The 139,896-nt window shown below is 56.8% G+C and overlaps 3 protein-coding genes across 21 annotated transcripts in view; 2 read left to right on the forward strand and 1 right to left on the reverse strand.

The window, feature by feature from the left end:
- Positions 1-13,911: 13,911 nt before the first annotated feature.
- Positions 13,912-86,223, reverse strand: BRF1 (BRF1 RNA polymerase III transcription initiation factor subunit). 13 transcript variants are annotated; one of them, XM_036841404.1, is made up of 19 exons: positions 85,685-86,219; positions 77,444-77,524; positions 59,771-59,944; positions 43,693-43,724; positions 40,441-40,513; positions 30,757-30,906; positions 29,600-29,693; positions 28,255-28,381; positions 27,828-27,867; positions 27,409-27,501; positions 22,949-22,956; positions 22,657-22,918; positions 21,031-21,092; positions 20,386-20,467; positions 20,226-20,281; positions 19,620-19,876; positions 16,463-16,514; positions 15,782-15,953; positions 13,912-15,375 (listed from the first exon to the last, which is right to left on the reverse strand). In XM_036841404.1, the coding sequence occupies exons 1-19, from the start codon at positions 85,866-85,868 to the stop codon at positions 15,338-15,340; spliced, it is 2,037 nt and encodes a 678-aa protein (XP_036697299.1). In that variant the 5' UTR covers positions 85,869-86,219; the 3' UTR covers positions 13,912-15,337. The 13 variants fall into 13 exon arrangements, with proteins under 13 accessions (XP_036697299.1, XP_036697298.1, XP_036697306.1 ...); XM_036841403.1 differs by having other exon boundaries at positions 21,031-21,089; positions 22,657-22,956; positions 85,685-86,220; XM_036841411.1 differs by having other exon boundaries at positions 21,031-21,089; positions 22,894-22,956.
- BTBD6 (BTB domain containing 6) lies at positions 36,875-39,405 on the forward strand. 2 transcript variants are annotated; one of them, XM_036841415.1, is made up of 4 exons: positions 36,875-37,327; positions 37,416-37,506; positions 37,648-37,766; positions 37,936-39,405. In XM_036841415.1, the coding sequence occupies exons 1-4, from the start codon at positions 36,957-36,959 to the stop codon at positions 38,966-38,968; spliced, it is 1,614 nt and encodes a 537-aa protein (XP_036697310.1). In that variant the 5' UTR covers positions 36,875-36,956; the 3' UTR covers positions 38,969-39,405. The 2 variants fall into 2 exon arrangements, with proteins under 2 accessions (XP_036697310.1, XP_036697311.1); XM_036841416.1 differs by lacking the exon at positions 37,416-37,506 and having other exon boundaries at positions 37,196-37,327.
- Positions 86,224-101,003: 14,780 nt separating the features above from the next.
- The window catches only part of PACS2 (phosphofurin acidic cluster sorting protein 2), a 63,790-nt gene continuing 24,897 nt past the window's right edge, over positions 101,004-139,896 (forward strand). For all 6 annotated transcript variants that reach the window (XM_036842530.1, XM_036842532.1, XM_036842531.1 and 3 more), the window contains exons 1-4: positions 101,004-101,153; positions 134,346-134,433; positions 137,726-137,815; positions 139,184-139,309. In XM_036842530.1, coding sequence (XP_036698425.1) covers positions 101,035-101,153; positions 134,346-134,433; positions 137,726-137,815; positions 139,184-139,309 — 423 coding nt within the window. In that variant the 5' untranslated portion in view covers positions 101,004-101,034. The remainder of the gene's footprint in view (positions 101,154-134,345; positions 134,434-137,725; positions 137,816-139,183; positions 139,310-139,896) is intronic.

Genomic DNA, 139,896 nt, shown 5'->3' on the forward strand with positions numbered 1-139,896 from the left:
TCCGCTTACCTCCAGGGTGGCTGCTTTCACTTCTCAAGCCATTCTGAGGCCTCTTTGGGGACCTGATAATATATGTTAATTTGGGGAACGTCCCATTTGTACTAGAAAAGAGTGCACGCCTCTTTCTATTTCTTGTGTTACCCACACAGTCTGCAACTTTGCTTGTGATGCTTGAGCTGTCAGTGTCTGAGACGGGAGTTGGAGGGTTTCCATCTCCAACCACCGTTCTTGGGTCAGTTGTCACCTATTGTTTTCTGTCTTCTGAGGCTATGTTTTTTTTTTTTTGGATTTTTAAAAAATATTTATTTAATTTATTTGTTTGGTTGCACCGGATCTTAGTTGTGGCAGGCAGGTTCCTTAGTTGCGACTCGCCAGCTCCTTAGTTGCGGCAGGTGGGCTCCTTAGTTGTGGCATGTGGGATCTAGTTCCCTGACCAGGGATCGAACCCGGGCCCCCTGCGTTGGGAGCGCAGAGTCTTAACCACTGCGCCACCAGGGAAGTCCCTGAGGTTATGTTTTTAGTTGCATACATGTTGTATGTTTTTGATCTGCTGTTTATCTCACAAATATTGGATCCTGCTGTCTCCTAATTTAAAATGGTTAAAACGGTCAATTTTATGTTAGGTATAATAACCACCAGAAAAAAAAAATACACAAAACAAGACAGGCAGAGAGCCTTGTTCCTCTTGACTGAAGAACCACTGATGAGCGACCACCTCCCCAGGGACCGCACTGCAGCCCTGGTCCACAGAAGATGCACGGTCCGGGCAAACTCACGACAGCCGGCGGGGGAACCTGAGGATGAAGAGGTTCAGGACGCGTGCCGGCGGTCACAGCGCGTGGGCCTCGTGTGCGTCTTCATCAGGGCAACTGTACAGACGCCGTTCCTAACAGCGACCAGGAGCCCGGAACCCTGAGAGGTTCTCAGCGTGCTGACGGCATTACGGGTACATTCTGGGAATACAGCTGAAGTACGAAGTGACGCCTGGGATCTACTCGGCACAACCAGGTTGGAGGAGGCGTGCGAGGGGGCGAGAGGGACGGGGAGGGGGGGGTCTAGGTGACCCGGGGACGTGCAGGGCGGGCGGGAGGGGGCAGTGTGGAAACACATCACGGGACCTCCTCCCTGTGCCCCGTGGACCTCCCCACCGAGTCCTCATCTTTTTTTTTTTTTTTTGCCACACCGCACGGCACACGGGATCTAGTTCCCTGACCAGGGATTGAACCCTCGCCCCCTGCAGTGGACGCGCGGAGTCTTAACCACTGGACCGCCAGGGAAGTCCCCCGAGTCCTCATCTGTAATGAAGGCAAATCCTCAGACTTTGTGTCTCCGAAGAGTTCCCGCCTCCACTCTGTTCTCCTTCTGGGAATCACGAACCTGCTGTTTCCCCATCCTTCTCCATCCTCCGCTGTGTCGTCAGGGTGGCCCTTCATCCCTCCCGAGTCCGTGCCTCTTCTTGGTTCTCTCTGAGCCCTGGCTCCTGCCTCCGGCTTCCTGAGCACCCACCCTTTGGGCTTCTCTGTGAAGCCCCCTCCGGTCAGTCATTCCGCCCAGAACAGCCGGGCCCTGTGGCTTCTTTTTCCGCCTCGGCCTGGACGCCCGGGCTCCGCCACAGAGCTTGCGGAGCGGGGAGAGGTGCTCGGGACCAGGGGTGGGGGCCTCTCCCTACCCCGCCCGCAGGGCCCACCAGGGCCTTGACCAGCAGCGCAGCCGCTCCTGCTTGCCTCCACCCATCCTAAGCCCCCAAAGCCCCCGCGCCCTCCGGCCTCAGCCCCTGCCCATCCCCCACCCCGTGCCGGCGCTAATCTGGGGCTCAGAGCTGGGGGCGGCCCACACCTGCATCCCCGGGTGCCCAGACTCCTCACTGGGGTCACTGGCCATTCCCCGCGTACAGCTGAGCCGACGTGCAGGCGACACCACTGCTCCTTTACTACACCGTGGCCCACGCACCCAGGTGGGACTCGATGTGGCCCCGGGGTGGCGGTGTGGTCACGTGAGGGCTGCCTGCCCCCCCCCCCCGCTTCCCCCTGGGGCACGGCGTAGGCTGGACTCTCAGACCCCCAGCCGTGGCAGGGTCTCCCCGGGACAGAGTGGCCCGTGCAGGCCAGAGACGAGCTGAGCTGGGGCCGTGGGACAGCACCAGGCCCACTGGCCAGAGTCCCCTGGCCGGTCTCAGAGGTTGCCGGGGGTGCAGGGCGCGGCTGGGGGCCCTTCTGGGGAGGCAGGGGCAGTTGGGGCACGGCCTGGGCTGGACCCCGAGGCCCACAGGCAGGCGGAGAGCGCGGCGGCGGCGGCGTGCGGGACCCCAGCTCTGACCTCGCTCTGGCCCCCGCACGGTGCCGGCTCCTGGACGTGCACCGTCCTGTGGACGTGCCGGCGTCGCCCTGCGCCGGTGGCTGCACCAAGGCCCCACATTCCCAACCTCTAGGCGCCCCTGGGTCTCGAAGGGAAACAGCTCAGCCAGGAGCCCCGGGAACGCGCAAGCCCCACCGCAGCCGAGCCCGCCCGGAAAGCACGAGCCCGGGAACAATGCCCTTCGTGTGACAGACTTTCCCCTCTGTGGGAGAAAATAGAGTTTAATAGAATGGCGATTTCCTGCATTTGTGCCTTCGACTGAGGGGTGATTCACACAAGACCTCCCACAAAGAGGAGCTTCTAGCCAAGTCAGCCAGGGCTAGGTGCCCCAAGGGCCCTGCACCCCTGGGGGCCCGAGGGCCAGGCGAGGTTCCACCCGCCGTCCTCCAAGCCCCTGCCCTCCCGAGCTTCAGCTCCAACCCCAGCAGCTTGGATATGTTCAGAGGCGCCGGAGCTGTTCAGGCAGCAGCAGGTCTGGGGGAGGACGTGGGGGGCTTCCTGGAGGAGGGGAGCTCAGACAGAGCGCTAACAGCTAAGCAGGAGCCAGCCAGGAGGGCCATGAAGAGAGCTGCTCAGGGGACAGAGGGTCCAGGGGCAGAGCAGATGGGGTGCCACGGTGAGGGCAGGCCACGGTACTGGGTGGAGGGGAGCAGGTTCCAGGAAGGGGTAGCAGCAGCAGTGCCTGGGCTCCTTCCATATTCTGGGTGAAGAGGGTGGGGTGGCCTGGGGGGCATTCCTGGATATGGGGAAGCTTAGCGGTTAATGACCGACGAGGGACACCAGGGACTGAGGCTGAAGGTGCCAGGAGCCCACCCACAGGTCCTGGGTGACGCGCAGCCCTGGATGGCCCGGGTGGTCAGACCCAGAGCTCAGGGATGTCTGACCTGCTCGGAGGGTGGGGACAGGATCCTGAGGGCACTCCTGGGGGTCTTTCCCTTCTCAAGAAGAGGTTTGCAGGCAGGGCCTCGGTGGAGGGGGTTTGACCCCTGCACCCCACTGTGGGGCACGGGGGAGGCGCAGAGCAGGGCACCGGCATCTGGGACAGAGCACCGGGCCCAGGCTCACACTGAGGAGTCCTCTGGGCCGTGTGATAAGGACGCTGTCTCCACCCAGCTCTACGCTTGAGGACAGGGCTGCCTGTCGGTCCCCCCTTCCCCTTGCTTCCCAGCTCTGATGCGTCCTCCAGGGCACTCAGCCTGTCGGGCCCTCCCCTGACTTCCATGTTTCAACCTTTCTCTGTCCCCAGGGCACAGGGACCACCCTCGTGCCTTCTCCTGAGGTTTCTGCCACTCCCACACCCAAACCCCACCACGGCCAGACCCTCTCCCTGGAGCTCTGGGGCCGCTCCCGGTTCATACTTTCCTCCCCTTCAAGGCCCAAAACACAGAGATGGTGGGACCGACTGCCCTGCTTTGGGGACACACGGCCCTTCTCTGCAGGCATCGATGACAGCACTGCGGGGCGGGCCAGTGTGGCTGAGATGAGGCTTCACTAGGACATCCCGCTGTGAGGCTGGTGGACGGTGGCCCGGCTTCTGCCCTCCGGATGCGCGGGGCCTTGGCGCCAAGGCCCCGCTGCCCACGGCTGCCGCCTGCCCACGAGGGAGAGATGGAGCGCGGCAGGGGTGCAGAGGCCCCTTCCTGCAGCCACACGGCAGCCTGAGGCCCCTCCTGCCGGGCCTCCTGCCTCTCCTGCTTTCCCTGGGGGCAGGCTCCCTGCATGGGGTCTGGCACCCCACTCCTCCGGCCCCCCCCTTGATTCTTCACAGGTGTTTCCCCCCAGATCTCTTCCACATCAGCTCCCCACTTGGCCTCTCAGATGGGATCAAGTTCAAACCGCCGCCCCCCCTCCTGGACCTTGTGACCTCCAGCCAAGGAGGTCACCTCAGGCCAAGCCTACAGGGTGGCACGGCTCCCCGCTTTCCCTGGTGGGTGCTCAGGCCCTTTGCGAACGCTCACTGCCCTTTGTACAGCACCTACGATGTCCTGGCACTGCGCTGGGTGTTCTCCATCTGACACCTCAAGTCTCTGCGCAAACCCCGGTGTTACAGCTGAGCTCAGAGGGAGTTGAGGCTTGCCCGAGGCTGCAGAGGGGCTCGGCCAGCAGCCCAGCACCGCGGGGACACAGCCATGGTGGGCTTTGGGTGACAACTGTTCCCTGGGCTCCTCTGGCCTCAGGCAGCCAAGACCTCTGGGACCAACTCCTCATGTTAAATCCCGCCATTTGAAATACCCGCAGTGTTTTTTTCTGGTTGGGTTGGACAGAGTCGGGGAGGGTTTTGCAGGATGGGCCACAGGGGGGTTCAGAGGAAGGAACTGCAGCAGGTTCCAGGGCACTGGGGAGAGGGGCGGGCTTGGGGGCTGGCCCAGAGAGGTCCGCTCTGTGTGGTGGGAAAGCGGGCAGAAGTTGGGCCATGTGCGCCTTGGCTGGCATGGTGAGGACAGGGCGTCGTGCCTCTGGGGCCAGCTCCGTCTCCCATCCCCTCCCAGACCCCACTCTCAGCTGTGGGTGAGCATGTGACTGAGGCCCAGCCAGAGAGCTGCGCTGGGCTGACTGACGGGGCCTGGTGAATGGGCAACCTTGGGGCAGAGGGCACGATGGAAGTGGAGGCCTGGTGTGGCCCCAAGTGGACGGCCTGTCCACGATGGGCAGGACTGCATGGCAGAGCCCGGGTGAAGGAGGGAGGGGAGGCCTGGCCCAGGTGGAGAAGCACGGGGGGCCCTGTTTCCCTCACTCCCCTGCCAGGCCACAGTCCCGCTTCCCAGCCCGGAGTCCCAGGGGGCTCCTCCTCCCCTTCTGTAGGGGCGCAGGAGCGGTGGGAGCTGGGTTTCCACCCTCTGGAACCTGAGTCCCGCCTGATGCTGTTCTTAACGTCTTCAGGCCTGCAACCCCTGCCAGGGGTCAGAGGAAGAGCCCGGACCTGGGAGGAGCACCCCTCCGCCAGCGGGTCTCTCTCCGCCTTCCCATGCCCCTCCCCCAGCTCTACCGGGTCTGATTCACGAGCCCAGCCCCCGCCAAGTCTTCCCCAGGAGGGGACGTTCTGGCTCATCCACCCACCCTGCAGACGGGCAGACTGAGACCCAGAGGAAAGGGCTGAGCTGAGCCCAGCTTCGTCCCCTGGTCCGGCTCGGAGCCCCCGACAGCGAGCCCAGGGCGGCTCTGGGCAGGTGGCCGTCGCCTCTGACCCCGGGCCCGGACGGCCTGTGTGTCTGGGCCTCGGCTCAGAGCGTTTCCTGCCCGCCAGCCCCAGCCCAGCCCCTCAGGAAGTGGCCGCCTCCTGAACAAAGAGGCCGGCGGACAATGGCCATTGAATTGGGCCGGGGCGCTCGCGCACGGACAGGCCACCAGCTGCCCGCACTGATAAGACGGCTTCGCAGGCTTGACCGGCTCCGGGATCCGCGGCAGGAGCTCGGGCCCGGCGCGGCCCCGCCCCGCGGACTGGGGGCCAATGGGGAGACGGCGCGCCCCGCCGGCCGCTCGGGGACCAATCCGGGAACTCACCGGGGAGCATCCCCGCCCCTCCAAACGGCTCTGGCCCCGCCCCCGGCCCGGCCCGGCGCGCCCGCCCGGCTGCACCCTGGGCGGGCCAACGAAGCCACGTTCTGGAGAGTTTTTCCCCTCTAACAGCGTCGGGAAGTCGGCGCCTCGCTGCGCTTCCTTCGCCTACTTTGGGTGCAACAGTCCGGGAGGGCGGCCCGGCCGGCTTTCCCCGCACTCCCTGGCTCTCTGCGAGGGTCGCGGGCGGCTCGCTGTGCTCCGGGGGCAGCCTGGTCCTCCCGCCTGCCTGAGGCACTCCTCCTCCGGGGGCGCCAGGACCCATGGTGAACATGGTGCAGCTCCGTGTGCGGAGGCCCGGCGCTGAGAGCCAGCTCCCAGAGACGAGCGGGGGCCCCTGCCCAGGCCTGAGCCGTGGAGCAGAGGTCGGGAGTCAGCCCTGCGCTGGCTCTGGAGGGCCCAGGTGCACCAGGTCATCACCCCTAGTCTGGGAGGCTCTGCGAAGAGGCAGGCACAGAACTGTAGGCAGGGAATGTGGCGGGGTGCGTGTACGTCTGGGAAGCGGGTCACAGCGTCTTCCAGAAGAAGCCTGGCCACCTGCAGGGGGAGGAGGGGGGCTGAGAGGGGCAAGGCCTAGAGGTTTGGGAGAACTGAGACAGGCTCTTTCTTCCTGGCAGGATGAGGTGGCCCCCTTCTGAGCCTGGCAGGCCCCAGGCAGAGCAGGGATCCTGGGAGCTTGGGCCCACGGCAGCCTCCTGTTCCGTGTGTCCAGCCCGCAGCTCTGCCATTACTTCCTGGCATCACCAGCCTGCAAGCCCCGCCTTCAGCAAGCCCCTGCGCTGGTGGGAGCCTTCCCCAGGATAGGGGTGATACAGGGTGGGCAAAGTCAAGGCAGAGGGACACTCGCAGGCTGCAGGGCCCAGGAGAGGGCTCTGACCCGGCCATCGGAAGGCTTCTTGGGGGAGGTGACACCTGTGTTGCATTTGCCAGGGCAGGACGGGGGAGACCCACCAGGAGAGGGAGTGGCCCAGACACAGGCTGGAGTCAAGGAGGAGCCGGGCGTTTGGAGAAGGGCAAGGGGTCCAGGAGCGCAGGCAGAGCAGCCAGGGCGCCGGCGGTGTGTCCAGGCCCCAGGCATCGCCCTGACACAGCTGCCCCTTGGGCCTGTGGAGAAGGTGGCCATCGGAAGGAGAGTGTTTGCACGGTGGCTCTGTCAAGGTCCCAGGGGCTAGGCTGGGCCGGGAGTGACGGTGACGGCGGTGCTGCGTAGAGGGTGCGGGCTGTGGCCCCGGAGATGCAGGTCCAGCCTGGTGGCGGTGGTGGTGAACACCATCTGGCTGACGGTGGTGGTCCTGCTGGTGGGCTGGCAGGTTGCGGCCACGGGCGTGGCGGCATGGCAGAGTGCTGGGGCTGCGGTCACTGGGGGTGGTGCCGTAGGGCAGCCCACGTGGCTCCAGGTGCCTCGGAGAGGCTGCCCAGGCTTCCACTCAGTGGCCTGGGGTCGTGCCCTCCAAGGAACAAGGTGTCCCCTGCCAACTCTTCCTGCCCCTCCCATGTGCTGTGAGTACCCCATCTCCTGAGTAACCTAGGTAACCGTGACGCCTCAGTGGCCTGGGCAGGTGGACACACCTGACCTTCAGGTGGATGCAGTCCAACCCTCAAGCGGACACAGCCTGACCCTCTGACCCACAGCCTGACTAACAGCAACCTTGGCCCGCCTTCCACCCCACCTTGGCCCCGGCCGTGTCCTCACCCTGACCACCTTCTCCACTTCACCCTTTGATCCAAAGCCTCAAAACTGCGGCTGCCCTTCCTGCCAGCAGCCACGGGGCACTCCCCGCGCCCACCACGATGTCCCCCGCTACGGCCTCCGCGAGCACAGCCAGGTGGTCACGGGTCACATTTGCGTTGTTTTGTGAGCCATCCAGGCCAAGCCACAGACACCCGGGCCTGCACGAGTAGATACCTGCCCGGCCTCTGCCCAGCACCGGGCCCTGCTGCTCGGGCTGCAGGAAATGGGAGGCCCGGCGGCTTCTGACTCCCGCCCTTTATCAGCCCACGACGCTTCCTGCGGCCAGCGAGGCCCGGGCCCCGTGGCGCCGGGACACCAGGTCAGCAGTGACTCACCGAGAGCCCGGCCTGGGGACACCCTGGCCCACACCCCCTGCCTCCTGAGAACTCCTGCCCCCACCCTGGCCCACACCTGGCTGGCAGGGCCACCCTGAGCCCCCATTCCCCGGTCCTCCCACCATTCTCCACCCACCAGCATCCTCCCCATCTTTTAGCCCTGCCCTCCCTTCCCCATCCCCGACAAGCAGGGCTGAGGTGCCCCACCTCTTTGTGCCCCCCCAGTCCCAAGTGCTCATAGCCAGTAGGGTGGGCAGCCGGGGCTGCAGGGCCCACCAGGGCTGAGCACAAGCTCCTTGCTTTGCCCACCTAGGCGGCCACAAGTTTGCTCCCTACCCACGGGCTCTGCTGTCCCCCAGCTCTGCAAGGCGCACCACACCACACCTTCCAGGGACCCTGACCCCTCCCACCCTCAGCTCTCACTGTTTCTCCCCACACCCTGTCACCCAACCCCAGGTTGGCAGCCCACCTACCTCCTCTGTGCCCCATCACGGCCTGACCAGTTCCTTCTCCTTCTGGTCTCAGTGTGGACCCCTCTTCCTCCAGGAAGCCTTCCTGGTCTAACCCCTACAATCCTCCCACCCTGGGGCCTCCCATGGATGTCTCCAGTCCATGGAACTCGTCTCTGAGCTTTATTGGACCCTCGTCGGGAACCCAGAGTCTGCTGCTCACTGGCAGAACCCACCTCCCACCCTCGCCCCAGTGCACCCCCTGCCCAGCACGCCCGGCGACGCTGCGTGGGTCAGGACGGGAACTGAAGTTGGGGACAGGGCAGAGAGGGCCCTGGGAAGCTCGTCTTGGTCTGAACTCGCAGGGCGCCCCTCCCCAGGTCTGGGGCAGGTGTAAATGGCAAAGGAACCAGCTGTCTGGGTGGGCCCCTTCCCAAAGGAGAAGTGCCAACGCCTCCCTGGAGCAGGACTCCTTGTGGGACTGACTCACACACATGCACAAGCACGTGTGTGCACACGCACACACAAAACCTGCAAGAGGGTCCTCATCGTGCACACCCAGCCGGCCCACTCAGGCCCACCGGGAGTCCTGTAGCACCGCCTGCTGGCTGACCAAGCAGGACCCCCTTCTGCTTGCCGAGCCTGCGGGGCTAGGAAGTGGGTGCTTCGCACGGCATGTGCCCATGTGTGCGTGGGCACTCCTTTGCACCCTGTGGCCTGGGCCCTGTGACCACCATGCCACCTCTACAGCATTCACATTCCCAGGCCGGGGTCAGTGATGGTCGTTTGGAAAATCTGTCTCTGAATAGCAGCAGTCCTGCCCAGGGCCAGGCTGGGGGTGCACCAACGGGGGCGGGGGATTGAATGCCATCCGCAGGCTGGTGTGCTCCGGATTTCCACCCCTTGTGTGGCCTTTCCGTCACTTCAGGCGCTTCCATCCGCTGCCCCGCACACCCAGCAGGCCCCCGAACCCACGGCCCCCATCCCCCAGGGACAACCACAGGGGCCTCCTGCGCAGACCCTGCCTGGCTCCCCTTCCCACCGGCGGGCCTCGAACCTCTGCGCCGCCCTCACCTCTGCGCCGCCCTCACCTCTGCGCCGCCCTCACCTCTGCGCCGCCCTCCGGCGCACACGACTGCTCGCCCTCTGTGCCCTGCCTGCTGCATTTCCCCACAGCACGGAGGCTGTTCCCTCCCCGCCGTGTCCCCGGCCCCACGGCCAGCCTCAGAACCTCAGAGCTTCGCCACGAGGCTTTGCCAAGGCCTGCTGAGGCCTTGAATGGGAAATACGTGCTTTCCAGAGTCCTGCGTGTGGCTGGAAGGAGTATCCTGGTAAGGGGCTTTGGTGCGGAGGGAAACCCAGAGGTGGTGAGACCTCAGGGAGACCTGGGGGGGTGGGACGGACACGGAGGCAGACACTAACATCTCCATTGCCCATCACTCGACGTGACGTGGCACGTGCAGCTGCCGATCCCAGGGGGCCCACCTCCCTCTGCAGGCAGGCCCTGCCCGGACAGCGCGGGTCCTGCCGGCTTGGCCCTCGCTGACCCAAGCCCTCCCGCCCGAGGGGCGTCCCCCCAGCTGCCAGCTCAGCTCCACACTGCCGCTGAGGCTGGAGGCCAGGGCCACGGTGCCATCGCCCTGTGAAGCGCCCGACGGTCGTTTTCCCAGGCCCCCACAGAGGCGGGCACCTGACAGACGATGTCCTTATTCACTGTGACCTCCAGATGGGAGGAGCGATTACTCAGTCTGGTCAGTGTGAAGGCCCCTCGTCGCCAAGGGGAGGATAGTCCCCACGCTGTCTGGCAGAGCGGCGTTGCCTCTGGTCAGCCAGGGCCTCTGGGCTCCAGCGAAGTCTGCGTGGCCTCAGCAGTTTGCTCCCTGTGACGTGTGATGACCCTCCCTGCTCCACCACGGCCCCGTGGGGCCATCCCACGATGTGCCCCCATCATGGCCTCCCACTGGGTTGGCAGTGGATCAGGGTCAAGGTTGTGTTGAGGGCTGGGGTCAGGGTTGAGGTCAGGGTCAGGTCCTACCAATCTGGGGCCCCTGCCCTCACAGGGCCCATTGTGTGGCGACAATGGCTTCCTGAGCCAGGTTCCTCTCCCAGCAGGAAAACCATCAAGCCTCCACTTTGCCACCGCCCACGGCCCCTTTGAAGGGCCTGGGCGGCCAGCGCGAGGCCTGCAGCCTTGGAGCCAGTTCCTCGGCCCCCACCCCTTGCCAGCCTGGCCGGGGCCCAGGCCTCCCCGGGGACCGGCCAACCCTGCAGGCACGTAGGCACAGGACAGCATAGGTGGGCACTGCCCAGTCAGGGGAGCTGCCGGCCACACACAGGCACAGCCCCAAACGCGGCCGTCACTCAGGAGCTCCTACCCTCAGGAAGCAGTTGGCCCCCGTGTCCCCCAAGGGGCCAGGGTGTGTGTGCAGGGTGGCTGTGTGTCCTACGGACATGGCAGCTTGGGGCCTGGGAGAGTGTTGGCAGGACACCTGGGCTGGGCCTGGGGAGTAGGGGCCCAGAACCCAAGGCCGTAAGGAGGGCATCAGTCCCCTTGCAGGACAGGGGACAGGCAGAGGGCCTGCCCCAGCTAGGCCAGGCCTCCCCACCAAGCCCAGCTGGTCCTGGGGCGCCCCCTGCCGCCTGGGGTGTGGCTGCATAGCTGGGGCCAGTGCTGTAGGTGGGGCACAGTCTGGGGCCCCCTCAGGTCACAGGCAGCTGGGGTGAGGTGTCCAGCTGGCCCCAGGCTCTGAGAGCTCGGGTGGTCCGCTGGGCACTGTGGCCGCAAGTGGAGGGGTGGCCAGAGCCCGGGCAGCAGGGGCCTGGGGTGACGCTCGGACCCAGGGCTGCAGCTCGGGCTGCTTTCTCTCCACGCTAGTCTTCACCGTCTTGCTGGGCGAGGGGGTCTTCAGTGCCAGGAAGGGAACCGGGTGGGCGTGTGGGGGACAGCGAGCCTTCTTGGATGCCCGTGCAGGGCGGGAGTGGCGCTGCGCTGGGGTTTCGGTGGGCAGCGCGGTCCCGGGCCCAGCGGTGACAGAGAACAATGGCCCTGAACCGAGCCCCGTGGCTTTGAGGGTAGCCTTTATTATTCAGGGAATGGGGTGTCCTCGGGGTGTGGGGGCCACGGTCTCTGTTGAACCCCCGTTGTGGCCTGGAAGCCAGGTGGACTGGCCTGGGCAGCCGTGTGGCTGCAGCTCTGGGGCTGGGGGGCAACCAGGCCCTGACTCAGCCACTGCTGGATGGGGGCGAGGCCCCGGCTTCTCCCGACGTGGTCACGGCCGCGCGGGGGGACCCGCAACCATAGATCCCTGTGTACCCTGCCACGCTCTCGGTGGGTCCGTTGAGTCTGTCCTGCTGTGACCCCGGGAGCCGTGCTCTCAGCACGCCTGCTGGACAATCCGTAGGGCGATCCCCAGCCTTGCAGGGGGTGACGGGTCCATCTACACCCCTCCCGGGGCCCCACTCAACACAGGAGTGGGCACCTGGCCCAGAGCTGGCCAGTGACGAGAAGTCCCCACCCCCGGGCCCAGCCCAGCCCTCGCTCCGCCGCTTTTCCAGCCTACTGAGAAGCGGACGGAGGCAGGGTGTAGAGGACAGCAGAGGGGCTGGGGGGAGAGCAAGCGGTGGATGGGGGACGGGGCACCGGCCCTGGGATGGTGAGACGGAGGGAGGTGCGGTCTGGAACTTGCCACATGGTGCCGAGCTGGTGGGAGCAGCGTTTATGGGGCTGCCGGTGGGAAGGGCGCAGCGGGGGGCTCAGGCTGGGCTCCTTGAGGCGAAGGTGTCAGCAGACCTTCGTTCTCAGGGGCCGCCCAGCACCTGCCCCTCCCTCAGAGAGACCCTCCCCCTGCCCACAGGTGGCCTTGGCGGCAGTGGGTGGCCCTCGGTCCGCTGCCCGCCTGCCTAGCCAAACCAGAAGCCACTGCGGGGCCACACGGGGGCACGTGGGGAGCAGCTGGGGAGAGGCAGGTGTGTGGGCCCGGGCCCAGGGCACACACAGCCCGAGGCTGAGCGAGCTGGTGTGACCTTTAAGTGACCGGTGGCAGCGGGGCACAGGGTAGGAAGGGCTGAGGCTGTGAGCTCTTTGAATGACTGCATAGATGCCATCCACTGTAGACAGTTCTTGGGAGGTGGATGCAGAGGGGCACTGCCATCATCCCAGCCCTCCTTCTGCCTGACCCCTGACCCCCACCCCCGGGTTCCCACTGCCGGCTCAGGGCACCTGGGACCAAGGTGCTAAGGCTCCAGCTAGGGCAGCACAGAGCAGGCTGGCTCAGGATGTGGCCCATTCCCGAGGGCCCTGGCAGGGGGCAGGTGGGGGCCGGGCCCTCAGGCCTGCCCCCCATTCTTGGAGGAGCCTGAGGCAGTGAGTGGCACGTCACCGGGGCCCACCCAGCCCTGCCAGGAAGGTTACCTGTGGTCCCAAGTCTGTGGCTCAGAGAGGGACAGGAATGGGCACGGTGTGGGCTGGGTGACCAGCAGATGCCACGTCCTCTCTGGGGAGTGGGCAGCCCTGTCACACATGCCCTGCAGCGAGAGGCGCCATCAGGCCCATGGGCACCTGAGCTCGGCCACCACGGGGGTGTGGATCTGGGTCCTGTCAGAGCCCAGCACCCAGCACCCAGCACCCAGCACCCTGAAGGGTGGTCCAGAGGCACGAATGGATAAATGTGTGCACAGATGCGCGTGTTCACGGATGGGCGCAGACGTGTACGAGCTGTACGTGTATGTCTGTGCGCACAGGTGCGTACCTGCAGGTGTGGAGGCCTGCACCTGGGAGAGGGCTCTGGGCCAGCGGCTGGAAGGCCCCGGCTTCAGGCAGACGCCAGGCAGTGTGAGTTCCGGGGCCCTGTCTCCCGGCCTCCCCTCCCTCGATCCTGGGGTCAGACGAACAGGTCGTTCTTCGGGGTGGGAGGATGGCATGCAGATGTGCGACGGAGGTGCACACGGGCCTGCACGTCCCCCTTGGGCCAGCACGTGGCAGTGGTGGCCTGCCCGCAGGGCGTGGGCCGTGGCCCAGGGGCACCCCCAGCCACCCTGGGGCTTGACTCCTCCAACCAGACGCCACACCCGGTCACCACCACGTGCCCCCAGACCTCCCCTTCCAGCAGCGCCCTGCCTCGCAGCCTCCCGTCCCCGGGGGTGGAGGAGGCCCAGCTGGGGAAGCAGCCTCACTTCAACTCTGGGCCTCGGCTCGCCCCTCAAACCTCCTCCACCTCCTGCCCGCCTCCACTCCCGGCCTCAGCAGCCTCTCCTCTGCACGCGGACACCCACTCGCAGACCTGAGCCTCACCCTGGCCTCACCTTACGGGGCTGGGCAGCACCGGCCCCTCCCACCCAGCCTCCCATGCCTCCCCCCGGACCCCCTTCTTGCCCAGCCTCCCAGGGGAACCATCCAGCCACAGCTCTGTCTGGAGAGCCAGCCCCGCACAGGCACAGCCAGCGCGCACCCCTCCGCCCTCCCCAGCCGCCAGCTCAGCCCCGCCGGGAGGTTCCCCGAGCACCCCCCTCCCCGGTCGCCTCTGGTCCGGCCCACCACCTGCTCCCTGCGCAGTGCAATGAGCCCCCAGCCCGTGAGGCTCCTCTAAGAGCCCCTGCAGCCAAGCAAGCTCTCCTAGCCCCAAGAGGGGCCCAGGGCCAGGACGGCCCACAGCTGGGAAGAGTGGCACAGGGACTTCCAGTGAGGGTGGACATGTCACTGATGGTTCCCCATCAGTCAAGGCCAGGAGCATGGAGCTTGGAGGACAGGTACCCCTGCCTCAGCCGCACTCCTCCAGGAAGCAGATAGGGAACTGTAGACCACAGACTCAGTGGCTTTCTGCTTAAGGAACGATCTTTCTGTTTCACCAAGCCAACCCTCCACTCCAGCCTTCCAGGAGCCCTGGAGTCCAGGCGGGCTGCCTGGTACGGGCCGAGGGGCACAGCCAATGGCCTCAAAATCCACCCCCTGCGATCTCTGCTGCTCTCCGGGAGGGTGCTCTCCGGGAGGGGCCTGCCCACCCCAGGGGCGGGGGGGCTGGGCCCTGGGTGGGGCAGAAGCATCTGCCCTCCCCCCGAGGACACCTCCCGGGCAGCGGTGCCCAAGCCAGACCGAGAGTGGTCTCTGGGCCTTCCAATGAGGAGGCCTGGCCCGGGAGGTTCTGGGTGGCAGGAACCATCCGGAGCAGGGCTGCCAAGCTCGAGGCCCCTCTGCCGGCCACGCCTCGGTGGACGGTGAGTCCGATCGCAGCTCAGGCACGAAGCACCTGTAGCTCTCTCACCCAGGCCGGCCGCGCAGGCTACCCGGCTGGCTGTGCACATGTCTGCTGAGTGATGCCGGCTGGCCAAGCAGCCTCTGGGCTCTTGGGTGCAGATCTGTGGGGTCCCCAGGGCCCAGGCAGTGGCAGGGAGGCGCGAGGGCCTGGCTGGGGACTTCGGCTGGAGGTACACGATCAATTCTGGACCAGCGGGACACAAAGTGCTTCTCAGACGTGGCAAGAAGGTGAGGGGCGCGGGGAACCCAGCTCCACACAGGCAGAGGAGGGTCCTGGAGGCCGCCCAGCCCTCCACGCACTTGGACAAGCGGCCGGGGCTCCCTGTGCCTTAGTTTCCTTCCGTGGGACATGACAATTGCCGCCTGCAAGGGCTCTTGGGCCGTGAGACCCACCTCTGACCAGATGCAGAAGCTGGTCCGGCCCCCCTTGCTGGGCAGAAACACTCCTTACGTCGCTCAAAACATGGTCGCAACAAACAGCAAGTGCCACAGAGGCCACGTGTGGCTGTGGATGAGGGCGGCGGGGCAGGCGGGCCGGCACCCATCTTGTCACCAAGTCTCGGCGCTCACGCCTGTGGGCTGGCCCCAGAGGCCCCATCTGACCCCTCAGGAGATGCCGGGGGGTCCACCAGCAGGACACTGCCAGCAGCAACGTCACGCCTCAGTAGCCATCGTCATCGTCACCGTCACAGCCGTAATCTGCAAAGCACAGGAGAGTCACGGACACTGAGGGGGCGCCGCGTGCTCAAGCCCGCGCACCCCATGAGCGGCGCCCCAGGCCAGGCTGCACGGGCCCCGCCACCACTGACGGGGACCGCCGCGTCGGCCCCTTCATCTCTGCAGGTCCCGGGGGCAAGCGCCTGTGTGAGCAGTGCGGGGGTGGGAACCTTTCTCCTGCTGGACGGGCAGCCCAGAGCCCCCAGTCTGCACAGCAAGCGGGTCCCGGCCAGCTACTTCTAGCAGCCCTGGCCTCAAAGCCAATACGGCCAATCGTAAGACGCCAGTTCAGATTCCCTTCCAAGGTGCAGTCAGGGGTTTGTGCCCCTTTCCCCGGAAGCCCCCGCCCCGCCCCACCCGCTTGCGGAGCTGCCGCCCATCATCTCACCGTCACCGCCCATCATCTGCAGGGCGCTGACACAGGGCTCCCCGTCCTCCTCATCGGGCTCCTCCTCGTCCGCGTCCTCCTCTGGGTGGTACGACACAGGCCCACTCTCCACCACGACCGCCGTGGGCCTGACGGGCTCGGCGCCCAGGGAGGAGGGGCTCGGGAGCAAGGCCTGCCGGCGAGGGGGTGAGCTGGGGACAGAGCGTGGCTCCCAGGCCACCGCAGGGGAGTGCTCTCTGGGGTGGGGGGATACTCCCCACCCTTCAAGAGTGGTCAGCGAGGACACCCCGATCCCCCGAGCCTGCCCCTGCAGCTGCCCTGGGACCCCTCAGGGGCCCTGCCTCCCTGCTTCTCCCTTCTGTTTCCTAGGCCAGACCAGGACCCCAACAGTAAGAAGGGAAGACCCCTGAACCCCAAGACAAGGGAAGAGGGAAGGCCGCTGACTGCGCTGGACCCTGGGACCTGGGCCTGGCTTCCCCACACGGAGGGTCGCGATGGCTGTGGGCTGGCACACACTGGTGGGCTCAGGCTTTCAGGCCCCGGGCCGCCCCTGGGCCTCCCTCTGGCTGGGCTGGGCTGGGCTGCTGGCACTCCCTCCCTGACAGGCGCTCACAGACACGGTGCCGGGCATCTGCTGTTTCCCAAGGATCCCTGTCCCCCGGCTATGTCCACACAACGCACCTCTCCCACGGCCACCTTCTTAGCTGGCTGCGTCGACACCATCGGCCTCAACCTGGAAGAGAGCACAGCACGGTGGCCTCAGCCCAGGCTGCACCATCGGCCACGAGGACACGGGCCCCGCTGGAAGGCCCGTTCTCTGACGGCGACATCTGGCCAGATGTAAAGGACGACGGTGTACTGAGGCTCCCGTGGCACCACCCTGACTGGGTCTTGTCCGCCCAGTGGCTGCGCCTAGGCCCTGAGCGCTGCCCGGTCACCTCCTCCACCCAGGCCCGGCAGCCCGCCCTGCCCCCGCCCCCGCCCCCGCCCCGTCCTTCCCCCCACCCCACCGGCTGGGCAGGGGGCTGGGCCTCTTCACGTCTACCCCACAGACACGGCGCAGGCAAGATTCTTCCCCCGGGGCCTGGGTGAGCACTGCACCCACAGGCAGGGCAGGGCCAGGGTGCTGGGGATGGGGGCGCGGGGAGCCAGAAGCAGCTGTTAAGTCTGGATTTTTGTATGAAAGCTTCTTTTTAAATGTTGGCAGCAAATTCAAATTTCATTGAAGCCACTCTGCAGGGCGACAGAAGGTCCCTCTGGACAGAACCCCCATGTATTGATCAATACTTGACGAAGGATAGAAACTGGAATCACACTGCCCTGCCGCCAGGCACTCCAGGCCCCCCAGGTCAGCTGTTTTCTGAAGAAAACCGTTCCCCCCCATACTTCCAGGAGAGCGTGTGGAGGCCGTGGGCAGCAGCTGCTGTGGGAGACCCGTTCAGTCCTCCCACTGGTCCCTCCTGAGTTTCCCTGTTGCTGGAAGAGGAGGAGGGCGAGAGGCACGTTCTAAGACCCAAGCCCGCCCCGCCCCTCCCCTCCCCTCCCCTCCCCTCCCCTCCCCTCCCAGCCTGAGAGCCTTGGTTGCCCGCTCCACCCCACCAGGCCCAAGGCACCGGGCACCCACTTCTGCTAACAGCACCCCTTCCAATGGGCTTGTTCTTCCTCCCTCGGACCCTCCAAACACAAAACGCAAGGCGCTTTCTACACAAAACCACTGCAAGGGGCTGGGGGCGCACACCAAGGCTCCCCGGATGCTGCTGACCTGCCCAAGGGCGACGGCGGGACTCCCACGGGAGATGAGGCAGGTCCTCCTCCCAGCCCTGGCCGCGGGAGCCATCCAGACCCAGGGACCCCCCCACCAGACCTGTGCAGGGTGGCCAAGGCAGGGGCAGAGCCCACACTGCAGCCGCTTCCCTCCACGGCATGGCTTGAAGGAAGATGTGCGGGGGCAGGGAGGGGGCGCAGGTGATCAAGCTGCACCCACGGCGGCCCCAGCCCCGCACAGTCCGCTACCCTGGGCCCTCCCGGCTATCTGGCCCAGCCCTGCTGTGACGTGCCAATGAATGCTGGGCACACGGGGAACGGACCCCGTAACAGCCTCCGACAGCGGACACCTGACGGCAGGGGTCTGGCCCGTCAGGCCAGGTCTGGGCAGCCCGCCCCGTGAGGGCCTTGGCAGCAGTGGCTCCGGGGTCTCACAGGAAGCCCTCGCTCTACACTGTCTGGGGCTGCAGCCTGGAGGGGACAAGGCGGCGGCTCACGCAAGGCTGTGCCCAAGCTCGGAGGAAGCCCCTCCCACACGGACGGCTCTCCGGGTCCCCACCTGTCACCTGGGGAGGCGTGAGCTAGGAGCCACAGCCGCAACAACCCGAGGCCCAGCAGAGAAGTCCAGAGTCCCCAGAACCCAGGAGGCGGGAGCCGGTGGCGCGCTCCCTACCGACCGAGGCCAGCCCGGCCCGGGGAGCGCGCCGCCAGCGGACGGGGTGAGAACGGCTCCTGACGTGAGGGCCGGCAGGAGGCGGGTCTGGGTCTCGGGCCCTCCTCTCGAAGCGCGCCCGGCAGCCGGTGACTGGCTGGGCCTCTCGGGGGGTCTGCGGGCACCTGGGCACACGCTCCTCCCCTCCGCCCGCGGCCCCGCCCAGCCGGTGGCCTGGAGGGCCCGTGGCTGCCCCACAGGGCCGCTGCCCCACCGCTTCTGCAAATGCACCGCGGGTGCCAGCCGCCAAAATGCTCACAGACGGACGGCGAACACCACGTCCACGAGGGGACAGCCGGACCGTGCGACGGGGCTCGGCCACAGCACTTTGCACTGACAAACACAGGCTGAACCTGAGTTCTGGGAAAGCAGCCCCCGTCACCCCCGTGCACGGTGATGGGAGCAGGGGATGCCGAGCCTGGGGGTGAGGCGCCCCCTCGCCAAAGGACGAGGCTGCCTGCCACGACCCGGGAGCACAGGCAGCGACCACACCGTGTCCGGGCGGGGCGCTTCCCAGGCTCCAGGAGAGCGGCGGGCGGGCCTCCCGCAGTGCCCGCTCTTGTGCCTGTCATCAGAAGGGAGCACGGGGACACCCAACAGGACCAGGACCAGCTGTCCGGACACTGACAGGCTGTACTGGGCGCTTGGGGACTTGGGGGCGTGGGGTCTCGAGGAACAAGGGAGCGGGGTCACCAAATTACACAAGAAGTGTCGCAAAAACTGCGAAAAATGATTACTCCCACTTTAGAGAACAGAAATGCAAATCAGAACATCTTTAACTTCTCAGATGAGTCAGGACGAGAAAACGGTAGCGCCAGAGAAGAGGGGGTCAGGTGGTGGGAGTGCAGCCCCAGAGGGCCCTGCCCTCTGGAATCCCCCCGCGGGCACAGCCGGGGGCCAGGCCGCGGGCACACCGACCAGCCTCGGCCGCGGCAGGGGCTCTCGGCCTGGGGCGGGGGGCACTGCAAAGCTGCCTGGACCTGGCCCCACCAGCCGCCATCAGGAGGGCCCTGTGGTCGCGCTGGTGTCTTCCCCACCCTATCCCACTTGCCCCATCAGTGGTTTGCTCTCCCTCGGCGGAGAGAGCAGGGGGATGGGGGACGGGCAGGCAGTGCGCGGAGCATGGCGGGGGGCCCTCCCGGGAGAACGGACCCCTGGGGTGGAGAATGGGCCCGGCCCACAAGTCTCTTCAAACAGAACAGACCCCGATGCCGCAGGACCCCTTCCAGGGCTGAAGCCCCGCTCAGCTCCTGGCCAGGGCAGCGGGGGCCACGCGGGACACCGACACTGGCTCCCAGCACAGCGGCGGGGAACACCCCGCAGCCCTGCGCCTGCCCGACCCCCGCCCGCCTGGCACGGTACCTTCTCCCCACGCTGGCCACGGGGTCAGCCCCGCTCCTGCCGGCTGGCGTTCTCCGCCGAGACAGCCCCCGGGCTCCAGCCCTCTCCTGAGGCCGGGCGTCCTCCTCGCGTGGGCCGCCCCCGCCCCTGCCGTCGAGGTCCCGGAGCACGCCGTAGTTGATCTTGCTGGAGATCTTCTTCTGCTCCAGCATCTTCTCAATGGCCTCCCCGGCCGTGCTAGCCTGGATCGGCTCCCGTCGCTTGCAAGGCTTCTTGGGCTCGATGGAAACACAACATCACGCTTCCTGTAGGTCTTGGCCCTATGAACCTGCCAGGTGCCGCTCGGGACGTGGGAGCGGGGCTCAAGCAATCAGGGTCGGCTGGGGAGTCTTACTCTCCCTGGAGAGTGGGGCACAGGGCAGTCCAGTGCTGGAGGAGCCACTGGGCAGCTGCAATCTGCCTACAGCCCACCGTGCAGAGCCCTGGCCGGGCCGGGCCCCAAGCGGGCTTCCCCAGGTCACAGGGCGGGGGCGGGGGCTGGCCGGGCATCTGCCAGTGGGAGGCCAGCACAGCGCAGGGTGGGCGGCCGGGAGCTCTCAGGTCCCTGAGGAAGAGGCGGCGCCCTACCTTGTGCTCCTTGTAGATGCCGAGCTCCCTCTCCTTCGCGATTCTCGCTTCTTTCTCTGAAAGGTCAAGGAGCGGGGTCAGCAAGGCTGGCGCCCCGGGGCACCTGGGCGGGTGGGGGTCCGCGAGGCCCGCGTTCCAGGGCGCCTGGGCGGGCACTCACCCCTCTGCTCCCGCAGGTACTCGGCATTCTCCCGCATCCACAGCTCGGCCTTCACGCGGGCTTCGGCCTCGTTCAGGATGTACTGGGGCAGAGCGCAGCGTCACCATCAGAGGGCACGCCCAGAGCTCAGCTCTGCCAACGTGCGCCCCTCCGTACACGCGGGTCAGGAAGCAGGCCTCCGACCCCAGGGGGAGCGTGTGTGGAGAGCCGGCTAACCCCCGGGTGCCCTCCAGCCTTTCCAGGCCGGCCTGAGGGCCGCATCCATGAACCAACCCCGCAGCAAACGCCCCCCCACTCCTGGCGGTTTGTGGTCCCCCGGGGCACGGGAGCCAGGCCAGCCAGAGCGCAGGGACGTGGGTCCCAGAGAAGGAACTGAGGTGAGGGCTCAAGACGCCAACTTAAGAACACGCAGGTGGCCTCAGGCACAAGGTGATTGGTGACAAATCAGGGGAAAGGCTTCCCGCCTGCCAGAGAACAAGCATGGCTGGACAAACTGCTAAGAGCCCGTCCGAACGACGGCAGGCCCAGGGGGATATGGAGTTGTGCCCCCAGCCCACAGGAGCTTCCCAATGGGGCGCAGCCTGGCACTCCACGGACCCCAACCAGCACCCCCCGGGAAGGCCACTGAGAGCTCACGGCGCTTACTCTGTCGATCTCGAGGTCATCGATGCCGCTGAGGTCTAGCTCACCGTCCCCGGAAGCATCTTCTAGAGGGAAGCACAGCCTGGCATTTAGGGTCAACGTCCAGTTAAACGAGCGCATACATCACCTGGGCCATCTCAGGGCTCGGGGGTGCGGCCAAGGGCTTCTAGCAGCCGCTTCCTCCCGGCCGCCAGCCGGTCCCGGCCCCATCCCTGCGAGTGCAGGGCACAGGGGGCAAGGCTTACATCCCAGCGCCGAGTGGAAGCAGCAGGATGCTAACTTGGAAGACCTCCCAGACCTCACGCTCTCCTGTACAGAAAGCTTTTCAGATCAACAGGCCCAGGAGAGGGGGCCTCGGGCAGCCTTCCGTGACCACGCTCAGGACACCCCCAAAACCTGTCGGCCACCACCCTCCTGCCCCAGCTGGTCAACAGCACAACCTGCACGGCCCAGAAACCGGGGCCGGCCCTCCTGTGGGCCGCCCCTCCTGTGGGCCGCCGCTCATCATCCAACGGTTCTCTGCCCCGTCCTGTTGGTTCCAGCCCGACGGGAAATGGGAATGCCCTCCTGCCAGCAGGCTGTCGGGGATGCTGTCCTGTCACGTTGCCGCTCCGCGGCGGAGGCTGGGCGCTCAGACACACCCCCACGCCCCTCTGCGGTCAGCCTCGCTCCCCTTGCTCTCTCAGCTCCAGCCAGCTTGGCCTCTTTTCTGTCCAGGTCGCAGTGCCCCCAGCTGCCTCAGGGCCTTTGCACATGCCCTCTGCTCAGTGAGCTGTGGGACCTGCTCCGGGTTCCACTCATACGGCAGCCCCTTTGGGGTACAACCCACCTGTACCTAACTGATGGGCTGGGTCTGTGTCACATCCCTCTCCCCTCTAGACCACCAACGCCACCACAGTAGGCGCACGACCGCCCATCGCCACGCCCAGCCACAGGGCACGGGAGGAACATCTGAGCAGCGTCCCTCTCACAGAGGCTCCTCGCACACAGAGGCCAAGCCCTTGGCGCCCAGAGGAGGCAGGGCCCACCTTACGGTGAAACTGCGACGAGACCAAACCCGCCGCCCTCCTGGAGCTGCCTGCACGCCAGGCTCCCCCGAGGGAGGAGCAGCTGGGCCCCTGCGCAGGCGCCCCGGCACTGCAGGCACTGGAGCCCAGCAAGTGACATCCGTCCGACCAGTGGAGGTGCCGCCTTTGGCCGACACTTTCCCACCAGGTTAGACGCAGAGGCGCGGGCAGGGGATGCCAGTCTGTCCCCGTGGCCCCTCTGTAGCATGAGGCCTCTGCACTGAGGCCTCCCGAGTTGCACAGGGGCAGGAAGGAGCCTCTAGCCACAGCCCGACCACACCGAGGGCTCTGGTCAGCGGGGGAGGGTCCCGGAGATGCTGACAAGCCCTGCGGCATGTGGGCGTCAGCGCAGCTGGGGTCACTGGTGGCTCACACAGCCTGCAGCGGAGCTGGCAGGGCCCCTCCCAAGCCCACCCTTCTCGGAGGCCCCTCAGAAGCAGCACCTCCAACTCCCACAGGCGGGGGGGGGACGACCCAGGCCTGGAAACCCCACCCCACCCGCCCGGAGGAGCCCCCCGCCATCTCTCCAGCCCCGCTGCTCCCCCAGCCCCGGGGCGCTCACTGGGGTCCCGGCTCTGCGAGGAGATGCACTCTCGGATGGAGTCCGAGATGCCCAGACTGGCCGCGGTGGGCAGAGGACCGAGCAGGGACTCCAGGGCGGGGGGCCTGCCGCCTCCCTCAGGGCCGCCTGCCGCCTCCGAGCTGCCAGGAGTGCCTCCGCCAAGGAGCTCCTGGTAGAAGTCCTTGTTCAGGCGGCTGGCCGCGGCCTCCAGCTCCTCATCCTCGGCGTCCTCCTCACCGAACAAGCTGGACGTGGCGTCCTCCTCACCGAACAAGCTGGACGTGGCGTCCTCAACGGAGCCTAGGGACACAATTCCACGCACCACCTGTTACCCGGGCAGGAGGCCGGAGAGCCCGCTTGGTGAAGAGGAGCGCTTCCGCCCAGCTGCAAAAGGCACTTATTCCAAAAGATGTGCCTTGTCCCAAGGGCGCCCAACACCCACCCGCCCGTGAACGGGCCTCAGCCCACACCTCACACGTGACGCAAAGATTAACTCAGAATGGATCAGATGGGAACCTAACAGCTAAAACTGTAAACATTTCAGAGAAACAATGGGAAGATAGGTGACTGTGAATTAAACCAGAACATCTTATACATGACGCTGAAAGCAGAATCAGTAAAGCACTGATAAGTCGGATTTCATCAAAATTGAGAACTCTACCTTTGAAAGACACTGTTAAGACAAAAAAACAAGCTGCAGACTTACCTGCAAATCACACATCTGACAAAGCACTTGTCTCTAGAATGTGTAAACAACTCTGAAAACACACAACCCAATAAAAAATGGGCGAAAGGTTTGACCAGAGACTCCAGCAGTGGCGACGTGGGTGATAAACAGGCACGCGTCATGCTGTCACGACGGACCTGCAAGCCTGCATGCCCCGCCCCCTCGCACAGCCACACCAGTGCGAGGGGCACGGAGGGATGGACGCCACACTCCCGGTGCCACCACGTTGGAAAACAGTCAGATGCTTTCTTAAAGACTTAAACACGTCTCCCCCTGACCCAGCGATTCCACTCCTCAGCATTTACCCAAGGGAAAAGGAAATAAAGACAGTTACGTGATGGACTTTCCCAGTGGCACAGTGGTTAAGAATCCGCCTGCCAATGCAGGAGACACGGGTTCAAGCCCTGGTCCGGGAAGATCCCACATGCTGTGGAGCAACGAAGCCCGTGGGCCACAACTACTGAGCCTGTGCTCTAGAGCCCGCGAGCCACAACTACTGAGCCCGCGCACCTAGAGCCCATGCTCAGCAGCAAGAGAAGCCCGTGCACCACAACAAAGAGTAGCCCCCGCTCGCTGCAACTAGAGAAAGCCTGCGTGCAGCAACGAAGACGCAACGCACCCAAAAATAAATAAATAAATTAATTAATTAAAAAAACAAAGACAGTTACACGAATGTTCACAGCGGGTTACGTGCAACGGTCCAAGACTGGAAATAATCCCGGGGTCCTTCCACCCCGGACTGGGTGCACTCGGGCACCACTACTCCACAAAGAGGGCTGATCTAGCGACGGACGGCTCAGAACAACTACACAGAGTGAAAAAGCCAGAGGAGAAACAGGGTACACACTACACGATCCCACGTACGTAAACAACACGACTAATTTCCAGCAATAGGAGGCAGCTGCACACCGGGGTGGGCACTCGCCGGGCCCTGGGCCTGGAATACACACCCCCGACCACGCGCACAGCTCCCTCACGCCCTCTCGGCCCCTTGCTTGGAAGCCCACGCCATTACCGTGTGTGTCACCGGACATCCCGCAGGAGGGCCAGCAGAGGGAGGACATCGGTCGGTCCGCTCTGTCCGCCGTGGGGTCCCAGGGCCCAGTGCCCTGCACGCATGCGACACGCCCTCCGGAGGGAAGGACTCGTACCTGCGTCCGTGGCCCGCATCCTCCTCCACCCCTCCTCCAGCCCAGCCTCCGTCCTCGCCGCAGAGGAGGGGACGCGGGAGCTGCGGCTTCCTTGCCGGGGCCGGGAGGCTCAGGGGCTGGTTCACGAGGAGGCAATGGATCCGAGGAGCGACCCACGGCCAAGGCGGGCCGGGCCCGTCCCTTCATTCTTGACACAACGGATGAAACGTGGAAATGGTCCAGATAACCAAACGGCAGGGGCGTGGAAGAGGACACGTCCCCGACGGTCTCCCCAGAAGGGAAGCGTGTGAAAAGCTGGAACTGGAGCAGGAGACGAGCGGCCCCTCCACAGCGCCTGGTAAGCGTGACAGCGGCCGCTGACAGCCGGGTGGGGGCAGGAGAGCGAGCCCGTGTCCGCCCCACTGCTGGGCAGGTGCAAACAGGTGCTGCCCGAGAAACGGAGGACTGAAGAAACCACGTGAAGGAAACCACTGGGACAAAACCCAGACCTTCCCAAGGTCCAGAAAACACCAAGCAGAAAGGCACATAAGCAGACATAAAAGAGCTCGCTTCCACTGTTGAAAGAGAAAAAGCTCTCAGGCTGGATCAGAAAGCAGAGCTCAAGTCTCTGCTGTCTAGAAGAGGAGGACACGGACGGAACAGTGGGGCAGGCAGAGCAGAGACCACCAGGCATGCCCCCAGGCCGTGGAGGGCGCCAGGCACCAAAAACAAGCCAGCCTCAGCTGGAACACGGCGGCCACCTCTGTCTGCAAGAGGACCTCAAAGCTGACGACGTGACCAGTGAGATGCCCCGACAGACACAGAGCCCAGCCCAGCTGGACGGGAGCAGCGGGTGCCTCCTCCCAAGCACCACTGGCGTCTCCAACCAGCGGACCTGTGGCCACAAGAGTTGATGGCACAAGGGAGGGACAGTGCCAGCAACACACTCGGTCACAACGCAGTAAATGTGGAGATTAACAACAAAATCAGAAAACAAAAGCCCCCGCCCCAACTCTTAACTCCCTCACTTGACTCTTAGCACCAAGGACAAATATAATCTGAGACCGTGAGCAGCGCAAAGCGTCTGATACCAGGACAGCGGATCGCAGCTCAAACGACACTCGGGCCCTGCCCTGCGTGAGTGTGTCACAGGAAACCAGCCAGGCAGTGACCTCAGTTTAAAACAAGGAGAGAAGCTGCGAGGAGGACAGAGCAGAGAGAAGCGGAAATCAGCAACAGTGTACAGGAAGGCAGCAGGGTTCATAAATCAGTGCGAGAGCTGGTTGAACGGGAAATCAACAACCTAGCTAGGTTAAAAAAAAACCCAAAAAAACACAGAAACAAACTATGCAGAATAAGAAAGGATAAAAATGAAAACAACCAGAGAAACAATAAAGTCAAAAGTATTGTTAGATACAAGTTTGTTCAAATCTGTGCCTGGATGGGACGCCGTGGCAGCCTAAGAACAGAGAGGTTCACCGTCTGGCCAGGCAAGGCCTTCCCAGAACCATGGGACACTGTGGAAATGATGGATCACATTCATTGACCCAAGAAAACCCTGTGTTCTCTCCGCAGACCCTGCAGACATCAGAAATACTCCCTGACGGCTGAGATTGGACGGCTCAGTGAAAACGGCGGTGGGTGTTTCCTTTACAGGACAACGTGGTATTTCAGCCCAAAGCCTGTACCGTGTGTTCCGGGCAGCACGGAGGCCTTGTGGGGAAGCCGGATGACATGCCCGTTGTCACAGCCAAGACTCAGCATGGTCTTTAAGGGTCAAGCAATGGACTAGGCAAGAGCAAGAAAGTAGAGGCCTAAAAATCGTGAAGGGCAGTAAAATACCACTATTTGTAGACGACCTAACTCACCAATTACCTGAATAATCCGATGATGAACTGAGAAGTACTCAAAGCAGTAACAGAATCCCTAACATACAAGAGCACAAAAGCACCACCTAGAAATCAGTATCTTCCACAAACACAGCAGTTGAAGACGCCACTTATGGCAGCAACAGAGAAGGCAGTGCAGCTGGGACCCAAAGCACCTGAGGCAAGGCCTCAGACTCAGAAGAAAACCCCCGGGAGGGAGACACCCCGCTCTCGCTCTCGGGGGGAGGAGGGCGCCAGCCTGCTCCAGGTGATGGACAGGGTGGAGAGCTGCGCTGGGGCGGGCGGCGGCCAGGATGACTCTGAAGATGGGACAAGGAAGTGAACGAGGGGCAGCTACAGAGCCCCAGGGGAGAGCGGTGAGCAGGTGCTCGCCTTCCAGACTGGATGACTGACGGAACCAACGCTTACTCAGCACCCGGCCCTGTCCTGTGAGCCAGAGAGGGGGTGGGAGGGCGCCGGCCGCGGACCCGCAGAGCGTGAGCGGAGGGGGCGCCCTGAACCAGCCGGGGTGTCCCCGGAGCACGGCAAGGGAGGCAACGTGGGAGAAATGAAAACCACACATGCACAAAGAGATCTGTCCGAGGGGGCTCACGGCAGCTTCGCGAGGCCCCAAACCAGAAACGGGGCTGCGCACGAGCTGCGATGGGACGCGGGGAGAGGCGGCAGCGGGGAGGGCTGTGTGGGCCGCGGCCGCGGGCGCAGGGCGAGCTCTTTCCCACAGGCAGCGTCTGCCAGTGAGTGAGTAGCCTGAGGGCAGCGGGGGCAGGAGACTGGTCTGGAAGACTCGGCCGCCCCGGAGCTGCTGGGGACACAGGGTGGCTCGGGGTGTCCTGGGAGCAGCGGATGCCCAGCTCGGTGCGCGGAGGCCTGGGGCAGGGGTGGAGCCAAGAGGCAGGACGCACGGCCACGGTGGGGGCAGCAGGAGGGGCAGCGAAGCTCGGCGGCGGGGCAAGTGCCGGACACGGGTGAACTGAGCCAGCGGGTGAGGAGACGTGGCTGGACTCACCATCTTTTGTCAGGCTGGCAAGGGCCCCCTTTGCCTTTGGCCGGCTGTTTTCTAGTTCAATCTCAATTGCGTCCTGGTAGCTGGATATTTCACCTGAAGCAATAAATTAACAGCAAAAAGTAAGCACAGGGGACTTCCCTGGTGGTCCAGTGGCTAAGACTCTGCGCTCCCAGTGCAGGGGGCCTGGGTTCGATCCCTGGTCGGGGAACTAGATCCCACACGCGTGCCGCAACTAAGAGTTCACATGTCGCAACTAAGGAGCCCGTGAGCCGCAACTAAGGAGCCCGTGTACCGCAACGAAGACCCGGCGGAAACAAACAAACTAACTAAATAAATAAAATGTTTAAAAAAAAAAAGCAAGCACACAATCCGTTCCTGTAAGGACCTGAAGCACCCGTACATTAAGATAGGCTGGTTACCTTCCACTTCCTCCAGCTGCTTTGACAGGACTTGTTCCAGCTGAAAAGGAAGAGGACGAATGCGTTTAGCGAAAGGAGCGAGAGCGGTGCCTGCCAGCACCCGGCGGCCTCTCGACCCCAGCGCAGGTCCCCAGCCTGACGAGAGGGACTCGGGCTTCAGGCCCCCAGAGACATGAGCACCAGGGCCCTCAGGGAGGCGGCTTGCCCCAGAAACTGTACGGGATGCACTGAGGGGGGTCTAGGGAGACCCCAACAGCAGACGAGATGGCTCGGGGCCCAGGAGGGACTGTGCTCCGTGTGGCCCACCCTGGCCCCGCCCGGGCTCAGCACCCCGCCTCCGCTTCAGTCTTCGCAGCTACGCCACTGTTGTGAAGCCTTAGAGCAGGAAACGGGTGGGGCAGCCAGGCCCGGTGTGCGGGGGGCCCACCTGCTTCATCCGCAGCTTCCTCTGCCCAGCTGTGTAGGACGGGGGGTCGCACTCCTCCTCCAGGTCGACCTTCATGAACTCGTCCACAGTCAGCTGACTGGTGGGGGTATCTTCAAACTCTGTGAGCCTGAAACAGACGTTTGAAGGGGAACCTGGTGCCCGAGAACAGCGCTCAAACCAGCACCCAGGGCTTCCCTGCTGGCAAAGGGGTTGGGAATCCGCCTGCCAATGCAGGGGACAAGGGTTCAAGCCCTGGTCCGGGAAGATCCCACATGTCGCGGAGCCACTAAGCCCATGTGCCACAACTACTGAGCCTGTGCTCTAGAGCCCGCGAGCCACAACTACTGAAGCCTGCACACCTAGAGTCCACGCTCTGCAACAAGAGAAGCCACCGCGATGAGAAGCCCGCGCACCGCAACGAAGGGTAGCCCCCGCTCGCTGCAACTAGAGAAAGCCCACGTGCAGCAAAGATCCAACACAGCCAAAAAATAAATAAAATAAATTAAAAAAAAAACAGCACTCCGTTTACAAAACAGTCCCTCAGGGGTGCTGGTTCCCAGGCCCAGCACCCTGCCACACACAGCTGTGAGCACAGGCCCGGGGGCTGTCCGGCAGCCTCTCAGCCCCTACTCTATCCTGCCGATAGCTTGGGCCCCTGGGAGAAAAAGGCACGGCACTCTCATTGCTCCCCCAGGTAGACTCAAGAAGGCCCCAGAAGGAAGGAGGCCGAGCCACCAGTCCCAGGCAGGCAGGGCTCCTGTACTGCAGTGTGCCCAGCCATAATTAATTCTTGTCCATTTCCTACATTTTATACCATCTTTAAAATGTTCAACAGAAAAATTTTTAAAGAGAACCAGAGTTCAAATAAGCAAAATAAATTTCCCTCTGCCTTTGAAAACTGCCATAGGATATGATCTCAGTAGAAAGACAGCCGTCAAGAGCTCCAGACTCAGGGTAAATACCCTGCGCTGACGGCTGTGCCAGGGACTCTGGGCTGGTGACTCTCTCGTCACAGTCTACGTGGAGCTCCTGCTGGAGCTGCCGCAACGACCCTGTGAACACAGTATCCAAAGCAGGGGCTCGCCCGACCACTCCGTTACAGGGACACGGTGGCCCTCTGCTTGAGCCTGGCTTCCCCCAGGGAGACCGGTCACTCAGGCTGCTCCAGCCAGGAGACAGACGAGGCCACTCTCGGTACCTGTTTCCTGACCTGTGAGTCAGAGTGACTTTACAAACCACTGTCCACCTCAACACAGGGTGGAAGAGAGGGGCCACCGCTTGGACGGACTGAGAGGCTGTGCAGGGAAGCCTGGCCAAGCCCCCGGCTGCGATAAGAGCGACCCACCTCTTGCGCAGCGTGGATTCGCACACCTTGACCACACTGATGACCTCTTTGACGGTCCTCCGGAAATCGTGCATCCTGGCTGCAACCAGAAGTGCTGGAAAGGAATACAATGGGGAATTCAGAAACAGGATGCTCCTGCCAAACCCAGGAGCGATCCTGTGGGCAGAGGGCTGATGACCCCACAGTGCGACCAGCTGGAGAGACAGCGCCAGAGGGTGCTCTGGGAGCCCCGGGGCGACACCGCCCTCCTCACCTGCCTGCGGGCGGTGCTGCACGGTCTGCACGACTGTCAGAACACCTGAGATCCACAAACCGCTTTGCAGGCAATTATACAGTAATTTTTAAAAACGTAAGAAGTACTGCATCACACATTCCTTCTTTAAACGCAAGAAAAATTAAAATACACTTTCTGAGAACTTTGTGTAACCTCTCAAAGCACACGAGTGAACTCTGAGGTGACCTGTATGGGAAACGCTGGCTGGGGATGGACAAGCCAGGAATCGGGGCGAGAGGGAGTGGGCCCAGGTGTGCTGTGCTGCCGACCACAACTGGCTGGATCCTGGGAGAGGCCCAGATTCTGGACTGCAAACTCGGGAGTCAGGCTTGGAGATGGAAAATGCATCTCAGGAAGCACTGATCCTGCTGGTTGCTGAGCGCTCTGGAAAGGAGGGGACTCGACCTTGTGGGGCAGGGTAAGAGGCTAAGAGGAAGGGTAACGGCCCTCCTGGGGAGGGGCTCCAGGTCCAGGGAGTGTCAGCAACAGAGCAGGAGGGCCGTCTGTGGGCTGCTGCCACCTGGAGGGGAGACGAGACAACTGTCGTTTGGGGAACGGGGCGCTAGCCCGACAGCCCAGGGTACCCTCTGCAGCAATGACTGAGCACGGCTGCACCTCAACATTCAAGCCTGGGGTCAAGGCCAGGAAGCTTGGCAGTCCCCTTGGCCTCTGAGGGTCCTGCCTGTCCTCCAAGACAGAGGTGAGGTCAAGAGGCAGCAGGCGGAAGTCCCTGAGGGCTGGGTTCGGACTGGGCCAGGGAGGCCAGCAGGCAGCTCTGGAGGCAACCCACCACCTACCGGCTCGGCCTGCTGAAGGGCCGGGACACAAAGCACCCGCACACTGGCAGCGGGACCCAGCCAGCATGACTCCAAGGCCGCCTCACCTGCCCCACAGAGGCCCGAAGGGCGCCGGCCCGTGTGCATCCAGTCCCTCTTCATCCTCTGCAGGAGCCTCAGGGCCGTCATGGACACCTCGTGGTTCTTGTCACCGAACTCCAGCAGGTGGGCGAAGCGCGGGATGTACAGGCAGGGGTCTGCGGAAGACACGCACCTCAGCCAGCCGTACGCGCCCTGGAACAGGAGTGTGCAGTGCCAGGAGGCCCTGTGGGGCGTGCGCTCCACATCTGGCAGCACACGGAAACCCAGCTGGTGCGACAAGTGCTCCCCCGCGCCCCCCCTCGGGCCACCCTCACCCGTCCTTCCACCGCACAGGCTCCCCAGGGCCCCTTTCCTCCGACACGAGCCCCCCTCCTGGACACGCAGCCTCCCGGAGCAGCTGCAGACACTGCGGCCGGGCGGCTGCTGCACCCAGAGTGGAGCCGGTGGGCGGGACGTGCGTGCCCTGCCACGGGACGTGGGGGCCCCAAGCCTGCGTACGCATCGCACACGCTCCTGCAGACGCATGCACAAAACCCCGTTGCTTCATTTGGCATTCCATGGACTGCTGTGAGTCAGCCACGTTTTTACGTACTTATTTTCTGCACTTACTCTTGTGTAATGCCAGCTTCCATCGTCTGCCCTCCTGTCTACGGGCGTGTGCACCTCTTCAGATGAACGCCTCTCTCACTAAGGGAGCGTCAGCCCGGCTCAGGAGGGACCGGAGCCGCCTGCACACACACCCTCTCCCTCCTTACCAGCACTCCCTCACGCGGCTTTGGGCTAGAAGCTTTGCAGAGCGGGCAAAAACAGCCAAGTAATTTACTCAATTCAGCTAAGCGTCTGGATTGCCATAGGCAACTGAAGGAACCCTGCAGAGCCCTAAGACAGAGAATAGCGGGGCGAGACCTCCTTTGGACAAGATCATCCAGGAAGGCTGTGCTCAGGGGGCCGGGGCGGAGGCCCGAGGAGGGGGTTCCAGGAGGGGACGGGCTGGCCCGGAAGCAGGTGTGTACAGGCAGACGGAGGAGGATGAAGGGCAGATCGGGAAGACCCTGGGAGGCACAGGAGGGAAGGGGACTGGTCAGCTCATCTCTGACACCTCCAACAGCAGCGCAAGCAGGCGTGTCAGAGACCCCAGCTGTTTACCAACACCCAGCACCAACCTTCTGGGCCCCAGCCTGCCCACTTCTCCTGGCCTCCCTACATCTACAGGGCATTCATGACTGAGCTCTGGCCCCTGGAAGCCCCATAGATCCTACGAGCACCTCTTCCACCCCTGCCAGCCTTGGCTCACATAAAGGACCCAGGGAAGGTTTCTGAGGCCACAGAGATTGGCAGCCGCCCCTGAAGCAGGCTGGGTCGTCCAGGGACCACATGGATTCAGGCGGACACTCCCCTGCACTGACCGAGGAGGCTGTGGTGGCGTGGGGAGCAGTGCCTCTTGGTTGCCTTATGCCAGCTGGACCCTAACAGCCACCCAGCTCAGCCCAGCCAACACAGTGTGGAAATTAATAAGGGTAAGCTCGTGTAAAACGGAGGCGGGAAGCCCTGAAGGGGGCGCTCTCACACCAGACCCTCCTTCCCAGCTTGCTCTGCGCTTCTGGGCAGGAAGAAGCTGGTGGGCTGCCCCAGGAAGAGGAAGGAAGATTTTCTCCCGGCCCAGCAACAGCCCAGCCAATGAGAAACCGCCACCACCCTCAACTCTCACTTTCCTCCAATGGAGACTGGAAAACCTTCAAAGCAGCCCCGCCCAACTTCCTCCCCCCCGCCCCCCCCCCCCCATAAAGTAAGGCTCCTCTCCTTTGTTGCAGGACTTGCCTGTGGTTTGCCATAGCTTGTGGGTCCCGAAATACAATTCCCCTGCCTCTCCCGAGTAAACTCATGTTGCTGGTAACGTAATTGGCTGTTTTAGGTTGACAACAGGCAGCTACTACCACTTAACCCCCTTTCAGAGACGACAAGGTGCCCAAGATGGGGCAGTGTCATTTGAGCCTAGGCAGTCTGGAGCTACACCTACTTCCACTGTGGGTGTTTTGTTTTGGGTTGGTTTGGGGTTTGGGGGGGTTATTTGGTTGCTTAAAAAGATATTATTGGGAGAAAACATATTTTAAAAATATAATTGCTAAGGTTTCTAATTATTTACAATAAAACAAAACCCATCAGAACTGGGGATTAAGTTAAAAGCACATTAAAAGATCTCATCCTGATTTGGGTGGGACTTTGACGCTGATTAGTTCTTGAAATAGAAAACTGTGGTACTGGTAAAAATTTCAAGGCAAACATGCCAGCAGTCTGGGATCGGTGTGGAATGGACTGGGGCATTTAAAGTAGGGAGAAGAAAAAAAAAAAACTAGGAGAAAATAACAAACCACAAGTATAGGTCACACAACGTTAAGTTAAATTCCCTAATCAGCTTGCACCAAAGCACTAAAACCAGGATATGGTGTTTACAAGAGACACTTAAAAATAATGCAAAAAGGTGAAGATCCAAAGGCTCTGCTGGGCCCCATGAAGCAGGTCACCAGGAGAAAAAGGGCAGCCGTGAAGGGAGCAGCAACAAGGGACTCAGGGCAAGGGACCCCTGAAAGGGACACAGACAGATGTTTCTTAGGATGGAAGGGACAAGATAATCTTAAAGAAGACAGAACAGTCACAAATCTGTAGACACAGGGGGAAGGAGAAAGCATTAAATAAAGCAAAAAGTGTTGCAAACAAATTTCCACACTTGATATGAGATTTTAACATAACCACAATGATATGAGATTTTTAACACCATTCCCTCAAATTTGACAGACTGGCTTGGGGGAAAAAAAGACCAAATGGGGAACTGGATGCCATCACCATAGGCTCAATTTAACAAATATGTTTTAAAGTCAATACCTTACAAAAAGTAATCATTCTTTTCCAAAGTCTGTGGAACAGTTATGAAAATTGACCGTGTATTAAAGAACAAAGAAACCCTCCCTACATCCCAGAGAACAGAAATATCACAGGATGTGCCCTTTGACCTCAAGGGCAAGAAAACTAAAAATTAGCAAGACAAGGGTACACAGCCCCCTCACCTCCAGACAAACTATTAGGAAATTAAAGAACAATTTTCTAGGTAACTTAATAGACTTAAGTGCTTAGGTAAGGACAAAATAATGAACTAAGTAGTTAAATAAAAAACTAACAAAGTGAAATATTTAAAACAGGCAAAAAAGAAGACTTAAATAGACATTTCTACAAAGACGACATACAGATGGCCAACTGGCACATGAGAAACTGCTCAACATCACTAATTATTACAGAAATGAAAATCAAAACTCCAACGAGGTACCACCTCATAACAGTCAGAATGGCCATCAACAACAAAAAATTTACGAATAATAAATGCTGGAGAGGGTGTAGAGAAAAGGGAACCCTCCTACCCTGTTGGTGGGAATGTAAATTGGTACAGCCACTATGGAGAACAGTATGGAGGTTCCTTAAAAAACTAAAAATAGAGTTACCATATGACCCAGCAATCACAATCCTGTGCTTATATCAGGAAAAGATACATGCACCTCGACGTTCACAGCAGCACTATTCACAGTAGACAAGATGTCCATTGAGAGAGGAGTGGATGAAGAAGATGTGCTACACGTATACAATGGAATATTACTCAGCCATAAAAAAGGAGGGACTTCCCTGGTGGCACAGTGGTTAAGAATCCACCTGCCAGGGGCTTCCCTGGTGGCGCAGTGGTTGAGAATCTGCCTGCCAATGCAGGGGACACGGGTTCGAGCCCTGGTCTGGGAAGATCCCACATGCCGCGGAGCAACTGGACCCGTGAGCCACAACTACTGAGCCTGCGCGTCTGGAACCTGTGCTCCGCGACAAGAGAGGCCACAACAGTGAGAGGCCCGCGCACCGCGATGAAGAGTGGCCCCCGCTTGCCACAACTAGAGAAAGCCCTCGCACAGAAACGAAGACCCAACACAGCCAAAAATAAATAAATTAATTAATTAATTAAAAAAAAAAACACATATAAGTAAACTGCTTATAAAAAAAAAAAAAAAAAGAATCCACCTGCCAATGCAGGGGACATGGGTTCGATCTCTGGTCTGGGAAGATCCCACATGCCACGGAGCAACTAAGCCCGTGCGCCACAACTACTGAGCCTGCGCTCTAGAGCCCGCGAGCCACAACTACTGAGCCCGTGTGATGCAACTACTGAAGCCCACGCGCCTAGAGCCCGTGCTCCGCAACAAGAGAAGCCACCGCAATGAGAAGCCCCTTCTCCTGCAGCTAGAGAAAGCCCACGCGCAGCAATGAAGACCCAACGCAGCCAAAAATTTTTTAAAAAAGAAGGAAATAATGCCACTTGCAGCAACATGGTTGGACATAGAGATTATCATACTAAATGAAGTAAACCAGAGAAAAACAAATATCATATGATATTGCTTATATGTGGAATATTAAAGATGTACAAACAAACTTATTTACAAAACAGAAAGACTCACAGCCATAGAAAACTTATGGTTACCAAAGGGGAAGGGGGGGGGGGAATGGATAAATTAGGAGGTGGGGATTAACACATATACACTGTTATATATAAAATACATAACCAGTAAGGACCTACTGTAAAGCACAGGGAACTATGCTCCATATTTGTAATTACCTATAAGGGAAAAGAATCTGAAAAAGTATACATATATATGTATATACATATGTATCTATGTATAATTGAATCACAGCGCTGTACACCTGAAACGAACACGATATTGTAAATAACTATACTTCAAAAAAAGTTAATTAAAAAAAGATTATATGAGTGTTGCAAAGAGGACTAAAAAAGGGGAAATGGAAATATTCTAAAGCCAAATGAAACATTAAAAAAAAGGTTAAAAACCTCCATCTTAGGAAAAAATATTAATACAGGAAAAAAGGAGTAATAAAGAAAAATAAATATATAAATAAATTACTTTCACCAGGAAAAGAATTTTAGAAGATAAAACCAAAAACACTATGGTGCTGGTACAAAGACATATATAGACCAATGGAACAGAATAGAGAGCTCAGAAACAAACTCACACATGCACGGTCACATGATCTCTGATAAGGGTGCCAAGACTACACAATTGGGACAGGGTAACGTCTTCAACAGATGGTGCTGGAAAACTGGACACTCACATACAAGAGAAAAAAGATGGACCCTTATCTCACACATCATATACAAAAATCAACTCCAAATGAATTAAAGGCCTAACCGTAGGACATGAAACTGTAAAACTCCTACAAGAAAACGTAGGGGAAGAGCATGACATTGGAATGTGCAATGACTTCTTGAATATGACACCAAAAGCACAGGCAACAAAAGCAAAAACAGACAAATGGGACTACACCAAACTTAACACCCTCTGTGCAGCAAAGGAAACAGTCAACAGGGTGAAAAATGCCACCTACAAAATGGGAGGAAGTACTTGCAAATCATGCATCCGGTAAGGGATAAATCTCCAGAATATGTAGAATACGCCTAAATCTCAGCAATGACAAAACCAACCCGATTCAAAAAGAGGCAAAGGAGTACAAGAGACTTCTCTCCAGAGACACAGAGGTGACCAACAAGCACCTGACGCGGTGCTCCACATCACTGACCGTGAGGAACTCAAACCCACTGTGAGACAGCACCTCACCTGTTAGTTAGGACGGCCGCCCAGGGGGTCGTCTCTCCGGGAGTTCATCCCGTCCCTTCCGCCCCTGACAGCCCCGTGGACTCCGGACAGCACAGGCGCGCAGGCTGCAGAGTGGGCCTCGAAGAGGGGCAGCCCCTACGTCGGGGTCCCGCGCAGAGCTCGGACCACGCCAGAACCACCAAAGCCGCCGCCGGCCGCCCCGCCGCGGGCCCGCGCCCACACGGTTCCTCCCGTACCTCCGCTGCCGGATTGCAGCAAGCGCCCGCGCGGGGCGGGGCGGGGCGGGGCGAGGCGGGGCCGGACAAGGGGCGGGGCCTTGGGCGAGCACGTCGCCGCGCGGGGCGCAGCCGGGCAGGGGGCGGAGCCACAGGCGAGCACGTCGACCGCGCGGGGCGGGGCCGCGCCGCGGCGTGACGCGCGGGCGCCGCGGCGGTGCGGGCGAGGGCGGGCGGGCTGGAGGCTCCGGCCGGCGGGCGGGGCGGCGCGAGGGAGCAGCGCCCGCCGCCCCGGGCAGGCCGGCCCTCCGCGCGCAGGGCCGCCACGGCCCCATGCTGCTGCCCCTGGCCTGCCTGCACGGCCGGGTGGCGCAGTGCCTCACCGCGCTCCTGGTGCTCGCAGAGCCGCCCCCGAGGCCCCGGCGCGGCGCGAGGGCGCACGGCGCGCCGCCCCCGCGCGCGGAGGCCGCCCTGCCCGCGAAGATGGCCGCGGAGCTCTATGCGCCCGCCGGCGCCGCAGCCGCGGCCGCCACCGCCACGGACATCGCCAACAGCAACGCCGCCGCCGCCGCCGCGGGCAGGAAGGGACGGCCCAGCGCCCCGCTGCCCGCCCTGCCACCGCCCGCGCCCGCGCCGCCCGCACTCGACAACAACAACTTGGAGAGCCCCAACTGGCAGTCCTTCCACCCGACCCTGCGCGAGAGGTGAGCCCGGGGCCTGCGCCCCCGCCCCTGCCCGCGCCCCGCGCCGACGCGAGCCCCGAGCCGTGTCCTGTGCCTCTGCCCTTTGCAGGAACGCGCTGATGTTCAACAACGAGCTCATGGCCGACGTGCACTTCGTCGTGGGGCCCCCGGGTGCGGCCCGGAGGGTGCCTGCCCACAAGGTTGGTAGAGGCTCGGCCCTTTGAGCTCCCAAAGGCGACCGGCCGCCTCCCGAGTACGGACGGTCCTCTTCCCGGGTGTGGCAGCCGCTGGGGGCAGGGAGGGCCCAGGGCTCAGGGCAGCTCTCTCTCTCTCATCCACAGTATGTCTTGGCCGTGGGTAGCTCTGTCTTTTATGCCATGTTTTACGGGGACCTGGCAGAAGTCAAGTCAGAAATCCACATCCCTGACGTGGAACCTACAGCTTTTCTCATCTTGTTGAAGTAAGTCTGCCTCCTCAGGGTGCAAGGACGGGGCGGTTCCTCGCTGCCTGGTTCGGCCAGCCAGCTGCCTGCAGCTTCCTGAAGTCCACAGGGACGGAGGGCTCCTCTCCCAGGCCCTGGGTGCGCGGCGTGCCCCACGCAGCCTGTGACTTGGCCCCGTCCTGCCTAGGTACATGTACAGTGACGAGATTGACCTGGAAGCCGACACGGTGCTGGCCACTCTGTATGCCGCCAAGAAGTACATTGTCCCCGCGTTAGCAAAAGCCTGTGTCAACTTCCTGGAGACGAGTCTGGAAGCCAAAAACGCCTGTGTGCTGCTGTCCCAGAGCCGGCTGTTTGAGGAGCCCGAGCTGACCCAGCGCTGCTGGGAGGTCATCGATGCTCAGGCTGAGATGGCCCTGAGGTCCGAAGGCTTCTGTGAAATTGACTGGCAGACGCTGGAGATCATCGTGACGCGGGAGGCCCTCAACACCAAGGAGGCTGTGGTCTTCGAGGCAGTCCTGAGCTGGGCCGAGGCAGAGTGCAAGCGGCAGGGCCTGCCGGTCACCCCGCGCAACAAGAGGCACGTTTTGGGGCCAGCCCTCTACCTGGTCCGAATTCCAACCATGACCCTGGAGGAGTTCGCCAACGGTGCCGCCCAGTCGGACATCCTGACGCTGGAGGAGACCCACAACATCTTCCTGTGGTACACGGCGGCCAACAAGCCCCTCCTCGAATTCCCCCTGACCAAGAGGAAGGGCCTCGCCCCGCAGACGTGCCACCGCTTCCAGTCCTCCGCCTACCGCAGCAACCAGTGGCGCTACCGCGGGCGCTGCGACAGCATCCAGTTTGCCGTGGACAGGAGAGTGTTTATCGCGGGGCTGGGCTTGTACGGCTCTAGCTCCGGGAGAGCCGAGTACAGCGTGAAGATTGAACTCAAGCGGCTGGGGGTGGTCCTGGCGCAGAACCTGACCACGTTTGTTTCCGACGGCTCCAGCAGCACCTTCTCAGTCTGGTTTGAACACCCCGTGCAGGTGGAGCAGGACACCTTCTACACCGCCAGCGCCGTCCTGGATGGCAGCGAGCTCAGCTACTTCGGGCAGGAGGGCATGACCGAGGTGCAGTGCGGGAAGGTGACCTTCCAGTTCCAGTGCTCTTCCGACAGCACCAACGGGACCGGGGTCCAGGGCGGCCAGATCCCCGAGCTCATCTTCTACGCCTGAGGCGCTGTGGGGTGGCAGGGGTGCACGGCGAGTGGCAGGCCCTTTCTCTACAGGCAGCCCGTGACCCGCCACCTCAAAGGTTGCGCTCGTGCGGCGTGCCTCCTCTGCAAGTGGTCGGCTGGAGCCTGAAGCTGTGACACAAGACACTTTCCTGCACAGCCAGAGCCTCGGTCTCTGCATCTCTTGTACATTGGGGCGCACGTCCCAGATGGAGGGCAGATTTGGGGGGCACAAGGCAGGCTCCAGATTCCCTCCAAGGGGCGCCCACACCGCCTGCTTTGAGGGCTTTGCCATCTCTCGCATCCTCTTGGATTCTATTCTAAGTGGTTCTAAGCTTAAGATCTTCAGTTCAAATCCAAAATGGGAAAAGTCACTTAAAGTAGTTCACCTGTTTAAGTGGATTTTCATAATAAAGTTTTAACGAAATGAGAGCCGCACGTAGATAAACGACTGCGAGTCTCAGATTGCCCTAACAGTGCTTAGCGGGCACTCCCAAGAGGCCCACCCGTCCCCGAGTTTGCCCTGTGCCGGCAGCCCGGGCCTCCGCCATCTGGGAGGGCTTGCTCTCCGGGCTGCAGCCAGACCGCTCTAGGAAAAGCCAGGTGTCAGGTTGTGTCTACTTCCTGGAGTGTCACTAGCTGCTCAAAATCCTACTGTTTGATTTCGACTGGGTGGGGGCGTGGGGGGTGCTCTGCCAGGCCCAGGGCTCCTGCCCCCGAGAGCGGGCTCCCACCTCGGGCTCCCCAGCAGCCTGCACGCGCGTGCCGTGGCGTCAGGCAGGCTCACTGAGCCTCTTGCCTCCTATCGTCCCTTGCTGCAAACTCCTCCTTGGGCATTTGCTTTGTTTCTGAAAAACCTCCGCATGACCCCTGGAGGGAGGGGCCGTGTCACGCGGCACAGGGATACAGCCCCCAGCCCCAGGTCTCCCTGTGCCTGCGGCCCTCCTCCTCCGGGCCCACCCTGCTGGACCGTGCCTTCCGGCCCCAGGGGACCACCCTGTGGGTGACCCAGGACTGCACGCCCTGCCCACCCTCCCTGGCCCCACACACCACCTCCTTAGTGCAAGGAGATGTGCCTCTAGACGCTGATGGGCGAAGGAGGGAGCAGCCCCTCCAAGCCAACTGTGCAAACAGTCCTCACGGTAAAGCTGCCATAAAGGCCGACCAACCGTGGCTGGGAAAGGCCCGGCTCTGTCTGCAGGGGGCCTGCCCACCCCGAGGCCCCGTGCTGCCAGGGGTGCTCCTCGAGAGGTGGAGAGACAGGCCCCCATCCACGCAGCACTTTCGTCTCACTCCATCCCTACCTGCGGGCACTGCCCACAGCGTTCTGGTTTTAAACCGGAAATAACCCCCCAGGCTGCTGGGCTCCTGGCAGCCTCCAGGCGACGCTTGTTCCCTGTGAGGCCCTTGCCCTTGCACGCGCCACCCTCCCACCCAGAGCACCGGCAGCGCACCCCGTAAGCCCCACAGTACCTATTGCTGGTGCGTTGATGCAGAGCTCTCTCGCCAAAAGAAGGAACGTCTTCCCCAGCACGTAAACGTTCACCTGTCATGAAGACACCACAACTAAGAAGGGCGTTCATGTGCAGGAAGTGTTAGCTTTTTTTTTTTTTCATCGTTCAGTCTTTAAGAGCACCCCCCTGCTGCCCCACACGAGCCCCCAGAGCAGCCCAGGGCACTCCTTCCCTCTCCCAGGTGGCTTTTTTAGACTCTACCACTATCTCAGCAACGACTGAACTTGCTGAGAAGAAAAGCTGCCTCAAGAGTAGCTGGCCGAGCAGAATCATCCAGTGCGCAAGGCGCCACTACTGCGGGGCCCACGGCCACTCCTCTCCCCCGTTCCCAGGGGCTCACGGGGGCATCCTCTTCTGTCCCCACGGGCCAGCTCAGTCCTGGCTGTGGGGCTCTGCAGGCCTCAGTGACCCTCCACCGCTCCCACCTCAGGTCCAGATCCACCGTGGAGCCTGCCCCTGACCCAGTCACCTGCCAGAACCTCCCCGGGCGCGACTGAGCCCGGGGCCTGGCCAGGCATTGTCCTCCCAGCCTGCCTGGTGCTGGCCAAGGGCTGGGCAGCTCGCGGGGAGGGCGCTGCTGAGCGGACTGGCGGCAGGAGCGGCACAGGGGAGGCGTGGATGGCGTGCAGATCCGAGACAAGCCCAGGCTCTCGCCCCAGGCCCGAGCTGTGGGCTTCGCCGTCCCAGCCGGAGCTGGAGAAACCCCTGGCCACCTGTCTTCACCCCAGCCCTGCCCACAGGACTCGGGCCTCGCAGGAGGGCTGGCGCTGGCCCTCTGCCTCTGACTGCCTCAGAGAGCTCCCTCACCCGATCAAGCCTGGCCTGTGAGCCCCTCGGCCGGCCCAGCACCCAAGAGGGCACCAGAAAAGGTGCTGAGGAAGAGTGAAGACCTTGTTGTGTGCCATATCCATCACGGGGCTTGCAGATGGCACACGGGCGCCTGCTGCCACCAGGGGACCAGGGTGCTAAGGAATGGTACAACATTGAGTCTCCTCAGGGGAGGAGATGAGGGTACCTGTGGGCACCAGGCAGCCTGAGGCCTTCCCAGCGGGGGCCAGGCCTCCCTGTCCAGGCAGCAGAGGGCACCCCCCACCCCACTGGCAGTCACTCTGCCCTCCTCCAAGATCCCCATCCCAAGGGCTGGGGGCTCCCGGGGTGCCTGCCACCGAAGCGCGCGTGTCGGTGTGCACCTCCCTCCGCTGGGTTCCCACCAGGCTCCTGCATCCCGACCCTCCTGCCTCACCCTCCGCTGAGACCAGAGCAGAACGGACCTGCCACCCGGCGTGCCGTCTCCGCCTTCCCCGCAGCACATCCCGATTCTGCCTGCCCACGCCGTGACCCCCACCACCCCAACCCCGGGACCTAGGCAGACGAAGCCTGAATGCTGCAGGAAAGCGTTCTCTGAACAACTTCAAGTGGAAAATCAAATTTTAAAAAGGATATGCCTGTAAAATGCGTGGTTATTGCCAGAGATGCTTTGACGGTCACTCTCCCGTGTCCACGGCTGTGTGTGGGTGGCCAGCCCTCCCTGGCCCCTAGCACATGGCGGGCAGGCTCCGCAGACCCTGAGGGCTCCCGGCTCGGCCTCTGAGGGGCCGTGGCCCAGGCACGTGAGTGCCTCTGTGTCAGCCTCACTATAAGGGGGCACAAAGGGACGTCCTGCCAGGACCCTCAGGGCGCAGAGGGTGCTGGCTGTGAGCTGAAGCCGGGAGGAAGCCTGCCTGGGTGTGCGTGTGAGCGAGGACGGAGGTGGCCCTGGGCGTGCGTGTGAGCGAGGACGGAGGGGGCCCTGGGCGTGCGTGTGAGCGAGAACGGAGAGAGCCCTGGGTCTTCTGCTCACGCCCTCCGAGCGCCCAGCCCTCGGCAGTGCAAGCCCCCGAGTGGGACCCTCGCCCGACACGCGTGCTCCACACCCACATCAGCTGCAGACACGTGTGTCCTGTGAGCGCTGAGCCTGTCCCAGCCCCTCCAGGGCGGGGCCAGGTCACCTCCCACCTTCCCAGTGCCCAGGCTGGGCTCTGCCCAAGACCAGGGGGCCCGAGGCTCACCCTTCCACCTGAGGTGTTAAAACTGTCTGTGTGGCTCCAGCCTGAACGTACGGGGTCTCACTGGCCAGCACGGTGACTCTCCGCTGGGCCCTGATCCAGCCCCAGGTGAGTGGGAGCATCTACTCTGTCACCCTCTCCCACCTGAACCCTGACTGGTGTCCTGCTTCCCAAGGTGTGAAGCAAGAAAGTACTGGAACACCTCCCTCTCCCTCCCAAGCGGCGCCCAAGCACTTCTGGAGCGCTGTCCTGTGCGAGCCCTCACTCCTGTCCTTCCTGGGGAGTCACCAGGATGGAAACCAGGCCACGTGGCCTTGCCCTGACCAAACACGGCACATGGAGTGCTGGATTTTCACGATTCCAAGGGATTATGTTTAGCGTGACCCCTGAATGTTTCAACAGGGCTCCTGAGAGATGCCATTTATAAAGGCACCTGGGAGAACACAAATGCAGGCGGCATCTGAGTTCAGTGAAGGTCTGTGTGCCGGCACCGAGGGCACTGAAGGCCCAGCACCCGGGCAGCACAGCGCCAGGCTCGCGAGGAAGCTTCCCCGGGGGCGTGGGATTCCTGCGAGTCCTGCATGAGTCCTCACACTGCGGTCACGGCTGCTTTCCACGACATTAGTTCTCCTTCCGAGCCCTCAGTGGAGTGATCGCCACAGAGCCCAGCTCCAGGGCACGGGGCCAAGCTCACCCCAGCCCCAGCGCCACCACCAGGGACAAGTGCGGAGTTGCAGCGGCTCCGCCCCAGCGCTGCTCCCACCCCGTGAGCGTCCCGTCCACACAGGTGTCCCTCTTGTTGGGTCTTCCCATTACCGTCAGGCATTTGGAAATGAGAGGTGCCTTCCTGGAACTCAGAAAGCAAGTTTCTCTAAATAGACTGTAAATGTAAGTTTTTATATTGTTTAAAACGTATGCATGTGAGTCCATTTTTTTTTTCTTTTAAAGAATCTCCCTTGCCTTGGACAAAGTTCACCTGGGTCTCTCCATTGGCTCTAAGGCCAGGGCTGCCCAGCCCCCGGGACAACACCATCACCCTGTGTCCACTGTCTCCCTACCCACTCTGTTTGCCAGTTTCCAAACAGAGACCCACACCCTGTGTGTCCTTCGCCTGTGGACCCTCCCAACCGGGGCAGGAAAGGGACTGAGAAAGGAAATGCATCTACCTGGAGCAGGTCGCTGAGGTCAAGGAGCATGTCTGCAAGGGGAGTCAAGGAGCAGTGCCCAGGCCCACAGGCTCCAGCCACCCGACAACCTCCAGGAGGCAGAGCCTGGCAGACCTAAGCTCGGCGCTGGACCACGAGGCAGAGTGAGGCAGCCGCGTCAGGGCTCACCTTCTGGGAGACCTCCGAGTCACTACCGGACAAGGGGGAGTGGAGCTGGGGTGGGGGCCTGCAACACGGTTCTTGGAGTGCAACTGCCTTTGCAGGACGGCCCCCGCATCTGTGTGGGCCCTGCCCAGCCAGGGGTTCCCTGCTCCGAGAGGGCCTCCTGCCCCGGCCTGCCCAAGAAGTGCGCGACCACACTCACTGCGTCTCACGAGCATCCACTGAGCGGCTGCCGGGTGCCCAGCAGTGTCCTCTGTCCCAGGACTCAAGGCTCCTGGGGGACAGACACACACACCAGGCCACCTTTGGTGGCCGGCAGGCACCACTACGGTACTGGTGCTTGAGGGGGCAGCTGTGGGGACTCTGGCGTGGGACCTGTCCTTGCTCTCAGCAGATGGTTAAGTAGTAACCAGAATATGTCCTAAGCGATTCAAAACTCAGCCAGACACATACACAGAAATATAAAACACAAGCCAATGAGAAAGGCAACTTGTCAAATGAAGTGAAATTAGTGTCATTCATGGATGTGCTATGGCTTTGAGAAGTGACTAAGAAATCCCCATGATGCTGAACCAGAGCCCAGACCAGGTGTCCAGAGGGAAATCCTGGGCCCAACAGAGCAAGGAGAAAGGAAGTCCCAATGCCAAAGCCTCACACCAGGCGGCGAGCGTCTGAACATGGCCTCCAAGGTCCTTGAATCAAAGGCACCTTGTTTCTCCGTATGAAGGCAGACGTTTCATCAGGGAGTGTAGTCACAGGAAGACAGATAATGCCACAGTGCAGACCAACAAACTAGTGAGAAGAACTTTGAAAAAAAGAGAAGTGAAATCACAAGAAATGAAAGGAAGACCACCGTAAATATATGAGCAGGAATCGGTGACGACAGGACAAATTAACATAACCAAGAGACTATATGCCGTAAGATTCCAACTCTAAGACATTCTGGAAAAGGCAATACTCTGGAGACAGTGAAAGGGTCAGGGGTTGCCAAGGGTCAGGTGGGAGGATGAACAGGCGGGGCACAGGGGATTTTCAGGGCAGCGAAGCCGCTTGTATGACACCACGATGGCGGACACGTGGCCTTTCACTCGTCAAACGCGTGGAGCGTGGACCACCGAGAGTGAGCCCTCACATCAGCTATGGACTTCAGTTAACAGTACTGTATCAACACGGGTCCATCAATTGTAACATACAGCACACTAACATGAGCTGATCATAGGGAAACTCTGTGCTGGGTGGAGAAGACGGAACTCTGCACAATTTCTTCATAAATCTAAAACTGCTCTTAAAAATGAAGTCTATTTTAAAAATAATACTAATAAAATAAACGCAAAAAAAACGGGCAAAAGTTTTGAACAGATGTTTCATGAAGAGAAGCAAAGAGCCCCCCTCCTCAGCAGCTATCACAGAAAAGCAAACTAAAGCACCCCTACAACAGCAACAGATGACCGCAGCTGCCACGCCCGCCGGCAGGACGCCCAGTGGAACACCGGCCCTGCTCGAGGGCCTCCGACCACGAGGAGAGGACAAAAGAATGTTCACAGCAGCTCCGGCACAAGAGCAAAGACCGGGAACAGCCCGGGTGTCCGTCGACAGAGACACCCGATGACCTGTCACACACTCGCCCCATGGAGACAAGACGGCAGAGGCCTGCCAGGCCACAGACCTGCAGGAAGAGCACACACCCGCATCCCGGACAGGGCGTTCCAGAACAAGCAAAACTAACCCACGGGCGTCACCAGGAGAGCGGGTGCCTCTGGGGTGGGGTGTTGGTGCCGCCCTGCATCCCGACAGAAGACCTGGTCGCACAGACACGTGCACTCCTCAGAACTCATCAAATGGCATGATGAAGACTTGTGCATTTTGTTTTATGCCAATTTTACCTTAAAAGGAAATAAGAACCATAAACAAATACTGGTATCTAGTCAGTTAATAATCTGCCTGCTGAAGGGCTTGGGGGCACTGGATAGATGTCTGCACCCTACTTTGAAAAACACCAAAAAAGGACAGTCTGAGGGACGGCTGGCGGGTGGGAGGGGGTCGAGCATAGACTAGCAAGGTGTGGATGGAGCCACTGGGGTGGGGGGCGCCCACTGCATAATCAATCCTTTCAACTTTGCCACGTGTTTGATATTTTTCATAATAAAATGATGGGGGGGGGAAATGTGTATATTTTAAAAAGGAGATTGGGATTCAACTTTTAACCAAGTTACAATGAAATGACATTTGCTGTCCTTGAAATGACAATGGCAGGACACCTGACCCGTGTCCACAGGAATGTCTAGACAGCCCTGGTTCCTCTCTGAGCAGGATGATCTGAATTACGTGCTTCCTGAACGAGGCGCCCCCCTCAGGCCGCATCCTGGGCCAGAGCCCACCAACGCCCCCCGGGCCTCAGTGGGTCCAACTGATGGGCGTTTGGGGTTCTATGGCTTGGAGAAGTCTCCTGTCTGGCTGGCCCCTGGGCCAGCGTCCTTCCCAGCAGCCGTTCCCTTTTGCTAGGCAGCTGCGTCCAACCTCAGTGCAAAGACCCCATACCCCCAAACCTGCTGGGACGGTAAGTAAGCCCACAGACGAGGCCTGCGTGAAGCCCTGGCTCAGCATGAGTGTACTTCTGTCGGCCTCTCTGTCTCCCTCCCGTCCTCCTGGGGCCCAGTCGTGTTCTAGCAGGCGGCACTTCTGCTCAACGAACACCCACTTCAGTGCCTGTCCTAGAAGAGGTGCATCAGCACAAAGAAGGGTGGCGGATAAAACACCTTCAGAAGATCCTGGACGTTCCTGAGGGTCCAAAGACCAGAGTGCGTCCAGTGGGTTTAGAAAGCATGCGGCGGCCCACACTGGGCCACCACTGGCCCTGGGGCCTAGGAGTAGCTCCGCCCCGAGGGGATGGGAGACCCTCTGGCGGGCCCACACAGCACTGCTGGGAAAACAATCACAGACAGGACCCGATTTAAACTGAGACTCATTTTTGGTCAAAGGAAAAGTTTACAGAGATTTAAATAAGGCAGAAGTAAAGGTCAAAAGAACGTGATATTCCTCTACGCTGCCTCTGATACTGTGTCTCTCCAGGTGAAAAACTGCCCCTGCACATCCAGAGGTCCGAAATGTCATGTGTGTGCGTGGACGCCACACTTTAGGACGAACAGTGAGGCCAGGGGTGCAGCCACGTGAGCCAACAGCACCCTCCTGGGGCCGTACCGGACACGAGACGGTGAGTCCCAGGAACAACGGTGCCATCAGCACTAAAGAGCCAAACCTCGACCTCCCTGAGAAGGATGACCTGCCCAGCACCCACCCACCCTCCAACCCCGCGGGGTGCCCCCTGCTCTGGCGAGCCCTTCCCCAGGCAGCCAGCACCAGCTGGCAGTTATTCACGAGCCGGCCCACAGCTCTGTTTAGAGCAGGAGCTCGCAGCCACGCCCTACCAAGGACAAAGGCCACCAGGACACCTCTCCCTGGTGTCCTGCTGCACCGGTTATCACCTGGCAGTGCAGCTGTGCCTGCACAGCGACATGCAGCCCTGATGTAAGGCTCGAAGAGACCACCCGAGTCCCGGAGGCAACCCTCAGAGGGGCCTGATGTAAGGCTCGAAGAGACCACCCGAGTCCCGGAGGCAACCCTCAGAGGGGCCTGATGTAAGGCTCGAAGAGACCACCCGAGTCCCGGAGGCAACCCTCAGAGGGGCCGGGCGTGGAAGCAGGCATCAACGGGAGTCGCGGGGCGGTGTGACGGGGCGGTGTGACGGGGCGATGTGACGGGGCGGTGTGACGGGGCGGTGTGACGGGGCGGTGTGACGGGGCGGGCGGCGCCTGGACGGGAGGTGCGTGGGGGGGGTCGGGCAGCAGCCAGGAGCCACCTAGGAAAAGGAAGGGCTGCCTGTTGCGCCAGGGGGCCTGCCAGCTGCTCCTGCTCCCCCTCAGGGCACTGGCTGCCCCCACAGCAGAAGGCAGAGGTCAAGGCCACAGCCTGGAGCTCACAGAGTCCCACCCGAGGGAAGATAAAATGTAGGACTCAGGGACTTCCAAGACAGCCAGCCTCGAGGGACCCAACTGTCAAGAAGTGGGCCAAACACCATGCACTGAGGCTCCCTCCAGGCCCTGGTCAGCTCCTGCTCCGCACGGCCACAAGGGTGCAAAGGCTTAACGCCACGGCCAGCGGCAGTCAGCTTGGAGAAGAGAAAGTGGGCAGGGACCCCTGTGAGGGCACTGCCAGGTCCTGCCGAGGTCCTGAGCCGAGCACATCCCAAGATGTGCAGTGAGGACCCAGACGGGCCAGCCTCCACTGAACCCGGGCTAGCTCCCCCCAACTCTCTGCCTGCCAGAGGAGACGAAGTCCCCTGCGGGCGCAAAATTATCCACGGTTGCCACAGGTTTTCAAACACTATATCCAGCACTTCGATAAAAACTTACCAAGTATGACAACAGACAGGACCAAATAACCAAAACCAAAAGAAAACTCAGACAATAAAAACAGAACCACCAATGACCCCACTGTTGGAGTTACTAAAGGCTTTCATATAACTGCAGAGACGGAGAATTTTACCAAAGAACTGGAATCTAATAAAAGAATCTAATGTAAAACCATCATTGAAGTTAGGAAGTTAATAGATGGGTTTAACAACCAGTTAGACACTGCAAAGGAAAGGATGAAAGAACTCAAGACAGGTCACTGGACAACATTCAGAGTGAAACAGAGAGAGGAAAAATAAAAAAAACGGAATGGAAAATACACAACACAACCTGAGACGTGAGGAAAGGGTCTAACGTGTGTGTAACTGGGATCCTAGAAAGGGAACAGAGAAAGAACGGCAGAGAAACTATGTCTGAAAAGATACCTCCCAAGATTTCCCCAAAACAGACAAAAGACATTAAGTCACAAATTCCAGAAGTTCGACAAATAACAAGCTGAACAAATAGAAAGAAAACCACATCTAAGTACATCAGAGTCAAACCCCTGAAAGAAAGACAAAGATATTTCTTAAAAGCAGGTAGTGATAAGAGACGGTAACCTTCAAACAGTGACAAGATGATGTAAAGCCCACTCCACAGCACCACGGAAGGCAGAAGGCAGAAGCGGGACGACAGCAGTACAGCTCCAGGAGAAACACCTGCTGCCCCAGAATTCCACACTCACTGAAAATATCTTTCAAAATGAGGACAAAACAAAGATGTTTTCACATAAAAGCTGAAGGAGTCTTTTCCTAGCAGGCATACTGTTTTTCAGACAGAGGACAACGATCCCAGATGAAACCACAAAAACACAGGAATGGAAAGGGTCAGAGCAGGTAGGTGTGAGTGAACACACTAACGGCTGGGGAAGCAGTGCCCACAGTGCCCCTAGCAGGGCCCGGGAGAGCGTGTCCTGCCAGGAAAGGCCAGCTTCTAACTTAAGGTCAAGGGCACAGGATACAGTCTCTAGGGTAACCACCAAAGCAGTAATAAGTAAATAAATAACGAAGTATTTGAAGGAAAACAGAATAACGAAATACTTGATTACTCTAAGAGGTTGTAAGAAAGGGAGAACAGAGAACAAACAGAAAATAGTAAGATACTAGAATTAAATTCAAATATATCAATAAGCACATTGAATTTAAATGGATGAAATTCTCCAATAAAAAATATTTTAAGACTAGATAAAAAAATTAGACAAATACACATAATTATGTAACCGAGCAGGACCCTATGGGGCCTTCCCAGAACAGGACTCCTCCACTTCACCCAAGCCCTCCACCTGCCTTTTGTCTGTAGAAAAACTTTAGTCAAAGAATAAATTTAACCAGAGCAGTGAAAAAAATTGCAGAAAGAAAGGAAAACAGTCAAGCAAGACAAAATAATACCAATTTGGCCATTAAACAAAGGCAAGGACCTTTAGTTCCTCCTCAAGGGCAATAGGTACTATTCTGAGCCACGCCCTTTGAGCTGTTTTGCAGATACTGAAACCCCCACCGGGTGGAAGAAGTTAACTGCATGGTGACCACAAGCCTGTAGACCCCAGACCAGTTGGAACCAGAAGGCTGAGGATGCTGACTCCCGATTACCTCACCAACAACCAATCAGAAGAGCGTCCAAGAGCTGATCGTGCCCCCACAACCCCCTCCCCCACTCTGTCTTTAAAAACCTTTCCCTGAAAGCCTCTGGGGAGTTTGGCTCTTTTGAGCATTAGCTGCCTGGACTCCTTGCTTGGCGCCTGCAATAAACCCTGCACTTTCCTTCACCACAACCAGTGTCAGTAGGTTGGCTTTACTGTGTGTGGGCAAGTGGACCTAAGTTTGGTTCAGTAGCAATTATATGCTGCTTATAAGAAACATACCTTAAATATATCACAAAGCATTGAATTTTAAAATATGGGAAAAGACAGACCACGCACATACTCAGCAAAAGAAAGCGGGTATAGTTATACTAACACCCAACACAGTAGAATTTAAGGGGAAAAGCGTTTGGTGATAAAGAGGGACATTTTATAATGTTAAGCGTCATTTCCACCAGGAAGATACAGAATCCTGAATCTGTATCCTCTTAACACAGAATCAGAATATAATGGGAGGGCTTCCCTGGTGGCACAGTGGTTAAGAATCCGCCTGCCAATGCAGGGGACACGGGTTCGAGCCCGTGGTCCGGGAAGATCCCACATGCCGCGGAGACACTAAGCCCATGCGCCACAACTACTGAGCCTGCGCTCTAGAACCCGCGAGCCACAACTACTGAAGCTCACGCGCCTAGAGCCCATGCTCCGCAACAAGAGAAGCCACCGCAATGAGAAGCCCGTGCACAAGAAAGAGTAGCCCCTGCTCGCCACAACTAGAGAAAAGCCCACGCACAGCAACGAAGACCCAACGCAGCCAAAAAGAACAAAAAATAAATAAAATAAAATAATAAAATAAAAAAATTTATTTAAAAAAAAAGAATATAATGGGACACAAACAAGATAAAAGGAAAAGTAGATAAGTCCACATCTGCAGTGGGAATTTTAACACTCTTCTTTAGAACAAGGGAACTGAAAAATCGGCAAGGATGATTTGAACGGGACTAACCAACTTGACCTAATGGACATTTATAGACTGCTCCACCCAACAGGTGCAGATACCCATTCCTTTGAAGTGCACATGACGCGGCCACCAAAATAGACCATGCGCTGAGCTGTAAATCAAATCTCAGCACACTGGGAAAAAAGGGAAATCATTCAGTGTTTGTCCTCTGACCACAATGGAATTATACTAGAAACTGATAATACAGAGATAACTAGAAAACTCCCAACTGTTTTCAAAACAAGTGGTACACTTCTAAATGACTTAATATCTAAAGGAAATAAAAATGGAAATTAGAAAATATTTTGAACTGATCATAGTAAAAATGTTACACATCAAAACTGTGTGATGTAACTAAAACCTGCCTAGAGAGAAATTTATAGTCTCAAATGCTTGTATTAGGAGAAACAGAAAAAATGAAAATCAAGAACCTAAGAAAGCTGAAAATAGTAAATTAAACCGAAAGAAATTAGAAGGAAAGAAATAATAAAAGTAAATCAATGAAATATAAAATAAACGTACAATACAGATAAACAACAAAGCAAAAGTCTGGTTCTTTAAGAAGGCTGATAAAAGCTCTGGTGAGGCTGTAGAGAAACTGGAACCCTCCTACACTGCTGGCAGGAATGCAAAATAGTCCAGCTACTTTGGAAAACAGTCCAGCAGTGCCTCACAGAGTTAAACACAGAGCTCCAATGATAGCTTATATGATTCCATTTACATGAAATGTCCAGAACAGGCAAACAGAGAGTGGCAGAAAGCAGGCTGCTGCCCGTTTAGGACTGGTGGCATGAGAGACGTCCCTTCCGAGGCGATGACAGTGCTCTAGCGTTGACTGTGGTGACGGTTGCACACTTGTGTGCATGTAACTGAAAACCAGTGACTTGCACAACATATCGGGTGAATTTCATCTCAACAAAGCCATTACCAAGGAAAAGACTAATAAAACTGGCAACCCCTAGCAACACGGATCAAAGAGAAAAAAGGCAAAATTACAAACATAAGACATGACAGCGGGGTCGTCACTACAAGTGCCACAGACACGAAAGGGAAACCGGGAATGTTAAGGATAACTTTACTCTGATACATCTGGTCTCTGAAGTGACACAGACAAAGGCTTTGCAACATACAACCTAGCAAAACTGGAATGAGAAGCAGAAAGGCTGGATAGTCCCACACCTACTATAGCAATTGAAGCCACAAGTACGATCTTACCACAAAGAAAGCTAAAGGCCCCGATGGCTTCGCTGTGAGTTTTCCCAAACATTTCAAGAGGAAACAGTACTGGTCACCGCTGGACTGCCCAGGGTGCAGAGCACGAGGGGGCACCTCCCAGCGGTGTCGGGCAAGCACGACTGCGACACACCCAGTTGACGAGGACACTGCAAGAAGACAGGCCACCAGCACAGCTCCACCCAACATATCAGCAATACCCGGAGAGGGTAACTTGGCATGACCACATCTGGGTATGCAAGGGTGGTTTAACCTTAAAAATCAGGCAGTGTGGTGGTCCAATGGTTAGGACTCCGAGCTCCCACTGCAGGGGGCCCAGGTTGGATCCCTGGTCGGGGAACTAAGATCCCGAAAGCCACGTGGCGTGGCAACCCCCCCCCCCAAAAAATCAGTGTAATTCACCTCGGCACAGATTAAGGGGAAGAACCCCACATGATGATCATACCAATACATACACAGATGACTCAACACCCTTCACAATAAAAGCTCCTGGCAATTAGGAAAAAGGAAACACCTTCAACCTGTTACCTGATAAAGGTATCTTAGAGCAGACGTCTAAGGCAAAGGGCTGGAAACGCTCTCCGGAGCCAGAACAGAGCCGAGGATGCACCCCCCCGGCCCCTGCAACCCCTTCACACCCCACAGGGCACCACAGGCGTGCAGATGGCCAAGAGAAACACATGACAGGCATACAGATCAGAAGGGAGCAACTAAAACTGGCAGCAGACACAACTGTATACGTTAAGAAAACAAAACAAGAGGGCTTCCCTGGTGGCGCAGTGGTTGAGAATCCGCCTGCCAATGCAGGGGACATGAGTTCGAGCCCTGGTCCGGGAAGATCCCACACGCCGCGGAGCAACTAAGCCCGTGCGCCACAGCTACTGAGGCTGCACTCTAGAGCCCGCGAGCCACAGCTACTGAGACCGCGTGCCACAACTACTGAAGCCCGCGCGCCTAGAGCCCATGCTCTGCAACGAGAAGCCACCGCAATCAGAAGCCCACACACCGCGACGAAGAGCAGCCCCCACTAGCCGCAACTAGAGAAAGCTCGCACGCAGCAACAAAGACCCAACACAGCCAAAAATAAATAGAAATTTTTAAAAAAGAAAAAGAAAACAAAACAAGACATCCCAAAGTTCAATTAGTAACATTACTCACTGAATTTTGTATTTTTAGATATAACATCAACATACCTCAACTGTACTTCTATACACTGGAAACAAAAGATACCATTTACCTTAGCTCAAAACACAAATACTTAGGAATAAAACTAACGAACAAAGTGTAAGACCTCCTCATCAAAAATTGAGAGAAAGCAGAGAACACCTCAAGAAATAAGGGAGGGCTTCCCTGGTGGCGCAGTGGTTGGGAATCCGCCTGCCAATGCAGGGGACACGGGTTCAAGCCCTGGTCCGGGAAGATCCCACATGCCGCGGAGCAACTAAGCCCGTGTGCCACAACTGCTGAGCCTGCGCTCTGGAGCCACAAGCCACAACTGCTGAGCCTGCATGCCACAACTGCTGAAGCCCGCGCGCCTAGAGCCCATGCTCCGCAACAGGAGAAGCAGCCGCAATGAGAGGCCCGCACACTGCAGGGAAGAGTGGCCCCTGCTCGCCGCAGCTAGAGAGAAGCCCGCACGCAGCAACCAAGACCCAACGCAGCCAAAAAAATACAATAAATAAATTTAAAAAGAAAGAAGGGATATTGATAGGTTGGAAGATTCAGTATTGTTAAAATGAATGTCAATTTTCCCCAAATTGATCCACAAACCCCAATCAGAATCCCAGAAGTTTTTTTTACAGAAATGGACAATCTGATTTAAAAATTTATACAGAAAAACAGAGGGCCACGAACAGCCCAGACACCCCTGAGGCAGAAGAAGAGCTGGGATTCAAGGTCTCATGCCACAGATCCTGAGACAGGTTATAAACCTGCCATACTGAAAACAGTCTGGTATTGGCACAAACAGACCAGCAGAAGGGGTCAGAGACGGCAGCAAGAGACCCCCACCTAAGTTCAAAACAGTGGTGCCACCACTGTGCGCTGGGAGGAATGGTTGTCAGCAGATGGCACCTTGTCACCTGGACACCCAGTGGAAAGCAGCAAACTCTGACCATCTCCTCACAACAGACACACAGACCAACCCCTTAGAAGTCCTCAATCCAATGGGAAATGTAAAACCAAAAGTTTCCAGAAGGGAACACAGGAGAATATTTCCAGGATTTGGGGCAAAGATTTCTTAAACGGGACACAAAAACATTAATCACAAAGGAGAAGACGGATAAATTGTACTTCATTAGAATTAAGAACTCTGTTCATCAAAAGATACTGCCGAGGGGCTTCCCTGGTGGCGCAGTGGTTGAGAATCTGCCTGCCAATGCAGGGGACACGGGTTCGAGCCCTGGTCTGGGAAGATCCCACATGCCGCGGAGCGACTAGGCCCGTGAGCCACAATTGCTGAGCCTGCGCGTCTGGAGACTGTGCTCCGCAACAAGAGAGGCCGTGACAGTGAGAGGCCCACGCACCGCGATGAAGAGCGGCCCCCACTTGCCGCAACTAGAGAAAGCCCTTGCACAGAAACGAAGACCCAACACAGCCATAAATAAATAAATAAATAAAATTTAAAATAAAAAATTAAAAAAAAAAAAGACACTGCCGAGAGGTGGAGGGCAGCTAGGACAGGGAGGCTACCTTCCACGCAGACGCCCAGCCCCGGCCTCGGCCCAGGACATGCCTGCTGGACCCCAGGGTGTGCCCATGCTCAGCACCACTGGACGCTGGCAGGCAGGACACACTTGCCAGCAGGTCACAGAGCTCCAGAGGCCCGAGGCTGGCCAACACTGGGCGGTCCTCTCCATCTCTGCCTGGCATGGGTTTGAATTTGCAACTTCCTCATGCCCAGTGATGCTGAGTGCCTGCTGATAAACGCTAATCAGCCACCCTGAGGCCTTCTCTTGACCACATACTCTCTGCATGATACCATCATGATAGATGCATATCATCATATTATACGTTCGCCCAAACCCACATAATGTGCTACACCAAGAGTGAGCCCCAAGGTAAACCACGGACTCTGGGTGATGATGAGGCATCACTGTGGGTTCACCACTGGTAACAATGCTCCGCTCTGGGGGATGCCCATCCCGGGCAACGCTGTGCATGTGTGGGGACTGGGGGGTATGGGAAATCTCTGTACCCTCCTCTCAATTTTGCTGTGAACCTAAAACTGCTCTTAAAAATAAAGTCTATTTAGGGCTTCCCTGGTGGCGCAGTGGTTGAGAATCCGCCTGCCAATGCAGGGGACACGGGTTCGAGCCCTGGTCCGGGAAGATCCCACATGCCGCGGAGCAGCTAAGCCTGTGCGCCACAACTACTGAGGCCCACATGCCTAGAGCCCGTGCTCCGCAACAAGAGAAGGCACTGCAACGAGAGGCCCACGCACCGCAACGAAGAGTGGCCCCCACTTGCCGCAACTAGAGAAAGCCCACGCACAGCAACGAAGACCCAACACAGCCAAAAATAAATAAATAAAATAAATAAATTTATTTAAAAAAACAATTCTCTTCAATTCTTAGGCTGTCCCTGGGGAGGCAAGCAGAGGGGGAGGGGCGGAGGGAAGCAGGTAATGGTGGGCTGGGGAGAAGGGAGTCCCCAGCTGCACTGCCCTCCAAGAAAGAAGATCCCCAGGTGAACCTGAGGAGAGGGACAGAAGCTCAGTCTGGAAGCCCACGCCCCCCCCCAGATCTGCAGACCTGAACCGCTGTTAACAAGACCCCCGGTGTCTGAAGCCTGGGAGAGAAGAAGATCTGAAGGTCGCGGTGGGCAGGACACGGCTGTGGCCGTGGGCACGCTCTACACAGAAAGGGTGACAGGTGACAGCAGCCTCCTGGCCTAGACCATTGCTAGGGCTCACCTGCTCATACACAGGCCTGCTGGCAGCTCGGCTGGAACCCAGTAAATACCAAAGACTTAAAAAATAGCTGTGGGCAAAAACACACCTCCCATGGATGTGTTTCACAAAAAGTTGCGGTGGGATTTCCCTAGTGGCACAGTGGATAAGACTCCACGCTCCCAATACAGGGGGCCTGGGTTCGAACCCCAGTCAGGGAACTAGATCCCACATGCATGCCGCAACTAAACGTTCACATGCCACAACTAAGGAGCCCACGAGCCGCAACTAAGGAGCCCGCCTGCCACAACTAAGACCCAGTGCAACCAAATAAATAAATAAATAAATAAATAAATAAATAACTTCCCTGGCAGTCCAGTGGTTAAGACTTCGCCTTCAAATGCAGGGAGTGCGGGTTCGATCCCTGGTCAGGGAGCTAAGATCCCACATGCCTCAAGGCCAAAAAAATCAAAACATAAAACAGAAGCAATATTGTAAAAAATTCAATAGGGACTTTGAAGATGGTCTATGTTAAAATAAAAAAAAAAAAGGGGGGGATTCCCCTGGTGGTCCAGTAGTTAAGACTCTGCGCTCCCAATGCAGGGGGCCCGGGTTCGATCCCTGCTCTGGGAACTAGATCCCGCATGCATGCCATGACTAACAGTCTGTGTGACGCTACTAAAGATCCCACGTGCCACACCGAAGATCCCACGTGCTGCAACTAAGACCTGGTACAGCTAAAACAGATAAATAATAAATAAATAAATATTTTAAAATACATAAATAAATAAATTTTTAAAAAGCTGCAGTAACAATCTGGACACACAGCTCGGGAAGACGCGCTGGCCGGGTCACCTGCCCGGCAGCAACAGGGGTGTCTGCTCACAGCCTGAAAGTTTCTGCCAAATGCCCACCCAGGGACGGACGGTCTCGAGAGCAGGTCTCTCCTCAGCCTGTCCCAGCGAGGGCTTTACCCTCTGTGGGTCGGGGACGGGGAGGCGCTGTCTTCAGGGCCAGTGCAGCCCCAGGCAGCAGAGACAGGAGGGCAGCCTGGGGCAAGGAGAAGAGAGTGAATGAAGCATTCAAATGCGCTCTAGGGGCTTGGAATTTACGTGGAAGAAAAGGAGGTGGCACTGGCAGGGTGGCAGACACAGAGCAAGCCAGGGGGCCGGGAGAGTGAAGGAGCAGGAAGGGGGGGTGGGAGCCCAGGCCTGGCCAGCACAAGTCTGGGGACCCCCGCTGGGGGATGGGGGCAGGGGAGTGCTGTCAACCAGAAGAGGACAGAGAGGACCGTGTCACACTTGTGCCCCCCCCCCCGCCACCCCCCAAACGGCCATCCTGAGGGGACCACCGGCAGGCCCACCAGCCAGAGCGCTGGACTCCCCGCACACTGCTGTCTCATCTTTAACAGCTTTACAAGGTCAAAGTCAGGGCCACAAATGCACCTGTTCAAGGTGTACAGTTCAATGGCTCTTAGTCTATTTACAGAGCTATGCAAACATCACCATAATCTAACTTTAGGACATTTTTATCCCTCAAAAAGAAACCCCCCAGGGGCTTCCCTGGTGGCGCAGTGGTTGAGAATCTGCCTGCCAATGCAGGGGACACGGGTTCGAGCCCTGGTCTGGGAAGATCCCACATGCCGCGGAGCAACTAGGCCCGTGAGCCACAACTACTGAGCCTGCGCGTCTGGAGCCTGTGCTCCGCAACAAGAGAGGCCGCGATAGTGAGAGCCCCGCGCACCGCGATGAAGAGTGGCCCCCGCTTGCTGCAACTAGAGAAAGCCCTCGCACAGAAACGAAGACCCAACACAGCCATGAATTAATTAATTAATTAATTAATTAATTAATTTAAAAAAAAAAAGAAACCCCCCCAATCCCCCAGTCACCACCCCCAGTCCCCGACACCCACGGATCTGCTCTCTGTCTGGATCTGCCTCATCTGGACGTTTGGGTCACGTTCCTCTGAAGGCGGCACGCCGCTCCACCGTGTGGGAGGCACCCACCCCTCGGGTGTGGGCGGGAGGGGCGGGGCTGCTGGGCCCGCCCACTCTCCTCCACCCGGGGGCGGGGCCAGGCCTGGACCCCTGGACGAGGTGCCCGCCCCTTCGCCCCAGGGGAGCGGGAGGAGCGCGAGGCGCGAGGCGGGGACTGGAGCGCCAGGTTTCCAGAGCCCCGCCCGCCCGTACACCTGTGTCCGAGCCCCGACCGCCCCTGCGGCCCCCGCGGCTCCAGCTCCCGCTCGCGCCACGCTCAGGAGGCAGAGCGGGGCCCTGACCCGAGCGCCCGCACCTCCCTGCAGCCCCCCGGCTCCCCACCCCGCCTGAGCCAGGCCGGGGCAGGCCTCGCCGCGGGGCAAGGCGGTGACCACGGACGGAGCTCCACCGCGCCACCTCGTGGGGCCGCCAGGGCGCGCAGCTTCATCCCTTCCAGCAACAAACGCTCCTTTTATGCTGAAACGGTACCTTTCAAAAACTGAAAGACATTTTAATGAAAGATTCTGATATTGAGGGTCGCCCACCCACGCACACTGTCTCCAGGACCCTTCCAGCACTCCATGCAAACAGGGGCGACGGCCAGGCCACCCGCCATCAGGGAAAGCCTGCGCGGCACACGGAGGGAACAGCAGGAGAGGAGAGAGCTCAGAGGCCACCGCTCCTACGAGAGACCAGACGCCGCGGCTCCCACGAGACCCTCGCAGGACCGCCTCACAAGGAAGGGTGCGGAGAACACGGAGCTGCTCCGGCTCAAACCATGAAAGCGGAAACGCAGGCCTGGCTGGAAGATAAACTCTCCCAAAGCAAAAGGTAAGTAAGTGGGGAACAGGAAAGGAGACCAGAAGACAGGTCAGCAGGGCAGCAGAGTGAACAAAGAAGACACGAAGGGAGAAGCCACAGTGACTCCAGAAGCCGGAGACGGGAGGCCATGGGGGAAGGGCCGCTGGGGACACCGCACGTGGACCTCTGAGCCTGAAGACAAACAGGAGGTGCTGCAGGTCGGAGAGCAACGCAGCCGTCCGTCCCTCACAGAGGGCCCAGAACCAGGGCATCCAACTGTTCCACAGGCGCGCGGGACGCAGGAAGACTACGGGCACCACTGTCCAAATGCTGCGGAGACCAATTTGCAACCCAGAATCCTGCCAGACTATCCCCAAAGCCTGGGCAGAAGGGAGACCACAGGAGGTCAGATGCTCAGAGGCACCCGGTCTCAGAAGCCACGGGGGACGCGCTGTCACATAAGGACGAGGACACGGGGCCAGGAGCGTGGGTCCCGCAAGGAGAGGCGAGGGGAAAAGAGACACGAGGAGGCAGCGAGAACAGAGGCCAAGTGGAGGGGCCAGAAAGCCCCCCGAAGGCCCTCTTCAGGAAGGCGCAATGGACAGAATTCCCGACGCACGCAAACGCCTGCAGGGCAGCCGAGAGCGCCCACCGTCCAGGCACAAGGAGAGAGCAGAGCACCGTGCTCTGGGAGAGGGCGAGGCTGGCGAGGAGGGGGCGAGGTCAGCAGCCCCGCGGGACACCGGCCTGGCTACAGCTGGCCAACCGCAGGAGGATGCTGAAGAGTCCTCCCCAGGGGCCGAGGGGGGACGGGCACCCAGCCGCCCAGCTCCTCAGTCTGTGGACGTCTCGTGTCCGTCCAGACGGTGAACCCAACAAGGTGCTCCCATTAAACACAAACACTAAGCTACTGGGACACAGAGCCCGACAGCAGAGGGAGGCTGACCGGGAGCCAAGACGGGGTCCTCCAAGAGGTCCCCAAACCAAAGGATACGCGGGGTGCCTTCCGTCCGGCACACCAGGTAGAGGCAGGCCGCGATCACGTGGGCCATCTTCCGGCCACGGGTCAGGTGCTTGCTCACGGCCATCTTGAAGAAGTTGAAGGCTGTGTCCAGGCAGTGTTGGTTCAGCTGCAGCTGGTTCCCCAGATGATGGATCTGACGCCTCCCTAGGACACAACATGAAACGTTACCGCGGGTTCCCAACTGTCCGTTAACTGACAACTTCGTTAAAAATAAAAGGGTCACACGACCGCCTCAGCCATTTAAGATGGAGAGTAAAGATTTACCCTTTTCCTTTTACACTTTTAAGTTCACTTTCTGCATGGGTTCCAGTAAAATTTTATGTATGGACACTGGATACAAATTTCCTATTATTTCACGTGCCGCGAGACGCTCTCCTCCAGGCTGGAGTGGCATCAGGTCCAGGCCCGGGGGCAAGGGCCCTTCTCAAGGGCCCTGAGCTCAGGGTGTCTGGAAAGGGCTCTGTGCAGGCCGGCCGGCCTGGCGCTGAACACCGTTAAACAACATGGCCCGCAAGTTCCACACACTCAACCTCAAACGCCCGCTCCCCGTGGCCGAGCTCCCCAGGCTCTACCTCCTGCTCCCATGGCCGGGGGTGGGTCACGCCCACCCAGCCTTCCCTAAGGCCCCCACGCCAGCCTCGGTGAGGCCACGTGCAGCACAGGCAGACTCGGGGAGGGAGGGGCGCGGGCCCTCGCACGGCCAGGATGTCAGCTGACCCGGGCCCCAGTCTGCGTCCGCACCTCTTCCTGAAGCGAGGCCGTCTCAGAAGCTATGGGCCAAAAGGCAGCAGCAAGAGAGGAAGCAGACGTGCTGCCCACACGCCAGCGGGTCACGGTGGGCCATCCAGCACGCGGCCGCGCGTCGCCCTTGTGAGCCGGAGCGTCCACAGCTTCCTACGTCTCTGCTGCAGGCCCAGCCCACGCCCACCTCCATGTGCTGTGTTGGCACAGCGGGCAGACAGGTCCCAGCACAGACTCCAGTTCCACCCAGTGTCCTCGGCACCCGAGACCCTCTCTCCTCTGGCGAAGGCCGCCCTACACCGGGCCAGGGACCTCTGCTTCGCCCACAAAGAGCTAAGAGCCGATTCCGCTGCCCTCTTTGACAAGGACCATGGGCTCAGGGAAGCGAGGGCTGTGAGGTCTCCTCCAGCCTCGTCTGCTAACGGTCTGGCCCACACACCCCACACACGCCAACACTGACCGCCGGCCAAAGGTGGGCACCCAGGGAGCCAGCGCCCCGGGGAGCTGGCCACAGGCATGCAGGCTGGCAGCCAAGGGACGGGCCTGACGACCGTGGCATCAGGCAGTCAGCCCGTCCCATAAGCATCCCTGCCCTTTGTGGCCCTGCTCCCTCGACCCCCAGCAAAGCTCGCCTGGAGCCCACACAGCTCTGAGGCCTCTGGTCAGGCTGAAGTGACGTGGGATCACACTCACCGCGCCAGAGCCAAGGCCGGGGCACAGCCGACATACTGACCGTCTGGACAGAAAGACAGGAAGGGTGGGCGCTGGCTCCCCGTCAGCACTGCATGCTCTCACGCCAGACACGCCAGACAGACAAACGCGGTCCACGCCACAGCCCAGCCAGCTCGGAGGTAAACGGGGCGGCCGATGGGAGACCTGCTAATGCCGGGGGCTCGCTCCCAACCAGCTCCTCGGTGCGCGTTTGGGAACTCCCGCCACGGAAGGTGAGAGAGAGGTGCTCCCCAGAGGAGCTCACAGAGGCCAGGACCCAACCCGACCCCCCACACCACGGGCCAGGGCCCCCCAGCAGCTTGGGGGGCTTGAAGTCATTGCAGTACGTTATAACATCTTTACTGCAATATAACTCACATACTGTAAAACTTACCCACTTAAAATATTTTCAGGTGAGTGGTTTAGTATGTTCCGAGTTGTGCGACCCTTACCACACTTCGGTACATTTTCATCACCCGAAAGGAAACCCTGTACCCACTGGCAGTTACTCCCCACCCCCCCCAAATAAGTTTTTAATTCACGCAAGCTCAGCAAGCACAACTGGCAGACTGAACAAGTCGCATGACGCAGGCGTGTGTGCAGCTTTTAAATGCACGAAGGTGTTATTAACAAATGCAAATTCATGTAAAACAGACTCCCGATTAACTAACCACAGCTTCCTCTCCTTGAAATAGTAAATGAATGCAAAAAGGCAACGCACTAGCACACAGGGTGTTCAAATTTTTGACATTTTGTAAAAATAAGGCCTGCTTCTCCCTTTGAGACGGTGGCCAAACAGCATCCTTCCAGGACTGTGGTGACGGCAGAGAGCACGAGAATGAACACAGAGCAGCATGCGGGCAGGCAAGTGCCCCGGGAACATGTGGAAGGAGGGTCTAACCTGGCCCAGCTCAAGAAGCTAAGCCATGACACCACAGGGCTTCCCCCAGAAGCCTCCCTCGGGCCGGAAGGACCTTCACAGTGCCAGCCGGGCCTGTGCAGCTGGCCTGACTCACGGTGCACTAGCATGTCACACCCATCCCCATGCAGCGACACACTAGAAGCCACTCCCATGATCACATCCAGGGGCGCTCAGAAGCCAATGGGTGCCCCAGGTGGGCTATAGATGTAAAGAGTTCAGTTTAAGACCCACATTCGTATAAAGGTGAACTAACAACTGAGAATCTGTAGAAAACGCCAACATGAAGAGAAACACCAAGCTCCACAAGCCAACTGCTAACAGAAGAGAGCTTTGCAAGCCGCATCATAACCTCAAAATACTAGAAAGATGTCAATTCATAGAAATGTATGAATAGGCTGTAATTAATAAGACACAGTCTGGGGCTTCCTTGGTGGCACAGCGGTTAAGAATCCGCCTGCCAATGCAGGGGACACGGGTTCGAGCCCTGGTCTGGGAAGATCCCATGTGCTGCGGAGCAACTAAGCCCGTGCGCCACAACTACTGAGCCTGTGCTCTAGAGCCCGCGAGCCACAACTACTGAGCCCGTGCACCACAACTACTGAAGCCTGGGCGCCTAGAGCCCGTGCTCTGCAACAAGAGAAGACACTGCAGTGAGAAGCCCATGCACCGCAACGAAGAGTAGCCCCCGCTCGCCGCAAACAGAGAAAGCCCATGTGCAGCAACGAAGATCCAACGCAGCCAAAAATAAGTAAATAAAATAAATTTATAAATAAATCAATAAAAATAAAAAGAGAGCTAGGAGTTGGAAGAAGGTTCCCTCCCAGAATGCAGCCCCAAAGGAGAAGGGCAGCGGCCAGGTGACAAACCACAGAGGGAGGCTCACTGCTGACATGGGCAGGCCTCTCCCTCCAGACAGGGAGCAGACTTTTAGGCAAGAAGGATTATTAGAAATAAAGAGGGCATGTGATAAGAACATACAAACACCACAGGAAGAAATAACAATCCTACACAGTGTGGAAATTAATAAGGGACAACCTCGCGTAAAACGGAGGCAGGAAGCCCTGAAGGGGGCGCTCTCACACCAGACCCTCCTTCCCAGCTTGCTTTGCGCTTCTGGGCAGGAAGAAGCTGGTGCGCTGCCCCAGGAAGAGGAAGGAAGATTTTCTCCCAGCCCAGCAACAGCCCAGCCAATGAGAAACCGCCACCACCCTCAACTCTCACTTTCCTCCAATGGAGACTGGAAAACCTTCAAAGCAGCCCTGCCCAACTTCCTCCCCGCCCCCCACCCCATAAAGTAAGGCTCCTCTCCTTTGTTGCAGGACTTGCCTGTGGTTTGCCATAGCTTGCGGGTCCCAAAATGCAATTCCCCTGCCTCTCCCGAGTAAACTCATGTTGCTGGTAAGGTAACTGGCTGTTTTATTTGAAGGAGGGCAACAGTATGGACTTAATAACTTACCTTCAAAACATACAAAGTAAAACTTGACAGAACTAACAGGAAAGGGACAATGCTACCTGACAGAATTCCGAAGACTAAAATGGTGTGGGGATGAGGGCCTTAGCACAAAAGGCGCTGCTGCAGGAAGGATCTGCTGAGGGCCACTGGGAGCAGCAGGCAAGACTTCAAGGAGAAGCAGCGTATTGCACAGCCACTAAGTTCCTCCCTACAATCTTCCAGTAACGTGTGCACATTAACATCCCCCCTCCCCGGGGAGGTGGACTCAGTTTCCCTCCCCTGTCTTGAGTGCAGCTGGACTCAGTGACTTGCTTCTAAGGGACAGAGGATGGAAAAGAAACACGTGAGACATTCTGTGGAGGACCCTGGCAGTGATCTAGGCCAACATCACCTGTGACAAGTCATATGACCTGAGGTAGCCCTGCTATGGGGCAAAGAGAAAGGTGCCACGTCTCTGTGGGATCTCCCCCAGAATCCACAGCAAACTCAAACTGAGGGACCTTCTATAAAACACCCACCCAGGACTCGTCCAATGTGTCCAGGTTGGGAGAAAGTGTCACAGATGGGAGGAGACTATGGAAGGTGAGGCCACATGCAGCCCGGGAGCCCTGATTGGACCCTGAAGCAGAGGGGGCACGAGTGGGCAGACCGGGACGGGGAGCCAGGTGTGCAGTGTCGTCAGCAGCCCTGTACCACGTGCCACACCTTCTCAGTGTGGGTCACTGTGCCGAGGTTATGGACCATGTCTACGTTAAAGGGAAAGCTGGGGACCGGAATGCTCAGGGTGCTGTATCTGCGACTCTGCTGTAAGTCTGCAAGTCTGACACTATTTTAAATAAAAACTTTTTAAAAACCCCACAGAACTAAAAGGAGAAATAGCTATCTCTAGCACAACATGGTAAATCAACTATACTTCAACAACAACAACAACAACAAAAAACAAACAAAAAAAGAAATAGCTATCTCAAAACTTGAAGGTTACAGCTAGACTAAAGCTTAGAGAAATGTACAGCTTAAATGCAAATATTAGAAAAAGAAAGCCTGAAAAACTGATGAAGTTTCCAACTTAAGAAGCCAAAAAAGAATAACGAACTACACAGAAGATGTGGAAGAAAGGGAATAATAAAGAACGGAACCCAATCAAATAGAAAACAGACAGCAGAAGATCAACAAAGCCAAATTCACTCTTTGAAAAGAGTAACACAATTGCTAAATTGATAAATTCCTAGCAAGATCGATCAAGAAAAAAAGGGATAAGGCATAAATTACTAATGTCAGGAATAAAAGGAGAACATCACTAAAGATCTAGGAAACACATTAAAAGCATAAGAGAATATTATGAAAGACTACGACAACAAATCTGAATTTGAATTACTGCAACAGATATTAAATTGAGAAGCACATCTCACCAAAACTGACAAGAAGAAATAGAAAATCTAAGTGGTCCCAGTAAACTCCTATTTAAAATTGTCCTGTTAAAGAAATGTATCTGTAATTAAAATCTCCTTACAAGGAAAACTCAAAGCCCAGATGGTTTCGCTAGTAAATTCTTCCACACATTTAAAGAAAGTGGTAAATCACACATAGCTCTTACAGAGAACAAAAAAAGAACAATGCATCGAGACCCAGTGAGATTTATTCCAGAAATGTGGGGTGAGCTTCACATTCACAAAATCAATCAGTGTAATTAATTACAATAACAAAATAAACAGAAAAATATATAATCATTTCAATAATACAAAGAAGCATGTGACAAAATGCTAACATCATTCTCAGTAACAAAGAAATACTGACCGCTTCCCATCACTGTCAGGAACCAGACAAGAACACCCAATCCCACCATGCTATTCAGCACCTCACTGCAGAGTGCAGCAACACACAGCAATAAAAATGTAACAAAGCCCTGAAAATAAATGACCACCATAAAGAGGGGAAAGGAAGAAGCAATAATGTCTAGTCCCAGACCACATGAGTGTTAATGAAGAAGGAAAGAATTTATAAACTACCAGATTTCATAAGTAAATGGAACAATTCTCCACAAATTGCTCTATAGATTCAATGCAATCCCAATCAAAAAACCGGCAAGTTTCCTTTTGGAAACCAACAAGCTGATTCTAACATTTATTTTGAAATGCAAAGGAGCTAGAATAGCCAAGACAATCTCGAAGAACAACAACAAAGCTGGAGAACTTATACTACCACGTTTTCACTGGAATGCGCAGTAATCAGGACAATGTAGTGCTAGCTCAGGACAGACAGACAGACCGAGTGACAGCAGTTAGAGAGTGTGTCTGTGGTGTCTCACCAGAGTCTGGAATTGACTCCTCCGTCTATGGTCACTTTATTTATGGCAAATGGACCAATGCAATTGACTAGGAAAGAATGGTCTTTTTGATAAATGGTGTTGTAACAACTGGATGTCCAGAGTGAAAAATGCAAACCTCGAGGGAGCGGATCAAGATGGTGGAGGAGTAGGACGCAGAGCTCACCTCCCACAGATGCATCAAAAATACATCTACAGGGGCTTCCCTGGCGGTCCAGTGGTTAAGACTCCACGCTTCCACTGCAGGGGGCACGGGTTCGATCCCTGGTCAGGGAACTGAGATCCCACATGCTGCGAGGCATGGCAAAAAATTTTAAAAAATAAAAAATACATCTACATGTGGAACTCTCACAGAACATCTACTGAATGCTGGCAGAAGACCTCAGACCTCCAAAAGGGCAAGAAAATCTCCACATAACTGGGTAGGACAAAAGAAAAAAAAAAGAGAGAAAGGAATCAGGACAGGACCTGTGCCCTGGGAGGGAACTGTGAAAGAGGAAAGCTTTCCACACACAGGAAGTCCCCTCACTGGCGGGGAGATCTGTCAGGACAGAGGGGAGGGCAGAGCAGAGAGAGACCTGCACAGAGGGTCGGTGCCGACAGGCTCTCCACAGTCTGAGACGCCTGTCCACTGGGGCTGGTGGGGGCTGGGTGCTGAGGCTCGGGCTTTGGAGGTCAGACCCTGAGGAGAGGACTGGGGTTGGCTGCACGAAGACGGCCTGAGGGGGCTGGGGTGTGGTGCGCCACAAATGAGGGAGTCCAGGAAGAAGCCTGGGCCCGCCAGAGAGGCAGGGTGCCGCTGTTGGGGGCACACGAGGAGAGGAGCAGGCCCACCATATGAGCTTCTTTCTCCACGCTCTCACGCGGCAGGGCACTGCCTGCAAGAGCTCCAGGGGCGGGCGCAGTATACTTGCTGCTGCCATCTCAGACTTCAGAGGCAGTGCGGGCCAGCGCTGCCGAGGGTCCTGTGAGCAGGTGCGGGTCACTGCCCCCACCTTCCCGGAGCGTGGGCAGCCCACCACTGCCAAGCGTCCCTCGACCTGGCGCCAACCACTGCCCCACCTCCCCAGAGTACGTGCAGCCAGCTGCCTCTGCCAGGGACCCATGACCGGAAGCCAACCGCTGCCCCGCCTCCCTGGGAGCATGCGCATGGGCCATGCACCTGCACGCCCCTATCAAGGGGATAAAGGCCAGCACAAGCTGAAGAAAGAGACAGCAAGCATCCAAACCAAGAACAGCCCTCACGCCAAAAAAACATTAAACCCACACAACCTACACAGAGACGCTCTGGCATATAAACAGCCCTCCGAGACTACAGTAGATATTTGTTTCTCCTAAACTCACCAAGAGAAACATAAGCAAAATGAAGAGGCAGAGGAAGCACTCTCAGTTAAAAGACCAAGAGAATACCCCTGAAGGAACAAACAATGAAACCTCTTCAGTCTAACAGACACTAAGTTCAAAAAGTCAGTAATGAAAATACTGAAAGAATTAAGAAAGGCTATTGACAGAAATGCAAATTACTGTAAAAAGGAACTAGAACTATAGAGAAGGGCGGAGAAAAATTAGAAAATGCATTTGCTGAGACAAAAGCTGAGCTAAAGGCAGAAGAGCAGAATGAATAATGCAGAAGAAAGAATAAGTGACCTGGAGGACAGAATAGTGGAAATTACCCAATCAAATCAGCAGACAGAAAGCCAAATGAAAAAAATGAAAGCAATATAAGAGACATATGGGATAATAAAAAGCAGGCCAATCTACACATAATAGGGATTCCAGAAGAAGAAGAAAGAGAAAAGGGGATTGAGAATGTGTTTGAAGAAATTACGGCTGAGAAATTCCCAAACCTAAAGCAGGAAACAGATATCCAGATACAGGAAGCATAGAGGGTCCCAAACAAGATGAACCCAAACAGACCTACACTAAGACATATTATAATTAAAATGACAAATGTTAAAGATAAAGAGAGGATTCTAAAGGCAGCAAGAGAAAAACAAAGAGTTAACTACAAGGGAACTCCCATAAGGCTATCAGCTGATTTCTCTGCAGAAACACTGCAGGTCAGAAGGGAGTGGTAAAATACATTGAAAGTCTTGAAAGAGAAAACTCTGCAACCTACTGTAGAATACTCTACCCAGCAAGATTATCATTTAGAATAGGAAAAATAAATAATTTCTCAGACAAGCAAAAACGAAAAGAATACAGCAATTACTAAACCTATCCTGAAAGAAATATTGAAAGGTCATCTCTAAACAGAAAGGAAACAAGAAGATATAGGAAGGAGGAAATCACAATTGGACAGTAAGTCACTTAAATTATCCAGTAAACAGATCAGAAAGAAAAAAAAAAAACCTATTTGTGAAAGCAATGATAAACACAAGGAACATCAAAAGGATAAACATGAAGATGTAAAAAGGGACATCAAAATCATAAAACGTGGGGAAGGACAGTAAGAAAATGCAGATTCTTTTTCTTTTTTTTTGGAATATGTTTAAGCCTATATGACTATCAGTCTAAAGCAAGCAGATATAAGAAGGCATTGACACACTTGAAAAACAGGGCAACTGCAAATCAAAAATATACAACAGATTCACGAAAACCAAAAAGAACACAAGCATAAAAGGAAATCATCAAACCACAAAAAGAAAAACAAAAAGAAAGAAACAAAAAAGAAACAAAGAATCAACTGCAAAACAAGGTCTGAAATGGCAATAAATACATATGTATCAATAATTACCTTAAATGTCAATAGACTGAATGCTCCAATCAAAAGACACAGAGTGGCAGACTGGATAAAAAAACAAGAGCCAGGCTTCCCTGGTGGCGCAGTGGTTGACAGTCCGTCTGACAATGCAGGGGACACGGGTTCGAGCCCTGGTCTGGCAAGATCCCACATGCCGTGGAGCAACTAAGCCCGCGAGCCACAACTACTGAGCCCATGTGCCACAACTACTGAAGCCCACGTGCCTAGAGCCCATGCTCCACAGCAAGAGAAGCCACCGAAATGAGAAACTCACACACCGCAACAAAGAGTAGCCCCCGCTCACCACAACTAGAGAAAGCCCGCGCGCAGCAACAAAGACCCAACACAGCCAAAAATAAATAAATAAATAAATAAATATATTTTTTAAAAAAACAAAAGCCTATAACATGCTGCCTACAAGAGACCCACTTTAGGGCAAAGGACACACACAGATTGAAAGTGAGGGGATGATATTTCGTGCAAACTGAAATGACAAGAAAGCGGGAGTCACACTATTCGTATCAGACAAAATAGACTTTAAAACAAAGGCCAGGACTTCCCTGGTGGCGCAGTGGTTAAGAATCCGCCTGCCAATGCAGGGGATGTGGGTTCAAGCCCTGGTCCGGGAAGATCCCACATGTTGCAGGGCAACTAGGCCCGTGAGCCACAACTACTGAGTAGCCCCCTCTCTCCGCAACTAGAGAAAGCCCATGCACAGCAACTAAGACCCAATGCAGCCAAAAATAAATAAATTAATTAATAAAAACAAAACAAACAAAAAAAAAAAAACAAAGGCCATAAGGAAAGATAAAGGACACTATATAATGATAAAAGGATCAATACAAGAAAAGGATTTTACACTCATCAACATATATGCACCTAATATAGGAGCACCCAAATACATAAAACAAATACTAACGGAGATAAAGACACACAAGGAGAGGAATACAATAATAGTAGAAGACTTTAACATCCTACTCACTCAATGGACAGATCTTCCAGACAGAGAATCAATAAGGCAACAGAGGTCCTAAATAATACAACAGTTAGACTTAATTGATACTTTCAGGACATTACATCCAAAATAAAAAAGACCAGAATACACATTCTTTTCAAACGTACATGGAACATTCTCTAGGATTGACCACATACTAGGGCACAAAACTAACTTCAACAAATTTAAAACTAAAGGAATTATTTCAAGCATCTTCTCTGACCAGAATGCCAATGAAACTAGAAATCAACCACAGGAAAGAAATGAGAAAAAAAAAAAAAAAAAGAGACTACATGAAGACTAAATAACATGCTACAAATACCTTGAGACAGACAACAATGAAAGCACAACCATACAAAATCTACGGGATACAGCGTAAGCAATTCTTAGAGGGAAGTTCATAGCAATACAGGCCTTCATCAAAAAACAAGAAAAATGTCAAGTAAACAACCTAACCTACCACCTAAAAGAATTAGAAAAAGAAGAACAAACAAAACCTAAAGTCAGCAGAAGGAAGGAAATAATAAAGATCATGGAGGAAATAAACGAGATAGAGATTTTAAAAAATAGAAAAATAAATCAGTAAAACCAAGAGCTGGTTCTTTGAAAGGGTAAACACAATTGGCAAACCTCTGGCCAGGCTCACCAAGAAGAAAAGAGAACCCAGATAAACATAATAAGAAATGAAAAAGGAGAAATCTCAACTGACACCGCAGAAATACAAAAAAAAAATAAGAGAATACTATTAACAATTATACACCAACAAATTTGACAACCTAGAAGAAATGAACAACTTTCTAGAAACATACTGCCCACCAAAACTGAATCAAGAAGAAATAGATGATTTGAACAGACCAATCACTAGAAGTGAAATAGAATCTGTTAAAAAAACAAAACAAACCAAAAAAATCCCTACAAACAAAAGTCCAGGACCAGATGGCTTCACAAGCGAATTCTACCAAACATACAAAGATGAATTTATACCAATCCTTCTCAAACTCTTCCAAAAGAATAAAGAGGAGGGAACACTCCCAAAGACATTCTATGAAGCCACCATCACCCTGATACCAAAACCAGACAAAGACACCACCAAAAAAGAAAATGACAGGCCGATATCTTTGATGAATATAGATGCAAAAATTCTCAACAAAATATTAGCAAACCGAATCCAATAACACATAAAAAAGATCATACACCATGACAAAGTGGGATTCATCCCAAGTTCACAAGGATGGTTCAACATTTGCAAATCAATCAATGTAATACACCACATTAACAAAAGAAAAGTCCAAAACCACATGGTCATCTCAAATGATGCAGAAAAAGCATGTGACATGATTCAACATCCATTCATGATAAAAACTCTTACCAAAGTGGAAATAGAGGGAACATATCTCAACATAATAAAAGCTATTTATGACAAACCCACAGCCAATATAATACTCAACAGTGAAAAGCTAAAAGCCTTCCCGCTGAAATCTCAGACAAGACAAGGATGCCCACTCTCACCATTTCTATTCAATGTAGTATTGGAAGTCCTAGCCACAGCAATCAGACAAGAAAAAGAAATAAAACGTATCCAAATTGGAAGGGAGGAGGTAAAACTGTCACTACATGCAGATGACAGGATACTATATATAGAAAACCCTAAGGACTCCACACAAAAACTACTAGACCTAATAAATGAATTCAGCAAAGTAGCAGGATACAAGACCAACATTCAAAAATTGGCTGCATTTCTTTACACCAGCATGAAATATCAGAAAGGGAATGTAAAAAAACAATACCTTTTGAAATAGCACCAAAAAATATACATATATACACCTAGGAATAAACCTGATCAAGGAGGTGAAAGACTTATATGCTGAGAACTATAAAGCATTAATAAAGGAAATTAAAGAGGATTCAAAGAAATGGAAAGATATCCCATGCTCTTGGATTGGAAGAATTAATATTGTTAAAATGGCAATACTATCCAAAGCAATCTACAGATCTAATGTGATCCCTATCAAAATACCTATGACATTTTTCACAGAACAAGAACAAATAATCCAAAAATTTATATGGAACCATAAAAGACCCAGAATTGCCAAAGCAATCCTGAGGGAAAAAAACACAGCAGGAGGCATAACTCTCCCAGACTTCAGACAATACTGAAAAGCTATGGTAATCAAAATGGTGTGGTACTGGTTCAAAAACAGACTTACAGATCAATGGAGCACAATAGAGAGCCCAGAAATAAACCCACACACCTACAGTCAATTAATCTTCAACAAAGGAGACAAGAATATAAAATGGGAAAAAGTCTCTTCAGCAAGTGGTGCTGGGAAAGTTGGACAGATGCACGTAAATCAATGAAGTTAGAACACACATTCACACCATACACAAAAATAAACTCAAAATGGCTTAAAGACTTAAACATAAGACATGACACCATAGGGACTTCCCTGGTGGCGCAGTGGTTAAGACTCCATGCTCCCAATGCAGGGGGCCTGGGTTTGATTCCTAGTCAGAGAACTAGATCCCACATGCACGCCGCAACTAAGAGTTCGCATGCCACAGCTAAGGAGCCCGCATGCCGCAACTAAGGAGCCCGAGAGCTGCAACTAAGGAGCCTGCCTGCCACAACTAAGACCTGGCACAACCAAATAAATAAATAAATAAAAGGCAGGACACCGTAAAACTCCTAGAAGAGATCATAGTCAAAACATTCTCTGACATAGATTGTACCACTGTTTCCTTAGGTCAGTCTCCCAAGGCAATAGAAATAAAAACAAAAATAAACAAATGGGACCTAATCAAACTTACAAGCTTTTGCACAGCAAAGGAAACCAGTGGTAAAGAATCTGCCTTCCAATGCAGGGGACTAGGGTAGATCCCTGGTCAGAGAATTAAGATACCACATGCCGTGAGGCAACTAAGCCCTTACGCCACAACTACTGAACTCGTGCACCTCAACGAGAGAGCCCATGTGCCGCAAATTACAGAGCCCATGCGCCGCAAACTACAGAGCCCATGCGCCACAACTAGAGAGAAGTCCAGCACCGCAACGAAGAGCCCACGCGCCACAAAGAAAGATCCTGCACACCTCAACAAAGATCCCGCGTGCCACAACTAAGACCCAATGCAGCCAAAAAAATTAAATGAATGTAAAAGCTTATTAAAAAAAAAAGAACACACATGGCAGCCAAAATGGAGATGCCAAACGTCCGTGGCTAGGAAAAGCAGATAGATAAGTTGTGGTATATTCACAAATGAAATCCTATGTGGCAATAAACAAACTGCTGATATACACACACCAAAAGGACATTCTCTGTGATTCTAATTGTCTGAAGCAGAAAACCAAGTAAAACGAATCGACAGTGGGGAGCTTCCTGGGGTACAAGAAACATGCTCGACCATGATATGAGCCCAGGCCTTAGGTCTTACACATTAATCAAGCAGTTCACTTAAGGCTGGTACATTTTACACACTTTACTATACATACGTTATACCAAGAAAAACAGACCAACAAAAAGAATAGAATAAGAAGTTTCCCTGAGAAATGTCTCCCATGTGAAAGGGCTCATCAAGTCAGTGACCAATGCTCCAGCCTAGAGACATTTCAGAACTTCAAAGATAAAGAGAAAACCCCAAAAGGTCCAAGTTAGGAAAGAAAAAGAGAGTGAGACGGAAACTCAGATTGGACCAAATCCCCTCGCTGGCGCCCAGGATGCCCTTTCCACGCTAAGTGGGGCGCCCGCTCCAGCCCCTCCCAGGCACCCGGAGGGAAGACAGAGTCCAGGGCTTCTCTCTCACTGAGCTGCACCTCAGCTGGGACCTGAGCACGTTCCCAATAAACCAGAGACGGCCCAAGAGAGGGACCTGCGCGGGCACCACACCTCCAGGGAGGGAGGGGGGCCAGGAGGCACAGGCTCCCGCGTGAACAGAATCACAACCCAAGCCGTCTGTTCCTCTCCCAACTCTCTTGTTGTCTAAGAAAGGCACCCAAAACCTAACACAAATAGTAACAGCTGAAGTTAAATCCATAGATTTCAACCCAACCCAACAGACTGGGGGCGGGTGGTGGGAAGTGAAAAGACAGGAGTCTTCCCTGGGGGAGGACAACAGGCCAGCTCCGGTCCGGTCCAGAGAAAAGAGGCGCCTTGCGGAGAGATGGCCCCCCTCGGTCCCTGCAGCCCCCACCCAGACGGAGACAGGACGACAACACCGGGGGAGGCAGCCGAAGACAGGAGGGGACACCTGCCAAGGTGGGCGGAGGGAGGGCCAGCCCCTCCTCAGGGGCCAGGCCGCTGGGCGCGGACCCCAGGCAGGAGCCCCCGGGAAAGGTGTGCGGAGGACGAGACGGGGTGCTCCCCGGGGCTCTGGGCTTCCCCAAACAGCGGAGCGGGCTGCACCTCGGCCTCAGGCCTCACCGGGCCCTTTCCGAGGAGCCCGCGAGTTCCGCTTTGATTTCGTACTTGAACCAAGGGCTATTTAAAGTCTTTTTTTAAATTAGGCGGGTTATTTCTCTCTCTTTATTGCTAGTTTCCAGTTCTACTGCCATGAATACGTCTGCATGAACGCTGCTCTTTACAACTACAACTGATTTGAGTCCGATGTGCCACCTAGTCTAGGTTTTTGGAAATATATACATTCTTTTTTTTTTCCCTTATAAATTTATTTTTATTTATTTATTTATTTTTGGCTGCGTTGGGTCCTCGTTGCTGCGCGCGGGCTTTCTCTAGTTGCGGCAAGTGGGGACTGCTCTTCGTTGCGGTGTGTGGGCTTCTCATGGCGGTGGCTTCTCTTGTTGCCGAGCACGGGCTCTAGGTGCCCGGGCTTCAGTAGTTGTGGCACATGGGCTCAGCAGTTGTGGCTCGCGGGCTCTAGAGCTCAGGCTCAGCAGCTGTGGTGCACGGGCTTAGCTGCTCTGCGGCATGTGGGATATTCCCAGACCAGGGCTCGAACCCGTGTCCCCTGCATTGGCAGGCGGATTCTTAACCACTGTGCCACCAGGGAAGTCCGGAAATAGATACATTCTCTATAGGGAATAAACTTCTTCATGTGCAGAAGATCTTAAAGTCAGCCGCAGGGAAAAAGAAAGATGATGTGATAGCACCAGCTAGAAGAAAGCAGGTGGAACGAGGCCAATACAAGTGGGATTGAAGGCGAGCATATAGGCAATGGAGGCTCAGGCTACCCGCCAGGAATAATTGTGAATTTTTGTTCATTAAGGAGCTCCCTAGTGGCCTAATGGTTAGGATTCCGGGCTTTCACCGCCGTGGCCTGGGTTCAATCCCTGGTTGGGGAACTGAGATCCTGGAAGCTGCACAGCACAGCCAAAATAAATAAATAAATAAATAAGTTTGTATGCGCTAAACTTGTATACACATAGTCTTAAAACAGGCAAAACAAAAGACCAACAAAACTATGGGTACAAATGGACAAATCCACAATCATCATGGAGATCTTAATATGCCCTTTCAGTGATAGACAGACAAACAGAACCAAAATCAGTGAGCACTGGGAGGAAATCTGACCCAAGTGACATGTACAGAACACCCCACTTTCTGCAGAAAAATATTTTCAAGTGCCCAAACTGACTGTAATTGACCATATGTTGGGCCATAACGCAAGCATCAAATCATTTCAAAAGACTGAAACCCAACAGAGTACGAGCTCTAAACACAGAAGGACCAAGCTGGTAGAGCCAACAACACTAATAAACCCATGGGGTCAAAGGAGAAAGCTCAATGGAAAATTTAAAACATTCTGACGCGAGTCAATAATTAGAAGCCCACCACCTGACCTCACGGTAGTCGGCCGACGTGGACGTCAGCCCTGCTGGACGGGGGAGTTGCTGGCCGGGTCTGTGCTGGCCACCCCCATCCACAGCAGCAACGGGAGGCGGGTCCTCCAGAGCCAAGGAGAAGGTGGCCAGCATATAGGGAAGGATGCTGGACCTCACCAAGCCCATCTTCCCAGCGTGCAAGTGAAGATCGCGGAGCTTAGGGACGCACCCAGTACGGAGGCACTCTTATGTGCCATAACATTCCTGACAGCGTCCTCACAGTGTCTGAGAGGTCCCAGCAGAGGGTGTCCCTGCCTGAGCTGACCACAGCCAACATCACACTTAATGGTGAGAGACTGGACACTTCCCCTGAAATCAGGAATAAGACACCTGGATTCACCGCGGTGCTGGAGGTTCTAGCCAGGGCTGTCAGGGGAGAAAATTAAAAGGTGTCTAGATTGGAAAGTATAGCAAAGCTATATCTATTTTCAGATGTCGTGATCTTATATATAGAAAAGTCTCAGGAATCCACTAAAAAAGCTATTATAATATGTGGGTTTTTCAAGGGCTGCAGGATACAAGATCAATATACAAATACCTCTCATATTTCTACACACTGGCAACAAACAACCAAAAAATGAAATTAAAAAAGCAATTCCATTTACAATAGCCAAAAAGAATAAAATATTCAGGAATAAATTTAGCAAAGAAATGTACAACTTATACTCTAAAAACCATAAAAATTGTTGAAACAAATTACGGAAGACCTAAATCAATGGGAAGACATTCCACATTCAGGTTTCAGAAGACTTCATCTTGTTAAGACGGCAATACTCCGTAAATTGATCTACAGAGTCAATGTAACCCCTATTAAAATCCCAGTTGGCTGCTTTGCAGAAACTGACAAACCAAACCTAAAATTCATATGTAAATTCAAGAGACTCAGAATAGTCAACAAAACAATGTTAAAAATGAAGAACAAATTGGGAGGACTCACACTTCCTGATTTCAAAACTTGCTACAAAGATGCAATAACCAAAACAGTGTGATACCAGCAACAGGACAGACAAAGACCAATGGAACAGAGGTGAGAATCCAAACCCTCACACTTATGGTCAACTGACTTTTGACAAGGGTGCCAACTGAATACAGTCTGTTCAGCAAATGATGCTGAGAAAGCTGGATATCCACATGCAGAAGAGTGAAGTAGGGCCCTTACCTTACACCAGACACAAAAACTAACTCAGAGTGGATCAAAGCCTCCACCTAAGAGCTAAAACCATAACACTCAGAAGGAAACATAAGCATCAATCTCTGTGATTTGGATGGAATCAGGCAATCTTTCTTACTTATGACACAAAAAGCACAGGCAACAAAGGAATAAATAAACCGCACATCATCAAAATTAAAAACCTTTGTGCTTCAAAGCACACCATCAAGAGAGTGAAAAAAACAAACCACAGAATGGGTGAAAATTTTCTGCAAATCATATAACTGATGAGAAGACTTGTATCTAAAACACATAAAGAATTTTTACAATTCAGTAAGAAGACAAATAACCCAATTAAAAACAGGCCACGGTTTGAACAGACATTTCTCCAATCTGTTGTGGACTGGGGCTGTTATAAAATACAACGAAAATGCTACTACACGTCAAACTGCTATAAATTTGTTTTTGCTGTGCTTATTGCGACTGAAACTGTAACAGACAGGTGTGGGCCCGTTAGGGTCCAGAGACCTCACTGAGTAGCCCTGGCAGAGAGCCCCTGCAGGAGGCCCAGGGCACTGCAGGGCACCCAGGCAGGGTCCTGACGACCCAGGGAGGGGACTCCGCCAACAATTCCTCCCAGAAGTGGGGCCCGCACTGGCTTGGTGACAAGGATGGGGGGTCACGGCAGGCTGTCCACTCTTATCCTTCATCCCACATCCCTGTCCCGCCTCAGGAGCCCACCCTCTTCCAGCAGCACCCACGGCGGGAAATACCGTTCTGCAGGGTCTGTGCTCTTGACTCCTTTCCCAGGTTCACGTGGAAGCCGCCGCCCAGGGTTGGGGTTTTGCCAGCACCTAGAGACACAAATCAGACTCATGAGCCGACACTGGGCAGAGATCTGTGTTAAGAGCCCTTTCGTTGCATCAGTGTCTCTGGAGCAAGATTCAGAGCAGGAGGCAGCAAGCATCCCACCGCACCACTCACACCTCTGCCCTGCTAACAGGGTCGTGGCCTTGACCTGGAGCCGAGGGCGTGGACCGTGCCCATCTGCATTCTCTAACCATGTCCCAGAACAGACTGTCACACAGCTCTCCAAACTACGGCCCAGGCCTGGCCCGGCCCAGCCTGGCCCCTCACATTGGCCCTCTACGGGCCCTGGGCCAGCCCATTCACATTTATTATCGCATCCATCTCCCGGGGGGCCGGGGGTGGGGGGGTGGGTAGGTGGGCTCCCGGAGGGCAGGAGCCAGTCTGCAGGAGACGCTGGCACCTCTACCCATCTGTGTGCTGCCCGCCCACAGAGCAGCAACCTAGGGAGCCCTGGACCCAACGCGTAACCATAGCTGCACCTACAGGCGCTCTGTTTTGAACCTGCCACCGACTCCAAGCCTCCCCAGGATGTCTCACGTACTCTACTCTGCAGGGCTTCAGGGCGGGGACTTCTGCCCTGATACCCTGTGAAGACAGCCAGGTGGACATCCGGATTGTTCACCAGACTTACAAACCCCAGCGCTGAAGCGCGACCTTCAAGCGAGCACCACGCTCAAGTGAGGGGCGCAGGCGGCCAAGCACAGGCGGGGGGGCCGGGAGTGCTGTGCATCCCACAGGCCAGCGTGTCTGTTACCAAGTCCAGAGCAAAGGCTTAGAGGCTCCTGAAGTTAGCGGACACGACCTCACCCTGTTAGCCACGTGGCAGAGGTAAGGGTGCAGGGCCTGCTGGAGGATGAAATGGAAACTCAGCAGTGACAGGGATCTGGGAAGCCAGATCACTGAAGTCTGAGAACAGGTCCCCCGAGGAAAACACGTGGCCCACCCCCTGGGGCCAGTAGGGACCTCTGGGTCATCCATAGGCCAGCTACCAGCACCGATAGCGGAGAACAAGTCAGCCTTCGGCTTCTCTGTGACTGCAACCAAATCCCAAACCAGTACTAACAAGATTCTTCAAAGATCTCAGCAAAATGATTCTAAAGTTCAGCTGGGAAAAAAAGAAATAAGACTGGCTAAGAAAACTTTGAAACGAGCAGCAAGTAGGCCTGGCTGGGCAGTTAGTGGGCTACGAGCAGTTGGAAGTAGCCGGGCGCACAGCAGGGGGCTGGCTGGCTGGTGGCCCCAGCACCCAGCGTCCCCGCCTCAGCAGCTTCCTTGGGGCTGAGGCCCAGGGCTGGGCAGCGTCCCCCACCAACTCCTGTGGTCCGACAGTGGGGTCTAAGCGCCGGCCCCCGTGGGGACTGGCAGGGAGCCCATGGCTCTCTCAAAGTAGGATGTGGAGCCTGGGGGCAGGTGGCAGTGCCTGGGGAAGGTTTTGCTGTCACCCTGGGTGTGTTGGTTTTCTATCACTACCCTGACAAGTTACCACAAACTTAGCGTCTTCAAGAAGCTGGCCATAGAGGGCAGGGAGGGAGAGGGCCAGGCAGGGCACACTGGGGGCCTAGAGAGGAGCCGGGCGCAGTGCAGGGCCCAGGGGAGACCTGTCCACCCGGCCCAGAAATGAGGGGCTTCCAACACTCCAGTGTTGCCTCTGACTCTGCAGAAGCCCGACACGGGCTCACGGGCCTGAGACTGGGGGTCTGCATCTTGTACCCTCCTATTTTGTGGCAGCTTTTATAAACTGGCAGCTTTTATAAACTTTAGAATTTTTATATTTGCAATCTTTTAGACATAGGAACCACTGAAGAAGGCCTCAATCCCTCAGTCACCTGACCAGGACAGCCACATTTTGACCTGTGTCCAGTGCTGCCCAACTTTTATTTGAGAAAAAGGAAAAAAAATCACCATGTTGTTTTAACGGGAATCAGCACGTGTTTTAAGCAAACAATTACAATAATGTTGCATTAGAAAAAGGACAATGTAAGGGTATAAATCCCCTGAAGCCCCACCTTCCAGGCACAAGGACCCTGGGTGGCCTTCCTCCCAGCCACCTCTCCCTGCTTAGACACAGACGGGAAGCGAGCAGGGCAGGTCACACAACGATGCTGCTGAGTAAGAGTGGAGACTCGCTCTGGGTGAGCGTGAAATGCACTGCAAGACCTTGAGAGGTCACACCCTCCCCTCACCCTCTCCCCTCACTCCCCCCCCCCCCCGCACTCTCTGCACGTGCCCCCCTTGCACTTCCAGGACCTCTATTTCCTGCTGCTGTGCTGTCCTTCCCTGTCTCTCCCCAAGGCCCCAGTCACCCTTCCTGGGGCTGCTCCGGCCCCACCTGCTCTGGGAGCTGTCTCCTGATGCCTGCTGTCAGCATGCACACTCACACACGCTCACATATCCACACACACCACCCCGGTGTTCTCCAAGGTCCTCGTACGTAGCCTCAGTCCCGCACGTGCTCCCAGGAGAAACAGGGACTAAGTCCTGGCAAGGAAGGTGCCTTACTGGGTCCAGCCAGCTGGGGGAAGGGAGGGGGCAGGAGGTCAAAACCTGCTTGCCAAATGGATGCATATTCTTTTATTCAACAAATACTACCCACTGGGGATTTGGTTAGAGTAGATAACATCTGGAAAGCAGTGGTGGAGCCTATGAAAAGTGCTTATTCAGCAAATCTCAAACAGCTAACACCACGGGGCTAGGGTCCCCTGAAGTGTGAAAGAAAGCTTGAGTACCACCTCTGACCAAAACCATCAATGCACGCTGTACTTGTCTTTCAGATGCCCTTCATATTATTCCCTCTACTTCTAAAAACATTTTATATTTTCTATAACAAGGTCCTGTAACAAACAAGATACACCAGCTACATCTAAGAAGTAGAAGTTGCAGTTTTTGTCAGCGCAGCCGGGCCAAGACTGCCCCCTTGTGGACAGCAGAGGAGGGGCCGGAAATTCCACCCAGATGCACCTGTGCCCCTCCCAGTTGTGGCTGCAAAAGCAAGAAGGTGCAAAGGCCTGACCCCTGCAACTTGGGGGGTGGGGGGGGCTTCTCGGCCACTCTGAGCACTGAGGACAAAGCCAGCAACACCAACACCCCAAGACCACAAACAGAAAAGCAGCACACGGCACCATCCTCCATTTCACTCACGGATCCCTCCCACATGGGTAAGCAAAACCTTTCCTAAGTCTGTATTCATTTTATTTAAAGTGAGGGGTTTCTGTGGAACCGCTGTGGAACTCCTCTTAAGGGGGGACAACTGCACGAGGTCCAGCTGGGCGGTTCCAGGACGGAAGAGAAATCCAGTGGCCCCTCGACCTGAGCTCGGACGTGGGCATAACTCCCCTAAGGCACCCGAAAGACACTCAGCAAGTCCACACTGAGCCCCGGGCACGGGGACGTGGCTGGACACAGACCTCTTGCCGTCGGCGAATCAATAGCTAAACAGCGGCAGCAGCGTAAACTTCTTTCAACCAGACACAGCTACTGAAGAGCCTGCTTTGTCACGATTAAAAGTCTGATTATGGAAACCACGCAGCATGCAGCATGGCAGGTGATAAAAGCAGCAAATGACATTTTAGGAACAACAGTCCTCTCTCGCCCAAGTGCCTCCAGGACAAAACTCAGCCATTTCCTGAGAGCAGGTCCCTTCCAGCAGGAACTCAGTGGGGCTCTGAGGGGCCACAAGATAGAAACAGAGATGCAGAACCTCTGAAACTCCAGGACCAGAGCTTGGCCAGGACACCTGGTAGGCTGTGCCTGAGAGAACCCCCTCCGGGCAGGGCACAAGCCAGGCAGAGGGCAGGTGGGCCTGCTGTTCTTTAGGACCCAGGGAGCTGCCCCAGCGAGCAAGAGAGGCTCCACCCCCGCCAGAGCTGGGCACCGAACCTTCCTCGTCGTGTTACGCATGGAAAGCACCTCATTACTCATAACTACGAGAACACTAGCACTTACAGACACCTTGACTTCAGGGACAAAGCTTGCAGCGATTACAAGCTGTGGTCATGGAACCCACAGGGGTGCGCCCCAGAAGAGGGAGGGAAGGACCCAGGGCAGCAGGCGCTCCCTCTGCCTCCGGGCTTCACCCTGGGGGAGCAGCACATACAGCTCTCGGGAGGGGCCCGCGGGCTCACCGTGCGCCATCAACTGCAGGGGAGACCCAGGGGAAAGACCTGCTGTCCTCGAGACCTTCAGCACCGACACCAGGGACAGGATGCTGGCGTGGGCCTGTGCCAGGAAGCCCTACTCTGCCCCTGAGCTCCTTGACGCTCTGGTGAGCCCCTCCCCCATGACTCGGCGGGACCCTCCTCAGGCCTGCAAAGGCCCAGCTGCCCCGGCTCCGCTCACCACCTTGCCATTCTGCAGTCCTCACATCCACCCCTTCTCTCAGCCACGCCCATCCCCTCACCAGCTGCCCATCAACTGAAAGACACAGCCCAGGCGTCCCCAGCACCACCCTAGCTGCCACCACTCTGCGAGTCCAGCCTGGGACGCTGGACTCACACTTTGCCGGTCCTCAAACATCTAACAGGGGACCCAGGGGTCTGGGCTCCTTCGCCTCTGGACCCTGGGCCTGGGTCACAGTCAGAAGCCCAGCTGGTGACAGGGCCGCTGGCCACAGGGCCCTGACGTCTGCTTTACATATTCTCAAGTGAACTGCGGCGCTAACCATCCACCACTCCTTCTCAAAGAGTAAGCAAGAACGCTTAGGAAAGACAGCGGCCTTGGGCCCTGCACAAGGGCACCCCAGAGAGCAGGCCCAGCTTCCAGGATGAGGCTGGAGCAAAGGAAGAGCTGGGGGGCCAGCTGGGCACACACTCCGCACCAGGGAGGCTGACAGCAGCCAGAGCCGACAACCAGGACGGCTGCTGCTGTGACGGGGAAGGGAGGAGGCCAGGAGTCTGGGAGAGACCCACCCGGGCAGGGAGGGGCTGCTGGAGGCAGCGGCGCCCCTCCCTCTCCGCCCTCTATACAGGAGCTGAGAACCCACAACCCCTGCAGCGCTTCCCTGGGGACCCTCCAGAGAGTGAGCCCACCAGACAGAGCCAGCCCAGGTTCATACCACCTTTAAATCACACCACCAACGGGCACCCAGCTCTGAGCCTGTGCTCACAGGCCGTGGGACCAACGTCACTGCCCACAGGTGGCAGCACATCTCTCACGTCCAGGACTCCTCTGCACCCAGCTTTGTCGTCTGCAGAGAGGACAGGCTGTCATCAGGTACAAGGGGTGCACTCAGCACGGTGCCTCCCACGGGAAACCCTAAGTGTCAGCTACGATTATTCCTTCTTCCTGCCGTTGTTACTCTCTTCCCAACAGGCATCAAAGTCTTGGATGACTGAGGGGGCAGTGTGGCAACATGTGACAAAGCTGCAAACACAGTGCCAGGGAGACTCCGCCACAGCAGTCCCAGGAAGAACACAAAGACGTGTGCCATGCAGAAAACAGGAGAAAAAAAGCAATGAAACCCAAAACTGGTTCTTTGGAAAGATCAAAAAATTTGATAAACTTCCAGCAGGAGAAACAAAGGGAAAAAGAGAGAAGATACAAAACACCAATATCTGAAAGGGAAACGAGACACCACTACAGACCCTGCGGACATCCAAAGAATAAGGGAATAGTACCAAAAGCTCTACGTGCATAAATTCAGCAACTTAGATCAAATGGACCAAATCCTCAAAACGACAAACTCACCCGACATGAAAGAGATATTCTAAAATATAAATAAAACCTATAACTATTAAAGAAACTGAACCTGTAATTAAAAACTTCTGAAAAAGAAACCTCCAGGCCCAGATAGCTACATTAGTAGATTCCACCAAACAGTCAAGGGAGAAATAACACCAATTCTACACAATCCCTTCCAGAAAACGGAAGAGAAGGGAACATTTCCCAACTCATTCCAGGAGGCGCATTACCTTGATATCAAAACCAGACAAAGACATTACAAGAAAACTGCACACTAATATACCACATGAACATAAATGTAAGAATCCCCAACAAAATATTAACAAATCTAATTTAGCAACACATACAAAGAATAATACCCCATGATCAAGTGGGTTTACCCCAGGAATGCAAAGCAGGTTGAACATTCAAAAACCAGCCACACTGACAGACCAAAGAAGAAAAACAAAACTCATCACCCACTCTTGATAAAAACTTTCAGCGAACTAGGAGTGGAAACAGAACTTCCTCAACTTTATTGATAAAGAACAGGTATCAAAAACCTATAGCTAACATCATATTGAGTGGGAGGAGAGTGAATGCTTCCCTCTAAGACTGGGAAGAAGGCAAGTATGTCTGCTCAAAAGCAAGAAACAGAAACAAAAGAAAGAAAACAGCCCCTATTTATAGATAATATGATTGTCTACATCAAGAGTCCCAAGGAATCTATTTTAAAAAAAACTCCTAGAACTAATAAGTTTAGCAAGGTCACAGGAAACAGGCCAATGACAGAAATCAACCATATTTCTATATGCCAGCCATGAACAATTGAAAACTGAATTTTTGAAAAATACTATTTACAATAGCTCTATTTGGGTCTTAGGTAAACATCTAAAATATGTACAGGAGCTATATGCTGAAAACTACAAATCATGATGGAAGATCAAAGGAAACCTAATGAATGGAGAGACAAATCTGTGCTCATGGATTGGAAGACACAATATAGTAAAAATGTCAAATCTCTCCAAATTTATCAAGAGATTTAATGCAATTCCAGTCAAAGCCCCAGCAAGATTTTTTGTAAATATACACAAACTTATTCTAAAATTGAATGAAAAGGGAAGGGAACTACAATAACTAAAACAATTCTGAAAAGGAAGAGCAAAGCTGGAGGAATCACATCTCATTTCAAGACTCACTCTAGGGTGCCTCCCTGGTGGCGCAGTGGTTAAGAATCCACCTGCCAATACAGGGGACTCGGGTTTGAGCCCTGGTCCCGGAAGATCCCACGTGCCACAGAGCAACTAAGCCCGTGTGCCACAACTACTGAGCCTGTGTTCTAGAGCCCGCGAGCCACAACTACTGAAGCCCACGTGCCTAGAGCCCATGCTCTGCAACAAAAGCACAATCTATGAAAGAAAAAAAAAAATCAATAAAGTGGACTGCATCAAATTTTAAAACTTTTAATCAAAATTTTAAACTTCTGCTCTGCAAATCACATATCTAACAAAGGACTTGTAACTACAATATTTAAAGAATGCTCAAAACTCAACAGTAAGAAAACAAACAACCTGAATAAAAAATGAGCAAAAAACTACTTGAACAGACATTTCAGCAAGGGGGATTAAGGGATGGCAAATAAGCACATTAAAAGCTGTTTAACATCACTATGCATTAGGAAAATGCATTAACACGGAGATGAGGCACCACAACACACTAAAAACACAACCAAAATATATATAAATACAGAGACAACACCAAGTTCTGGTGAAGCAATTAGTGAGAATGCAAAATGGTGCAGCCACATTGAAAATCTGTTTGGTGGTTTGTTATAAAGTTAAACATACAGCTACCATCCACTCCTGGGTAACCACCCTAGAGAAATGAAAACCTATGTCCACGGAAGAAGCCATCCACGAAGTTTTTAGCAGCTCTATTCATCATCACCCCCAACTGGAAACAAACCAAAGGTCCTTCAGCAAATCGTGGGCCGTGCACAGGAAGGAGGCCAGATCCTCGCAACAGCCTGGGCGAATCCCAAAGGCACAGGGCTGAGCGACAGATGCCAGTCTCTGAAGGTGGCCCACGGGCTGGTTCCATTTACGCGGCATTCCTGAAAAACAAGACTGCAGGGACGGAGGGCAGCTGCCGCTGCGGGGAGGCGTGGGGCTGTGGAACTCTATCCTCGCTGTGGTGTTACTCGAATCCAAATGTGTTTAAATTCATACAACTGCAACCCGAAAAGAGCTGAATCGACTATGATGACTGGGAGGGGGGACGCGCTGACGTCCCCGACCCCCAGATTCAAACAACTGTCCCCCCAAGGAGCGAAGGGACTGCGCTGACTGAGGGGGATGGGCCACGACCCCGACCCCAGGCCGCATCCTGTCCCCTGTTCCGGTAAGTTCCGTTACTAAAGCCAGAACCGCACACGCACGGAGGCCACGGGCCACCCGGTCCCCCACCCCGCCAGCCCCGCCGGGACCCACCGTCCAGCGACACGAACTGGCCCACGGCCGACGAGCCTCCGCCGCTGTTCTCCACGAACTGCACCTCGGACACGATGATGTTGTCCTCGAGCACCGAGCCGCAGCCTGTGCACACGGCGTCGCCGCGCGCCGCGTCCAGCTCGATGTCGGTGCCGCCGCAGCCGCGGCACACGCGGCCAGTCATGCTGGCGGCTCCGGGCCGGGCCCCCGCCCGCCGGCCCCGGTCCCAGTCAGCCCGCCGGCCCGCGCGTCCGCCGGGCCCGTCCGCAGCCGCGTCCGCGCCGCCCAGACTCTCGCGAGGCCGCCGCCGCCGAGCCCGCCGATTCGCAGCTGCAGATTCGCCGCGCGAGCCAGGACGGCGCCGCCCGCCACGGTCGCGCCCCGTGGAACGAGCACGGGCTCCGGGGCCGCGGCGAAGACGCGACTACTCGAACCCGCGACCTCCGGGCCGGGACGCAGCCACCAGGCCTCGGAACTTGGGACCTACAGGCCGCAACGGCAGCGCGCCGGCAGCAGGAGGAAGAGCTGAGCGGCCTGCGGGGGCGGGGCCAGACGGGCGGGACCGTGGCTTGTGGGCGGGACCTGAGGAGCGAGAGCACGGGAATGGTGGGCGGAACCTGAGGGCCTTATGGGCGGGACCAGGGGCTGTGGGCGTACCTTGTTGTGGGCGGGGCCTCAGGCGGGGTCTGAGAAGCAGAGCTCAGCGACGGATTGGCTCAGGTTGAGGGTGGAAACCCTCGCCCGGGACCGCCCGGGGCCGCCCGGGGCTGCCCGCTCCTCCCTCCGGGCTTGGGGGCAGGCTCCGCGGCCCTACGCCCCCATGCAACCCCGCTCCCTGTTGTGTGGCCCCCCCCGTGTCTCCCCACCCCCTGACAGTCACTTGTGCCACCTGTGGTTACCGGTGTCATCACGCTTCTGTGTCCCTCTCACCCGCGCCCTCAGTTATCTTCAGATGCCATTCACAGTCGCGGAAACACCCATGCGGTCCCCGGGAATGAGCCTGAAAAGAAATGTGCAAGATCACTTTTTTTTTTTTCTTTGTGGCCGCGCGGCTTGCGGGATCTCGGTCACAGGGACTTGAACCCGGGTCGCAGCAGTGAAAGTCCGGAATCCTAACCGCTAGGCCAACAGGGAACTCCCAAGACCACGTTTTTTAAAAACTCTTAAACCTTGACTGTAGGACTGACAGGCGCTCTAACTGAATCAGAAAATGCCTTATTCCCATTTGAAAGCAGTGTTGTAAATACTTAAAATCTTCACGAGTCAGTTTGTAAAGTCGATTTAATCCCCACCAAAATGTCAACAGGATTTTCAAGTAACTTGATAAGCTGACCCTAAAGTCATCTGGAAGAGATACTGCACAAGAACAGTCAAGAAAATTCTGAAAAGGACTTCCCTGGTGGCGCAATGGTTAAGAATCCGCCTGCCAATGCAGGGAACACGGGTTCGAGCCCTGGTCCGGGAAGATCGCACATGCCGCAGAGCAACTAAGTCCGTGAGCCACACTACCGGGCCTGCGCTCTAGAACCCGCGAGCCACAACTACTGAGCCCATGTGCCACAACTACTGAAGCCTGCGCGCCTAGAGCCTGTGCTCTGCAACAAGAGAAGCCACTGCAATGAGAAACCCATGCACCACAACGAAGAGTAGCCCCCGCTCGCCAAAACTAGAGGAAGCCCACGCGCAGCAATGAAGACCCAACGCAGCCAAAAATAAATAAATAAATTTATAAAAAAAAAAAAAGAAAATTCTAAAAGAAGAGGAAAATTGCCCTTCTGTATATCAAAATATTATATCAAATTACATCCATTAAATCACGTGGTATTTGTACAGGGACAAATGGACAAGTGGAATAAAACCAGGAGTCCAGAAACAAACCCAACTACACACGGAAATTTAGGGGGCTCAATCATTGTGGACAAGACAGACTTTTCAGTGGGGTTGGGGTTTCCGTTTAGAGGAGGAAAAGGGTAAATTGAGCCCCAACCTCACCCTGTTCTAAAAATAAACCCCAAATGGCATTAAATGCTGAATGTAGAAACAGAACTGCAAGACTCCTGGAATGAGATACAAGAGGGTATCGTAAATCTGCAGTGGGTCTCTGTCATGACGGTGGGGGGGGGGGGTGCCTGGCCTCTGAGCCCCCTCGCTGTGTGGCTCATCATCGCCTCCCCCTGCAGGTGGCCGCCCTCACCGCAGGGCGTGGGCAGTCGAGCCGGTTAAGCTAGAAGACAGTGCACGTATGGTCAGGACAACATAGTCTTCTGTTGGAAGGACAGAGCAGAATTTTGGTCACCGGTCTCATGCTGAGGAAACAGAGGTTGCTGCAGTGATGACCCTTGTCTTCGTGCCCCCATGCACACATGGATGTTCCCCAAGGAAGACCCAAGGGGCATCCCTGGAGCGCAGAGTATTCCTACACTCAACACACTATACATGGGCAAATTGATCCCCAAAATTGTCCCATGAAATTACTGTCTCATAGTTCAATACTGTTCCACATTTTGGCCAACTTTTTGTATGCTAATTATCAATTGCTGCCTAACAAATAACCACAAAAGTTAGCAGCTTAAAATGACAAACCTTTATCATCTCACAGTTTCTGTGGGTCAGGGGTCTGGGAGAGGCTTCGCGGGACAGTCCTGGCCCAGGGTCTCCCGAGGCCACGGTCAAAGTGTCGGCCAGGGCCGCGTCCTCTGAAGACTTGGCCGGAACCAGGGGCTCTGCCTCCAAGCTCCCCCACGTGGCTCCTGGTGGGGCCTGAGCGCCTCGCCCGGCGGCCCCCACAGCGTCTTCACAGGGGGGCCGGGACCCGCAGGACAGAAGCTGCGAGGCTTGGATGACTGACCTGCCAGTGCCGTCGCTGCAACAGCTCCACCTGGGCGTCCTGCCCACACCCGAGGGGGAAGGACTCACAACATATTTAAAAGCGCCGCCGGCCGCCCCCCTGACCCGACCTGACACGCGCACGGGGCACCAGACGTCCAGCGCCACCCCGGGCGCCCAGACCCCTGCAGGCTTCCGAGGGAGGGGGACCGGCGCGGGGACCCCACTGCAGCCGGCGCGGGAGAGACCCGGGGTCCGGGGGCCCCGAGAGTGCCTCACGACCCACACAGAGGAGGGAAGTGTCCAGAACAGAGAGCCAGGCCAGCCCCGGACGAGCAGATGCGGAGGACGCTGGACGGCTGTCTCCCTCCCGCACCTGTCACCCGATAGAGGGAAGGAGGAGAGGCTGCCCGGGCGTGGGGTGGGGCTCCCCAGCCAGCCGGGCCCCCGAGTCAGAGCAGTGGGCTCCCAGGCCCCACCTGGAGCGCCAGGCTGGAGGGCGCCTCCCTCCGGAGGCCAAGGCCCGGGTGCAGGCTGCAGGCCTGGGGGGCGGGGGCTGGAGAGACACCTGCCTTCCTTGCAGGGAGTCCTGAGGGCAGGTGGCTTTTCCCCTCCCCATCCCTCGGGGAGAGGAGTGGGGGTCGACCCCGGGGTCTTGTGAGGAGAGATGGGGGCGCCTGGAGGAGGGAGCCCGCCCCTCGCCCTGGCTGGGGACCTGCCCAGCTGCAGGAATCCTCGGTGTGGACGCCCGAGGTGGGGGTATGAGAGGGTGTGGGGGGCTTGACGAGTGTAGAGCACACGAGGGACCCTGCAGCCTGGCCGCTGCCCTCGGTGGTGGGGCGCAGGTGGGAGCAGCTGGGCGGCTGGAGCGGGGACAGGGCCCCGCGGGAGTGGCCACGCTGCGGGCAACCAAGATAGAATTGGAAGCTGTCAGTCCTTTCCCTTCAGTAATTTCAAGGCTCATTCCATGGTCTTCTTTGCGTCATTTCTGTTGAAAAAGTCTGTTTTTTTATCTGTTTTGTTGCACTTTGAAGTTAAGCTACAATTTTTTTCCTGGATGCTTTTAAAATTTTTAAATCTCTTTCTAGGATTCCAATTACACCCATGTTAGATTTTTGCTATGTCCTATATGCCTCTGTATTTTTACACATTTTTTTTCTCCTTCTTGTTTCCATCTGGGTATTTTCTACTTAAGTAATTTCCATTTCACTAATCCTCTCTTCTGCTCTGTGTAATCTGCTTTTAAAAGCATCTATTCCATTGCTCACGTTCCTCGTACTATACTCTATATTTTACTTCTTTTTTCCCCTCCTTGTTTCCATCTGGGTATTTTCTACTTACGTAATTTCCATTTCACTAATCCTGTTTTCTGCTGTGTATAATCTGCTTTTGAAACCATCTCTTCTGTTGTTCATTTCAGCTATTTCATATTTCAGTTCTAGAATTTTCATGATTATTTTTCTTTAGATTTCAATTCTCTGATGAAGTTCTCCATTTTTTAAAATTTATTTTCTTGAACATATTAATCACATTGTAAGGTTCATTCTAATCATTCCAATATTGGTGACCTATGGATTTATGTCTATCATTTTTTCTTGGCTTATGTGAAATCGTTTCCTGGCACACCTGGTAATTTTGGAATAAATGATGATCATTGTAAAGAAAAACTGTGAGGCTCGGAGATGTTTTTGTTATTCAGAGAGAATTTATTTTCCTTCCGTCAGTCACACAGGTGGGGGCGACCCACACCTTGATGCAATCAGGCGCTGATAGGATTCCAAGCTTTACTCCAGGCTTTGTAGGGTTCTCTGTCTTCCTGCTTTTCGGGCACCTTCTTTCAAAGGCAGTTGTCTCTGTGTCTGTCACCTTACCACACCTGATTATAACAAATCTCAGGTACATTTTTTTTTTTTTTTTTTTTTATTTATTTTTGGCTGTGTTGGGTCTTCATTTCTGTGTGAGGGCTTTCTCCAGTTGCAGCAAGCGGGGGCCACTCTTCATCGCGGTGCGCGGGCCTCTCACTATCGTGGCCTCTCTTGTTGCGGAGCACAGGCTCCAGACGCGCGCAGGCTCAGTAGTTGTGGCTCACGGGCCCAGTTGCTCCGCGGCATGTGGGATCTTCCCAGACCAGGGCTCGAACCCGTGTCCCCTGCATCGGCAGGCAGATTCTCAACCACTGCGCCACCAGGGAAACCCCCTCAGGTACATTTGAGACGGGCTGGGACCTGGGACCCTTTGCTGCAGGGCTTGCACCTGGACACACCTCTCCTCCAGCATCGAAGTACAAAGAAACTATAAGGGACTGAAAATAAATGCGTGCCTGCAAACAGCTGGGGCAAATTATGGACAACAAGATACAAAAAGACCAAAAAGCCCAGCTGATGCTTCTGAAGAGCCCAGAGCACAAGCAGGGTACTGCGCATGCCCAATGCACACAGCGCCGCCTAAGGGTAGGCAAACTACCTCAGCCACCCCTCCAGCCTGACCCCTGGACACGCCCCTATCCTTACCCCTTATAAGGAACCAGCTCGCCCTACCTCGGGGAGCAAGCAAGGGAGCCTGATACTTCTCGCTCCCCGCGGCTGCAGCAGGGGCCCCAGTAAAGCCTCGCGTGAATTTCTTGTCTGGCCTCTGATCAGTTTCTGTTGATTAAGGAGGACAATAACCCTGGTCCTAACACATTTACAACACTTCCCCACGTGTGGCAGTCAGCGCAGGTGGGAGGACCGGGCTGGGCATGCAAGCTTCCATCACCTCACCTGAAAATCAGCAGCTCAGTGCCCGTGGGCGAGGTCTCCAAGTTTCTATCTCCTCGTCTGCGTAGCAGAGGTGATGGCACCTCCGTCCCAGCATTGGCGGGGGCCGTGGGGGCACAGCAGGGGAAATGGCGTACGTGCTACAGACAGCAGTGACTATCGCAGACCCCTGTCTCTGTCTGTTCCGCCCACCCTCATCATGTGCCACTGGGCGGGGGGGGGGGGGGCCAGTCCATCTTCCGCCACAGAAGCCATGGACCGGCGCCCTCGTGTCCCACCTCCTGGGCCGACGCACAGTGGGTCACAGGCTCCCACCTCCACCAGGGGCAGGAGGGGTCCCTGGTGTAGCGGGCCACCTGCCCCGCCTGCATCTCTCTGGTTCCTCCCGTGGACGGGGTGACGGGGGCCTGACCCCTTTCTACAGCTCCTGCCACGCCTGAGTTCTGCGGCCGCCGGACCGCTCCTGAACGCCAGACATCTGGAATGTCCTCGGAGACAGCATCGCCAGGAGGAGGAGCGTGGCTGCGGCTGCTGCCTTTTGGGGACGGAGCCTCTCCTGGTTCCACCTGCTCAGAGAAGGTGCCTCCTCGATGGTCGGGAGGACCTTCACCTGGGGACGTGCCGAGATGGGCCAGGGAGAGCAACGGCCAGCAGTGTACAGTTTAGCAAGCCTGGAATCACCCCATCCGCACCAGTGCAAGACAGTCGTCAAGACCAAGTTAATAAGGCTTGGACTTGGCACAAACGAAGAATCTAAGGACGCCGTGGGTGCTGCACTCTCCGGCTCTGAGGCCGCCTACGGCCACGGTGTCGCCTCCCCTGACTGTTCCTGGGGCCACACTGAGGGCCCCCATCAGGTGCACGCTCCGGGTCCAGAGGATCTGAGAGAGGAATGTCGCACCAGGCCTCCTTGGGGAGTGTACCCCAAGGTCAAAGCCCAGGGTCCCCTGGATGTCCTCACGTCTCCAAGCCCTGGCTGACCCCCATGACTCCAATACATGTCCCAAGAAGGAAAGGGCCTGGGGACGGGACAGCACAGCGGTGACACAGCCCCGGCGCCAGGGTCATACTGGATGAGAGAAATCGGCATGCAATGTTAGTAGAATAGCTGGATTTTTTTTTTTTTTTTTAGCTGAACCTGTTTTTGCAAACCCCCAGCCTACTGCAAAATTTAATATTATGTACAAACACATAATCTTCCCCAAAGGGGAAGAGGCCTACTAGCTATTCGCTGGATGGGTAAGTTTTCCTCCTTGGATGAGGACCACCCTGCCCCCGCTCTCCTCTGGGCTGGCTCAGCCACGCAAAGCTCACGCCCGCCCTCCACGTCATGCAGGTGGCCCTTGGGGTGCGTGTGCCACTCTCTGTGCCTCCAGTGAATTCCTCCCCGTCCCAGCTAAAGTTACCCCTTGACAGACCTGTCAGGGGACTCTTATTAGTTCGCAGTGCCTGAAGTGTCCTGGGCGGTGTGCTGTGTCTGTGTGATTCAGTGTCCCTTTGCAGCGCACAACACAGGGCCAGGCTCCCCACCCGACCGTTCAGCATCCCAGACACTCTCCCGTTTTCTCTTTGTGTGTTTGTTTTGCTTTCTGTACTGCATCTCCCCCTCAGGAATTTCGCTCATTCTCCTGGGAGACTGTCAGTTTCCAAGCCTGAGCTGGTTTTTACTCCTCTCTTCCCCTCTGCCCCAAACCCCAGTCGTCACCAGGTCGTTCCCAGGCCCACCTACCCGTGGCTCTCAGCAGCCAGCTAGGCCCACCCCCGGCAGTGGCAGTGCACCCCTGGTGCCCCAGATGTCCCTGTCCCGTGTGCCACGTGACCAACACCAATATTTGAAAAATGCTGTGTCACTCAGGTCTCTTTCTGCTTAAAACTGCACAAAGCCCGGCATTCGGGGCCCACCCTCCACTGGCCGGACTTTATTTCTTCTGCTTGAGAAATAATGTTGCTTTCAAGTATCAAAAACATGTTTGCTAATTGTAAAACATTAGAAAAACAAAGAAAATTCTAAGGAAAGCCAGAAATCATTCCTGTGTTAATCTGAACAGCACTGAGGTCGAACATTGATTCACGGGCGCTGCCACTGTGGTGTTCCACCTTTTGTGAATTATCCGGGAATGTCCTCTGTTGATTTCTGTATTAGGGCCTTGCTGTTTTCTTTTCCAACATTTAACTCTTGTACTGACTTATTGTGACACAATTTCCATTGTGGGGAACACAGAAAAGTATTAAAATGTAACTACAAAGGTGCCCCTTACACTCAGGGCCCAGAACAACCCCCAGTAGGAGGCAGGAGGGCTCCTACGCGTTATCCTGACCCCAGGTGTGCTGTCTGTTCAACTACACGCCCTGATTTTCTCACACAGTCACGTGCGGTGGGCTTTCTCCATACTGTTAAAGCTGCACAATCACCCATTTTACTGGCACCTTTATGTTCCACAGGCTGCCCGTGCCATTTGACCACAGAAGCTGCTATTCTTTTCCTTTATTTTTGTGGTACAATTAATACATATTCATCATAGAGAAAATATGAGATAAAGAGAAGCAAAAAGAAAAGTTCGATCAACTGAATTCCTGCCAAAGAGATAATTTCTTAACACTTTGGATTCATTTTTAACCTTCCGTATTTTCCTTGTACTTTGAAAATAGGTCTTCTACACGTATAATCACTTACATGTAAATATATATTTTACATGTACATGCACTTACACACACATTTTGTAAGCAGAAAGGATCGTATTTTTAGGCGTGTCCTAACCTACCATTGCGCACAGCTGTATGCTCCAAGGGGTGGCTGTGCGGTGGCCGGCCTGACCTCCCCCGGCTCTGCGACCCTGGACTTGATTCCAGGCTTCACTCTGAGAAGCCCCGCTGGCCCGGCCCCGGGCCTACGCGGCTCCCACAGGTCAGAGGTGACCTCAGGAACCTCCCGCAGTGTGGCTGCAGGGCAGTGCCACCTGCGGGGTCCTGTGCTCCTGACCCCTCCTCCTCTGGTTCCCCCAGAGGGGGCCTGATTCAGCCCCTCCGGTGCTCCGGCACCCGTTCCCTGCCAGCGCCAATGCAGGGATCCCAGTGTTAGATCCTCAAACTCTCAGGGCAAAACGGGTGTCTCTGTACGTGGGAATTCGATTCCCATGACTGCCGGCCAACCCACCTCCGTCTACCGGTCTTCTGGAATGCTCTTTCCCTGTCTGCATCGCTCCTATCCATTTGTAGGTGGTCATTAGGTAACCAGGTTACCACCCTTGGCCTACGACATACATTCCAGACATCCTTCTCCCTTTTTTTTTTTTTAATTAATTAATTTATTTATTTATGGCTGTGTTGGGTCTTCGTTTCTGTGCGAGGGCTTTCTCTAGTTGTGGCAAGCGGGGGCCACTCTTCATCGCGGTGCGCGGGCCTCTCACTGTTGTGGCCTCTCTTGTCGCGGAGCACAGGCTCCAGACGCGCAGGCTCAGTAGTTGTGGCTCACGGGTCCAGTTGCTCCGCGGCACGTGGGATCTTCCCGGACCAGGGCTCGAACCCGTGTCCCCTGCATTGGCAGGCAGATTCTCAACCACTGCGCCACCAGGGAAGCCCCTTTCTCCCTCTTAACTTTGCTGACGGTGGATTTTTGGCTTCGGAGACAGTGGGCATCTCCAGGTACCCAGACACCGCCGGCTATCAGCCCATGACTTCCTAGAGTGTTTCTGTGCTCAGAAAGTCCCCTCAAGTCCAGAGGTGGCTTTGCCGTATTTGACGCTTAACTGTGTCGTCCACCTGGGTTTCGCGTAGGTGTTTTGCACGAGGGAGGCTCACACCTGATTTTCTGGCAAGCAGCCTTGAGAAGAGCCTTCCTCTTACCTGTTCTGTGCTACTGATCACCTCTTGGATTCTTGTAGTGGCAGGCATGGCTTCGGTCCCTGTCATCTCATGAGACAGTTGGTTAGGACACCTCCCCTTCCTCCTCCGAAGCCTGGTAGCAGTGACGATCACAACACTGCCCATTTCTCCGGTGCCTTCCAGGCAGCAGCTCCGCACGTTTACACCCACCCCTGTGGCTGACCCCACGACAAGGCAGCGTGGGCACTATAGTCACCCCGTCTCACAAGTGAGAAGACAGGGTACCGCAGTCACCCCATCTCACGGGTACGACCACTTGTTTATTCTTCCAGTTGAACGTTAGCAGCAGTTTTTCAAGCTCCTTGTAGTACTAAGGGTTCTCCAGGGACACAGATGAATAGGACGTACCCCGACAGGGAGCTTTATTATGAGGAGTCGGCTCATGTGGTCACGGAGGCTGAGGAGTCCCACGAGCTGCCGTCTGCAGGCTGGGGACCCAGGGAGCAGGTGGTGTGATTCATCCCAAGTCCGAGGGCCTGAGAACCTGGGGAGCCGATGGCATCACTCCCATCTGAGGACAGGAGATGAGACGGGACCAGCTCGATGGTGAGGCAGGTGCAAAAGGGCAAATCCCTCCTTCCTCCACCTTCTGTTCTATTCAGACCCTCAGCGGATGGATGAGGCCCACCTGTACTGGGGGGCCACCTGCACTGGGGAGGGTCACCTGCGTTACTGGTCCACCTGTCCAAGTGCTGACCTCATCCAGTAACACCCTCACACACAGCCAGAAACAGTGCTTAATCTGGGCACCTGTGGCCATCGGGTCAACACAAAATTACCTACGAGCCCCCTGCACTGACCATTTGGGGCCCGTCTGCTTGTGGGGAGCACTTGATGAGTCCCCTCGCAGAGAAGACTCCTCACACGGCATCGCTGTCCGCACAGGCAAATGTTCCTTTACAACCCAGCTGTACGCTCCCAAAGCTGGAAAAGGGGATCTCTCCTCCTGTGTCCAGCCCCACATCAAGAGCTCCGTCCCTCTGGAAGAGAGAGAACAGATGTTGGGGCCAACTAGCTCTCTCTGCCACGAGAGGTATTTTGTTTTATTGTTTGCTGTTTCAGGGGTGGACCGTCCCTTTGTATCTTACAACCTGTAACAGTCTCACTTCTGCTTAGTTACAGCACTCTTCCAGGTTCTTCTCTTGCATTTTCTCAGGATATAACCAAATTCTATTCATAATGACAGTGTAACCTCTTCCTTCCTCCCACTAAAACATTAGCCCTTACTAACGTCTTAAAGACTAACTGACCATTTTAATGGGATGCCACTAACGCTTTACCACATATATGATGTTGGTCTAAATGCCCGCAAATGGACATCTGGGTAAACAGATTGTACCATATCCACATCACAGAATACCAAAAGGCCGTTGAAAACCACACTCTAGAAAAACATTTAAGGATACAGCAAAATGCTCATAGTGTGCTGTTAGGTGAAAAAAAAAATACAGTATTTGTACTTCCACCCAGATTTTTTTAAAAAGTATGGGTATGCATAGAAAAAGGCTGCCGAGATGTGCCCCTGTGCAGACCTCTCCGGATGGTTGGCTTGTGGTTCCTTTCCCCGTACTCTGTTCTGTGCCCCCAGCGCACTGGGTGACGTGCCGTTGGCCCCTCTGTAAACACCCCACTGTGCCTTTGCCCGTGGTCCTCAGTCTCTGTTCTCTGTTGCTCAGTAACACTCAGCCGGCTGAGGGCAGGCCCGCCCTAAACTCTTGGGGACGCTCCAGCCCTCCAGAGCCTGAGCCCAGCAGACAGCATTCTAGGGAGCTCCCAGGCCGGCACTGCCCTCCCCCCAACTGGCACCTCACTGTCCTTCCGTCCTCAGCCCCACGTCACCTCCCTGCCCACGCTCTCTCAGTCCCAGCACCCGTTATTGGAAAGTACAGTGTTTTTGTGTGTTGGTTGACCTGTTCATATTCTCTCCCCGGGAGAATGTACGCTCCACAGGGGTGAGAACCAGGTTCTGCTTTTTCTTTCCTGTGTTCCTGGGGTTGGACACCAGCCTGATATCATTTAGGAAACGAACAGATGCCTGAACCTTTCCACTCAGCTCTGTGAGGGTCACCTGGGACGTTCTCCCGGGGCAGCTCCCGATGGAATTTCTAGCTTCTTTCGCAGTCAGTCAACGGTAGGGGTCAGTGGGGCACCTGCTCCATGCCAGCCACTTAGAGGGCATCCCAGGGAGACAGATGCTGGATGCCATCCTGGCTTACGAAGCTCAGCCGGGGTGGACAGGTGAATAAGACAGGCAGGCATCCTAAACGTCTGAATCTCTAACCCTATGTTGAGTATCAACAGAAGGAGCGTTGATGCCGCCCTCAAGCTGAGCCCACCCACCCCTGCGGCTCTGGTGCCAGATGCCCGCAATCCTGTTGCAGCTTCCCGGAGCACCTCAGACACAGACTTCCGCTCACAGCATTCCCAGCACACCTGCCCTGCCCTGGGAGGTGACAGCTGTTCTTCCCCTGTAGGAGGACTGCCTCCCGGGCCACTGCTTGTCATCCGCTGGGGCTCCTGTGAAGAGTTCCCATCCCTGCTTCAGCGATGGTGCCTCAGCCACACCACATCTTCCACCCACAGGAGTGGATGGGACATAGGTCACATGCAGGGGTTTCTGCCAGGAGCGTGGGCCGGCCAGAGTCTCGCTCCGCGCCTGCGCCTCTCCCCTAGCACCGCCCTAGCAAGAGAAGATGCCGCCGAGCTGCGGGCTGGAGCAGGCTGGAACCACCCAGCTGAACGGGTGTCTGCGTCCTGCAGGAGGCCTTGGCCAGTCACCTGACCGGCTGGAGCCGCTCCAAAGGCCGCAGGGCGGAGGAGCACACCAGCCTCCCCCGACTTGGCGCGCCCCAGTCCGCTGCGCTCCCGGCGCGGGAAGACGCGCACCGAGGCTCCTGCCGCAGGGAGCCCCGCGGTGTCCGCGCCCGGAGGGGAGCTTCTTGCCGTCAGGGGCCGCCCTGCCTGGTGCTGCATCGCCTCCCACGCCTGGGGGGATTTAACTCGGGCTGAACAGACGAATGAGTTTCCAAAGAGCCGGAGGTCCAGAGCGCCCCAGTAGAAAAGCGAGAGCCCGGAATTGAAGGCGCACGGCCCCCCAGCGACGATGGGTGGGATCGCAGGGAAGGAGCCGCCAGCCTCCACCTCGTCCCGTCTTCCGGGAGTCGGGGGGCTTCAACACAGCGGCAGTCCTACCGCCCCGTTTGGAAAGCCGAGGCCTTAATGCGTTTGAAAAACTTGGCAGGCAGGTGGCGCACTATCAGGTCCTCAGCAAAGGATTTCAGGGTGCCCTCCAGGGACCTCAGTGCTCCAGACAAACCCTCTCCTCCAGCTTCATCCCCAACCGTGCCACACCAGTTGTCCAGAGAGGGTCCTCTTTAACCAAGTTCCTGTTCTAAAGAAACAGCCATCAGAAAGAACAGATGTCCTCCAAACATTTGCGGGGTCGGGGGGGAGTATGTGTCACCCTGTACCATTTGGAGGGGCATCCTCCCAGCTTTCAGGGCACTCATCCTGGGACACACAGTGCAGAGTCATTTTCAAACACAGAGGGTGGCAATGCATGGAAGAGGTTCTGGCCAAAAAGGTGACTGATCACAAAGTGATACCTGTCCACTCCATCTCAGCACCACTAACATTGTGGTGTCCACATGGTCCTACCTTAAAAAAGGAACAAATAAAAACAGAGTCACAGGTACAGAGCACACAGCCTGTTTTCAGTCTCTGCCTCCCTGCCCTGCAGAAAGATTTAAGCATTTCCACTGTCGGCTTATCGGGACAGCTCTGGACCAGACTGTGTGAGCCCACACCCGGGCCCCTCCCCTTAGGGGTTGCATACCCTTGGGTGCCTCAGTTTCCTCATCTGTGAATTGGGGATGGAACAGGGCTGTCCAGTCCATGAAGGGTTCACAGTGGTCCCTGGTACCAAGGAGGGGCACAGCTCCACGGTACAGGCAGCTGGTGTCAAGCCCCCTTGTGTACGGCTTAGTCACCCCACATCTCCTCACTTGACCCCCAGGTATACTCCTCTCCTGGGTGAGATCCCAGCACACACAGACACAAAGTGTCAGGTGGCCCATTCATCTGACGCCACCGCACCTCTCTCCGTCCGGCACTGCAGCACGCCAAACGCCGAGGTCACTGGGCCCCTGTACTCACAGGGAGCTGGTGCCCGTTCTCCGGACATCTCCCTCCCCCCATCTCAGAGGTATGAGACTCACAGGCACTCTGCATGGCAGGAGCAGCGATGTAAGACAATACCCAGTCAGCTGGCCGAGGACAGACAGCCCCGCGTGGCTTTCAGCTGTACCACCCCAAAGGCGCAGGAACATGTGGGAAACACAGATTCTCTTGTTCTCTCCAAAATGCCACCCTGGCTTTAAGCAGCCACAGCTGTTTGCAGCTCCAGATAGGGAGTCAGAGCTGGAGGCTGAGCTCTTACAAAGGAGGGAGCCAGCATGGGGTCCTCTGCAGGAGAAAGAGCTAACGGGGCGCTGGATGGTAAACCCCAAGGGTGAGGGAAGAAAGTCCGTTTGCTTGGGCTGGGCTTCTTTCATTAGACAACAAGACACAGACAGCAACTAGAGAGAAAAGCAACTGTGAATACTGTGGCTACAAAGAAACAGAAGAGATGCCAGAAAAGCTTTTCCTAAATCTCAGCAGCAGGATCTGGTGACTGATCAGAACCACCGCCAAAAGGATGGGGGGAGGGGACCCCTCCTTGGGCCCCCAAAACTAGTTGTTCTTTTCTAGGGCCTTTTCTGACCTTCCCTGCCCCATGGGCCCAATAGGTAGCTCTGGTCATTGCCTCCTACTTGCCTGGATCCCCAAGTTCACTGTGAGCCCCATGGCCAGGAGCCACCCCTGCCCCCAGACATTTGTTCTCCATTGTCATGTGTAAAAACCGCAGAAAGGGCATTGCTGGATAATAAGGAGGCTCAGGCAGAAAGAGGACACTCCAGAGGGGATTTATGGAAGACCAATCTGCACACTGAGCCTGTGTGGAGCCCCAGTGCGCCCGCAGGGAGGAACTCCTTGGGGGGGGCTGATGGGTCTGTGCCACCCGCGACCCTGGTCCTCCTACTTCACGCCCCACCCCGGGCGATCCGCCAAGGGAGTCGGCGCGGGGGGAGGGTACAAGGAGACGGTGGGGGGACAAAGAGAGTTCGCAGGGTGGGCAAGTCTCCGGGGGACACGAGAGGCGCGGGGGTCCGGTGGTCTAGGAGTCGGTGCGGAGGACCCGGGGCCGGCATGGGACTGGAGGGCGCCGGGGGACACGCGGAGTGCGCGGGGGCGCGGGGAGATTCTGAGGAGGCGTAGGACTGGGGGGTCGGGGACGCGCAGAGGCCCGGGAGATACAGGGGGACAATAAGTGTTCCTGGGGGGCTCGCGGGGCACAGGGCCACAGGCGGACCCTGAGGTCTCTCTGGCCCCTCCCTGCCTCTCCCGGGGGGCGGGGCGCGGCGCTCTGGGCGGGGCCTGTGCGCAGGCGCGGACGCGCGCTCCCGCGGGCCGCGGGCCGCGGGCTGGGGCGCCTCCTGGGGCGCCGGCTCGAGGGGGGCGCTTAATCTCACTTCCGGTGAGCCCTCCGCGGGCCGTCATTGGGCCCAAAGCAGCGAGCGCGCGCCCGCCCAGCCAATCGGAGGCGGCGGCGCGGTCGGGGGAGGGGGAGCGCGGTGGGGGGGGGCGCGCGCGGGAGGGGCGGGGCGGGGCGGCCCCAGCCTGGTCGCCGCCCGCGGGCTTGTCCGACGCCCGCCCGGCTGTCCCCGCCGCCCTGCAGCCATGTGACCGCGCCGCCGCCCTCCGCGCGCCCGGCCCGCCCGCCCGCCCGCCGCGCGTCCGCGGCCCGGCCGCAGCCCAGGCCGCCGAGGGAGCGGCGGGGCCGGCGCCATGGCCGAGCGGGGCCGCCTGGGCCTGGCCGGCGCGCCCGCCGCGCTCAACACGCCGGTGCCCATGAACCTGTTCGCCACCTGGGAGGTGGACGGCTCCAGCCCCAGCTGCGTGCCCAGGTACGCCGCCGCCCGCCTGCCGCTTTGTTCCCGCGCGCACCTGCCGGCCACCCGAGACCGGCCACAGGGGACCTCGCGCCTGGGTCCCCACCCGGGGCCTGCACGCGGGACTGGCCACCCCGGACCTGCACCCGGGGCCCCCACCCGGGACAGTCCACCCGGAACCGTTCACTCCGGGATCCCCACTCGGGACCCACACCCCGGGCCGTCGCCTTTGCGCCCCACCTCGGGCACGCGCTTTTCGTGCAGACAACCCCTGATGCGTGGATGGTCCCTGAGGTCCTGGTCCCGTGCAGCGGAGGAAGTGGCGCTGGGTTTCTCAGGCCCCGCGGTCCCCCGAGGCTCTCCAAGGCGCCTACCTGGTTGGCTCCCAACCGGCATCGTTGCACCTGCCTACCATTGCGGTGACGGTGGAGTTGACTCAGGGTGTCTCCTCTCTCCACCGGGTACCATAGATTTCCTTTCGCGTCCAGCCACACTGTCAAGCCTGAGTGGCCTGGGAGTCACTCAGGGCACGCAGTGTCCAGAGGACATACAGATCTGGGACCTGGGACCACAATTTTATTCCTTCATCCTTCGTCCTTTTGAGGGTCTGGCCCTACCCCCTCTGTCCTGCTGGCGGGGGGAGGTATCTGCCCCTTGCCTGTTTGCACTATGCTGTGTAATTTAGGGACTTCCTTGTACATAAACACTGCTCCTTACATCATACTGTTAATTTTGCCATCGCAAAGGACGCTGCCCTTTCCACTTGGGGGGAAGTGCCCTGTCCCCAGCGGTACAGCTGGACGAGGCTCACCCACAGGACAGCGCCATGGCCATCCCGACTCTACTCAGGCCTGTCGCTTCCCTGCTCCTCCTGCCAGCTTGAAGCTCTGCGGGTTTCTTCCTGATTTCAGTGGTCCCTGCTGAGGAAGCTCCCAGGCTGAGGGGGAAGAGAGACAAACTGACACCAGGGCCTGGTTCTGGAATGGACACCAGGCCACAAGGGCTGCAGGGGAGCGGAAGGGAAAAGCTCTCCCTGGGGAGATCCCCTGGCGGGACCAGAGGAAGTGGCCAGTGTGTACCGAGGGGGGTGCGCTCTGCCACGGCTCCTTCAACAGGTGTGCGAGCCAGGTGTTGGGGACGCAGAGGGTGCCGGGTGCCAGGGTTGCCCTCCCAAGCACGAGGCTGGTGGCTCAGGGCCTTGTCTGTGCCGAGTGGGAAGGATGGGTGCTCCCAGACCTGTGTGGGACCTTGGGAGGGTGTGGTGTCGGCGGGAGACCCACCTGCTTGCCTCTTGTCTGCAAAGTCTCAGGGGCACCTTCCCAGGCCTGGCCTCCCACCCTCTCCAACTTCCCGTCTTGGCATTTGGCCCAGTGTCGGGCGTCACACCCAAGGGTCATCCTGGACCCTCCCCACCATGCTTCTCCTGTCTGTCACCCCTGCATCGTCACCCCCCACCCCCGCGCTGGCTGCCTCCCCACGGCGCTCCCTGAGGGCATGCTTGCCCCCCTTCCTGCACCTCTTCAGCAGCTTCCTGGGGTGCCCCGAAAGACCACCAAAGTTTTGACCAGGGGGAGGTGAGGGAGGTGGCAGGTGGGCAGGGGCTGCGTGGTCGAGGGGCCCAGTCGGCCCCTCGCGGAGCTGGTGTAGGAAGCCCCCTCGGGTGGGCGTGTGGGGAGGGCGGGGGCGGGGCTGTGCAGCGCTAGGTGCGGGGTGGGGGCGGTCCACGGCGCGGGGCGGGGCCTGGCGGGTTGCTCTGTAGGCGTGGGGCTGAGCAGCCGTCGGGGTGGGCAGGCGCAGAGCTCAGGGGTCGGACGCACAGAACAGCCCCGCCCCGGCAAGGCCGTCCCCGCAAGGTGCTGCGGGTCCCCCGCTTGTACCCCCCGAGCAGACCTCCTTGGATAGGCTGTTCTTCGTTCCGCTCGCTCGGAGACTTTAGGTAGAAGGGATCCCACTCTCTGTCCGTGTGCGCGTCTCCTCTTGCCCGGTCTCTAAGTTTCTGAGCGGCGTCGAGCTGATGGCTGTGCCTGCGGCGTGGTGTTCCCTGTAAGACAGCAGCACGTGTCTCTGCTTTGTGGGGGGACCTGTGGCTGTCCACAGGTTTGGGCCAGTTACGAATGCACCCCTGTGGGCGGGCATTCTCGCACTGGCCCTCTGCCGCCGGCAGTAGGGTTTGGGGGGCGTGTGCTCGGCGTCACCACCAGGAGCCTTCCCGGAGCGGTGATGCCAGCTCTGGCCCCCACCCCCCACCCCCCACCCCGGCGTCCCCACTGCTCTGCCTTCTTGCCAGCACTGCCTGACTTTCAATTGTTGCCAATCTGGTGGGTGTGAAATGGTATTGTGGTTTTAATTTGAATTTCTCTGATTACTGATGTAGGCCATTTGTACTTCCTCATCAGCGAAATTCCTGTTCATTTCTTTTGCCAATTTTTTTCTCCTTTTTTTTCCCCCCTACTTGAGTCTCAGCAGCTTTTTAGGGACTGGTAATCCTTTTTCGGGAATGTGTTGAAACCACCCTCCTCTGATGATGCACGCTTCTTGGCTGTCTTTTCGAGGTCTGTGCTGACTCCTGAGGTGCACCCGGCGTTGTCCTTGGTCTTGTCTTGTGGTCTTTCCTTCCTGGTGGTGGTGGGAGAGCTCTCTGCTCTTCCCAGGAGCTGGTGCCAGGCCCACGGGGCTGTGACAGAGGCAGGCTCGGTTTCGTGGATTTCCTCGAGGGAGCGGACAGCACCCCTCCCCAGTGACCCCCGGCCCTGGCGTCTTCCTATCCCTGCCCCTCTGCTGGGATTCCCAAAGCAGCCTCCTTCCCCGCCAGCTTTAGCGGGGTCTGGGGCGTTTTGGACCCTTGCACTTGCCCCTTAATTTTCCTTCCTGTTGAGGTTTATGAATTAATTTCACGGAGTCGGACATCGTTCCACAGGCTTACTGCGCATTCACATTCCTCCACATCCTCCTGTTGGCGTCCTCTGCCGGCCACGGAGGGTGAGCTCACACTCGCAGAAGGGCCTTCAGCTGGAAGTGTGAGCTTTGGCAGCCGCGTGCCCGGGTCCACCACAGCCCGCAGGATGGGGACGTCTCTGTCACCCCGCAGATGAGTGTCGAGCGCTCGGGGCCAGGCTCCCCCACTGGCCAGGTGCCCCGGGCATCGCCCACGGCAGCCCCGCGGCTCCCTCTCCACGTTGGTGGCATCCGCACGTGGTTTGAACTTTCTCCTGCCGGTGGGTGTTGGGGTCATTTCCTTTGGGGCTGATGTGTTCAGAGCCACTGTGACCATCCAGGGTCAGGGCTTGGGCTGCGTTCGCTCTTCTCTTCAGGATGGCTGGTCGCAGGGGAGGCGGGGGTGTGTCAACTATGAAGACACTGCCGGCTTTCCGGAGTGGTGGCACCACCTTCCAAGGCTGCCAGCCGTTCTGTGCACGTTCTGTGTACGTTCTGTGTTACCATCTTTTCAATTCCAGCCATTCTGGTGGCTGCACGATAGTTTCTCCTTGGGGTCTCACTCTGCACTTGTTGTGCGTGGGTGTTGGGTATAAGCAAGAGCCTGACGTGGTCCTTCTCCTTTAACGACTGATGTGGTAAATTACGTCAATGGATTTTCTAGCATTAAGCTAACCGTTCACTCTTGGAAAAATACCAGCGTGGTCATGCCATGTTCCCCTTCCTGTACGTGGGTAGACTGAAATTAAGATTTTGCTTAGGACTTTTGCACCTCTGTCTAGGGTCTGTAATCTCCTGCTCATCTACTGCCCTTATCAGATTTTGGTGCCAAGATATCCTGCAGAATGAGCTGTTGCATGGTATTGTTTGTGTGAAACAGGAATTGTTTGTTCCTTGAACGTGTGGGAGAAATCACCAGTACAATACCTGAGCTTGAAGTTGCTTTGGGGCAAGTGTGACTCCTGGCTCAATTTCTTTAATGATTGTAGGACACACACACCCCCACTTTAAGTTAGTTTCGGATATATATTTTTCTGGGAATTTGTCCATTTCGTCCAGATTCTCAAGTTTTTGGCAAAAAGTTGTTCCTAATATTCCTTTTTTTTTTTTTTAATGTCTGCAGGACCTTCAGAGCTGTCCCCTTTTCATTCCCGGTGGTGACTATTTCTGCACGTGGACATCCACACTCTGATCTGTCTCACCAAGGGTTCATCATTTTTTTAAAAAAATGAATATTCGTATCTTTATTTCTTTCCACTTATGCTCTTTATTTTTATTTTTATGCTCCTGTTCTGATTTATTTATTTATTTATTGGCTGTGTTAGGTGTTCGTTGCTGTCCATGGGCTTTCTCTAGTTGCGGCGAGTGGGGGCCACTCTTCGTTGTGGTGTGTGGGCTTCTCATTGCGGTGGCTTCTCTTGTTGTGGAGCATGGGCTCTAGGCACGCGGGCTTCAGTAGTTGTGGCACGTGAGCTCAGTAGTTGTGGCTCTCGGGCTCTAGAGCACAGACTCAGTAGCTGTGGCGCATGGGCTTAGTTGCTCCGCGGCATGTAGGATCTTCCCGGACCAGGGCTTGAACCCGTGTCCCCTGCATTGGCAGGCAGATTCTTTTTTTTTTTTTTTTTTTAATAAATAAATAAATTAATTAATTTGTTCTTGGCTGTGTTGGGTCCTCGTTTCTGTGCGAGGGCTTTCTCTAGTTGCGGCAAGCGGGGGCCACTCTTCATCGCGGTGTGCGGGCCTCTCACCGTCGCGGCCTCTCTTGTTGCGGAGCACAGGCTCCAGACGCACAGGCTAAGCAGTTGTGGCTCACGGGCCCAGTCGCTCCGCGGCATGTGGGATCCTCCCAGACCAGGGCTCGAACCCGTGTCCCCTGCATTGGCAGGCAGACTCCCAACCACTGCACCACCAGGGAAGCCCTTTTTTAAATAAATAAATTAATTAATTAATTAATTTTTTGGATGCTCTAATTTCTTAAAATAAATACCTTATTATTTTTCCTCCTTTCCTTTCACATAAGATTTTATAAATACAAAATAAGTAATGCTTTGGCTGCGTTTCACAAGCTTTTATATATAAAATCTTTCAGTTTAAAAATCTTTTTAAAAATTTCCATTATTCTCTCTTTGGCATGATGGGATATTTCAAAGTCTCTTAATATCCAAACGTATGGTTTTTTTCCTTAGTTACTTTTCCACTGCCGAATTCATTTCTTCTCTTTTTTTCCATTATTCATTTCTAACTTAGTTATGTTGTTGTCACAGAGGGTGGTCAGTGTGACACCAGGTCCTTACGATGCTTTGGAACTTACTCTGTGGCCCTGTTTGAAGTCAGTGTTCATACACGTTCTGTCTGTCCTGAAAAGGGTCATGTGTTTGGCACTTGGCAGTGTCATGTTTGATACCTGTCCCTTTAGGTCACGCTTGGCTTTGTCTGTTTCTCCTGGAGTTCTGTCATTACGTACGTCCTGTTTAGAAATCACAATCCCTCCCGGTGTTTGTACTGTTCAGCCTGTCTCACTCCTGACCTGACGGTGCTTTTCATCAGAGCAAAGGTTTGGTAACAGTGTAGCTCTCTGAGCTTTCTTTTGGGTATATTTGCCTGTCATATCTTTGCTCACCTTGTTTCTTTAAACTTTCCTGTATCTTTACAGGTTACATGTATCTTTGGTTGTTTGGCACAATCTAGATTTCGTTTTCATTCAATCTGACGATCTTTATTATTATTATTATTTTTTAATTAATTAATTAATTAATTTATTTATTTTTGGCTGTGTTGGGTCTTCGTTTCTGTGTGAGGGCTTTCTCTAGTTGCGGCAAGTGGGGGCCACTCTTCATCGCGGTGCGCGGGCCTCTCACTATCGTGGCCTCTCTTGTTGCGGAGCACAGGCTCCAGGCGCGCAGGCTCAGTAGTTGTGGCTCACGGGCCCAGTTGCTCCGCGGCATGTGGGATCTTCCCAGACCAGGGCTCGAACCCGTGTCCCCTGTATTGGCAGGCGGATTCTCAACCACTGCGCCACCAGGGAAGCCCTGACAATCTTTATTTTTTAACTAAGACATTCAGTCTGTTGTCCTTTATCTAAATTACTGATATTTGGGTTCATGTCTACCATTTTATTTTTGTGCTTATTATTGTCCTACATTTTTTACATTTGTTTCTCTTTTCTGTCATACCTTATTTTGCGTTTTTTTCTTATTCTATTTCCCTATTAGTTTGAAACTTGTCACTACTTCTTCACTGGTTACCATATAAATTGTAAATTGCATACTTGCTGTTATATTTTAAAGTTAATTGTAAATTCTCTTCCTGAACAACACCGGGACCTTAGAGCACATTATTCTGACCCAACACTTTCACGTTTACATGCTTTTTAGAGTATTTTAACTGTCTTCTTTTTTAGCCCAGATGAGGTTATTATTACTTCATATTGTTAATACGTGATTAATCTCAAAACTCTCACTACTTTCTTTTCTTTATTCTTTTTGTATCTCAGGACTTGGAATCATTTTGCTCCTTGTGTCGGAAAATGCGTCTTTAGGGTTTTCTTCAGTGAAGACCTGCAGATAACTAACTGTTCTTTCAGTGCATCTGAAAACGTTCACCCTCGTCCCAGAGGGTGTCCTCCCGGTTGTGGGGTCCTGGCCAGCATCTCCCCCGACTTGGCTCTCGGTTCTGCTGTTGAGAGGTCAGCGTCAGTCAGCCGTGATTGGTTGGAAGGTCTGTCCTTTCTCCCTAGTGGTTCTGCAGTCACCTTTCTGCTGTGCCCAGGTGAGGGTTTCTCTTGTGTGCCTGAGTTTGGGTCATTGGGCTTTTTGACTTTGTGGGTTGGTGACTTCCAGGAAGTTCTCAGGCACTTTCTCTGCAGTGGTCGTCTCTTCCTGTCTGTCTGCTCGCCTCCGGAACACGCCGGCCCTTTGGCAGCCCTTCCCTCTGATGTCACTGAGACCGGCCACTGGGCAGTCTCTGCTCGTCCCTGTTTCAGTGGCCAGTTCTCAGCCCTTTTTTCTGCAGAGGAACGTCCGCGTCCCACTGCACCCCAGCCTGCAGGAGGGTATGCGGGGCAGGCGGGATCGGCCGTCCCCCACCGTGCGCAGAGCGGGCATGGAGTGGCACTTGGCACGTGCCTGTGGTTGAACAGGATGCCGTGTTCAGGACCCTGGGCTTCGTTTGGAGGTCTGGGGAAGTCACCAATCTGTTGGGGGGTGTGAGTTTAGTTGGAGGCTGAGCTCTGGTTGGGCATGTGGGTGGGGGGAGGCGGGGTGGGGAGGGCAGCACGGGGGGTTGAGAGTGGGCTTGGGGCTCGGCAGCTTCCGAGCAATGAGAGCCGTGTTGAGGGAGAGACTGAGGCATCTGACCTCAGCTATCCAGGCCTGCGGGCTGGGCATCTCTGGGGGAGGCCTGGCCCCTTGCTGCAGTCAGCGCGGCTCCGTTCAGCGCCCCCGATAGCCCTGTGCCGGGCAGTGCCCGGCCCTGGCGCACACCTGGGCGGTGGCCTGCTCCTCCGGCAGGTATCGAGGTGGGCAGTAGCCCTCCGTGGGCGCAGTGCTGTAAACGTACCGTCTTCCCGAGTTGGCTTTTATGCGGAAGGAAGTGGCCACGTGGGGCAGGTGTCCTCTCATGTGATGCTTAGTGACCCATCAACCAGGTGGGGCCCCTCAGTCGCCCCGCTGCCTGTTCCTCTCTTCCCGGGATCTGGGCTCCAAAACAAGCTCCCCTCCCCCTCTCCCCAGCATGCCCAGCATCCCACCCCAGGAGGGTCGGATGAGGAAGGGCGTCTGGGAGCAGGTGGGTGGGGCTGGGGGACTGTTCCAGAGAGTAGCTGTGCAGTCAGGAGGAATGACGGGAGTCTTTGCCCCTGTGACGGCCACGTGGAGGCATCACGGTTGGATCTTCAGGGTCCTTCAGGAGCCCGAGCGTCACTTGGTGTGGCCAGAGTGACCCGTCACAGAGCCGGGTGCTCAGGGGCCGGCGGGCAGGGAACGGCAGGATGGGGGGCGCTCCTGACGCTGAGCGGCCTGGTGCTGCTGTTACAGCCGGGCCCCACCAGTCCGGCCTGTCCTCCCGCCAGTACGACCGGGTCTCATCGGACACGCCAGACCGGGCCCCTCAGCTTCCGGTCTCGGTGGGAACTGGCTCGCAGTTGTCATTCCCGCTGGTGCTGGGTATTTTGGGCTCCAGGATGCGCTGGGCGGTGAGTGTGGGAGCTGCTGCCTCCCCCCAGCCGCCTGCGCCTGGCTGCTCTTGTGGGTTGTTAGACGGTGGCCCTGAAAGTAGCCCTAAAAATAGCCTGTGAGTGTATGTGGAAGCTGAGTTTCCTCCCGCCCTGGAGGTGCGTTGTCACGGATGTGTCCTCAGCCAAGCAGGACTCTGCAGGGGGCTGTGATGCATGGTGAGGACACCCTTGTCCTGAAGAACAGAATTTCTAGTAAAGCACTTTCTACTCCTGAGTGTCTCCAGCCTGCACGGCACCCGCCCGCCTCGGGAGGAAGGCAGCGCCCTGTGCTGTGTGCTTTACAGGGTGAGACGCGCGTGCTCTCCAGGAGCCCCTTCTCGGCAGCAGTGGGCACGCAGCGCCCAGCTCTGCCGGCCTGGTAGTTCTCCCCATTGGAGGTCAAGGCCGAGGTCTGCGGTCTTCTGCATGGATGGGCCAGAGTGGGCCCTGGTGGGGGGGGCGTCTGGAACCACAGGCTGGTGGGACATGCCGCGGACTGGGCGCAGCTGCCCTTCTTCCTGACAGACGCGCGGCAGCCCGCCGGGCCCTGCTGCCCCCACCGGCCTTTCCTCATCTCCCCGGCCAGACCACGCCGCCCCCCTGGTCCCGGGCGGCATCCAGCTGCCGTTCTGAGAAGGGACGCTCCTGGTGGCCTGGCCCTAGGGCACCTTTGTCCCGATGGCAGGAGAGGATGGGGAGGGATGGGGAGGGACCGGGGCAAGCAGGGTCTGCACAGGGGGCTCAGGTCCACCAGCAGTGAGGACCACCGCCCCCCAGTGGTCAGGACGGAGGGGGGCGGCTGGGAGGCGTCACAAGGAGCCTGGCCTGGCCTCTTCTCCTTGGGCAGACGCACCGGGTCTTGCCCTTGGCAGGAAGGGAAGCACCTCTCCCGTCTCCCATCCTGGCCATCAGCTGGCTCCGTTTCCACTGTCCGTGGGACGATTCCCCCCTCCGCCCTCGCCGCCAGGACGTGCAGCCCTACACACACCGTGAGGCCCGAGGAGAGCAGCGTGGGCTTGGGTGTCTCTGCCCCCTTGAAGGTGGAACCCTGTTGGCGGGCAGTTGGCCCTTAGAGGCACTGCCCTCTGCTCAGACGTGGCTGTGGCCTTCGGCGGCCTGGGTTCCGACCGCCTCTGCCCCGCGTCACCTGCACGGGCCACGTGCTCCTTCAGTTGGTGCTGGGCTCCCTCGTCCTTGCCCACTTTACTCTGTAGGGCCTGCGTCCCCACTGGGGCAGTGGTGACGCTGCTACGGGGAGACCCTTAGTGAGGCGCCTTGGACCCTTGACAGCTGGGACACTGGCACCTTTCCCTTAACTGGAGCCTCGTTTTCAAGCCCTGCAGCCGACCTCGCGGCAGTGATGGTGTGTCATCTTTTATCGGACCACGGCCAGTCAGGATCTTCCGACTTTTAGATGCAGAGAGGATGGAATGAGCCTTTCGGCACAGTTTGCATGTGGGGCCTCAGGTGCCGCCGTGTGAGGGCTGGCTCTGGGCAGGTGTCCTCAGGCCTCGGAGGACAGTGTCACCACACTGGGGCCCCCGGCAACCAGCACCCGCGTCCCTGATTCTGAACCCGGGTGGGGGGCTCCCCCCTGCTCGGGGGTGTCGTGACTGGGCTGGTCCCTGTTGTCCGGGAGCGGACACAGTGCATCTCCAAGGAGCCCGAAAGTGCCTGAGACAGGTGTCGTGCTGGGGCGAGTGTCCTGGTGGGTGCTGCCCTGGGCGCCCCCTCGGTTCCTTCCCTGAGCTCCGCCAAGGGGCCGGCTGGGTACGGCCACCGGAGGCGCCCCATGGCGGGTCACGGGAGGGAGTGGCCATTCCACGCTCTGCGGTGGCCCAGGGCCCTCCTGCCCTGCCCGCCCAGGCTGGATGCGCCGGGCAGTGAGGGCAGGGTGAGCTTTGGCTGCAAAGACCTGTCCTTGGTTCTGGGCTCCTGTGACCAAGCCCACGGCCAGGACACTGCTGCCGGCTCTCGGTCAGGGTCCCTACGGGGTCCCCCCCCGGCTGTGCCCCCGCTGTGCTTGCCCCCACCCACCCCCAGGAACGTGCTGTCTCTTGCTGATTCCCGCTCGGGCTCCAGACTTTCTGCTTTAACTGGTTGCAGTGTGACTTAAGGGTTGTCACACTTTGGCAAGTTAATGGAGAGTGACAGTCACCACACCCCGAACTGCGTGCCCCTGGCCAGCCCGGCTCTGGCAGGAGGTGAGCTCCGTGTCGAGCATGTTTCCAAACACTGTGCTTGTCGATGCAGCGCCAGGCGCCCGCCCCCCGGAGAGGAGTGAGAATGGGGCGAGACTGAGCTGCCAGCTGGGGGGTGGGCGTGGGCCCCACTCAGAATGAGGGCTTCCCAGAGGAGGGGGCATGGGACAGGCCAAGGGTCCGGCGGCAACGGCCTGAGGCCGCAGGAGAGGCACACGTCTGGGCCCATCAGGGCCACCGGAGGACCGCCCCTGGGGTCAGGCGGGTGGTGGGCTGTACACAGATGCCGAGTGGCACAGGGATCCGGCTCCCCCACCAGCCACTCGCCCCTCGGGCCCTCGGCTGGTCGCGCTGTGAGCACGGCCCTGTGCTTGCCCCGCAGGCCATTGTCCTGGGTTTGTGCCAAAGCGGCCGAGGCAGAGCTGATGGGGGTGCCCCGCTGCAGGTCCCCGCAGAGGACACGGGACTTGACCGTCAGGGTTTGGGCGGCGGGGGGGTCTGATGCCTCCCCCCACCCCACCCCCCAGCCGCAGCTCGCCAACACCCGCCTGTGGGCTTGGTTCTGGCAGGTCATCGAAGGCTTCAGACGTTTGTTTATTAGAAATGGGGTCGGGGGTAGGACCACTGCACCTGAGCCCCAGGGGCCGTGCTGGGGTCACCCACAGTCTCGGTGTCATGCCAGCTTTGGGGCGATGGTGAAGGTCGTTCTAGGAGAGAAGCACGGCACAGACGGGGACCCCCCCACCTCCCCAGCGGGAGGAGCGAGTCTGTAGGGAGGCCCTGTGCGGCCAGGACGCTGAGCCAGGCCTCTCCCCACCCGCGGAGAGAACTCCACACCTCTGTCCCCTTTCACATCTGCCTCCCGGAGAAAAGGGGACAGCGCCTGGTAGAAACGCCGCCCTCCCCCAGAGCCTCGGGCCTGGCTCAGCGGACAGGCCGACATTCCATCCCGCCGCCACCGCAGAGGCCTCGGGGAGGGGGCAGCTGCTACAGCAGCTGCTCGGGGACGCTCGCTGGAAAGCTGGGGCATCCCATCCCGCACGTGCTCTGTACCCAAGATAGGCGCCCAGCGCTGCCGTCCTTTTGCAGAGAAGGTTTCTGGGGCAGTGGGCACGGGCCGTGGGGCAAGAGAGGGCGGCTGCGTAGGCCCCAGCCCAGCGCCTTCCTGCTGAAAACCAGCTCCTTTAAAGGAGGGCACAGTGGGCAACAGGATAAGCGGGATTTCCAGTTAGGCTGTTTGTGTTAGGAATAAAAAGAAGCCGCGTGTGGTCAGACCGTTTAGAAGAGAGTTCCTCGGGAATCCCCTCCTACTCGGGGTCTTTCCAATTCCCTGTAAGAGGAGAGTGAAGGTGAGAGTCTTTCTCAGGGACACATGCAGCCTGGCAGCCCCATTTTTGCATGTTATTGATCTAGAGAGAAAGGGTGTCAGGTTCACCCGGACCCAGAGCCTTGCGGGAGGGACATTCGGAAACTCATAGCAATAGAGCATTACAGATGTCCGGGGCTCTAGTTTAATTTCCTCCCCCTGCTGTGAGTTGAGTTAACTCAGGTGAAGCCAGGATGTTACACAGCTGTTTCCTCCCGAGCTAGCTCAGCCGGCTGTGGGCCGCCCCCAGGAGGCCTCTCAAGGCTGACCCGCGCCCCCTTCCCCAGGCGGGCGGCCGTGGCGCTGCTGTGCGCTGGGTTTGTGAAGGAGAAGGCCGTGGGGCCAGGTGATGGGCAGAGGCCCCCGGGGAGTCGCGCCTGTGGTTTGTAGGGCCCTGGGCATGGCTGGCGGGCTGCAGCCCCTCCCCGCATGGCCCCGACCAGACCCTCTCCTCGCCTCTCGCGCCTGTGTGCCTGACTTGGCGTTTCCATCGACGTTTGAGATTTGCTTCCTGGCACCTGGACGTCCTGGGGACCGGACCTGGTTGAGGAGGGGACCCTGGGCCTCCAGGAGCTCTGGGGGAGTCTAGGGTGCTCGGACCCCCAGGCTCGGCCTCTGTGGTGCAGTGCGTCAGGGGCCTGGGGGCCTGAGCGTCCCCTGGGGGCACCAGCGTGGGGTGGGGCGAGTGGCGGGAGCCTTCTGGTCTCCTCAGAACCTGTAACCACTCAGCGGGCTCCTCGCGATGGCTGGGCGCGGTCCAGGCGGCCCTCTGTGTGGGCACAGCAGGGACCCCTGCAGCGTCCCCTGGGGACTGGCGGGGCCCAGTACGCCCTCACTGAGAGCAAGCCTGTGGGTCCACGGCGGCTGCGTTACCGCAGAGCAGGTGCACCTGGCGCCTGTCTCAGGGAGGAGACCTTGGGCTCCACCGAGCGGGGCCGGGACCTCTGCTGCTGGAAGAGGGAGCTCGGGGTGAACCCCTGCGTCCGCACCCGCACCCGGTGGGGGGAGGCTCCAGCCGGCACCAACCCCGCCCCCTTGTGTCTTGGGGTCTCGGGGCCTGTCTGTGGAGGACAGGCCATGAGGCAGGACCCACCTGAGCAGACGCAGTGGTGGCTTCCCACCGGGGAAGCGGGGGCCCCCAGGGGTGGCCGCTGTGCCCGTGGTGGGAAGTGGCCGAGCCTGGGGGGCTGGTGTGTCTGATCGCTGGCCCGCCCTCATTGTGACCCTGCCCCTCGCCCGGTGACAGCCCTGGTGTGGCCAGCGCCTGCCCAGACGGAGGGCAGTGGTGTGGCTGAGGAGAGGGACCTGGGGCTCCGGGGCACACGGAGGTCGGAGGATAGAGCGTCCCAGACAGCCAGGGCCCAAGACCCAGCGTTTCCAGGAGGGCGAGCTGCTGGGATTGAGGTGTGTGGTGAGCATGGACCCGGTCTGGAGCCTGCTCTGGAGAGGGCGTAGCAGCAGCAGCTGCGGGGGGCTTGGGGGTGTGTGCCGGGATGGGGGGTACCGGGAGGAATGGCCGTGTGTTGGCTGCTGTGAGGAGCAGCTCTCCTCAGGTCACCCCCGTTTCTCAGCAGAGCGAGCAGTGGAGCGAGGTGGGGGGGAGGGGGGGCGGTGGGAGGTGTTGGTCCAGGGACGGGCGGCCCAGGAAGGTTGGGGGCCGGACTTCCGTGTCGCGGACCTGGGTGGCCAGGTGGTGCCAGGGGTTCTCCGGGTGCAGAATATTGGTGAACTGGGTGCCCCAGGAGGGACCAGAGGGAGGGGAGATGGGGTGCTAGGCTGGGGGCTGGCCTGGGGTGACCCACAGTGGGTCCAGCGCTAGAGGACGTGGGCCGGAAGACGGGCGGCGGTCCGAGAGGAGGTCCGAGCGTGGGGCCTCCTGGAGACAGGACGAGGCCCCGGTGGGGTGGGTGCCTGCAGGCTGTGTCCGTGGGAGGAGGAGGGACGTGGGGTTCCCGGGATTCCGCTGGCTGGGGCATCCGTTCCAGCTGAGGCGCGTCCTGCGCGGGCCTCTGTGACTTGCCCGGCCAGCCCCCCAGCTGGGACCCGCAGCGTTCCTCCCTTTCCTGGTGATGGGGGGCAGGGCCGCGTGGTTCAGCTTCCTGGTGACTAGCCCTTTTGTCACCTCTGGCGCCTTCACCCGGATCCCGCTTGATGCCCCGTCTGGTGCCACGTGCCCGCCCGGTCCGTGACGTCAGCCTGGCGCTCGGTTCTGCCATCATTCTTTCTTTGTTTCGCTCTTCCTCTGCTATTTTTGGTTACTTATTCCTTGGAAATTGGTGAAGATTGATTGAGTTTTGTTTATTACCTTCTCCAGGAAATCTGTTTTCAAGTTCCTTTATCGTGTGCTTGAAAAGTGAGAATTCCCAGCATTGACGGGAAACCAGCATCCCTCCCTCCCTCGCAAGCAAGTGAGGGCCTTACCGAGTGGGGCTCTGCACCCCTCTCCCGGCCCCCCGGTTCCAGACTCCTCCTCACGAGGGGGTCAGCCTCCTCACGCCTTCCACTCTGGCCAGGCGCCCGCTCGGTCCTCGCACCCTGGGCACGGAGGGGCCGCTGGGGCTCTGTCCCCTGGCCTCTCTAGTGGTTTTGACGAGTTTGCGGTAAGCCTGCCGGTGGTTCCCCTGTGGGCGGCGTGTGTTCTCTCGTTGCTAGGAAGTGTTTTTCTTTGGATTTGGCATGTCTGGGTGTGTTTATTATCACATTATTACTTCATCCTCCTTGGGACTCAGTGTCTGCCCAGCTCGTTTTGGAGGAATTCTCATCTGGGGTCTGGTCGGATGTCCTGCTTCCCCTCCTCTGTCTCCAGTTGCCCTTCCTGGCGAGAGCCGCGCCCGGCAGCGTCCAGTGCCAGCTCTGACCATGAGGGGCCACCCTCAGCTCCGTGGTTGGGCCACGCGGGCAGCCCCCCAGGGCACACAGGAACCCCTGAACAGAAGCCCTGGCCGTGCCGACCCTTTCCTGGCCGTGGTGAAGCCCGGTGGGCACTGCACCCGGCCCTCAGATGGTGGGATTGCTCGGCCCCCAGGGCCTCCCAGGCTTCCCGGGGGAGGCATCTCTGCAGGGAGCCACGCGGCACAAACTGGAGGAGGCGCAGGTGGAGGTCTTGGTCCAGTGTCCAGGGCTCCTCTTCGGGGCTCCAGCCCCTGGGCGCGGGTGCTGAGGGCTCAGTCTCCTGCTGAACAGCAGCCCCTGTGACCCCCTGCCAAGGAGCGGGTCTTGATTCCTAAGTGAGAAGTTCAGTCCTAGACGCGCCCCGTCTGGGGCAGAGCAGAAATCCTCTGAGAAGGCTCGAGCCCCATCCCTACTGTCAGCTCAGGCGGGTAGCAAAGTGCCACAGGCGTGCAGCTTAAACAGCACTTAGTTCTCACAGTTCCGAGGGCTGGAAGTCCAAGGTCTCGGTGCCAGCAGGTCCGGTGTCTGGTGGGGGCTGCGTCCTGGTTCATAGATGGTGTCTCCCTGTGTCCTCACTGGGGAAAGGGGTGAGGGAGCTCCCTGGGGTCCCTTTTACAAGGGCACTAACCCCATTCACGAGGGCTCCACCCTCCTGACCTCATCACCTACCAGAAGTCCCTCCTCCTGATAGCATCACATTGGGGCTTAGGGCTTCATCATACGGATTTGGGGGAAACAATAGCCTGTAGCCCCCACTGTGCCCCCAGTGTTTTCAGGGGCACCTGGGGCAGGACACACTCTGCTCCCCTCACAGACGCTTCCAGGGTGCATGTAGCTGCTGCCCTCCATGCCCTCCCCAGACCTGGTGCCTGTGGGCAGTGGGCCTGCAGTGGAGCGTGCCCACAGCCTGGGACCCGGAGCTTGTCGGGTCCTTGTAGACCACCTGCTGTAAGACACCAGAGGCGCCTGTCCCACCTCGCCCGCCCTGACTGCTCTGGCTCTCTCGACCCCCTGTTGTCTGACAACCTGGAGCCACCGAACTCCCCGAGACGGCCACGCTCCACACCCAGCAGGGCGTGCTCTCTCCCTTCCGTGAGCCTGCCCACTGCGGGGCCACCAGAGGCTGCCCCGTCACGGTGTCCCGCGGCGGCTCTGCTTGTCAGTGCACGCGGCCCAGGTGCTCCCCCGTCGCCGTGGGCCCCGCTCCGCCAGCCCTCGTGGGCGCCTGTCACCGGGCTGGGAGCCTGGGGACTCTGGCTCCTTGCTGGTGTGGCCTGGGGACGTGCCTGGACGGGCCGGGCTGGGGCGAGGCTAGCGTGGTCTCTCTCAGCCCTTGGGAAAGCTGAATGTTAAAGGAGCCGGGGAACGGGGCACCTCCTTCCAGGGCCACCCCCGAGTGTGCCCTCCCCCCCTCCCCCCCGCCCCATGGGAAGTTGGGAGCGGGGCAGGAGATGGGTAGATTTTGGCAAAGAAGCAGGAGGAAGGCCGTCGCCTTCACTCTGTCCAGGCAGACCGCAGGGCTTGCGGCCAGCTGGGCCCTTGCTGTCCCGGCTGTGAGTCACCTGGGCCACAGCTTCCCGCCTGGAGCAAGGCTGAACGGGGCCACTGCTTGGTCCCTGAAGTCCCCTGTGGTGCGGTCCAGCCGGCAGGCTGTGCGGGAGGGCATGTGGCCCAAGCGAGGTGCTTGTGGCCTGCGGCCGTCCTCTGCGCCCAGCTTCCCTGTGCTGGCCTTGCCGTCCCACCCGAATAAAGCCCCTTGCCGAGGAAGGGCCCCACCCGCAGGAAAGTGCTGGGCAGGGGCTCTTTCCCGCCAGGGGACCCCATCTCCCTCGCGGCCAGGACAGTGCGGGGCTCCCCTCCAGTGGCTAGTGAGGTGTGCCCGCGTGCCCGGGGCCTCTGGTCACTGAGGCGGGGGACAGAAGCCCAGCAGGCCCAAGGAAGGAGGTCCTGATGGCCAGGCCCGGGTCCTGGGATGGCTGGCGGCTCCCACGTGTAGCAGCCTCGTGGCCGGCTGGCCGGAGCCCTCTGGGCCCCAGGCCCTGTGTTGAGGTGCATGTGTCCCAGTGCTGTCTGCCCAGCCCCCTCGGCGCCCTCCCCGTCGTGGGCACAGGGTGCTCTCCGCAGGCGCCTGGGCCCATGTGGCCTCTACCGGGCACCCGTGCTCGGCCCGGCCCACCCACCGGCCGGCTCGTCCACTGTGGGGCCACGCTGGCCTCTGACTCAACACCCACCACTACCGCAGGGGGACTGGCTCTTCTGCCCCCTCCTCCCCGTGCCCTGGCCCCCGTCGCAGGTTAGCCTCTGCTGGGGCAGGAAGGTGGGCTCACAGTGACCCCTTCCAGGGATCCCGGCCTTGGTGTTGGGGTGCCTGACTGTCCCTTGCTTCCTGCAGGGCCATCCCAGCCCCACACCGCTGGCAGGGAAGCTGAGAGGGCACCTCTGACCTTCTCTCCCGATTAGCAGGAAGCCGCCATGTCCAGATAAGGCTCGATCCCCAGAGAAAGCTGAGCTGGGCCAGTGAGAGCTGGCAGCCGCCTCAGGCTGCCGGGGGAAGGTGACCAGCGCTCGGGATGCGGGCGGAACTGGAGCCCTTGGCCCCCAGCAGGCTCTGCCCCGGAGAACCCTCCAGGCCTCCGGGTGCCCCAGCCTCGCCCTGCGGCCCTGCCGTGGCCAAGCTGCGTGGGCCTGGAGCCTGAGCCCCCAGGGTGCCGCGTGTGGGCCGGCCCGTCCCGGGGGGCAGGCCGGGCGCGGGGGCCGCGTGGCCACCTGCCGCCGTAGGGTCCCCGCTCCCACCGGGGCAGACGCAGGACTGTGCAGACAGGGTCAGCTCCTGGAGACAAAAGGCCCCTTGGTTCTCCCTCCCACAGAACACCCAGCGCGTGTGGGGCCACAGAGGCAGCCCCGCACGTGGCCCCGTTTTAACCGCTGACGTCCTGGGTGCCGGGAGGAAAACGGGGGAGCCAGCGTCCTCCTCGGGGGGCCAGCCCGGCCCGGGGAAACCCGGGGGGCGCTCTCCTTGCGCTTCGCGGGCTGCGCGCTGTGCTGGGGTCTGGGCCCAGCCAGCCCCTCGTGGCCCGTGTGGTTGCCCTGCGCCCAAGCTGAGTGCTGCTGGCGGGACTGCAGTGGGGCGGCCGCTCTGGGCGGCGGTCTGCAGCCCCTCAAAAGGCCCGGCCACGTCGCCACGTGGCCAGCACGTCAGTCTTTCAGAAGAAGAGGAACAGGGGCTGGAGCCACGCTTGCACACGCGTGTTCACGGCGGCTGCCCAGAGGGCCGAGTGCTGTCCCGACACCTGCCAGGTGGGTGAATCCAGGACGTGGCGCCCCTCGGAGGAGCCACACGTGTGACCCCCTTGTACCGAACGTCAGACCGGGCAGGGCCGCCAGGAGAGACCCGCTGGGCCGGGCCTCTGTGGGCTGAGGAAGCTGTCCTGGGGTTAGAGGTGACGGCTGCTCAGCGTCGTGAAGGTGCTGCGTGCCACTGGTGTGTACGCTTGAACGTGGTTAAAGTGGTCGATTTTACGTTGTCCGCGTTCTACCACAGTAGGGAAGAGTTTTAAGGAGGGGGGCCGGGACGGTTCTAGATCCGAGGAGACCAGCCAGGCAGGCGATAGCGCTCGGCCCGTGCCGCCGACAGCAGGGAGGACAGGGCGCCGTGGGCGACGGCCCCGCGCTTGGCGTCCTGATGCCCCAGCTTGCTCTCAGCCGGGTCGCCCCCCAATCCTAGGTGCCCATGGGGAGGGGGTCCCTGGTTGTTGGTGGCGGGGTGTTTGCTGAGCTCTTGCTGTAACTTTCTGTGGAGCTCGAACTTTTCCTCATAAAAGCCAGGGCGGCGGGCGGCGGGCGGCGGGCGGCGGGCAGTGACCCGCAGGCCCTGGAAGGTTCTGGAGCCCGAGGGCGTCGCGGGTTATGGGTCTGCACTCCTGTGAGTCGCCTCTTTGCGCCGTCGCCCACATTTCTGTGGCTTGATTGTCTTTTTGCTGCTCTTCTGTAGGCGCCTTTGTACTTGGGACATTAGTCCTTTGTCTGCCGTCGGCATCGCGGCTCTTTTCCCACATCCATTGTCCCATCTCTGAGTTTGCTTGCGGTAACGTCCACGTTTCCGGTCTCAGGAAGAGTTAGTGTCTCGCGGAGCTGGGGGAGCCGCTGAGTTGGGCACATCTGGCCCCCTTCCTCCGAGGACCTGGGTGCACCAGGTGCCGTCCTAGGCCCCGGCCCTGGTCCCATCCTCGCGGAACTCAGCCCTGCTTAAGGGGATGCGTGGTGAACCGGGACAGACACTTCCCACCTGAGCACCATCAGTGAGGGGGGTGAGGTGGGGCGAGGTGGGATACGGACCTCCCTGATGTTGGGGCGCCGGCCAGCAGGGCGGGGCCAGGCCCCAAGTGCTGGGCCCTGGGCTGGGAGTGCAGGAGGTCTCTAGGGCCTTCCCGGAGGCTGGACAGAGCCAGTCACTGGGTTCTTTCCGCAAGGCGCCTCCACACCGGCTGGCGGCCACAGGACAGTGCAGGGTCCTCCTGGGGGGCTGGTCAGGTGGAGAGGAGGCTGAGGGGCTTCCAGGAGGTGGGTAGAGCCAGGGGCGGGGGGCCTGGGATCGGCCCCTGGGCAGTCAGGAGGGAACTGGCCGTGTTTTGGAAAGGACTGCACGTTGGGCTGGAACTTTCCATTTTAGAGTGAAAATGTCAAGAAGAGCAAAGGTGGCAAAGATGGTGGTTGGCATGCAGACGGGCACCCCTGCCTCCTTCTGAAGCCAGCGAGACCAGGAACGGCCAGAGACCTGGGAGGAGGCCCAGGAGGAGGAGGAGGAGGACGGGGGGGAGCCCAGGACCACCGGGTCGGGCCCACTGCAGGGAAAGCCAAGGACAGGCCCAGACCTCAGATTCTCCAAAGGACAGAGGCACAGACACCGGGGCGGAGAGAGGAGCCCGGAGCCCTCCTCGTCCCTGCTCTGGATGCGAGCAGACGCCGGCATCCGGGTCCGACAGAGTGACGGTGAGCAGGAAGCATCAACGACAGCGCAGCCCTGCACCCGTGGAGCGGGGACAGGAGGCTCTGGTGAAAGAACGTTCCGGAACACCCAGCTAGACGGCAGACGCGGACAGGCTCGGCACAGGAGCCAAGTGCAAGCTGAGCAGCCGTCCCGGGGAGCAGAGCAGAAACAGAGGTGCACAGAGATGGCAGGAGAGATACCTTGGGAGCCCCAGTATCACAGTGACAGGCGCCGCGTGTGGAGAGAGGGGTGTCTTGGCGCTCCTGCAGGAAGGAGCCCCCACCCACCGCCGGTCCTCCTGCTGCCCTTGGCCCTGTGCTCTGTCCACTCTGTCCACAGGGCGGCCAAGAGGTGCCCTCCGCAGGCCATGCGGGAAGGTCGCTGCCGTGCCAGAGCACGCAGAGCCTCCCTCCGCGGCAGGCGGTCCCAGGCGGGGACGGTCCCCTCCTCAGATGTCTTTCCTCCTGACTGGTCCTGCCTCTTCCGTCCTGAGGAGAGCGAGCAAGGGAGGGGGTGAGGTCCCGCTGTGCGGCCCCCGCGCTCTTGGTGGGCCTGGAGCAGTCGGGTGAGACAGCCTTGCTTTCCTCTTAGGGTTGGGGAGCCCTGTTGAGGAAGAGCCCCTCTTAGCAAAGGTTTTCGTTTGTTTGTTTTTGTTTTTCTCTTCTTGGCCGCACCTCGTGGCACGTGGGATCTTAGTTCCCCGACCAGGAACGGAACCCATGTCCCCTGCATTGGAAGAGTGGAGTCTTAACCACTGGACCGCCAGGGAAGCCCTTTAGCAAAGGTTTTTAATCAGAAGTTAAAACCAAGCCTTGTGCACTGTTGGTGGGAACGTAAAATGGTGCATCTTCTGTGTAAAACAGTGGATAGAACTGCCCCCAGACCCAGCAGTCCCACGTCTGGGTGTGAGTATCCTGGGGGAATTGAAAGCAGGGTCTCCAAGAGATATTTCCCCCCCACCCCCGCCGTGTTTCTAGCAGCACAATTCACATGAGCTGAGACGTGGAAGCAGCAGCCCAAGGGCGTTGGCAGGTGTATGGACAAGCAAATGTGCTTAGTCCGTACGGTAACGATGACCCAGCCTTGAAAACGAAGGGGTCCTGACACAGGCTGCATCATGGAGGGACATGCTGAGTGACATGGGCCAGTCACAGAAGGACAAATCGTGTGTGATCCACTCGTATGAGGTCCCTAGAGCAGTCGGATTCATAGACAGGAAGTAGGATGGTGGGGCCGCGGGCTGGGGGACAGGCGGGGAGTGAGTGTTGAATGGGGACAGAGTTTCAGTTTCACAAAATGATAAGAGTTACGGGACGTGGTGATGGTGGCACAACTGTGTGAATGTGCCTGATGCCCCTGGACTGGTTCCTTGCAGGTGGTAAATTTCATGTTGTATACATTTTACTGCAATAGAAAAGGAGCGAGGTAGCATTGCCAGACTGTTCCCCCAAACGTGGCTGCAGCAGTTACACTCTCCCAGGGTGGGGAAAAGTTAGAGCCGGACGCCTCGGGGCTCACCAGCGCTGACCCTCACGCTGCCTGGCTGGACTCCAGGCGGGGACCCAGGAAGGGGCTCGGGGCCCACCCGCCTGGGGTCCTGCTTAGGTGGGGAGCCGTCTTCAGACCCCGAGGCCTGCTGAGTCCCCCGGTGGGGACTGCCCTTCCCCCGCTCCTGGCCCACGTGGGGCCCTGGGGACCCTGTGGCGTTCCGCCATCAGGGAGCCCGTCCCCACCCGCCACCTGGCGCTGCCCTCCCCTCCCGCGGCTGAATGAAGCTCGGGGAATTTGGTTTAAAGGAGGCGCCGCCCTGCTCCTCTGGGACCCCAGTGCCCCGGGGCAGCAGGGCCGCAGGCTCCCGTGTCCCCCACGCGGGACGTGGGGGTGGTCAGTCCCCCAAAGAGGAATCGGGGGCTTTGTGCTCTTTGCAGCCTCGTCTCCCCGCCCCGGAGGCCCTGCCCCCACCACTTGGAACCCAGGCTCCGAAGCTGGGTGGGCTGAGGTCTTTTTTCTAGGGCTGGGCACAGGTGCTGGCCAGGTTTCCTGGGGCAGCAGCGGGGAGCAGGGCCTTGGGGGACCCTCAGCTCCCTCCACTGCGGGGCGACTGGGGGGGGCTGGACAGACTGGTCCCCCCCCAGCCCCTGGGGGGCATTAATCGTGAGACCTTCCTGTCAGTGGGAACGCCCTGCGGGCCTGTGTATAAAAACATCTGCAAAACCAGCTTTCCGTGAACTTTCTGAAATGTCACTTGTTTCGTAACTCACAAAATCCAGGGGTGTCGGGATACGGTGGCTCCTCCTCACCCCCCAGCACGCCTTCCCTGACCTCGGGGTCCCAGCATAGCCTGACCCCACGGCAGAGCCCGTGCCCCTGCGCCCCCGGGTAGTGCGTGCTCACGTGGGCCTTGTTGAATGACGCCCCCGGGGGAGGTCCCTGCCGCCCCCGCTCTCCCATTCCCAGGGTGCTCTGCTCTGCTCATCTTCCTGTCCCCGTCCCCTGTGCCAGCCTTCTGTCCCAGCGCCTCTGTCCATTCACCCCATGCTCGATGTGACCCCTGCCCTCCAGGGCCCAGGCCCAGCACCCCGTGCTGCCAGGTCCCCCTAAGAGTCTGCCTCTTCAGGTCAAACCCAGAGAGGACGTGACCAGCGCTCCCCCAGGGTGCCATCTCCCCGCTCCCTTCCTCTTCTGTCCCTCCTTGCTCCACCACCCTGCTGGCACCTCCCTTTTCCTCCAGACTCTGTCCAACACCTTGGCCGGCCGAGGACCAGCCCCGGGAGGCCTGCCCGCCTTGCGGGCAGGGGCGGGCACTGTGCGGCGGCCCAGGCGCCCCATCCCGTCAGGGCCCGTGGGGCCCACTGACCTGAGAGCACACGGAAGCCCCAGCCCCGGGTGTCACCCGGAGGGACAGAGACCCGGCAGCATGGGCTCGGCCCCACCTCCTGGGACCCACCTGGTGGCGGGAGGCGGCTCTGAGGGGGCCGCAGCTGCCTTCAGCCGGATTACAGCCCAGCCTGGGTGTCTAGTTGCCCTGGGCTGTGGGCAGCTCCGCAGCTCTGCTGGCCCTCACAGCTGACTTCGCGGGCACTCCTCAGTCTCTGCTTTGCGAGCGCGCGGTTGTCTCCTGGGTCCCTCAATCCTGTAGGCCCAGCTCTTCCCGCACAGCAAGAACCAGAGACCCTGAGGACTGAAGTGTGTGTCAGGGCCCCTCTCACACCCACGCGGGGGCGTTCCCTTCCCAGGGGCAGAGGCGTCTTCCACACCCGTCCTTAAGGTGATGCCCCAGTCATAGCGGCTCCTCCCCGCGCCGAGGATGACCTGTGGCTGGACATCCAATGAGATGCTGCAGGAAGGGGCGGGCGTACTGTCCGTCGACACTCGCACAAAGCGAGAGCAGCTGCGTTGGGAAGAGGCCACCACACACGGGAAGACAGAGTGGAAACAGTTCTTTGCTGTGTGTTCATGCTCAAACGAAGGAAGGGGAAATCCCCAGGGGGGATTCATCTGGATGAAGAGGGACCTGGGCCAGGGCGGAGCCAGGGAGGTGCCTGGGGGTGGCTGGGGGGCCTCAGAAGCACGTCCGTGAGGGGCTTGTGAAACCGGGGCACTCGGTGGGGGGCTTGGGGCCACCCTGCCTGGGGTTAGGGAACCCGAAGCGGCAGGGAGGCTGCCCCTGAGAGGAGGATGGTGGACCGCCACGTGCCGTCAGAAGCCCACGTTGGTGTCGTGCGTGGGTGTCGATTCTGAGCACTGAGATGCCTCTTCAAGTGCAAGTGTTAGAGAACGAGAGACTGAGCCTTCAATCACAGGCCCCTCCAGCTCAAGTTATGTAAGGAACAGGGCAAATCTTAGAAAAAAATAGAGGAATGGAGGTAACACAGCAAGCTTAATGAAATAAGAAAACAATATGAAATATTAACAAAAGCCAGAAGTCAACTGCTTGGAAAGACTAATAATGTAGCAAACTTTGGCAAAAGTGATCGAAAGAGAAAGCACACATGTAAACAATTTTGGAACGAAGCGACAAAGTCGAAGAACACTAAACAACGTTGTCAATAAACATGAAAAATAAGTATGATGCTTTTCTAGAGAAAATATGAATTACTTAGTAATTGACTTAGTAAAATAGAAAATGTGTGGAGACCAGTTACATCAAAGCCTCCTCTCTTCCCCAAAGAGCACCAGATGGCTTTATTTGTGAATTTTACCAAATGTTCAAGAAATAAACCCTGTCTCGTATGACGTGTTCCAGAGATTGAAAAGATGTTTAAAAAGAGGCAAAGCTGTCAATTTTATGAGGGCAGTAGAGTCATCAAAACTCCCAGAGGCAGCACAAGGGTAGGGTTGACCTCATGGACATAGATGTGAAAATCCTAAAGAAAATGTTGAGCCCCCAAAAAATCCCTACAAGGTATAAAATTGCAAAAGTATTTCATGAAATAGGAATTATCTCAAGAGTGTGTGGGTGATTTACTTAACATTAGACTATTTATTATCTTTATCACATTCAGAGTGAAAGAGAAAAATCATATGATCTATCCAGAAAAAGCATTTGATGAAATTTAAGAGACATTCTTAGGGATGTAGAAATAAACAGGAACTTTAACCTGTTATAGGGCACCTACTAAAAATCTACAGACCTGCACTATCCAATGTATTAGCCTACATTTGGCTACTGATTAATCCATTTATCCATTAAAATGTATAATTCACTTCTGCAGTAGCACCAGCCATATTTCGACTGCTGGCTACTGGTTACCCCATTAGAGAGTGCAGCTATAGAACATTTCCATCACTGCAGAAAGGTTACTGGACTTCGCTGCTGTACACACATCATTCTTAAACACTAGAAATATTACCTCTAAAACCAAGAAGAAAGGTAACTGCTGTTATCCTTGAGGTACTGGACGGTGCAACAAGACGTGAAAAGCAGATAGGAATGGGTTGAAAGAAACACAACTGCCATTTGCAGATGGCATTGTTGTTCAAATGGACAATACGAGAGAGCATACAAGCTGTTAGAACCAGTAACAGTCCTGGAAGGTTGACTGATACAAGATCAACACACAGAATCAATAGTGTTGAAACACCTGCAGCGTTTCAATTTGAAAATAAGAAAACCAGTGTTATTCAGAAAAGCAGCTAGTAGCTTATCTAGGAATCAGTTGGCCAAAGGGCATTAATGACTTTCGCCAGAGAAACAGCTAACCACTGACTCAAGGACATAAAACACCTGAGTAAGGAGGTGCTGAGGCTCCGTGATGACCTAAAGATGTCACTTCTCCCTAATTGCAATTCAGTTTTATAAAATTCCGTGAAGGAATTGAACTTGGCAAGCAAATTATGAAGTTTATATGAAACAGACAAGCAACTTTAAAGAAAAATGAAGTATGCTTGTGTTCACCTTAGCAGATGCATGTTTATTTAAATAAGCTATACTGATGAAAACAATATGCAATTGTCAGAAGTATGGACAGATTGACCTGTGGGGCATAGAGCAGGACACAGAAACACACAAACGCAGCACGCTTCAGAAACAGCCTTCTTCATCCGTAAGGAAGGGATGTACTCTTTCAGAAGTGGTTGGGGGACAGGTGGGCATCCATATAGAAAATAATAAAATCAGGTCCCTACCTCACACCATACACAGAACAGCTCCACATAGATTAATGACCTCAGTGAAAAGAGAAAAAAAAAAAAAAACTGGGAGGAGGGGTGTGAAATTAACGAATATATTATCCAAGAGGCATAAATCATAAAAGACATTTAATTAAATAAACATTGTCTAGAAACCCACTCATGTGACAGCCTGCAGCTAGGACGTAGATGATAGATGTGATGTACATAGGCCAATGATTACACCTAGAATAAATGAAGAATCACTAGACAGTGAGGAAATGCCAGTGCAGTAGAATAATGGGCAAAGGTTTTGTACCGGCAGGCTGTGGAATCGCTCACGGCCAGCAAGCACCTGAGAAGTTGCACAGCCTCCCTGGAGGTCAGGGCGATACCAGATAAAACCACCGCGAGATCCCCCAAATCTAGTGATTCTGTTCGTTTGGGGGGTTGAGTGCTAGGGGCTGAATTGTGTCCCGCCCCCACCAGGTTCACACTGTGACTCCCTGACTCTCCCAGTGCGTCGGGATGTAACTGTATTTGGAGACAGGTATTCAAAGAGGCGATTAGCTTAAAATGAGGCCCTAGGGCAGATCCTTCTCCACTATGACTGGTGTCCTTAAAAAGAGGAGATCTAGACGCCCAGAGAGACGCCGGGGTGGGGGTGGGGGGCGTGCACAGAGTGGAGGCCACGTGGGGGCCGTGAGGAGCGGCCGTCTGCCAACCAGGGAGAGAGGCCCAAACAGATACTTCTCTTATGACCAGAGGAAACCAGCCCTGCAGGCACCCCGATGCCGGACCGCCAGCCTCCAGACCGTGAGAAACAAATGTCTGTTGTCTAAGCCGCCCTGTCTGGTATTCGTTACGGCTGGCCCAGGACACCAACACCCCCCTGGGCCAGCAGGAGTGCACATTAACCCCACAGCTTGGGAGAACGGTTTGACAAAACCCCCGGACAGGTTCTGAGTGTGTGGAGCTGACCCAGTAACCCCACTTGGGCAGAAGGTGCCCGCGCAGCCCCTTGAAGACGGGGCCAGAGCGCGTAGTGTCGGATCACTGGAGCAGCCTGAACGGCCATCACGGGGAGACGGAGAAGTCATATATGCTCGTACAGAGAGGAAGTACATGGCGGGCATGGGGAGTGCACACTAGTTACGTGCCCATGGCTCTCGAAGAGAAATGAGAGGTGGGGAGAGAAGGAAGGGCAAGTTGCAATAGCACACTCAGGGTGGTGTTAGCATGTGACTTGAGAAACAGAGCAATGCACGCTGACGTGTACATGCAAATTTAGTGAAAATGGGACATGCCTGGCAGTCCAGAGCACAGCCGATGTCTCTGTGACAGGGAGTCAGAAAGGCAGAGCCACCTGAAGGTGCTGATTCCTGCCTCTTGTACAGCCCAGGGTTAGGGGTCCAGGGCTGGCTGGGCCCTCTGCCGTCCTGAGCGTGTGGCTTCCACTTCTGGATCCAAGGTGCCTGCCTGGGTCCTGCCGTTGCATCTAGGGGGAAGGCAGTGAGCAAGGGCTTGCCACCCAGAATATGATTACGTGGCCTCTGCTCGGGTTCTGCCGCCCCGGCTGCTCAGTGGCCATGCCGAGCTGCCCCAGACAGGACTGTGGTCTCTGGCCAGGAGGCAGGTGCCCAGCTAACATGGGGGAGGCCTGTTATCAAGGGAGGACGGGGACACCGGAGTTGGGGGACGGCTGGCAGTATCCTGGGAGGAGACCCCTCCTCCAGATGGTGGTTCCTTTGGAGGGAGGGGGTGGTGAGGAGAGCACACAGTGCGTTTCTGTGGTCATGGGTGCCTTATTTCTCTAAAGAGATCTGCAGCTAGCATGGAGAACATTTGTTAGCACTTGGTGGTGGGTATGTGGGTTTTGTGGCATCACTCTTTGTAACTTTTCTCTATTTTAGAAGACAGACCAGAATGTTACCTCTCTGGGTTAGGTGTGGAGCTTGGCTCTTTCCTGTCTCCTGCTCGGAGCAGACACGGTCCGAGGAAAGAGAACACTGTCTGTGAGCGAGGCCCCCTCCCGTGGAAAGACTGGGTTTTCACCTGCTGATGGGGTGGAGTTTTATAGGGACTGTGTAAGATCCCCTTGGCTTCTTTGTGTGTCACTGCGGAACCTAGTGCCATGCAGGGTGTTTGACGGAGTAATGGTCCCAGCTTAGTGATGAATCACTGTTTGTGGGGGCTTCTCAGTGTACTTGTTTATGGTTTCCTTGAGGGCCAAGCATTCTGCAGTAAATCTCATCCTTGGCTGCCCTCAGGCCTATTTCTCAGAACCAACCTTGGATAAAAACCAAATAGCATTTATTCTGTTGATCCGGCTCAGTCTCTGGGTGCAGGTGATCCTTTCGATTCTTTTACTGTTGTTTGCACAAATAGCATCAGCTTGAACATACCTTAGAACACACACACCCCACAAGAAATCCCAAATGGCTGTAGGTGTCACAGTCACCTGGGAGATGAGCCTCTGAAGTGAGTCCGTCCGGGGTGGAGACGGGCTCCCTGCAGATCCATGGGCCCCTCCTTACGGGCTGGAAGCCACGCCCTTCATGGAGCGGTTTCTTAACTGCCACGTCCTCGTGGGCACCCGGCTCTTCCTGGATGGTCCCCTCTGCGCTGTGGACTCTGAACGCTGGACTCACCCCCTCCCCAGCCAGACACGTCGTGAGGGACATCAGCTTCTAGAAACGGGGGTTGTGAAAGCCCTGAAAATAAGAGATCGAGATCCTGAGACCCCCCACCCCCAAATAAGGACTGGGAAGTATTTTTTAATGATTAATTGATTCACAGCAGGATCAAATAAGGCCCCCGTTTTGCAGTTGGTTGATATATCCTTTAGGTCTTCTAGGTTCTTCTAACTTTTGAAAAGGTACTTTAAAAACGTACATGCAGGTACTTCCCTGGTGGCGCAGTGGTTGAGAGTCTGCCTGCCAATGCAGGGGACACGGGTTCGAGCCCTGGTCCGGGAAGATCCCACATGCCACGGGGCAGCTAAGCCCGTGTGCCACAACTACTGAGCCTGTGCTCCAGAGCTCGCGAGCCACAACTACTGAGCCCGTGTGCCACAACTACTGAAGCCTGCGCACCTTGAGCCCGTGCTCCGCAACAAAGAGTAGCCCCCGCTCTCCACAACTAGAGAAAGCCCACGTGCAGCAACAAAGACCCGATGCAACCAAAAATAAATAACAAATAAAATTAATTAATTAAAAAACAAAAAACCGTATATGCAGTAAAATTCAACCCTGCCTGCTTTTCTGTGTGCAGCTCTGAGCCCTGTCACCCCTCAGGCAGGGCAGGACACCCAAGACCAAACCTTGGGACCCCTGCTCCACTCTCCGCCCTGTGCCCTCCACTGCCTCTCCCAGAAGGTACATAGGTGGGCGAAGATGCAGGGCGCGACCTCTGGACTCTGGCTTCTCTCCTGCAGCGTGCGTGTGCGCCCCTGCATGCGTGTGCACGTGGCGGGGCTCGGTCCTCCGGTCCCCCAGCAGCACTCCCTGGTGTGGATGGCCTGGTGGCTTTGAGGGATGTCTGGGTTTCCAGTTTGGGGCGAATGTGAACTGAGCTGCTGTGCATGTTCGTGTCCGAGTCTTTGGGTGGATTCCCAGGAGTGGGGTTGGGGGTCCTGGGAGCTGATGCTGAACCTGCGGGGTCACGGCCCCCCCTCCGCCGGCTTGCCAGCACTGGGCCTTTGGATCTTGTTTCCGCCTTTGTAATAGGTGTGTGGTATCTAGCTCTGGCTTTAATTTGCATTTCCCTAATAGCTAATAACGTAGAGCATCTTTCCATGTGCTTATTTATTGTCCATATGTCTTTTTTGGTGAAGAGTCTGTTGAAATCTTTAGCTCGTTTTTATTGGGTTGTTTATTTTCATATTATTGAGATTTGAGAGTTCTTTATATGCTCTGGATAAAATCCTTTGTTGAATATGTGATTTGCAAATATTTTCTCCCACTCTTAGCTTGTCTTCTCATTTTCTTAATAGTGTTTTTCGCAGAGCAGAGTTTTAAATTTTGATGACATCCAATTTATCGGACTTTCTTTTTCTATTCTATTAATCTATACGCCTTTCCTTTGTCAACAGCACTCTGTCTTGATGACTGTTGGTTTATAGCAAGTCTTGATGTCAGTGAGAGGTGCCCAGCTTACTTTGTTCTCCTTTTTCAAAGTCATTATTTTTTTCTATCAAAGTGTAGTTGATTTACAATATTATATTAGTTTCGGCATAGTGACGCAATAGTTTCACAGATTATACTCCCTTTAAAGTGACTGTAAGTAGTGGCTATATTCTCTGTGCTGTACAATACATTCTTGTAGCTTATTTATTTTATACATGGGAGTTTGTACCTCATTCCCCTATACCTATCTCTCCCCTCCCGCCTTCCCTCTCCCCACTGGTAACCACTAGTTCTCTATATTTGAGTCTGTTTCTGTTATATGCATTCATTTATTTTATTTTTTAGATTCCACATATAAGTGATAGAGTATTTTGTCTTTCTCTGCCTGACTTATTTCTAGGTCCACCCATGTTGTAAATGGCAGAATTTCATTCTTTTTTATGGCTGAGTAATATTCTATTATATATATATATATGTATATATATATATGCACATATATATGTACACACACATATACATACATACATACCACGTCTTCTTTATCCTTTCATCTCTGGACAGACACCTAGATTGCTTCCATGCCTTGGCAATTGTAAACAGTGCTGCTGTGAACATTGGGGTGCACGTATCTTTTCAAATTAGTATTTTTGTCTCTAACCGATATATGCCCAGGAGTGGAATCGCTGGGTTATTTGGTAACTCTATTTTTAGTTTTTTGAGGAACCTCCATACTGTTTTCCTTAGTGGCTTCACCAATGTACATTCCCACCAACAGTGTACAAGGGTTCCCTTTTCTCCACATCCTTTCCAGCATTTGTTATCTGTAGACTTTTTGATGATGGCCATTATGACGGGTGTGAGATGATACCTCATTGTGGTTTAGATTTGCATTTCCCTGATGATTAGTGATGTTGAACATCTTTTCATGTGTCTTTTGGCCATCTGTATGTATTCTTTGGAAAAATATCTATTCAGGTCTTCTGCTCATTTTTTAATCAGGTTGGTTGTTTTTTCAATATTAAGTGGTATGAGCTGTTTATGTATTTTGGATATTAACCCCTTATTGGTCGTATCATTTGCAAATCGTTTCTCCCATTCCGTAGATTGTCTTTTTGTTTTGTCAGTGGTTTCCTTTGCTGTGCAAAAGCTTTTAAGTTTAATTAGGTACCATTTGTTTATTTTTGCTTTTTTCCTAAATTATTATGATTATTCTAGTTCCTTCGCCTTTCCATATAAATTTAAAAGTCAGCTTACTAATAACTACAAAAAAGTCTTGCTGGGATTTCATTGGAATTGCATTAAATCTGTAGATCTAGTTTGGGGAGAATTAATGTCCATGAGCCTGGCACATCTTCTTTGATTCCTTGTGACAGCAGTGGGGAGTTTCTAGTATGCAGATTGTGCATTTATTTTATGAGATTTAGGTATTTCTTTTTTGTAAATGGAAGGTTTTTTAAACACTGACTTCAGTTGTTCATTACTGGTATATAGAAATGTGGTTGCCTTTCATATGTTGAACTGATGTCGTTCAATCTTGCTAAGCTCATTAGTTCTTGGAGCTTGTTTTCACATTCTCCTACATTCCTTGGGACGTTCTACATAATGATTGTGTTGTCTGCACATAAGAAGAGCTTTATTCTGTCCTTTCCTATCCTGCCTTTTGTTTCCTTCTCTTGCCCTCTTTCCCTGGGCGGGCCTTCAGTGCCCACTGAATTGCAGGGGTGAAAGGGTGCGGCTTTGCCTTGTTCCTGATCTTAGGGGACAGTATTCTCTCTCTCACCTTTGGACCTTTGGACGTGCTCTTTATCAGGTTGAGGGGATTCCCATATATTCTTCATTTTCTGAGAGTTTTTAATCATGAATGGATATCGAATTTGTCAGAAGTTTTTCTGAATTGATTGAGATTTTATGGTTTTTCGTATTTACTCTGTTGATGTGTATCACATTGATTTCAAATGTTGAACCAACCTTGCATTCCTGGAACAAACCCCCTTTGGTTATGGTGTATTATCCATTGTTCCTTTTATATATGTCTGGATTCAGTTTGCTAATATTTTGTTGAAGATTTTTATATGTGTGTTCAGAAAGGAATACTGGTCTGTAGTTTCCTTTTTTGTACTGTTTTTGTCTGATGTTAGTGCTGGTATCAGGGTGTTTGCTAACCTCATAAGATGATTTGAGAAGTATTCTTTCCTCTTCTGTTTTCTGGAAGATATTTTGTAGAATTGGTGTTATTTCTTCTTTTAGTATCTGGTTAAACTCACCTGGAGTTTTCTTTTTCAGGAGTGTTTAACTATTAATTCAGCTTCTTTAATAGATCAGGCTGTTGTTCGTCCTGGTGAGTTTGGGCAGTTTGTAGCTTTCAGGGACTTGGTACATGTAACCTCAGTTCTCAGATTTGTGTGCATTGAGTTATCTGTAGTACCCCTCATCATGCTGTTCCATGTCGGTGAGCTCTGTAGTGATGCTCCTTCTTTGATTCCTGATATGGGTCTTTTTTGCCTTCTCTCTCTTTTTTTCCCTTTGTGTGGCTGGAGTTTTTGTCAATTGTATTACTCTTCCCAAAGAACCAGATTTTGGTTTTATTTTTTCTAATTGTTTCTTTGTCTTCAATTTCATTGTTCTGCTTGTATCCTCATTTCCTGCCTTCTCACTTTGGGTTTAATTTGCTCTTTTCCTGGTGTCTTAAGGTAAAGCCTAGATTGTATAGTTGAGAATGTCTTTCTTTTCTAATGTAAGCATTTAATGCTGTGAATTCTCCTCTCAGTACTGCTTTAGCTGCATTCCACAATTCTTGACATGTTGTTTTTCACTTTCATTCCACACAAAATACGTCTAATGTCCTTCCGGGTTTCCTCTTTGTCCTGTTGGTGATTTAGCAGTGTGCGGTTGAATTTCCCAAGTAGCTGGTGTTTGCCAGCTGTCCTTCTATTGCTGATTTCTAGCTAACTCCATTTTCATCAGAGAACATACTTTATGTGATTCGGTTCTTTTAGTGTGTGCGTGTGAAGCATTGTTTTATGGCCCAGGATGTGGTCTGTCCTGGTGAACGTTAACTGCTTTCATCCGTCTCCTTCTCTAGCTTTTTCCCTGGCCCTGCGGAATCAGAGCAGCCCCCATGGTAGAGGGGCTGAGCTGTGAGAGTGGCCCCGCCATGAGAGGGGTCCTGCTGGGCTCCCCTGCTTCACTGCTGTGTGTCAGGGACTATCAGGGACGTACTGTGTCTCTCTCCAACCTGCAGTGGTCAAATAAGGGGCATCCCCTGCCTGGGGAAGCCCTGATGTCTGTCTCCTGGCCCCTCTGGGCTCAGTGGAGGGCAGATGACAGTCTCCAGGGTGACAGGCTGAGGTGAAGCCCAGCTGGGGTGGGTGGGGCCTGTGGGATGGGTGGGGCCATGTGGGTGGGCAGGACCCTGGAGGGGAGGTGGGGCAGGGCCTCGAGTGGATCCTGAGGGCAGGGTCCCTGGGAGGCCTGTGCTCTGGCAGCTGGGAGTGGGATTCCCAAGTGCTGGTACCCTGGTCCCTGGGGGCTTCTGGGATTTGTGGTCTCAGGGTTCCTGTCTGCCTGCCGGTGGACCCACCCAGGCCACCTTCACCAGAGGGAGACCCCCTGCGGAGGGGCGCTTGGTCCAACAGCCTGGGGGTGCTGATGGGTGCCCCCTACGTGCAGGGACCCCGAGGGTGGCTCCCAGTCTGGCCGGGCCTGGGCAAGGGCTCCTGGGAGACATGAGGGCCAGTCTCCATGAGTGACTGAGGTGCTGGGGTCAGAGAGCCCGCGGTCCAGCTGAGGCTGGGGCTGCTGCGGTTTGGGGCCTTCCTGGAACATGAGAAGGCGTCGGAGTGCACGGTCACTGCTGAGCCCGTCTGTGCCCTTTGCAGGTTGTGCAGCCTGACCTTGAAGAAGCTGGTGGTCTTCAAGGAGCTGGAGAAGGAGCTCATCTCGGTGGTGATTGCTGTCAAGATGCAGGTGAGAGTCTGCCTGTGTCACTGACCTGGGGCCATGAGGGTGCCTGTGTTGCCCAGGAGACGAGAGGGGCACAGCCGCACCGGCAGCTGGACCCTTACCTGTGCAAGAGGCCCCGCCCTCCCGGGCACAGTGAAGCGCAGGCCACCAGGGTCCCCGGGTGGGGGGGAAAGCAAGTGTGCTGAGCTCACCTGCAGATGGGCCCCATGCAGAAGCTGGGACAGACCCTCCCCGCTCGCCCCCCGGCACTGCGTGCCCCTCGCCCGCCAGCCCTCCACCCGGGCCCAGCCTGGCTGTGCTCAGCTCTCGCTCCCAGGCCATAATACTCCGTGTCCCTTGGGCCTCACAGGTCCTTCTTTCTGCCTTTGAACAAGTGTCGGTGTTTCAGGGGGACCCAGCTGCCCCAGCGCTCAGCGCCCCCTTCCCCAGCAGCCCTGGAGGAGGGCCCCGTTAGCTGTGCGAGCTGCCTTGGCCTTTTGGTGGCCCCGGAAGTGGGACGTGGGTCTTGGGCCTGGGCTATACCTCGCGCAGCCCTTTGCAGCCGTCCCCCGCGGCTGTGGCCGTGTGTCGGGCCCACCTCGGCAGGGCCCTCCCTCCCCCAGCACTGCTCACACGTGGCTTTGTGTGGCAGCTCCTGGAAGTGGGGATGTCCTGGGTTCGGCCCCTTGGCTGGGGCCCAGCGGGTACGGAGGCCTGTCCTGTTAGGACCCCCAGACCGTCGGCACCACGCAGGGCGGAGGCCCTGCTTCTCCCCCAGCCCCAGGCTGCTGGAGCCCAGGCTCGCGGCTGGCGTGGGTGCTCGGGACCTGGCCTGCGGCTCCTGATGAGGCTCACCAGGGCTTCCTGGCTGGACCTCCAGGAGCAGCTCGTGGGCCTCGGCGCCAGGCTCTCCTCCAAACTGGGAGCTCAGGTTGGAGCCCGGCAGGCGTGAGGCCCGCCCTTCCCGGTCATTTGCCGTCACCAGAAGAGCAGTACATTGTTGAACAAAGACCCGAAGAAACGCTTTTCCCCACCGAAGGTGCTGCTGCTCTCAGCGTGAAGCAGGCCGTGCCCGGCCGCACGCCTGGGGCGTGGGAAGGTGCCCACACGAGAACCAGCCCCGCCGGCCTGCGGGCAGCAGCGGCTGTGCTCTGGGCCTCCTGGCTCGGGAGGGGTCGATTGCGCTCCGGGTCCTCAGAACAAGGTGGTTTACCCATCCCTGGCCTCTGAAACCGGCACTGTTGACCTCTGACACGACGGGACCCCCTGCACTCTGGCCCCGTTCCTCCAGCTGCCCGTCTCTGTGGTCCTGCCCTGGACCCCGGCATTATCGAGCACTCAGCCTCTGATCAGGGTCCCAGGCCCCTTGGAGCCACCCCGTTCCTCCAGCTCACCCGAGTGCCCCCATCACCGGGCCCCCCCCCACCCCCAGTTGGCAGGCACTCAGCTCCTTGCCTGCTTCTCTTGGGGCATCCTCTCCTGCCTGGGTCACCTGCCTTTCACACCTGCTCCTGGCTCCTCAGCTGCCTCCCGCCCCCAGGCCCCTGTGTCCTGACTCCCAGAGGAAGCAGACGAGCTGGCCTCACTCGCTGACCCGAGTCTCCATACATGTGTTCACTGCTGCCCCCTCGCCCCGTCTGCGCCTGGATCCTCCTTCCCCGGGCACGGGCCCATCGGTTCAGGTCCTGAGCTGAGTGGGATCAGATGTGCAGGAAACTGGGGGGAAACGGCTGTGAGGGACAAAGGGGAATGGGCCAGGGGGTGGGGAGAGCACCAGACCCCACACGGGGTGCCTGCCCCCGGGAGAGCTAGGGGTGGGGGCGGAGTGGCAGGAGGGGCCCCCTCGGCACACTGCATGCTGGGAGTAGCTGCAGGCAGCGCGGCCTCGGCACCACCGCCTCGTGCATCCAGAGGGCAGTGTCTCCAGCAAGACTTCTTCTCAGCCGCTCGGCCACCCCACGCTGGTGCCCAAGCCCCCCCTCCCCGTCACTCCCGCCAGCTCACACGTCTGTGCTGCTCACGTCTTTGTCCTGGACCCACACCCCACTCCCACCCATTTCTCTGCACCCCTCATCTTGGTGAGACGCCTTGGGAGCTCCCGAGGCCACCCCTGGCCTCGTCAGCCGCGTGGTAACCTCTGCTCTCCTGCCTGACTCTGTGAATCTGGCTCCTCGTGGTGCCCCCTGGACGTGGGCTCACGGGGTTTGTCCTGCTGTGTCTGGCTTCCTGCTCTTAGTGTAACATCTCCAAGGCTCGTCCATGTTGGGAGAGCTATTTTTAAAACAATACTATCATGAACATCTTTAATCCATTTGGAACTTATTTTGGTACAAGGTTTGAGGTTGGAACCTGTGGGGGTTTTTTGGTTTGTTTTTTAATTATTTTTTTAATTAATTAATTAATTTATTTATTTATTTTTGGCTGTGTTGGGTCTTTGTTGCTGCGCGCGGGCTTTCTCTAGTTGCGGTGAGCGGGGGCTACTCTTCGTTGTGGTGCATGGGCTTCTCATTGCGGTGGCTTCTCTTGTTGCGGAGCACGGGCTCTAGGCACGCAGGCTTCAGCAGTGTGGCGCGTGGGCTCAGTAGTTGTGGCTTGCGGGCTCTAGAGCACAGGCTCAGTAGTTGTGGCGCATGGGCTTAGTTGCTCCGAGGCATGTGGGATCTTCCCGGACCAGGGCTCGAACCCGTGTCCCCTGCATCGGCAGGCGGATTCTTAACCACTGCGCCACCAGGAAGCCCCCGGGACCTGTGTGTTTTATAGATGATTCACCACCCGTGTATCTCAGCCATTTAGTGATTAGCTTTTCTTGCCGACCTGAAGGCTCCTTATTACACACTAGGTTTGTTTTTACACGAGTCTGTGTGTTTTCTGAATGTGGTTCTAGGCTTGTACTGCTCTCTCTGTCCTCGTGACGGTGCCGCTGGGCTTTAGTTATTCTGCTCTCAGTGGGGAGGGGGCGTCACCCCTCCCCGTCCTGCTTTCCCGGGAGCGTGTGGCTTCTCGCACACCTGCCTATGCACCTGCATCTCCGTCCTGCAGCTGCATGAAATTTGGCAGCGACTGTTCTCAATCTCCTCTCTCACGGCTTAGCACAGACTTCTAGAGGAGGACTTGGGAGTCGGAGGATATGGGCTCTTTTAAGGCTCCGGATAAATCTCCCCGCGGGGCCTTTGGGAGTCACACGCGCTCAGGCCTCACCCCTGCCATCTGCGGGTCTTTGCCCGACAGTCTGAAGAGACCTGACAAGCCGACACCTTCGCTGTTTCATTTTAAGATGCCTTCTTCTGAACCTAGGAGGTGTCTTGTTCTGTCCCAGGGCTCCAAGCGGATCCTGCGGTCCCACGAGATCGTGCTGCCCCCCAGTGGACAAGTGGAGACTGACCTGGCGCTGACGTTCTCCCTGCAGGTGGGCCTCCAGGGGGACACCCCACCCTCACCCTTCCCGCAGCCCCTGTGGCCACAGAGGTCCCCTCTCCCACAGGGCTCACTCTCCAAGGTTAGAAATGTGCTTGCTTATTAGGTCGAGTCTCTCATCGCATTCCCATGAGGAAGAGAACGTAGTGAGGCCAAAACTCAGATGATCGGTTTAGGTCGCCTCATTCCTGTGTTTAGAAAAGATGGGGGAGCGGGGGCTGAGGGAAGCCACTCAAAAAAACAACATTGTTTAAAAAAAGAAAAGGAAGGATGGGGAGGAACCTATGGAAACTCGGTGTTGCAAGTTCAAACCCCTCGGGAGTATTATTTTGGGGTGTGCTGGCGGTGAACGTGGGCTGTTTAGACCGGGACGCCCCCACCGTGTGAAACAGAGGGCCCCCCGGTGGGGAATGGGGGGTGGGGGGTGTGAGTAGGTCAGCCCTCCCCCCCCCCAGGCTCCTCATCCCTCCGCTTCTCTTTGCATAATTAAGATCTGCATTATTTAAATTCAGTGGATGTAGTTCTGGCTGAATACACTTGCTGTATTTAGTATCAGTGCTTTTCCGATACATTAAGCGTCTCCATTCTCCCTGTAAGTGTAGAAGACGGGGCCGTGCTTTAGCGCGTCTGTGAGAACCCTGGCAGTCCGCCTCTGCCCTCCCCCAAGACCACCTCACCCGGCCGTGCCTGGCTCTGCCGGAGCCCAGACCCACAGCAGCTTTTGGGTTTTTTAATTATTTTTATTTTTTGGCCATGCCCCGAGGCATGTGGGATCTTAGTTCCCCGGCCAAACCCACACCCCCTGCAGTGGAAGGCGGGGGTCTTAACCACTGGACCACTAGAGAATTCCCCGGGAGTCAGGTTTACTGAGTATAATTTCCAAAATGTACAGTTCACTGTTTTTAAGTTTACGGCTTCGTGGTGCACAGGTATGTAACCACCACCGCAGTCAAGGTGGAGGGCAGCCCCATCGTGCCCCAGCTTTTAAAGGAGGTTTTTATTTGTGAACCTTGAGGAAACGTGCACGTCTGCTGTGTGCACACGAGCTCTGCAGTGTGTAAAAGCCCTGCGGTCGCACGAGCAGGCGAGGCGGCCTGGACCGGGAGTGCTGGGTGGGCACGGCCCCCTGGACCGCCAGGCGGAAGCACCGCTGAGCAGTTACCGCGTGTCCACAGCTGCGCGGGCCCCTCCCGAGGGCCTGGCCATGTGGCACACATCTGCCGCCAGGGGCTGTTCCTGGTGACCGAGGCCCTTGATGACCAGCAGGGAGGGAGCCCTGGGGCTTGGGTGCGTGAGACCTCGTGGGTGTCGGTGGGCGTGGCTGCCATCATCGCTGTGACACCCCGTCCTTCTCCCACAGTACCCCCACTTCTTGAAAAGAGAAGGCAACAAGCTTCAGATCATGTTGCAGCGAAGAAAGCGGTACAAGAACCGGACGATCCTGGGCTACAAGACGCTGGCGGCTGGCTCCGTCGACATGGCCGAGGTGAGGGAGGCTGGGTGGCGGCCAGACCTCCCTCCTGTGCCCCCCGGGGGCATCCCTCCAGGCGCCCTCGCCCCACGCTGTCCCCCTGGACGTCCTGCTCGGCGGGACGGGGGCTCCCTGGGGTGGGTGGACGCGTGCTCGGGTGGGTCAGAGGGGCTGCCGGCTCACCTTTTTAACTCGGCTGTTTCACTGATGGTGATAGGCGATGTTACTTTTCCCAAAATTCTTATCTTCTTACTTGACTAAGGAGTTGGCCCCCCCAACCAAGCCCCCCAAATTAAAAAAGAATCTGGTCCATAAAACCCCAGCATCTAGATGTGATCAAATGACCCAAAAGGCAGCTTCTAAAACGCAGAGGCGCGCATTCGCTGGGTTGTCATGACGAGACCCCATCAAGGTGAATGGCTTGGGTGTCTGGGACCAGCGCGGGGCTCAGGCCGGCGCCGGGCAGGGGGACGCGGGGGGGCTCTGCCGCTCTCCCCAGTTTATTTGATTCTCTCATGATCAGAACGGCCGCAAGGCCTCATCATCCTAGTGGGCCAAACCTGGTGCATGTCAGCTCCGCGGCACCAGAGCCCTGGCTTGCA

The sequence above is a fragment of the Balaenoptera musculus genome, chromosome 2 (assembly GCF_009873245.2).
Source record: "Balaenoptera musculus isolate JJ_BM4_2016_0621 chromosome 2, mBalMus1.pri.v3, whole genome shotgun sequence".
NCBI lineage: Eukaryota > Metazoa > Chordata > Mammalia > Artiodactyla > Balaenopteridae > Balaenoptera > Balaenoptera musculus.

Bases quoted from the DNA above. Each gene is read 5' to 3' on its own strand.
- BRF1 (XM_036841402.1), bottom strand. From the start codon at position 85,868: ATGACTGGCCGCGTGTGCCGCGGCTGCGGCGGCACCGACATCGAGCTG. The intron at 59,945-77,443 runs GTATTTCCCGCC...GTTGTGTCCTAG, and splicing joins AGCACAGACCCTGCAGAACG to GGAGGCGTCAGATCCATCAT. The intron at 20,282-20,385 runs GTGAGTGCCCGC...TTGACCTTTCAG, and splicing joins GTACCTGCGGGAGCAGAGGG to AGAAAGAAGCGAGAATCGCG.
- BTBD6 (XM_036841415.1), top strand. From the start codon at position 36,957: ATGCTGCTGCCCCTGGCCTGCCTGCACGGCCGGGTGGCGCAGTGCCTC. The intron at 37,328-37,415 runs GTGAGCCCGGGG...TGCCCTTTGCAG, and splicing joins CACCCGACCCTGCGCGAGAG to GAACGCGCTGATGTTCAACA. The intron at 37,767-37,935 runs GTAAGTCTGCCT...CGTCCTGCCTAG, and splicing joins GCTTTTCTCATCTTGTTGAA to GTACATGTACAGTGACGAGA.